At 47.9% G+C, this 140,811-nt stretch overlaps 5 protein-coding genes across 60 annotated transcripts; 3 read left to right on the forward strand and 2 right to left on the reverse strand.

The window, feature by feature from the left end:
- The first annotated feature begins 1,070 nt into the window (after positions 1 to 1,070).
- LOC100072403 (tubulin alpha-3 chain) lies at positions 1,071 to 46,139 on the forward strand. 12 transcript variants are annotated; one of them, XM_070273883.1, is made up of 9 exons: positions 14,306 to 14,399; positions 14,944 to 15,039; positions 15,400 to 15,643; positions 16,217 to 16,406; positions 16,792 to 16,880; positions 41,543 to 41,765; positions 42,664 to 42,812; positions 43,127 to 43,807; positions 45,752 to 46,139. In XM_070273883.1, the coding sequence occupies exons 4-9, from the start codon at positions 16,238 to 16,240 to the stop codon at positions 46,046 to 46,048; spliced, it is 1,608 nt and encodes a 535-aa protein (XP_070129984.1). In that variant the 5' UTR covers positions 14,306 to 14,399; positions 14,944 to 15,039; positions 15,400 to 15,643; positions 16,217 to 16,237; the 3' UTR covers positions 46,049 to 46,139. The 12 variants fall into 12 exon arrangements, with proteins under 12 accessions (XP_070129979.1, XP_070129983.1, XP_070129981.1 ...); XM_070273884.1 differs by having other exon boundaries at positions 14,334 to 14,795; XM_070273882.1 differs by lacking the exon at positions 14,944 to 15,039 and having other exon boundaries at positions 14,285 to 14,343.
- A 26,756-nt stretch (positions 46,140 to 72,895) lies between these two features.
- Positions 72,896 to 94,835, reverse strand: LOC138925117 (P2X purinoceptor 6-like). 29 transcript variants are annotated; one of them, XR_011440869.1, is made up of 6 exons: positions 94,263 to 94,400; positions 84,935 to 85,088; positions 84,673 to 84,745; positions 84,260 to 84,345; positions 76,508 to 76,576; positions 72,898 to 72,957 (listed from the first exon to the last, which is right to left on the reverse strand). XR_011440869.1 is itself a non-coding variant. In XM_070273921.1 (3 exons), the coding sequence occupies exons 1-3, from the start codon at positions 78,207 to 78,209 to the stop codon at positions 75,719 to 75,721; spliced, it is 438 nt and encodes a 145-aa protein (XP_070130022.1). In that variant the 5' UTR covers positions 78,210 to 78,343; the 3' UTR covers positions 75,602 to 75,718. The 29 variants fall into 29 exon arrangements, 1 of the variants encoding a protein (XP_070130022.1); XR_011440875.1 differs by lacking the exon at positions 84,260 to 84,345 and adding an exon at positions 82,755 to 82,794 and having other exon boundaries at positions 72,932 to 72,957; XR_011440870.1 differs by lacking the exon at positions 72,898 to 72,957 and adding an exon at positions 75,782 to 75,823.
- HYLS1 (HYLS1 centriolar and ciliogenesis associated) lies at positions 94,298 to 107,600 on the forward strand. 9 transcript variants are annotated; one of them, XM_023645098.2, is made up of 5 exons: positions 94,543 to 94,673; positions 98,039 to 98,088; positions 100,482 to 100,516; positions 103,778 to 103,895; positions 106,260 to 107,600. In XM_023645098.2, the coding sequence occupies exons 4-5, from the start codon at positions 103,882 to 103,884 to the stop codon at positions 107,185 to 107,187; spliced, it is 942 nt and encodes a 313-aa protein (XP_023500866.1). In that variant the 5' UTR covers positions 94,543 to 94,673; positions 98,039 to 98,088; positions 100,482 to 100,516; positions 103,778 to 103,881; the 3' UTR covers positions 107,188 to 107,600. The 9 variants fall into 9 exon arrangements, with proteins under 9 accessions (XP_070130012.1, XP_023500870.1, XP_023500866.1 ...); XM_023645099.2 differs by lacking the exon at positions 94,543 to 94,673 and adding an exon at positions 94,954 to 95,060; XM_070273909.1 differs by lacking the exon at positions 94,543 to 94,673 and adding an exon at positions 96,533 to 96,550.
- PUS3 (pseudouridine synthase 3) lies at positions 99,179 to 110,835 on the reverse strand. Of its 4 annotated transcripts, none has more exons than XM_001505092.7 (6): positions 110,541 to 110,835; positions 109,574 to 109,778; positions 102,827 to 103,244; positions 102,144 to 102,709; positions 101,055 to 101,245; positions 99,179 to 100,911 (listed from the first exon to the last, which is right to left on the reverse strand). In XM_001505092.7, the coding sequence occupies exons 3-6, from the start codon at positions 103,196 to 103,198 to the stop codon at positions 100,601 to 100,603; spliced, it is 1,440 nt and encodes a 479-aa protein (XP_001505142.1). In that variant the 5' UTR covers positions 103,199 to 103,244; positions 109,574 to 109,778; positions 110,541 to 110,835; the 3' UTR covers positions 99,179 to 100,600. The 4 variants fall into 4 exon arrangements, with proteins under 4 accessions (XP_001505142.1, XP_023500864.1, XP_005611746.1 ...); XM_023645096.2 differs by lacking the exon at positions 110,541 to 110,835 and adding an exon at positions 109,154 to 109,447 and having other exon boundaries at positions 109,574 to 109,626; XM_005611689.4 differs by lacking the exons at positions 109,574 to 109,778; positions 110,541 to 110,835 and adding an exon at positions 108,095 to 109,315.
- On the forward strand, positions 109,327 to 133,391 carry DDX25 (DEAD-box helicase 25). 6 transcript variants are annotated; one of them, XR_011440863.1, is made up of 13 exons: positions 110,798 to 111,030; positions 111,647 to 111,713; positions 111,979 to 112,023; positions 112,516 to 112,651; positions 113,847 to 113,939; positions 114,053 to 114,155; positions 115,689 to 115,803; positions 117,060 to 117,237; positions 122,624 to 122,861; positions 123,950 to 124,112; positions 126,471 to 126,659; positions 127,904 to 128,030; positions 128,202 to 133,391. XR_011440863.1 is itself a non-coding variant. In XM_001505093.6 (12 exons), exons 1-12 carry the CDS (start codon positions 110,968 to 110,970, stop codon positions 127,963 to 127,965), a joined length of 1,452 nt encoding a protein of 483 aa, XP_001505143.1. In that variant the 5' UTR covers positions 110,767 to 110,967; the 3' UTR covers positions 127,966 to 128,177. The 6 variants fall into 6 exon arrangements, 4 of the variants coding, with proteins under 4 accessions (XP_070129994.1, XP_001505143.1, XP_014596825.2 ...); XR_011440862.1 differs by having other exon boundaries at positions 110,912 to 111,108; XM_001505093.6 differs by lacking the exon at positions 128,202 to 133,391 and having other exon boundaries at positions 110,767 to 111,030; positions 127,904 to 128,177.
- Positions 133,392 to 140,811: the final 7,420 nt, after the last annotated feature.

The raw sequence follows: 140,811 nt of genomic DNA on the forward strand, positions 1-140,811 counted from the left end.
CCAGCCTGGCTCCCAGCAGAGGACAGAAGGGCTGCCGTGGGCTGGGCAGCAGAGAGCGGCTCTCTGATGGAAGGGGTGCTGGCCCCGGGGCTGCAGGGCAGAGCAGGCTGGAGAAGCTGGGACCCCAGACCAGAAAAGTGGGCCCCGTTCTCAGGTGTCCCTGGTCAGATGGGGGCTCCGACTCGGTTCTAGTGTGGACCAAGGCCTGTTGTGGCTTAGGTTCCAGTGTAGACACTGCCCAGAGCCAAGTCGTCTGTTCAGCATCTCTTTCCTGAGCACCTACTGTGTGCAGGACCACAGTGGTATGCAACCAGGCCCAGCCCTGCTAGGAGCACTCACATCTGGGGACACGGGAATAAGCCTAATGGACGGTGAACGGTGTCGGACAGGACACAGGATCCGTGCAGTGGGGAAAATGAACCGGGGGTGAGGGGGCCAGAGAGCATCCAGCCCGGGTCTCCCAAGGGGAGCTGTCTGAGTAGCTGGAGGCAGCCAAGGGCTGGGAGCAGTCCTGACTCAGGGCCAGGTCCCCGCAGCTGGAGTTGGTGGCGTAGGGCCTCAGTTTCCCCTCTATGCAACTGGTTGATAATAATGGAACCTCATTCCCTGGAGGGAGGAGAGGAATGGTCAGATGGAAAAAGGGGCGTTTTGCTCGTCTCTGTGGCTGCCTATTGTTATCGCTGGGCTGTTCCGGCCCCAGCCGGCCTCAGGACAGCACGCCTGGGATGGCTCCCCGCGGGCCTCACACCCTAAACCAGTGCAGCTGGCCTGGCGAAACCAAGAGTCCCTGATGCCCAAAATAGCTGGGAAACCCCGACACCAGCCCCATCCTGGCAGCAGGTGCTTCTCTCTGCCTGGGGAGGGAGGGGGTCCAGCTTCAGAAGCTTCCAGCAGCCCAGCTGGAGAAGGAGCCCGCATCCCAGCACCAAGGCCACCCCAGCCCCTGTAACCAGGCTGAGCTAGGCAGCATCTCGAGATCACGGTCAATCAGCAGTTAGGAGAGGCATCTTCTGTTCCAGAATCTTCTGTCGCTGTGGATCCTGTGCCTTCCCCAGAGGCCCCAGGAAGCAGAGCTGCAGCCGACCATGGGGCACAGCCAGGTACTCGGAGCTCAGAGGAGCCCTGGGTGGGCAGGGCAGGACGTGGCACACTGTGGGTCACATCTCACCTTCTGACTCCAGGCTGGGGACTTTTGGGGGAATTAGGCCAAATATGGGGAGGGGAGGAGAAATGTGGCCCCTCGCAATGGCTGCCCTGGGAGCCCAGGGTCTGGAGAAATAATGTGAGGCCAAGAAGCACATGAGACTAGTCGCTCATGAGACTGGTCAGCCACATCCACCATCCCTGAGGCCTCCTGGGGGCCTGGGCTGTGTGGGGCCCTTGGCTTTTCTTGTCCCGGGCAGGGTGGGGCTGGTCCAGCTGAGGCTGAAGTGAGACCTGGAAGGTGCCTGCTCATTCACTGAGGGAGTAGGGAGGGGGCTGTGGCTCTGGGGTCCCTGGAGAGACTTGTCCGTGTGCAGCCTGAGACTCACAGCACAAATGAGACCCCCGTGAGGATGACAAGGGGTGGTGGATTCTGAGGGTCCTGCACAGTCGGCAAAGGTGGTCTGGTGGCAGCAGCAACTTCAGCCACCTCCAAACAGGGCTTGGGAGCCGGACCTCTGGGGCTGCGGGGGCAGAGGGAGGAGGGGGTCCTGGGGGTCAGCATGAGCAAAGACACAGAGGGGGACTGCAGCACCCCTCAGCTGGCGCACCCAGGCCCCCACTGAGGGACCCTGACCACTCCGCCTCGAAGACCCCAGACTCCTGTCTCCTGCGCCACCTGGCCCGCCATCATGCTCGCCACCCAGAAAGCCCTTGCATTCTGCACCCCGTGGCCAAGCCCTGCCCTGGGGAGGAAGGAGACTCAGACGCAGACAGTGACCTCTGGACAGAGAGGGGACGTGGAGAGGATGCTGGGATCCAGGCCCAGGGCAGGGCCCTGGGGGGTGCACAGGAGATCTCCCAGGTGGACAGTGGATGGGTGGTCCGTGCTGCAGGCAGGGCTGAAGTGGGGAAGGGCAGGAACACACAGGCTGAGCCCAGTCAGTGGGCCGGAGTGCCTGGAGCCCCACAGCCCAGCAGAGAGGCAGGGACGGAGCTCAGAGGAGGCGAGGCAGGGGGTAGAGGCCCCTGAAGCCCTCAGCCCTGACCAGATCTGAGATTTCAAAAGGCAGCTGTGCCCTGTGACACTATGGAGTGGCCTACTGTCCTTGTATCATTTATGAAACACGGGGACACATTATCCAGCTAAACCACTCACGGATTCTATGACGCTGACGGTCAGGATCATCATCTCATTTCACAGGGAGGAAAACTGAGGCTCAGAATGATTAATACCCCAAAGAGCAAGACAGAGCCAGCTCCTGGGTGTCTCTACTCCCAGCCTGGGACGTCCCATCGGCTGGATGGGGAGACAGCCCAGGAGAGGCATGGGCCTGGTCAAGCTCACAGGGGCTGTGCCATAAGGAGTGCTGTCCTCTGCCAAGCTCCCAAACTGCTCACCTGGGGTGACCTCCCTGCATCATTCTCCAGTCCTGACCCCACTTCAGGGGTACAGAAAGGAGGGCACGCCTCCACCCCACGGCTGGGAGGAGGGAGGCAGGCTGGCCAGGGGCCCAGGGGAACTCTGTGGTGGGATCCCAGACCCTAGGGTCAGACAGGGAGGGGTCCTTTCACTCGCGATCAGCCCTTCTCAGCCCTTGACCTTGGGTGGCTTGCCTCCCTTCTGAGGGCCTCAGTTTCCTCTGTACAAGGGAGCAATAATGAGTGTCTCCCCCACAGGGTGGGTTTGGAGATTAAAGGAGACAACGCCTCTGACTTGCCTGGCCCATGATGACCCTCACCAACCCCAGTTATTGCTTTCTTCTCCTGGGCCCCAGGTCTGCCTCTGACATGCTGTGTGACCCTGGGCAAGTTGCTTTCACTCTCTGAGCCCCAGCTTTCCCCTCTGCTCAAGGAGGAGCTGGGTGAGAGGTTCCAAGGGCCAGTCTGCTGGGAAACTGTAGGATTCCTAGATGATGGGATGGGCACAGAGGCCCCGGGCCTGGAAGGACAGCGAGGCCTGAGGTGGAACGTGGCCGGAGAGAATGGCCTCCCCCAGGTCTTGTGGCCCTGCTGGTCGCCCTGAGAACCCCCAGGCTAAAGTGAATCCTAACCTGACCTAAACCAGAACTTAGGGTGACAGAAAGGGAGCAGTAAGGGGAAGAGAAATCAAGCCCTTGGTCAGTGGGGCGTGGGACAGGGGACAAACAGGGACAGGTGTGGCCCGAGGAGGGCCAGGGCAATCTCAGGGCTAGAGCCAGAAGTTTGTGCTGCCCACAGTGGAGGGTAGCCGAGCCCTCCCCGCACCTGGCCCCTTCCAGCCCCCGCCCCGGCCTGAGGCTGCCCCATGGCTGCCTCCTGTGATAGGACATTTGGGACCCTCTCCCTGGTCTAACAGCGAATCCAGCAAGTGAGCCGCACAGGCTCCGTCAGTACAGAAACCCACGCTGTGCTGTGCAGGCCACGCAGGCCTCGTCAGCCTGCGACCGAATGGCCCTGCAGCTCCTCGTGTCGTGACTGAAGATGTCCCCTGGAGAGATGCACAACAGGAAAGGACAAAAGGGACCTCACTCTCACGTGTCCCAGCCGCATTGCTCAGAGATCAAGGCAAAGAGGGGCGACCTGGTCCTTGCCTCCCTCCACACACAGATAACACCCACATTCCAAGCCTTGTTTGATGTACAACCAGAAACTTCACGTTCTCTTAGAAGTAGACGATTGTCAGACGTGTAAGGCCTTTCCGCATGGACAGCACTCTGTTAAAAGGTGTGTAAACAACACGCGGGGCTGTGGGCCTCAGGGCACCCCCTCAGCATCCTGTGCTGGGCTGCTTCCCAGGGCTCGAGTTCCTCACTTTGATTATTGAATAAACTCCTTCATCTAACCTTTAGCCACACTATTTCAGCCGGCAAATTGACAACTACGAAGGGACTCAGAGAGACTGCCTAAGACCGCCTAGAGCCTGAAGGGGACCCAGGGCCATGGTACCAGCAAGCGCCCTTTGAGCCCACCCAGCTCCCCGGAGCTCCATCTGAGGCAGGGTTAGTCTTTCCTGGGTCTCAGACCTCCCGACCAATGGTTGAAGGTCTTTGAGTCTATTCAATAGGTGTCTTGTGTTTATCCGCGTGGGACAGGTGACCCTCTGTGTTCTCAGAAGAGGGAATTCCAAACTTGGTGCTCGGGTTTCCAGACTTTTGAGCCAAGAAAAATAAGGAGAATAACTGGTGGCTTGAGTAGAGTTTTCCCTTTTTTGCCTCCTTGACAAGTGAGAACTGGTTCGGCTAGCCAAAAACGAAACTACTCATGAATGAGGGCCAGCCTTGGCTGACTCCGAAGAAAAGAGACACTTGCTCCCTCTGGCTGGCAATGCCAGTGTCTCTGGGTGACCAGGGGACAAGCGGAGACTTGTCCACTGGAGTCTGAGATCCATCCTCAAGATGTGTAGCGGTCACACAGGGAACTCCAAACCAGGGAATTAAGTATTCGGCTTGTCCAGGGATGTGCTATAGGGTGATCACCTGTGCTCTGAGCCCTGTGATTATTTTAGACAATCAGCAGGAGAAACCAAGGCCCAGAAGGGTGGGACGAACTCCTTGGGGACACTCTGAGGAGCTGTGCCTATGAGCAGCACCCTTTTGATCTACCACACTAAGCCACTAGTTTTGCTTGCTGGACCGGAAGGGGAAAGTAAACATCAAAGCCTGTCAGGACACCTGACATCCAGCTGTCTGCTAGTGCTCTGGCAAATTTAATGTTCAATACTTATGGAGCACAAACTTGCAAATAGCTCCCTAAATGGGGGGATGGTACTAAAGAAATCTTCCTAAATATTCCTAAAAGAAATTTCTAAAGGAGATCTCACTATAAAATAGCCAAAATGGGACAGTTTCAACTTACCCAAACTAGTGTATTTGTGTACGTAACTGGGGAAAGCCAACTAAAAAACTAAAGAGTCAGAATGGGATGCGTATTTCGATAGGTAACTGGAAGCATCCAAGAGAGAAAGTGATGGAGCAATTAATGAATAAAACTCTATTTGAGACTGTCTCTGAGTTAAAGAAAACTGCTGAAGCTAGCACAGCACCCAACTTGGTAAATCCTTTAACAGCTCGCCCATTATACCTGCTGCTTTCAGAGCCACCAGGTCTGGATGCCATTTCATTATCTCCTCTGCCCTCACCAATACCTCCACTAAGGCACAGCCAGAGAGATCCAGTCCCCTGTGCCATTATTGCCCACCTGAGAGAAAACAGCAACCAGGGAAGGAGGCGGAGCTATATGACACCCCAGTGTACTCCTTGGGCCAAATCAGAAATAAGAGCCATAACCAAGGATTTTCCAGACCCCTGAAGGAACTCAAATTGCTAAAGAATTTGAGTTAACAATCAGAATTTATGTTCCAGGATTCTCAGATCTTTATCAGCTAATTCATATGATTGCCTCAAAAATTAAAGGTAAGGAACAGGTGGAAAGGGAGGATTAACAAACCCTATGGATGACGTTACACACCAAGGAGTGGAAGACAAGCAAAGAAATGTAGACACAGTACAAGATCTTTCGAGAGTCATTCCAAAAATATTTCCTAAGATGGCACAACTTGTGGGGATAGGGACCATCCATGACAACTATTGGGTACTTCCTATAGCGAGCTGGTGGGCCCTTCTTGGCCACAGTGAGACTATGCCATGAGGGGAAGCTATTTTGGTTCTAGGTTGTGAACGTAGGGGAGGAAGACATTCCTCTACCCAGTCTGGGTCCTTCTGGCTGTGCTACAAATTAAATTCTCATGAGATAGAATAACAGGAGAAAATTAAACAAAGCTTTATAACATGTATACATGGGAGAGAATCAGGGAAACTGAGCAACTCGCCGAAATGGCAGAGGCTATTCCCTTAAATACCAGCTTCAGCTAAAGGCAAAGGAGGACGTTAGAGGTGGGGGAGTCAGCTGTGGGCGATGACCGGAAAAGAATAGTAAACAAGAGGAAGGTTATTACGCAGATTTAAGTCCTTGCCTTCCGCATTGGTAAGAGTTTTTAGAGGTAAGGTCATCCCCCTTCTTCCTGGGACAGAGAGGGAGACACCTTTACAGATGGAGATTTCCATTACAAATGTAAATGTCTCTTACAAAGGGTAAATAAATTCTAATTTTCAGAGCTTCTCCTATGTCTGTAGTTTGTAAAAGTAACCAGCCCAAAATAGTCCTCATGCCAAAGAGACACATTTTGGGATGGCCAATTCCGATCCCCCACATGAGCAATGTAGAGGGATATGGCTATGCCTGCAGGAACAATGGAATTCAGAAATAACCCTTACTTGGCCTATGATAAAATCTCCTGTCTTGGGGCCGGCCCTGTGGCTGAGTGGTTAAGTTTGCCCACTCGACTTCAGTGGCCCAGGGTTTTGCCAGTTCAAATCCTGGGCATGGACATGGCACCACTCATCAAGCCATGCTGAGGTGGCATCCCACATGCCACAACTAGAAGGACCCACAATTACAAATATACATCTATGTATTAGGAGGCTTTGGGGAGAAAAAGAAAAAATAAAATCTTTAAAAAAAAAAAACCAAAAATCTCCTGTCCAAAACAATATATGGTATATGGGAAAGGGTCGCTTTTACTGGGAGGGAATAAGAAATCGTACGGCTCAACTATCAAATCACTATAGCTACCAAACTGAATTGAAGATGAACAGTTCAGATGTTTGGTGTAATACAGGATTATCAAATAAACTCCTTCGTTTAACCTTTACCTAGACTCTTTATTTCAGTCGACAGTGGGAATGCTGCCACGCTTCAGCCAAGTCTAGTGGTCGTTATTAACACAAATCCTATTTATCAGCTTGGGGAGTGCAGTGGGAGGGAGTTTTTTCAGCTGAGGATTGATGTCATTCCTTCAAGCCTCTGCTCCCTGGACAGACACCAACGGAGTGAATTTTGTGGCTTGTTGAGAAGTCAGTGAGCTGGTGGCCAGGTGACCATCCATGTCCTCCTTAAGGTTGGGCCCCACTCTTGCTCATGGGAGGGTGGTTGTGACAGAGGAGGCAGGGTAGGCTAACCTAGGAGTGGCTATCAGAACAGGGTTTCTCAAACTCCCATGTGCACATGAACCATGTGGGTAACTGGGTTGAGAGTTTAGCTAAACTACTCCACAGTATTGCTGCCTCGGCTACCCCTTCATGTGGCCACGTGGCCTGCAGGGACCTTGAACTGACGTTAGAACTTCCTAAGAGTGCACGCCCTAGACAACAGTCCACAGACTCCTAAGTAAGTGGAAGTTCCTGACGTGACTCCCTCAAAAGCCCTTGTGATAAGAATTTGTGGCTCCCAGGCCATGAAGCGTACCAAAATCCCACTGGTTTTGGTCTGAATTGACCAATCCGGCCTTAGCCTGGGACCCCAAAGCACTCCAGTCCTGGACCCTAATAAAGGCACATGCCCCTTGTGCTCTGCCTCGACCTCCCTGCGGGCCCTTGACTCTTTTGCAGGCCCCTATTTGCAGTCTTCTGTTGAACTGTGGCTCAACATCCAACCCCCCAGGGCTCTACTTAACAGAGGTTCCTTTAACAAAGTCACAGAAATCTTGTTGAAACGCAGGTTCCCATGGTCTGTGATGGGACTTGAGAGTCTGCATTTCCAACAAGCTCCCAGGTGAGGCTGGTGCTGCTGGTCTTAGGGATAACACTTTGACTAGCAAGGCTCTAGACCAGCGGTACTTGTCGCATTCAGTGTTCTGTGTTGATATCCATATTCTGTATCTGTGCTGCCCGATAAGGTAGCCACCAGCCACATGTGGCTGAGTACCACGTGTCCGGTGGGACTACAGAACTGAATATTACACTTTACTTAATTTTAATTATTGTAAATTTGAATGTGGCTAGTGGCTACTACATTATACAGCACAACTCCAGACAGGGAGCTCTATATAGACAGGGGCCATATTTTCATCTCACCCTTGGGTCCCCATTACTTAGCAGAGTGCCTGGCCCATACCGGATCCTTCCTAAGTATTTATCGACTACATTATGACATCACAGAATTGAAGAAAGAGTTTTAAGCCATGTTTGCTAGAACCCTGTGGTTTTCAGTGACCAAAACTCACCTGGAACATGACCTTCCAAAGACTATATTGGCTTCACTGACCAACCGTGGAAAGATCAGGGTTGTGACTGATCTTGGGGAGGGTTGAAGCCAGAAACTAATTCAACAGCGTACTTTTTCTCAAGCCTTTTGTGTGTATGCTGGTTCGTTCCCTCAAGCTGGTTGTCCTCACTGGGCCGAAACCAGTATCACAGCTCTGGACTGACAGCTCTAGACTTCCGAACCTAGATCCTCATGACCACACGAAATAGGGCAGTTTCCCATCAAAATCAGTCAGAAAACACCAAGGGAATTTCTCTGATTGGCTGAGCTTGGGTCATGTGCCAATTCCTGGACCATTTGCTGTGGCCAGGGCTCTGGGACTCTTAAGAATGGCCCAGCCAGACTCAAGGATGCCCCTCCATGTTCAGGATGGCCTCCACCACACATAAGGTTGGAGTGGGGAGGAGCAGGTCTCAGAGATGGGGTATGCTCGACAGGCCAATTACATCAAAAATGTGAGGAGAGGGGTGGAGACAGGGTTTACAATTCCTGTGAATGTTTGTTGAAAGGGATTTCTTTGAGCTGGACTGAAGACATGGAATTGCCTTCTCTGATTATGTCAAAAGGCATAATGAGAATAAGAAGATTCCATTGGCCAAACTGGTTTCCCTCTACTCCCCCTAACCCGGCTATGTTAGTGAGGCCATGGGTTCTGGAAACCAAGGCATCCCAAGGGAAGGCAACATCTGAAATTGGAAGCTGAGCAGGATTTTGTTGGATGGAGAAGTGGAAGGAGAGAAAGAACATCCCAGGGAGGAGAAATAGCATATGCCGAGGCAAGTTGGCAAACAAAGGAACACAGCATGTGGAGGAGGAATGCTGTGGAGGGAGGCCTGGGGCAGTGGGTGAGGAGCAGGAAGTGGACTGGAGGCGAGACCGCAGGGGGCCGTGAGTGCTGAGTGACGGGGTTTGGGCTCTCAGCTGTGGGAAACAGGAAGCCACTGGAGGTCTTAACAAGGGGTGGTGGAGTCAGAGCTGGGTGTGTTCTAAGAGACCGCTGTGGCTGGGTTTGGAGGATGGACAAGCTGGTGCCAAGGATGAGGCTGTCCCAGTATGTCGTTAAGGAACTGCTGCCTCAGAGGTGGGCGGCGGAACACCAAGCTCCACTCAGGCTGCCCGTGTCCTTTCTCCGGCTCATGCTCAGACCTTGACCAGGCTGTATCCAGATCTCAGCTGTGCCACTTCCCAGCACTGGGACACCGAGGAGGTTACCGTACTTCCCTGAGCCTTGGTCTCCTCGTCTGGAATATGGGGGTGGGAATACCCACCTGGCGTGGCAGTTGTGAGGTTGCAAGGCCAAAATGGATGTGATGGCCCCAGACCGGGGACCCCAACCTGCATAGAGGAGGAGCTCAGCAAGTGCAGCTGTTGTTACTAATGCTCGGTTACCCCTGAGCACATGTGCAGGCAAGAACTTTAAACAGGGACGACATGGGGGGCAGTGACATCAAAGGACTGAAGCTTCTTGGGGCAGCTGTGTAACCAGGCCAGGCTGACTTCTCCTGAACTCCAATGTGAGAGTCCTCCAGCCCACAAGCCCATGGCTCTCGCTCCTCCTGGAGACTCTGTCTAAATTGGAACATACCAGAAGAGGCTGGTTTCCAAGAACACTTCCTGGGAGGCCAGGCTGGACCCCCAGGGAACACAAGGGCATCGTCCTGCATTTTAGACCATGTCCTGATTGCCCTGTTTGCCAGGCCAGCTCTGCGTCCCAGTGGAAAAACTTGGTGTGGAGCCAGGATGACCCAGGCCTGAAACTGGCAGAGGAGAGTTTCTCTGCCTCAAGGGGACTCAGGTTCTCCATTCGGAAGATGGGAACAGCACTGCCCACATGGGGTCTATTGTTGGGAGTAAGTCAGCTAATGCCTGTGGCATGTGGTCACGTGGCAGGGTCTCCAGCGGGGCATCAGGAAGTGCACTCATTGAGTCCCTGTGAGGTGCAAGCCCCTTGTTAAGTGCTGGCTGTACCCAGACAGATAAGATGTGGATCCCGGCCTCGAGGGCAGGCTCGGGGCACTGAGGACGGAACACACAGCAAACAGTCAGATAAGACAGTCCCTGCTCGGTACTGGTCCTCTCAACAAGTGTGTCAGTGTCTGTTGAATATGAGTTTTCCGTGGAAGTAATGATATACTTCAAAATGACATTCATGTCTTGGCGGCTAGGGCCCTACAGTTTACTTGAATAATCACAAACACTAGAAGTAACCATCTGTACAGAAGTCTGCTGTTCTTGTAATAATAATAATAATAATAATAATAATAATAATAATAGTATTGTGATGGCAGCATCTCATTTGATCTTCAAAGAAGAGGGACGATATCTACTGGGTAGATAGCAGTGTCCCCATTCCGCAGATGAGTTAACAGAAGCTCCAAGAGGTGACATGAGCTACGTAAGTGCACACAGATTGGAAGAGCTGGGTCTAAAACTTAAACCAGATCCAACATCTAATCCTTTATTCTTATTATAAAACACACTGCATGGAACATCCTCAGGAAATGTGTGGTGATAACAAACACAAAGGAGCTGGTCAGGAACTGGTGAGCTCACAAATATTGAGCATCTAGTACATTCCAGACTTGCCCTCTGACTAGGGGGATTCCCACCCTTGTGGGGCTATAGAGGGGAAGACCACCATCCAATAAATAGTGACACTGATGCTCTTAAGAGACACTCCACTCACATGCTCATAACCAATGTACCGAATAAACTGATGCTCACTCTGCTTCTGTAAAATGTGCTGACTGATCCCATGGTCTACCAAGGACTGGCAGCCTGGGCCATCCCTGCATAACCAGGGACTCCGCCAATGGACGCTCTGCTCTGGCGCTCCTGTTGGGCTGGCTGAGCCTTTCTCAGAGCTGTGCTGTGGTCTGAGGCTCTTCCTGCGCAGTCCTCCTTCCCTCCCCCTCTCCTTTCCCAGGTGTCAGACCCATCCATAGTCTGAAGGCTCTGCCTGCTCAGTCCTGCCCCCTCCCTCTTTCACTCCACAGAGGTTTCCTGCAAGAAATCCTGTGCACTTCTGGTTCCATCTCGGTGCCTGCTTCCCAGAGGACCTGACCTCCCTGAGCATCCTGCACAGTGAGGTTCACCCAGAGGCCTGATGCAGGGGCAACTAGTGTAAGAGATGGAAAACAGAGCTCCTGGAGGAAGGAGTGATGGGAGCCGGCGTGGCTGTTGAGAGAATTAGTTCAAAACTAAATGACTCCCCTACTTTCTGGTGGTCACACTTGGGTGACTCTTTGAAACCCTCTGTGCCTCAGTTTCCTTCTGTGCAAAATGGGAATAATGATGTTACCTCCTTCCTAGAGCTTTTTGATTCAGTGAGACAATCCATGTGCAAGAGCTCAGAGCTGTGTCCTGGGGAGGCCGTGGCAGAGACCCAGGGCAGGACTGCGCAGAGGCTGCTTGGAGCCCCATGGGGGTCCAGGGTGGTCTCACCTTTCTGTGGCCTCTGTAGTCTCTTAAATAGCCCCCTCAGCTCCTCATGCAGAAATGAGACCCAGGGGCGGCACAAGCCCCTGTCCTCTCTGCCCATAAATGTAGCCCCAGGAAAAAAACCTCTGTGGGGGTTTTGACTGGGAGATGTGGTGTCACTATGGCAGTCTGACTACTATCCGGGTCATTTGATCCCTGGAAACTGCCAGATCAGATAATGCTGTAGGTGTGCGTGACTCTCTGCGTCAGATGTCCTGACTAAGGGCCCTTGTCTCCAGGTCCCATGGAGACCATCTCCCTTTCAGTGAGCCTCAAGCGGAAGCTGGTTTCAGCTGGTGTGTTCAAGCTCAAAGTTTAGGAGAGGATGCTAATTTAGAGGTCTACACTTACCCCTCTATCGTGTGGCTTGATCCATGATGGTGCAGAGGCTCACTAACTAACAAAGGTTGAAATACTGGAATTTGCAAATTTTTACATTAGGAAACATTTTAATTGGAGAGTAATATATGTCCATAAGTGTAAAAATAAGAAGTGTACAGCTCACGCGTTTCACAGAGAACACGCCTGTGGAACCAGCACCCAGACCAACAAAAGGAACATTATCAGCCCCCACCATCCGCCAGACCCCTTCCAGCCACGGCCTCCCCCCAAGTGTAACCACTCTTCTGACTTCCAGCTGCCTGGTTCCTTTTGCAGTTTTGAACTTGATGTAAATGGCAGCACACGGCATCTCTGGGTCTGGCTTCTTTCTTGACATCATGTGTGACATCCATCCACACGGCGTGGAAGCAGTAGATCGTTCATTCTCATGCGGATGGTATTCTGCTGGGTGAATACAGCACAATTGAGCCATTCTTCCAGTGAGGGACATTTGAGTTGACTCCAGTTTGAGGCTATTACAAATAGTGCATTCTAGTATGCGTAGTTTTGTGAAAATTTATGCACATTTGTGCTAAGCATCAGAGTTTTACTATTTAACAATATAAATTGGAAAGGGGTGAGTTTATGATATTATTCTTCTCGATCTCTTTCATGATGATATAAATATGCTTTGGGATTGGGAGAGAAAGGGGTGAAGTCACACTAGGACACATCCCGCTGCCTCTGGGATCTCGGTCCCAGTTTTAGCAGGTCCCCATATGACCATCACCTGGCCCTGGGAGGAAAGAGGGTTTCTGCAGGTTTTGTGGGAAGAGTTTCGAGCAAGGCCCCATACAGCATCTCACTCAGGGGGTGGTGGCGGGACCCTCACAGGATGCTCCTCAGACCCTCAACTCTGCCTCCCATGCACCCCACGACCTCAGGCAACTTACTCAACCTCTCCTGTCTCAGAGGTTTCATCTGTAAGGAACGGTTAGGAATGGATGATCTTTTGGTGGACTGGAGCATTTGTTTCTGTTGGATGGCTACCTAGGAGTGGAAATGCTGCTCATGGGGAGGGTGTATATTCAGCTTTAGGAGGTAATGCCACACAGGTTTTCCAAGCGTTTGTACCAATTTACACTCCTGCCAGCAGCATATTCAATTTATACTCTTTCCACATTCTCTCTAGCACTTGGGATGGTCAGTCTTCATAACATTAGCGCAGTAGTGTCTCCCTGCAGTGTAAATAGGCATGCCCTGGATTTCTGACGGGGCTGAGCACCTTTTAATGACTTTATCAGCTCTCTGAACATCCCCTTTTGTTAACGTCTGTCCCAGTTTCTTGACCATTTGGTTGGGTTGTCTGTCTTTAACTTGTTGATTTGTACAAGTTCTTTGTAAATTCTGGATAGGAGCCCATAGTTAGTTACATGTTTTGAAAATATCTGTTCCCACTCTATGGCTTGACTTTTCGCTCTCTTAATGGTGTATTTAGTGAAGAGAAGTTCTTATGGCTTCGGTGTAATGAAACATATGAGGGTTTTCCTTTACGGATGGTGACTTTTGCCTTGTTTAAGAAAGCTTTCTCTACCCCAAGGTTACAAGCATTATCTCCGCTGCTGGCTTCTACAAACTTTGTTGATTTGCCTCTCACATTTAGATCCACAACCCAGCCAGGAGTGATTTGAGTGTGTGGCGTGAGGTAGGGGGACGGGAAAACTCCATATTGAACGGATAGCCGGTCTCCCCACATCCCTCTATAGACTCAGTGCCACTCCAATCCAAACCCAATAGGACTTCTGTTGTTGTATGAAGGACCTGAGAATGGAGTCTAAAATTTATATGCAAATGCCAAAGGCCAAGAATAGCTAAGATAACCTTTCAGGGGAAGAACAAAGAAAGTCCTGGTACCAAGACTACTGTAAAGCTAAAGTAATTGAGACTGTGTGATATGAGCACAAAGAACCAAGCTGACCTCTGGACCCAGTGAAGAGGCCTGAACCAGCCCAGACACACACACACACACACACACACACACACACGCGCACACACAGAGACACATGCTTTGTGACAAAGGTGGTCCCACACAGCAGTGGGAGAAAGACAGTTCTTTCAATAAATGATGACAGGTCGATTGGACATCCAGATGTCCCAGGTCCGGCCTCCTGTCACGTTCAAGCGGAGCCTGCTCCTGCCTGCCTCGACCGCAGGCCCCGCCCCAAGGTCACGTGACACCCGGCCCCGCCCCCTCGCTCCCCCTCCCCCTGTGGTTCCTGAGGACCCTGTCTCCAGGACTCCATGCTGCCTAGCACAGTGAGCCCCTGGTGGGCGGCGAGCCCCGGGGCGGGGTGTGGGAGCCTCAGGGACCGGTCAGTGTCGCCTGGGGCGGCTGAGTCTAGGGGCTGTTTGGGGTCCGAGGGTGCGGGCGCCTCCCGGGAACCCCTTCTCCCCACCCACCGCGTCCCTATCCAGGTCCCCACCCGCCTTGGCCTTCCTTGGCTGGTGGGCCGCCGACCGTTAGCCGGCGTGGGGTCCCCACCCTTAGACCCCAGAGTCCTGGGCAAGCGGCTTCGGGGATGGGGGCTGGGTACTGCCCAAAGCACGCTCGCGGGGCCCACGGTAAAGGGTGGTCTGGAGCTAATCTGCGCACATTGGGCGCCAGGATCCTAGAGGGTGCAGTCACCCTGAGTTAATGGAGGAGCCTCTGGCATACTCCAGAAGCAAATGGAACCTCTGGGGCCTCTCTAAGGATGCGAATGCCAGAGGTGAGGTTGGGTGAGGTGAGGCCTCAGGATGGGAGACACCCCCCCTCCAGCGCTGCAGGCCCACTTAGTGGGTGGCTGGCCCATGGTGTGCACTTGGACAGCCCCTGGGCCCTCATGACCCGGAGTACTCTCACCCACTCCCCTTCAGCCAGCCGGGGGTGCCCCCTGGAGCCTGCTTCTCTGTACTGCTCCCAGTTAAATTCCCAGAGGAGGAAAAAAACCTAAGCAAACAGATTCTCTCCAGGTGAGAAACCTTGAGTCTAATTATCCTTTAGGCTGCTCCTTGAGAAATCCTTTACCATATTCTTCCAGGCCAGCGGGGATGGAGGGAGAGAAGGGCCCCAGCGTTTGGGCAGGTGGGATTCAGGAGAGCAGTGAGCAGGGGAGCGGGGACACTCCACCTTTGCTTGAGGCCCTCCCTGCACAGGTTGTTGGCTTTCTCCCTCAGACCAGCAAGAGGGGGATTTAACCCATCTGGGTCAGACGCCCGGGAGGGGAGACAGATTGTGCTGCTCCTGATGCCCTTCGACCCCTGCCCTGTTGCTGGGTTCTCTGAAGCTGGCACCCTGACTGCTGGTCCGTGTCACCCCCACACCCACCCCAGGCATGCCCTCTTCCGTAAAGAGACCGAGACTGACCAGAGCCTCAGTGCCCTGCATGGCACCCCCAAGAGGCCTGCTGTTGATCCCCTGAGATCGTGCAGGGGAGGCTGCGCATCCTGGCCTGGCTGGTTGACCACTCTGTGCAAGCAGAGTGGCTGAAATGGACTTCTCTGCTGGGCTCTCAGTCCAGCTCAAGGTCATGCCCCAGTCAGCCACCTGTGCTGAGGGGGCTGACTCCTGCCCCAGGTGAGATGTCTGCCCCTGCTGCTGGCCACATCCCCTCCCTTCCCTGACCCCACCCGGCCTCAGTGCCCACCCAGAAGCAGAGTAGAAATGCAGTGTCCACTCCAGACAAACGAGGCACGCTGGCATCCAGGCCCATGGGGCCCAAGAAGCCTTGGTTTACAGTCTAGAGCATGTGACTGCCTTTGGGTAGACACAGGCCACTGTAACTTCTCTTGTCCCAGTTGTCAAACACGGAGAATGAGCTAGCTGTGGATTGCGTGATGGGGCCAGCGGGATGACTCTCCGTAGCCTTAAGAACACTTCCTCACACACTCACACGGAAGCACCCAGGCCTTTGTGCTCCCGCAGGTACCACCCGAGGCCCCAGTGGAGTGTGGGGAGAAAAGAGGTCTCCTGGTCACTGCAGGTCACACCCGTGGGTGATAGAGGGTGAGCGTTTACCCTCCCTGTGTGCACTGGTGTGCCCAGCGTACACAATGGGCACACAGATCCCTGTGCCCAGACGTCTACAGCAAGGATGCCTTGGGTGTGCCCCCTGTGCCCTGGGTGCTCATCAGTCTCTCTCCCCAACAGTACGGCCTCTACACTGCCTACATGGGGCACTTCGTCCATTTCTTCCTGGGCACCTCCTGGATAGTGACTCTGGGGCCCACGGCCATCAAGTCCCTCCTGGTCTCCTACACCTTCCATGAGCCCACGTGTGCTGAGGTGCTGGCCTTCCTGGGGGGCTGCATGCACGTAGCCCTGGGGCTCCAGCTCTTGGGTAAGACTCTGAGGCCCTCTTGCTTTGGTGGGGGGCTTCCCTTTGCTCTTCCTGGGGTCCTAGACTCCTGTCTCCTTGGGATGCCCTGCCCTCAGCATTTCCTTCTTTGCATTCAAAGGGCTGACCCTGTGTGTGTGTGTGTGTGTGTGTTGGAAAGGTACCCTCCACCCTCCGCCCAAGCCCATTCTGCTCAGAGGTCAGGACACTTGGGGAAATGTCCAGGGCCTCAGACCCTAGCCTCCCTTTCCTGCTCTCCAAACCAGCCCAAAAAGGACGTGTCACCCACCAGTCCCACCCACACCACTTCTCCCAGCCCACGTCCACCCATGTCCTCTGGGACCGAGCAGAGCTGCGACTGACTCAGTATTCCCTCTTGGTCAGCCAGGTTCCTGCTGGACGTCATCTCCTGCCCCGTCAGTCATGAAGGGTCCCACCCCCGCTGCTCCTGTCACCATCGGCCTTGGGCAGATCAAGGTGGGCTCGCTAGTTGGCGCCGCGGCACCTGCTGAGTAGCAAGACCATAGCGGTCCTGGTATGTGCGGACCACACGACACCTTGCTGTTCCAGAGCTCAGAGCACACGGTGCTCCCATGGGTCCCATGAATAAAACGACCCCTCAGGGGAGATGTTTGGGGAGGGTCAGATTCTACAGCAGGTGATTTGAGGGACCGGAAATGACAGGCCCTGCTCTTTTGGAGTTTTCGCGCCGGAGTGCTTCGTTCCCTCACAGAGTGGTTCTGTTCCGCTGCCTCTACGACACACTCAGCCAGCAGCCTTCACAGGTCACGAGCTTCCTGCCCAAATTTCCACAAGCAAATGATTCCTCCATGCCTATTTACCTAGAGTTTTTCATTTTTATGTCCTTTTCCAGTTTCTGTTGACTGTTTCAAATGCCCTGCTTCTCTATGTTTCTGTTTAAACCTTTATGAAAGTGCTATATCAGTGACCATCGGTTATCTGAGGACGTCACTGATTCTGCTCTCCCTGGGTTTGACGTTCCTGGGGGCAGGAGCTGTCGTGCTCCCTACCGCAGCCGCCCAGCGCTGTACTTGGTATAAAGCAGGTCAGTGCTCAGGTGGGTGTGCAGAATGGGCCCGAGCTGCATTGTACAAAGGAAGTCGTGGGCCCCTGGTGGTGGCTGCAGGGCCATGCCCCTGCCTCGTGACCTGGTGTCCCCACACCGGCCTCTCCAAGGCCTGGTTCCCACGGCCAGGCTCTGCTCCGGGCTGGCCCATGACAGTCTTCCCTAAGGGAGGGCAGTGAGCAGGTCAAGGACAGGAGGAGATGGGAGTGAGAGTCAAGCAGCTGACACCTCTTCCCTCTCGCTCTGTGCGGGGCCTGGATTCACACTTTCCCCCTGCACACCCCTGGGAGGCAGGCTGCTCATCTCTCCATTTAGAGAGGAGGAAACCCCTTACAAAGGTGCGGGTGATGTGACTTCTATATTACATACACACATGTCAGGGGAAGCTTGGCAAATGCTGTTTCATGGGAAAGGCTGTGCTTTATTCTGGAAACAACATCCTTCCTTGTCAGTGTCAAGAATGTTCCTTGATCATAATGTTCCTATGATCAAATGTGGGTCTAGGGCAGCTTCTCTATGCGTTCGTACTTGGTGACCCGAGGCCTCCAAGGTCATTGAACCTGGACTAGGTCAGGACAGCCATCTGGTCCCCTAGGCTGGGGTGGGGGTGGGGGTCCTCCTGACCTGCCCAGGACAGAAGGGGCGGAGGTGCAGGTTGGAGGTGTCACCTGGCTAAGTAGCGGGGACTTCTGCGGCACCAACTCCTGAGGCACCTCCGCCTGGTGAGCAGTGTGCGCCCAGGGGAGTGTACTGTGGTCGGTGATGGTCGCGTGAACTGAAGCGGGGACAGAGACGGGCATCGAGAACAGGTGCACAGCTTTGTGACAAATCCGAATGTCTTTGTATCTGGTTTGCTCACTCGTGGGAGGCACATTAAAGCCTGATGGATTTTAACAGACCCCTGCCCTGAAGAATCACTGCGAAAGCACAGAATTTCATGATCCTTTGTTGCTCTCCTGCTAGTCGCGCGGATCCGGCTCTGTGTCTATCATCTTATACAGAATTCAGCGTGAGATTCAGGGTCAACAAAGAGCCCTTTCAAAGCACTGTTGCATCCTTTTCAGTTGTATCCTTAAGGCATCTGTGACTTCTGGAATCCACTCAAACCACCAGGATGAGAGTCCCTCCAATGACTACGAATGGAATTTTCAGAAAGTTTTAGTTTTACAACTGAGAATCTGCAAGATTCAATTCTTCATAACTCCAAAATATATATTTCTTAATATTTTAGGTTTTCAAAAACTGATGCTTTTGAAAGAGATACTGTTAATTGGGCTCTGTCACTTTTAGCTCATTGTTGGCATGGAGCAGTAATAAAGGTGGGCCCACTTTCCTGTTCAGGGTGCAGATCCTTGTAAGCCAAACTCTTACACTTCTTTCCATTTGATGACTTCCCTGGGTTCCCCTCCCCCTGAAGTATGATGATTCTCTCCTGACACATGTGAATATGTTTTCTTAAACTTTCAGTGCCGTTTCCTAAAAATTAAAACGTGGAAATCCTCGTGAGTATTTCAGGATGTCCTGGTACCTAGAACGTTGACTAATAGAATTCCTCTGGGTTTGTATTCCCTAGTTCAGATCCGTTAAAGTGAGTGAACAAGATTCTGTACTCCCTTCCGGGGGTCACTTTCTATGTTGACGATGCACAGCGCAGTCTTTTAATCATCGTATCAGCTTTAATGAGGCATAGTTCACGTTCAATACAAGTCACCCTTGAAGGTGTGCAATTCAGAGTGTTTAATAGAGTCACAGAATTGTGCAACATCACCACAATTGATTTAGAACTTTCCACCATCCCTCCAAAAGGAACCCCTCCCTCGTTAGGAGACAGTCTCATTTCCCCGACCCCTAAGGCCAAGGCAAACACAAATGCGCTTTCTATTTCTATGGACTGGCGTATTTTGAATATTCCGTGTAAATGGAACCATACAGTGTCTGACCTTCTGTGTCCGGCTTCTTTCACTCAGCAGAATGGTTTCAAGGCCCATCCATGTTGTGCCATGTGTCAGCCCCTCACTGATTTTGATTGTGAATAAAATCCTGTCATAGGGCTGTAGCACAGTGCATTTCTGCTTTCCTCAGTGGGTAGACATTTGAGTATTTTCCCCTTGTTGGCTATTATGAGTATTCCTGCTATGAACATTCTGGTTCAAGTTTCACTTTTTCGGGGTGTATACCTCGGAGTGGAATTGCTGAGTCACATGGTAGCTCTCTGTTTCACGATCTGAGTGCCCAGAAGAATTTTTTCCAAGTGACTGCACCATGTTGCATCCTGCAGCAGCGTGTGAGGGTTCCGGTTTCTCCACATCTTCACCAACACTTACCATCTGTCTTTTGCATTCTAGCTGGGCTATGGGTGTGAAATGATATCTCACTGTGGTTTGGGTTGGTATTCTCTGATGGCTGATGATGTTGGACATCTTTTCATGAGCTTAACGGCCGTTTGTCTATCTTCTTTGGAGAAATGTCTGTTCAGCTCATTGGCCCATTTTTCACTTGGGTTATTTGTCTTTTTATAACTGAGTGGTCAAGTCCTTTACATATTCGAGGTATGTTTCTTATCAGATAGGCGAGTTGCAAACTTTTCTCTATATTGTGGATTGTCTTTCACTTTGTTAATGGAGTCCTTTGAATCACAAAAGTTTTGCACTTTAGCGATATCTAATTTATGCGTAATAGAGTCTTACTCGTTGGAAATGATTTAGACATTAAATCATAACCTCATCAATAGTTTGGTGGTATAAAATAAAAGTTAAACTTGAAAGGGTCAGGGAAAGGTTTGAATTAGTTTATTTCAAGATTTGCTGTAGATCCAAAGGAACTCAAAGGGAAGATATCATTTCCCTGTTCAAATATTTCTCTATTGTCCTTTTAATGTTCAGTTAATCAGGAATCAGAGCCCCTCCCTCATTTCTGATATTGGCAATAGGTGTTTCTCTCTCTTTTATTTTTCCAATTAGCCTGGCTAGAGGTTTATGCATTTTTTGATCTTTTCAAAGACCTAGTTTTGCTTTTTGGATTTCTCTATTGACTTCCCATTTCCAATCTCATTAATTTCTACTGTAATTTTTATTATTTCCTTTCCTCTGTTTGCTTTGGGCTTCCTTTGTTCTTCTTCCTCTAGATTAGATATTGTGTCAGATCTTTTTTGTTCTAATATGTGCATTTACTGCAATACATTTCCCTCCAGGTTCTGCTTCCACTGCATTCCACACATTTTAATAAGTTGTATATTTGTTTTTATTTGGTGGAAAATATTTGCAATTTCTCTTAAGACTTCTTTTTTGGTCCATATGTTGTTTAATCTGCAAATATTTTGGGCTTTTCCAGCTATCTTTCTGTTTGTATTTTCTATTTTAGAGTACTCTTTGGTCTGAGAACATACTTTGTATGATTTCTGTTGTAAATTTGTTGAGGTGTGGGATGTTTTCACCCAGAAGGTGATCTATCTGTGAATGTTGTGTGTGAGCTTTTGAGGACTGTGTATTCTGCTCTTTTGGATGCAGTGTCTTACAGATGGTCATTAGCCCTGTGGGTGGATGGCTCGCTTCACTTCATCCTTGCTGATGTTCTGCCTGCTGCATCGACGGTTCATGAGAGAGCAGGGTTAGTGCCGTCATGGTGGATTTCTCTATTTCTGTGTCCATCCACTGTGATCGTTGATTTGCCTGTGTCTCGTTGCAGTTTTATTAGTTTTTCCTCCGTTATTTTGATGTTCTGTTGTTAGAGGCGAGTACGTTAAGGACTGTTCTGTCTTCTTGGAGAATTGACCCCTTTAACATCATGGCATGCCTGTCTTTGTCCCTGAGAATTGTCCTTGTTCTGAGGTCGTCTTTGTCTGAAATTAATACAGCTCCTCTAACTTTCTTTGGATGTGTGTTCCTGCCTTGTCTTGTTCTGTCCCTTTGCCTCTAACCTAGCTGTGTCTTTATAATTAAAGTGGGTTTTGTGTAGACAACATATAGTTGGGCCTTTTTTTTTTTTAATGCATTCTGATGGTCTCTGTGTTTTAATGGCTGTGGTTAGACCGTTCCTATTTAAAGTAATTACTGATATAGTTGGATTAATAGCCACCACATTTGTAACTGTTTTCTGTCCATTGTGCTTGTTCTTTCTTTTTGTGTCTTATGGTTTTCATGGGGGGGGGGGGGGGGTTTGTGAGGTCGATTTGCCCTGAGCTAACATCAGTGCCAAGCTTTCTCCACTCTGTCTGTGGGACACTGCCACAGTGTAGCTTGATGAGCGGTGTGTAGGTCCCTGCCCAGGATCCAAAGCAGCAAACTGCAGGCCACCGGAAAGGAGCACGCAAAGCTAACCACTACACCACTGGGCCGGCCCCACTTTATTTGTTTTATACTTTTAAATTGTTTTTTGCTTTTTCTGGTGTTAATTGAGCATTTCATATGATTCCACGTTTTCTTTTCTTTTAGTGTATCCGTTATACTTCTTTTACAGTTTTTAAATGGTTTCCCTACAGCTTATAATATAAATTTACAGCTAACCTCACTTCACTTTAAAATGACGCTGTGTTTCTTTATGGTTAGTTCGGGTCCCTTATGACAGAGTCTTCCCAATTCCTCCCTCGCATCCCTTGTAAAATGGCTCTGCTACGCTTGACTTATCCATCAACTGTTGTCACCAAATGTATTTTTACTTTGAACAAGATGATTCTGCTAGACGACTTCAGAATAAGAAAAGTAAAAACTGACCACTATTTTATTTTACCTTCATTTATTGCTTCTCTGCACTCTTCCTTCCTTTAAAAGATCTAAGTTTCTGACCTACATCATTTCCCTTCTCTGAAGAACATCTTTGAACATTTCCTGCAAGCCAGGTTAGGCAGAGACAAATTCAGTCTTTATTTATCTTAGAAATTCTTTATTTCTCTTCTTTTTATTTTTTAATTTTTGGTGAGGAAGATTAGCCCTGAGCTAACATCTGTTGCCAATCGTCTGCTTTTTGCATGAGGAAGATCGTTGCTGAGCTAACATCTGTGCCAATCCTCCTGTTTTTGTATATGGGACGCCACCACAGCATGGCTAGATGAGTGGTGTATAGGTGTCCACCCAGGATCCAAACCTGAGAACCTGGGGCTGTTGAATCAGAGAGCACAAACTCAACCACTACACCCCTAGACCAGCCCTACGTCTCATCATTTTGAAGGAGAAATTTGATGGGTAAAAATTCGATATTGTTGGGGATTTTTTGTTTCAAGACTTTAAATATTTCACTCCACTCTCTTCTTGTCTGCATGGTTTCTGTAGAGGAATTCGATATAATTCTTACACTAGGTTCTCTATGGGTAAGATTATTTCCCCTCTCTGTCTTCTTTCAAGATTTTCTCTTTGTCTTTGTTTTTCTGAAGGTTGAGTATGATTTACAAGGTGTCAATCACTTGTCATTTATCCTGCTTGATGTTCTCTGAGATTCCTGGATCTGTGGTGTGATGTATGTTAAATAAAAGTTTTTGTCCACTAATGCTTCAAATATTTCTTCTGGTTCTTCCTCCCTCCCTCCCTCCCTCCCTCCCTCCCTCCTCTCTCCCATCTACCCTTCCCTCCCTCCCTCCCTCTTGTATTCTCTTTTCACAGATGTTACACCTTTTGTAATCGTCCCAGCATTCCTGGATATTTGTTTCCACATTATTCAGTACTTTTCCTCTTCTTTTTAGTTTGAGATGTTTCTTGTGACATTTCTTTAAGCTCATTGATTCTTTACTCTGTCATGCCCAGTTTTTTCACCAGCTGATCAAGAGCATGCTCGCTTTCTGTTACAGTATTTTTTGTTTCTACCATTTACTTTAGATCCTTTCTTAGAATTCCTGTCGCGCTGCTTACACTGGCCAACAGTGCGTGCATGTTGTCCACTTTTTCTATGGGAACCCTTAGCCTATTCACTACACCTGTTTTAGATTTCCAGTCTAATAGTTCCAAAATCTCCGTCGTATCCCAGTCTGCTTCTGATGCCTGCTCTGTCTCTTCAAACTGTGGCTTTGGCCTTTCCGTGTGCCTTGCACTTTTTGGTCGAAGGATGGCCGTGATGTATGGGGTCTGAACAACTTGATAAATGGGCCTTTCCTGTGAGGTTCTGATGTCCTAGGAGTTAAGCCATGTTAACTGTTTGATGCTTGATCAGGTGTCAGAAGCTCTAATTGCCTCTAGGTCCTTGGTTTTCTCCAGGGTTGTCGTTGTGTATTTTGTCTCCCCTCTTCTCTTTGGGTTTGCCTCTATACTACTTCTTGAGTCAGACCTGAGACTGGAAGTGTTTTCCGCTGAAGCCCCTATTGATCCAGGAGCCATATTGACGCGTTGGGAAGGTTTAGGGGAGGGACGAGTGTTCTGAATTCCTGTGATTATCTCTCAGGCTTTTCGTGAGCCTGTGACCCTGGGATTTGATCTTCACAAGTGCTTCTCAGACTTTTTGTGCCATGGGTGAGAGAACGCTCGAGGGAGCTGGGGCTGGGTATTTCCTTTCCTGTCCGTGGAAAGCTACAGGGCCCAGGTAAGGGTGTTTCCCTTCCCCAGGCCAGTGATGCTCTGGTAGAAGCCAAGGCAGTGGCTCTGGTGAAAGAGTTCCCTCGAGGGAAGGCTTGCTAAGGACACAGGCTATGCTGGGTGTGTCTCAAAATGGTTGCTCTTCATCTCTCCCTGCTGGAGGGATGAAGCAGTTTTCTATGATCTTCACCCTGAGAATGGGGGCTACTGGAGGTAAAACTCAGGAACGTGTGCAGGCCCCTATAAGTGGGGCCCCTAGGGGCTTTTAGCCTGAAACTGATCTACACTGAGCCTCCAGAAATTCCTGAGTTACGGTTAAAGCTTTGCTGCCCAGATCCTGCCTCCAGCAGAGGGCTCTGCTCTGTTCAGCTGGGATTCTCTGTGTTCACCCGCCTCTCCAGTTTTAGTGGTAACAGTTTGCCCTATGACCTCGATTCTCTGAAGGATTTAGGAATTGTTGATTTCAGTTTGTTCATCTTTTTTCTTGTTATGACGACAGGAGTGATGGTCTCTAAGCTCCACACACCTAGGACCTCAAATGGGGAGTCTTTGAATCTTGATAATTACAATGGGCTAATTTTAGCTTGTTTCCTCTGCAAATGCTTCCTTTTCATCCCTGTTTCTGGAAAAGGGAAGAAATGTCGTCAGGGAGTCTATCTGCTTTTTCAAAGAAGACATCACAAATTGCTCAGGGTCATGTCCTGTCCTAGAATTAAAGCTCCCTTTTTGTTCAACCCAGAAGCTGGGATGCCAGGCCCATGCTCTCCAGGTGGGATGTGTATGTAGGTGATTAGTCTAGGACTTTAAAAGCAAATAGTGAAGAAATAGCAAATTGCTCCATTAAAGGAGGAAACGTGTAGAGGGCAGACTCCTGGTGTCCACTCAGGATGATAAGCCTGCTCCAGGTCAGACAGGTCAAAGGAGGCAGCAATTCCACTGGCAAGGGTCAGTCTCCCTGTCTGTCGCTCCCCTGGGCCCCTGTTATCCTGGGCTGCATCGTTTCAACTAAAACACACCTTTACTATTTAGGTGTCAGTCCTTGTAGCCATCCACTTGTGTCCTCTCCACACCCCGTTAGCTGGGCCACAGCAACCTTTACACAGTTAGGTCTGGCTTCCCTTGTCACCACTCACACAGCCAGTGCTTTCCACACTTGACCTCCAGAGACAGACAGAGGAGAATCATGCTAAGGAACAAGAACAAGGCTTTATTAAAAGGTGTGGGGAAGGCACGAGGGTTCTGGGAGGAAGATGGGGAGAGGGGAAGTTTCAATTGTAGTGCAAAGGAGGTGTCCTGCCTGACTAGAGGGAACGTGATCAAGTGCCCCCGTGTTCTCTCCTGAGGCCTCTGAGCACAGGGACAGGGGATGAGGGGACCTAACCAAACAGCAAGGCTGCTCCTTCCGGTGCCCCCGCTGAGGTAGGGCTGCTGGAAGTGGAGGTGGGGATGGAAACACCCCTTTCTGGCCGTGGTGCTGGGCCCTCAGCCGGAAGTAAGGCGTCTCTTCCTGCACAGGCCCCCAGGGATGCGGCTTGAGGAAGGGGCAGTAGTGCATCCAGACCCAGGGTTCTGCCTGGTGCTGGGTCTTGCAGTCACCATTGGGACGCTCTGGGGAGGGGGCCCCCAGGTGTTCTGGCCCAAGCTGCCCCCATAGCGGTGTGTGGTGCTTGGGGCCACACTCGTCTGTGCTCTAAGGCTGAGGGCACGGAAGGAACGGGTCAAAAATGACAGAGCAGATCTGCTGTCAAAGCCCTTAGATGCTACCAAGACCTGTAACCTGAAGGGCATGTGGCTTCTGCTGCCAAACTGTGACTGTGGCTGCCTCATCCTGGTCCCAGCATGGGTCACAGTGCTCCGCTTGTATGTGGCAGGGGCCAAGCCAGAGGCGTGGGCTGTGCCAGAAGGGAAGATAGCTGGGGTGGCAGCAAGACCTGGCCAGGTGCTGCTATGGGTGCCCAAGATGGAAGGTGTGGGTGTTGCCACCCGAAAAGCTGCCCATGTGGTGCTGTCCCCAGCAGGCTGGCCTGGTGCAGGGGTTGGGGCTCGGGGTGGGGCTGGCGCAGCCCGTGTGCCCTTCTGGAGAGAGCTTGGTAAGGTGGTGGCTCCATGCTGCTGCCCATTAGGGGCCCCTGATTTGGACTGGGCCACGGCTCCAGGGTTCGTGGGAAGTTTGGGAGTTGGGGTGCGGCCACAGAACCTCAGTGGGGACAGGCTGCTGGTGACTGAGGCCATGCTGTCCCTGGGGGACATCTGAAGGGCCAGGGCAGGTGAGGAGATGCTCCCACTGGAGCCAGCTGCAGACCCCTCGAGCAGAGGCTGGGGAGCCGGAGTAGTGTCCATGGGGGTGACCTCAGTGTCAGCAGCTGCCCAGGGAGCCAGGCCTGTAGATATGCAGGGAGAGGGGCTGGAACTGCCAGCAGGAATGATTGGCAGGCCCGTGGAGGGAGGGGCACCAGGATCCGTGATGGGAGGGGGGCGCTGTGAGGTGGAGACAGGAGAGTCTGTGCACATGGGTGAGGTGCTCCAAGCTGCAGAGAAGGCAGAACTGGCGTCTGCTGCAGCTGACACTGCAGCCTTGGGTTTCGAGTGGCCTCCTCCTCCCCCATTGCGAGGGTGCCCCCAGGTGGACTTCAACAGGAAGCAGGGAGGGGATGCTGCCGCAGGGGCAGGGGCCCAGCAGGCAGAAGTTGGGCTTCCAATTGCAGACTCCATGCCTGGTGCACGGCCAGGAGCAGGGAGCAGGGCGCCTTGGCGCCCAGCAGACAGCACCGCGCTGCGTGATCCTGGGGAGGAAGCAGGGCTCAGCAAGGTGGACAGGGCTGAGGGCAGTGAGGGTGAAGAGGTGCCTGGAAGGGGCTGTGACTGGGAGGGGAGGGGTCCTGGAGAGCTGTGCTTCCTCTGCCACAAAGGATGCCCCACGCTGGCCGCTCCAGCAGTTTCCAGGATGGTGAGTGGGCCCATGGTGTCCTGGACCTTCCTGCGTTTTCCCCACTCTGAGGTCATGCTGGGGGCCAGAGGGACAGCTGGTGGAGGAGCCGTCGCTGCAGCAGGCACGGGGACAGAACAGGAAGGCTGGGTGGTGCCATGGTCCCTGACGGCCTCGGTCTCACCCCGCAGGGCACTGTCGATGGTCCGCAGTGCTGCTTCCTTCTCCGAGGCCAGATCTTCCACGGTGACTCGAAAGCCCAGCTCAGGGGCTGGTGGCAGCCTCAGAGGGGCCCCGTGCCTGCTTGGCAGCAGAGGGGTCTTGCGTTTTCGGGGCCTGGACCTGTCGGGTGTGGGTGAGCAGATGCTCTGGGTTTCTGTCTGCCCCGGTGTTGGCTCTGCGTCCTTCCCACGCTGCGTCTTCCTGTGGGAGAGCCCCGAGCCTGCAGAGGGAGACCCACGGCCCTCTGGGATCACTTTCTCGGAGGGCCTCTGGGGCAGCCAGGTGTGGGCTGTGGCTGGACCCATCCTTCTCTGCACTGATGGGAACCCTCGGGTGGAGCTATATGAGCTGGTGATGGCATTTCTTCTGGGGCAGGAGCTCATGCACGAAGTCTGGGACTTCTGGATTGATCTGTCCTCTGACCTCATGCTGTGGTGGGTTCCCTGCAGAGGCCCAGGCCTGGGCACGATGGAACAGAGGCCTCCCTGCAGCCCCAGCGGCCTAAATGCAGACGATGCCTCCCCAGGGTTGTCAGGGCCCCTTCCCTCATCGTCCTGCCTCTCGATGACTGGGGGGTCTTCCTCCTGCTCGGCCGTCTCTTTCCTGCTCTCTCCCGGGGTTCTCAACAGCATCTTCTCAGTGCTGGGGTCTTGAGCACACCTGGGTGTTGTGGGTGGCATCGGAGTGACTCCCTGCTCCTGGACCACGCAGGGAGTGACTTTGTCCTCAGCAGATGGTGAGCTGCAGGACTTCTCGGGGGTGAGAGCAGAGAGCATGGCCTTGTTCTGATGGCCAGGCCTGCACATGGAAGAAAGGACCCCCAGAAAGGAGTGCAGGATCTTCCGGGTCAAGGCACCCCATCTGGGAGGTGCGATGAGAAATCGCGGGTGTGAAGTTGCTGCATTCCTGCAGGATGTCCTGCGAGTGGGTGGCGGGGCATGGACAGCTGGGTGACCCCGGACAGCCAAGGGAAGTCGGCAGGTGCGGTGAAGGGGCTGGAGGCGGCGAAGCCCTCTTGGCAGGCGCTGGCCCCACAGTGCCCGGGGTGGGCGTGAGGGGCACAGCCTGCCCTGGGATCCGCCCATAGCGCAGGTGGGTGAGGTCTGTCTCTCAATGGAGAGCTGGGCTCTGAGTTCTCTCCTTCAGGTGCAAAGGACACCAAAGGTGAAGTGGGCAGTGTGGTGCCTGCTGCTAGGACGCAGCTTTGGAACCTGTGAGGGAAGAATGGACATGTGCCAAGATTCTAGACGGAAGGGCACGTGTGCAGAGGATCCAGAAGGACCTGGGGTGGGACACACTTAACATGTGACCCAGCAAGCACGCTCCTAGGCAGCTAACCAAGGGAGATCACGACTTCTGTTCTCCAGAAACCTGGGTGCAGTGACTGTTGTCACTGCCTTTTTCAAATTTCCTCATGTGGGGCTACTGAGGTTTTCCAGTTTTCTGGAGTGAGTTTGTGAGGATTTCTAGTTGTCCTGAGAATAACGCTACGTGTACCGTTGTTTCACAGACCAATTGCACATAACGCCTTACCAGAGAAATAGAACGTAGAAGCCTTCCAGCCCTGTGGATGCTGTGCCCTCCACTCTGTCACCATCGTCACATGGGTCACCTCCATAGAACTTGAACGCCACCCTCTGACACTGAGGAGTCCTTTTTTATTCAGAGTCGTACATATATTAAAAAATTTATGAGGTGAAAAATAGGCCACCACATTTATCCAGAGACAACCTTTCTGTCGCTCTTCCTTCTTCCTCAAGTTCCCAGCTCCTCTCGTGTCATTGCACCTCAGCCTGAAGTTCTTTTCACAGAGTATTTTATGGTGCATTGTCTGGTGATGAATTCTCCTAGTTTTCTCTCAGCTGCATCAACCCTTGTTTGGGTTTTGCTTGGTTTGGCCTTCGATCCTTAAGGGCACCTTTGCTCCCTGTCATGTCCTGGGTTGGTCTTTTCTTTCAGCATTTTAAAGATGTGATTCCGTCTCTTCTACCTCTATGTTCTCTTTTTCTTTCTTTTTTCTTTCTTTGTGAGGTTGATTGGCCATGAGCTGAGATCTGAGCCATCTTCCTCTAGTTTGTCTATGGGATTCTGCCACAGCATGGCTTGATGAGCAGTGTGTAGGTCCGGGCCCAGGATCTGAACCTGCAAACCCCGGGCCTCTGGCACAGAACAAGCAAACTTAACCACTATGCCTCCAGGCCAGCCCCTGCCTCTATGGTTTGTGAGGAGAAGTCACAGCCCTGCACACTGATGTTCTCTTAGCCATGACGTGTGGTTTCGCTGACTGGTTTCAAGCTTTTCCTTGGTCTTGGCTTTCTGTGAGATTGACTCTGGTCAGGGTGAGGCTTTCTGAGCTGAGTCCTGTGTTTCTGGAATTTGGGAAGTTTCCCACCATCCTTTTCCTCACATCTTCTCTTCTGCACTGACCTGTTTCACTTTCCTTCAGACGCTCCCATGGCTCACAAGGTAGAAGTTTCCATGTTCCCCACATCTCTGAGGGTCTCGTGTCTTTCGTTCAATCTTTCGTTCCCTTTGTTCTTCAGATTTGCCATTTCTATTGATCAGTAAGTTTTCTGACTCTTTCCTCTGTTTTCTCCATTTTGTTACTGAGCCCATCCAGTGAATTTTTGAGTTTGGATGTTGTATGTTAAGTTCTAAAATGTCCGTTTGCTTCTTTTCCGCAGTTTATCTCTGTCTGCTGAGAACGTGAGTCTTTCCAGGAGTTTCCCGAGCCTTCCCTCTGCCTCCCTGAGTGTGGGTGCAGTGGAGGCTCTGTCTGAGCGGAGTGCCTGCGGGTTATTTCAGGGCTGGGTCTGTGGAGCGTCTTTTGCCTTGAGAAGTGCTCAGCTTGTCCTCGTTCTTGGTCTGTTTGTGGTGTGATCTTGCGCAGTGTCCTGGACAGTTTGCTTCTGGTGTCGTGAGACTCTGCTTCCCAGTGCAATCCTCTGGAGCTGGTTCATTGTTCTCCCTCTGTTGGCTGATGGAGCATCGATAGAGGGAAGGTCGAGCTGCGTGTGGTACTTGCCTCTGATGGCAGTTGTTCCCGCCTCAGGCCGTTGTCACGGCGTCGCTGTGCCGCTGTGTCACACGGATACATCCCACTCACGGGTGGATCCGGGCAGTGAGTGGGGCTCAGTTCTGCAGGCCTTTGCTCTGCCTCTGTGGTCTGTGCTGTGCCTGCAGCTCAGCATGAGCCCAGGACTCGTGTTGGCTCACCCACCGAGGTAAATAGTCCCTTCTCCAGCTGTCTCTTGCTCAGGATCCACCCACATCTTCAGGCTCAATGGCGCCTCTGACAAGGTCTTCTGAGTGTTTGCACCCTGTAATGTCATGCAGATCCACGTGATTTGGTTGACCTACCTGGTGAAACAGCCAGAGAAGAAAAAGAAGAAAAGAATGGGGATTCCCGTGGCCTGCCACGTGGCCTAATGGCGAAGTTCCACGTGGTCTGCCTTGGTGGCCTGGGTTCAGATTCTGGGCACAGACCAGCACTACTCATCAGTGGCCATGCTATGGCAGGGACCCACATACAAAAAGGAGGAAGATTGGCACAGATAAGATTGGCATAGAAGTTAGCTCAGGGCGAATATTCTTCAGCAAAAAAACACCAGGTTTCCCTGACACTCTTCAGATCCAGGAGTCTCTGTCCCTGCTCCCTTGTCCAGAGACAAAGGGAAGTTCTCAGGGCCTTTGGTGCCTCTGCCATCGCTGAGGCCGCAGGGCAGACTCTGTCACTGGGGAGAGAAAAACAAAATGAGTGGGGGTGACCCCTCCCTCCTGACTCACAAGGCCCCCGTTCCCACTAGTCGGGTTAGAAATAAGGGGCTGGTCCCACAGATTTCACTGTCAGCGGCTGCTGGGTGCCCCCTGCCCTACTGGGCTAGGACACAGAGGAGGGAACAGCCCCATCATCACCCCATTGCAGGAGTCCTGTCCCCACCTGCCTGGTAGAGTTCATGTCTCAGCGTTTTCAAGCACGTGCTTTCTGTCCTCTGTGCACAGTCTCATTTGTCATCTGAGAGATGGAGGATGTGTGGGGCCTACTCCGTCTTGGCCCAACCTGAAGTCTACTGTCACTTTAAAATAAGTGCATTCACGTTGTTGCATATGGCAAAATACCCTTCTCTTTTCAGCCCAAATAATGTTCCGTGGTACGTATATTCCACATTTTCCTTCTCCGGTTACCTTTTGGTGGACAGTAAGTTGCTTCTGTGTCTTGGCTGCTGTGAATAGTGCTGCCGTCACACGGGGCTGCAGAGGTCTCCTGGAGATCTTCCTTTCGACTCTTTTGGATACGTACCCACAAGTGGGATGGCTGGACCGTGCTAAGTGAAATAGACCAGTCGCAGAAGGACTACATTGTGTGATTCCACTTAGACGAGGGCTCTAAAATAGTTAAGTCACTATGTTTGATAACACTGCATTGTGTAACTGAAATTCACTACGAGAGCAGAAGTTCAGTGTTCTCACCAAAAAAAAACAATATGTGGGGTGACGGATGTGTTAATTGACTGGATGGGGGAATCCTCACACAGTCTGTCACGTCATCAGGTTGTACATTGCTGACGGTTTTATTTGTCAGTTATACCCCAATATAGCTGAGAAAAAGGACCCCCTAGAAAAGCAAGAAGAGGAAAAAATGTCAAGTTCATGTCAACAGAGAGTGGAACGGTGATTGCCAGGGGCTGGGGGGGGATGGGTAACTGCTGTTCAACAGGCAGAAAGCAGGTGGCAGCTGTGTGAGACGGGTGAGTTCTAGAGAGCTGCCCACAGCACTGTGCCTGTAGTTCACGGGGCTGCGTCGTGCACTCAAATGTTTGCTAAGAAGGGCGGCCATGTGTTAAGGGCTCTCACCACAGTAAAATAATTACATGATGTCTGGTGATCACAAGATGCTCAGCGTATATAACTGAAGTTGTACAGCAATATCAAACTCTAGAACTAGGTAATTTCCAGGAAATAAGAAGTAGAATTGGTTGACAATGAAAGAACTGATATCTCACTAAATGTGTGCTCTGAAAAAGATGTACAGTATTCATAAATGCACGTGAAAGAAAATGTTTCCTAGTCATTTCTATTTCATATGATCATAGTGCAGTACACTGTGCCAGTGCTTGTCTGTGAACAGTAAGGTTACTTGGTTTGGGGTTTTCTATAGTCTCCTACGTTTTTGTGACTGAAGGCATGAGTTGGGTAATTTAAAAAGTGCTGAAGCAGTTTTAGCTTTTGATGTGCCACAAATTCCTCCTTAACCTTTGGCACTGGATTCTTTGACCGGAGGAAACAGAATAGTAGCTAAAGAAAGAGTGTGAGTGTCAGATGGTGTCAGTGATTATGGACAGAAGGAGATGTCCTTGCCAGAGTTACTGCTGGTCCTAGAAGACTCTCATGGGCTCTGTGACCCTGGGCAGTCACTGCACCTCTCTGAGCCTCTCTCTCCCACGTGACACTAGTAATCCAGGAGAGCCAGAAGCCCAAGGAGCTAGTGTCAGATTGACGCAGGCCCAGATGTTGACCTGACATGTGGCCCAGGGCTGTGGAGGATGCCATGGTTACACCCTGGCACAGAGCCCTCCACATCCCTGGCATCCTGAGCACGGGCAACTTGGCGACAGTGGAGGCCGTGCCCTTAGCTGAGACAGAGGAGATGGAGCAGAACATGGGAGATGTGCTTCTGAGCCCACGGGACCTGGAGACCCAGTACCTGGGCGGCCTGCAAGGGCAGGACACTCCTCCTCCACGAGCACTTGGGGCCCGGGCACTCGGGAGTCCTGGGTCCTGATGAGGGGACCTCTCTGACCTCCCCTGCTGGGGACTCCACCCACGCAAGTCACCTTCCTGGCTTCTCTGCCAACCTTGTCCCACTTTTAAAGCTCTCTCTTCTGAACATCATGATACACTTTGTCAGTTTCCTTCTCCTCTGCCTGGGCCTGCTCAGCACAGGCCCCGTCTCTGATTCCAAGAGTCCAAGAGTGGACGAGACAGAGACATCATCTGGTCAGTCCTCCTCACTTTCCGGAAGGTGAGTGGAGACCAGAGTATTTACCAGGTTCTTGGACACCATGGTGACAATATTAACTCCAGTAGCTGCAACATGTAAAGCACTCAGTGTGCACAGGCTCTTTACACAGATCAGCTCCTGAAACCCCACAGGCCCCTGTGATGTCAGTTCCCATCCTCCACACAAGGAAATCGAGTCTCAGAGAGGTGATGTGACCTGCTCAGAGTCACACAGCAAAGAAGAGGATAGGCTGTTGTTTACCCACGCTTTTGTCGAAGTCAAGATGCCAGAGATGTCGTGTGGTCCTGCTGCCCAGGCAATTGCTGTTTATTATGCTCCTACTGTGTGCTGGGCTCTGGGTGAGGCTAGGAGATACAGTGATGATAAGACAGGCCCATTCAGTGGGCGGTTTCTCGTCTGTCCTCCCCTGGGAACCTTGAGAGCGGCGCCCACAGTCTCAGGCCAGGCCCAGAGCTTGGCACAAGGCTGGGCCCGGTTAATGCTGAATAAACAAAGGAACAACTGCAGCTTGTACAACAAGCACTGCCGATGAGTGCAACTAAAATCCCTGTCTCTTGGAAATTAAGCCCAAAACAAGTTTTGTTACCAAACCGAACGTGGTCCCTCTTGGGAGGGACTGACCAGAAGTAGTTTCATAGAGTCCAGTTTTATTTGCAGCATGCAGCAAAGAAAAAGGTGGAGAGCAGAGGGAATAATTTCATGAAGTGATGGCCCCCCGAGCACAGGGAGGTGGGTGTCTTCGCTGGGGTGGGGAATAAATATTCAAAGGGAAGTTTCATCATCGCACGTAGAGGCGGGCAGAAGCTGGCACATGCATGGTTTGAAATCATGGTTCTACGTACATCACGTGACCTGAAAACAGCTCCTTCACCGGTCTCAGAGGAGGGGAATTGACCAGGTTAACGAGGGCAGGTTACTTTGGTAAACTCTTCAGCTGTCTGTGTCGGTGCTAGTCTGGTGGGTGTGGGCTGGGCTGCTCTGGTCTGGGCTGGTTCAGAGCAGCTGGGGCCAGGGCACCTGTCGCTTAGGCCTTCTTCCTGGAAGATACTGAAAGCCAGTAAGCTCATGGCCTGCAGTGTTAGATCAAGGAACCCCTGCCCCTGGCCAGAAGACAGGAGGATCAGGTCAGACACAAATGTCAGAGTCCAGGCAGGACAAGAGAAGTGGGTTAGGATCCCTGTCTGGTGACAGTTTGACCATCCTTTTCCAGAAATGATGCTGGGTCAGCATTTATACGGAAATCGTTAACCCGACCTCCAAATCTATCCAAAAATCAGCTCCAGGTTGATTGTGGATCTAATTGTGCTTGGTAGAACAATAAACATTGAGAGGAAACAAAGGGGAGGGTTTCCCGACATTGGGGAGGGCAGAGGTGATGTGACTAGGGTAGAGCAGAGCTGACCATGGAGGAAAAATTGGCTCCTTTGGAATGAGGATCCTCTGTTCACCAGCAGACACCAGAAAGAGCAGGAAACATAAGCCCCAAAGTGGCAAAGGCTCTCTGCAACCCACACATCCAATGCAGGACTCGTATCTACAAAGAAAACAAGAGAAAATGGGCAAAAGACCTGAACGGATACTTCCCCAAAGAGGCCCTACATCGTGAAGACTCAGATGGAAAGGGGCGCAACCTCATTAGTCTTCAGGGAAACACAATTTGAGAGCCACCCAGTCAGCAGCACGACTACAGTGAGAAGTGTCGGTGTCGAGTGTTGTGAGGACGTGGATGAACCGGAACTCTCTGCAGCGCTGATGGTCGGTAAGTAGACACAACACTGGGGAAGACTGTGTTATTATGTCTTAAAAGTTAATACAGTCCTCCCCTTGGCTGCCACAGTTTCCCCTCTGTCTACTCTCAATGCAGATGTGTACTTACATCCACACAAAATACACACGAACTGGAAGGTTCTTAGCACCCAGAAGACTGCTTATCCCACTCATGACACAGAGAATGCGTTGACTCAATGCTGCAGGACACAGTTCAGGCAGAATCTCCAGTTCAGCTCAGTAGCGTGGCCTGGGGCATGTTCTCATGAAGGGCTAAACAGAGCAAGATGCAGGGAACCCTGACTGACACACAAACCTGGTCCTGAGATGACGGTGACCGACTGTTCCAGTTTGCCCAGGATGGAGGAGCTTCCCCTGACTTGGGACTTTCGGTGCTGAAGTCCTGGGCAAACCAGGACAACAGGTGGTCTCCCTACTTGAGCTGGTGCAGGCTGGTCAGACCCTTGCAGCTGGATGGAGCTGCCCACAAGCTCCCAGAAGGACTGATTCTTTTCCATTCTGGATGATCTTTCTGCTGCCAGGACCCTGAATTATCTGACCTGCTTCAAATGTTGGTCCCAGTCGATGTGACTGTCTGGTTGGCACCACCAATGGCCTCCTCCTCTGTCTCCCCCGCCCACTCCGGCCCTCTGGCCTCTTTCCCACACTGCAGCCAAGGGGATCTTGAAAAACTCAGATGCACTGTCAAGATCTTCTCCTCCAGTGCCTGCGCTGAAAACCCTTCAGTGACTCCCCAGTGGTCCATTTTCCAGTCCACTGGATCTTGGTCTTCAGGACACAGGCCCTAGGCCTTGGAATTTGGGGTCTGGAGATGGGGGCTGGGGGGAGACATAGGATAGCAAAAAATTGTTAACTTTGGTTGTTAAGGATGAGAAAAAAGACAACACACACACATCCACTGCCTGCTTCATTTCATAAAGGAAGAGCATCTTAGCACCTCAAGAGCAGGAAGGACGTGACTTCAGAAATAGAAGGCCATCGCCCTTCCCTGGCAGGGACAGCTGGTGTCCTTACACTGATATTTTCACTACCCAGAACTTCTGCCACTGGTTATGGATTTGAGTCTTGTCTCCATGACTTCCTAGCTGTGTGACTTTGGGCAAGCAGCTTCACCTCTCTGTGCCTCCCTGGCTTCTTCTTGGGGTCATTGTGAGGATGAAATGATGGAACCCATGTGAAGCCCTTCGCCAACTCCATAACCTACAGGGGCTGATAAAGATGGGTGCTCACCCTCATTCACTGCACAGCACCGCCCCCTCGTGGCTCTGTGCCTGGTGCACCGACAAGAGCCCTCTGGGTAGCAGCAATGAGGCCTCCCCAGGCAGGAGTCGGGGCACGGTGATGATGTGCTTGCAGAGTCGGTCCACTGGCAGGGCCAGGGAGGCGAGCTCAGGGAGCCAGGAAAACCACGAGACAGAGAGAGGAGACTGTGCGAGCCATGCAAGTGTGGCTGACTGTCTGCACACGCAGGGCATGCACACCATGGATCTGCACACCTGGGTCTGGTCCGTGTGACCCTGGGCTGTGTGTGCTACCTGAGGCCACACTGTACTGTGGTCTTCCACTGGCCACCTGCTGGCCAGGTCACCCAACAGCTCTGGTCTTCCTGGCAGGGACCTGGAAGGACAGGGCCACCACTCTGGGCTCCTCTGCCCAGGACCAGTGACTCAGAGCTCTGGGCAGGCTGATAGAGAGGCTACGAGAGGCCCGGGGGCCCCCCCACCTCCCACCTGGATCGTACCCCCGACATCCTAGCCAAGGAGGCAGGCCCCGCTGTCACACCTGGGGATATGAGCCCCCCACCAGGGACTTGTGCCGCCGCTGGTATGGGAAGCGCACACTAGCGGGCTGGGACCAGCACCCAGGTGTCCCTGGTGATGCCACCAGGAGTCCTGCCTCCACATTTGGCGCAGGACCTTCTCCCAGCCCCGCAGCCCTTCACTTTCTTGAGGTTTTGGGGGCCTCTTTAAGAAAACAATGCACAATTACAAATGAAAGATTAGGTACCAAAGGGAATCTCTGCTCAGAATGAGAACGCGAACAAAACAAACAAGTTCGACAAGCTGATGAATACCACTCCAAATCACAAAAGCCAGAAAAAATTCCCTCCCTGGTCCGAAGCCTGTGGTTAAATGGCCGCTGTGCCCAGGTCAGACGGCCCCTGGTAAGAGAAGCAGCGTGCGTTACCCAGGCTGCTGCACATCCCCTCTGTGCAGTGTGGGGAGTGAGATATTTTCAGCGTCGAAAGAAAACACCCCACCAACCTAGAATTCTGTATCCATCATATTTCTCCTCAAAAGTGAAGGAGAAATACAGACTTTCTAAGGTAAAAAAAAAAAAAAAAAAAAAAAAAAAAAATTGAATGTGTCTCCATCAGACCTGCCTTGCAAGTCATGTTAAAAGTTCTTCAGAGAAGGAAAATGATATAGGTCAGAAACTTAGATCCATGCGAGTAAGCGTATTTCTTGAGATGAAGGTCAAGATGACAGCACTAAAGCCCAGTGCAAAAGTTTCATTCCTTCTGGGTAGAGACGTGGTGTGCCTGCATAAGCCCCATTTCCTTAATGGCCTCCCAGCTCCATTTTAGAAGCCCTGACACGTGTTACTCCATTTCGTTATTGCTATCCACAGAGAAAATACATTTCTCTTGTTTAAGGCGCCCGGTCTGTGGTATGTTGTGATGGCAGCCCAAGGTGACTGAGACAGAAGGATCCACTCTCCCAGGGAGAGAAGCAGGGACGGTTTCTCCTGGTTTCCCTGGCTCTCCTGTGACCTCCTCCCATCCCCCTCCTTCCTACTGCCAAAGCCGTGTTTCTAAGGGCAGACCTGAAGGCACTGATCAGAGCCTCCCCTAGACCTTTCCGGTGTGTCTCACTGCAGGGGTTCGGTCCCCATCTCCTCTGAGGAGAAGTTAAGGGTCTGCTTGAACATCCGCTAGGGAGTCGCCAGAACCAGGTGTTGCGTTCTGATGCTGAGCAGGATCTGCCTGGACTCCTCCTCCGCAGCTTTTCCCAGAAGGATCTACACATTGGATCCTAAAGAAAGTTCAGTCCACCTTTACGGAATGGAGGAATCTGGTGATTGTTCCAAAGTCCTCCAAAAGGGACACTGTGCCCACAGCCAGTTCTTGGGGGTGAGAGGGCTGCCTTTAATGAGGAATCCCACTCCTCCTTAAAGAAGTAACCAAATCCCACCCGGTTTGGGGCGCTGGATGGGAATGGCTCTTTTGCACCAGGAAGGGGGCAGACAAGAAACAGGACGACGACTTTGGGTAGATGACGGGCAGGCATGTTTGCAGAGACCCGAATAAGGAGCCAGGAGGCGAGCGGGTCTGCGGTGCCGGGCGAAGGGGCAGCAGCACACGGGTGTGGGCTTTACACGTACTGTAAGGTCCCGTGCCCCACCCAGGGGGCGCTGTGGCCGCTCCGACGTAACGTCAGAGGACACCCCGCAACGCCTGGCCCTACCTCCGCCTTCCGCGACGTCCAACCTTCCCGCCAAAGCCACATCCAATGAGAAAGCACCATACACCGCGCGTCAAGCAACAGCCAATGGAAAGCAGGATTCCTGGCGTCGGCCCGCCCCCTTGTGCTGGGGACCAATGGCAGTGAGGCAGCGCAGGCGGCTCTGGGGAGCGCGCGCAGGCGCAGCCGTTGCGGTGGAGGAACGGTTGGGTGGAGGAGCGGTTGAGGTCCAGCAGCAGTTGAGGTCGAGGAGCGGCGTCGGGTGGCAAGGAGCTCACCATGGTGAGGCCCGGGCCGGGATGGGCAGTGTGGGCCGCACGCGTTGGCAGGACCCCGGGCATTGTTGCCCCGCGGACGCCCAGGCGGGAGGGCGGACGTGGGGCGGCGAGGGGCAGGCCCGAGACGGTGGGGGACCTGGGGCGCCACAGGGCTTCGGCGGCAACGGGTGGCGGAACAGGGCGCGGGAGGCCCGGCCTGCGGGGGAGCAGAGCGCCGGCGCGGGGGCCTGTGAGGCCTGGGGCCCGGGAGGGCTCCTCCTCTGGGGGGCGGCCGGGGCGATGGCACCCGGTATGTGGGTGTCCAGAGAAGGGGTCGCGGGTGCGGGGGCTCCGGAAATCGCGTCGTCAGGAGCCAGGGCGGCAGTGGGTCGTTGCCTGGCATGGACTCGGGCTCCGAGAGGACCAACGGCGTGGGGGTCCCGAAGGCTGGGGAGCGGCTCTCAGGACCTCCTTCCACGACGGAACGTTCTCAAGGACCCCAGGGCCTGTGTTTATGGGGTCGTGTCTGTCGGTGTTGGTCACGTTAAAGATTCAGACCGAGACGCTTCCCAAATACTCACTTTGAACCAGCGTGTTACGTAAGTGACACGTGGAAGTCTGACTGGCCGCGGCCCTCAGTCCTTGGAGCAGAAAAGCAGCTGGTTCAGCCTGCGGCTCCCACCCTCAACAGCCCCAGGGCTTCCCTAGACGGCTGCATTTCCTCCTGTACGCAGGTGTTTCGTCTGTGCTTTCCACTTTGTCCCAGCTCTCAGGGTAGAGATTTAATACAGTTAATGACCGTTTTTTTGCCTCATCAAGGACATTCTTAAGTGAAACTTGTTTTCTTTTCTTTTTACACCGAGTGCATAAGGGTGAAGAATCCAGTGACCACTGGTACAGACTGGTGCCACTCCCTTGATTTGGGCTCAGGTGCCAACAGTTGTGTGCACCTTTGATTGTGCACTGTCAGTGCAAATGTCAGCACAGTGAAGGGATTAGGAACCTCCTGATCCTGCTGGGAAATGCTTGTGCCTCCACCCACCCTGGAGAGGTCTGCGGACCCCCAGCGCCTGGGAACTCCACCATGGTCACTGAGCCCCGGTGCTGGGTGGGGGCTCGGGAGAAACAAGGGATGTTCCCAAGAGGGAGCACACCTTCACTGTAAAGTAAAGGAAGGAGGAAAGCACAAGGGTCTCTTTGCACATTGGGTGGCAGGAAGGTGAACCTTCTGGGTAGGAAGGGAACAAGGTCATCTTCGAAGAATATGAAAAGAAGAGTCGGTCTGGAGTTTGCAAAGAACAGAGGAAGTTTCAAATGATTTTTTTCAGAGAGGAGATACAGCTGACTAAAGAAATGTGAACTTTAATGATCCAGGGAGATTGGTGATGAATTTATAGTTAAGGCTTTCTGTGGGAAGCTAGAAATGATTTTCCTGATGGCTTTGATTAGTATCTTGGTTAGATAATCAGATGGAAGTGGCCTTGCAGACCACTTAGCTCCCCAGCCCTCATTTTGTAAATGAAGAAATTGGGGGATTTCTTCAGGTCACAGAGCTGATGCTGATCATACTGGCCTGAGGGAGTCGAATGCCACATCAGGCCTCCTGGGAAACACATCCTGTGAAATACAGGGTGTCCGGATTTAAGTAAGGCAAAATGAGTGACATGGGTTTGAAAATGGTGTGGTTGGGTGGATTCCAAAGCACTTCTCAGAGTGTTGATGAATTTTCCCTCTGGAGGAGTGAGCTTGTCATTGGAGAAGTTCTTTCTGGAACTGAATGCCTCCTCCTGGCATGCTGTGAGGCGAGTGCTGCCTTATGTTGATCTTTGATGCCCTGATGACTGAGATCTGGTACTTGTATAATAGACAACGGGACTTCAAGTTCTTGGAATTGTGCATTAGAATTTAGGGTGGGTGGGACATCTCAACTTTCATTTGATTTCCTCTCTGCAAGGATGATGTGTCTACAATTGAACAAGTGATTAGTGTCTGTACGCTTAGGTTCCCAGCAGGAAAGAGATGGTACGTTCAGAACAGGTACTTTGAGGAGACTTTAAAAAGGTACTATTTATAAAGGAATGGGCAGAATTTGAGGAAATCACCAAAGAGAGTGCAGTATCCCAGCATTTGTGTTGTCGGGGAGCCATTACCTCCTAGGCTTTAAGGAGTGAGGGGAGGGAGTGGTCACTAGAAGTTGACAGGGTCACTTTATGAGAAGCACTGACTGCTGAAAGTTGTGGCCTTGATAAGCAGCCTCCAGCAACCCATGGCACTCGGGCAGGGAGGGAACGCCCTGCCCACACTTTGTTCTAACCTCCTAGTCTCTTGCTGCTGCCTGCCACTGGCTAAAGCAACCAGAAGCCCTTTGATGCAGTCCACGTGGGTCAGCCTCCAGGAGCCCAGAGCTGGATGGAAAACAATGGAGGGTGGACCTAGAGGGCAGAGGAGAGACACACACACACAGTGACCACTGATGTTGTGTCCACAGTGACCTGTGTCCTAGTCCACTTTTCCTTCCCTGACTCTATCACCGTTTACCTTATTCCTTGGTCAGGACTCAATCAAAAACTGCTATATTCTTCAGAGAATTACATGACTAGCCATAATGTGGAGTTTACTGTTGACATTAAACAGCTTCCAAGTTTTAAAATAACCTAGTTTTTGCATAGTAGCAAACACTTAGGTTCTGGTGCTAACTCTGGTTCTTAGTAGCTAGGGTGGGTTAGAGCATGTCACTTTTCACAAAATGGTCACATAAGCCTTGTGGGAAATAAGCTTTGAGAAAGCTGTAGACACTCTGAAGCACATACGTATGTTCATGCCACAGAATGACAGTTCGCTTGAAGACCAGAGTCTCAGGTTTATGTTCTGGTTTCCAGCGCGAGTGCATCTCTATCCACGTGGGGCAGGCAGGGGTCCAGATCGGCAATGCCTGCTGGGAATTGTACTGCCTTGAACATGGAATTCAGCCTGATGGTCAAATGCCAAGTGACAAAACCATCGGCGGTGGGGATGACTCATTCAACACGTTCTTCAGTGAGACTGGGGCTGGCAAACATGTGCCCAGAGCGGTGTTTGTGGACCTGGAGCCCACTGTAGTCGGTAGGTACTTGGGCACGTAGGGTGGCTGTTCTCGGAGGGTGGGAGAGTCTTGCTAAAGCCCCGCATGTGCTCCTTTGAATCCCTCTGCAGAAAGGACAGACATACAAATGTATGCCTGTGGCCACATTAGGTGAGAAACGAGAAGGTTAGTGCTTGAAATGTCCACAGGACTCAGCCTTCTAATTTAGAAAAACCTTCTGTAAGGTTGACCAGCAGGAAGATGGCTGGTGATAGATTCACTGGTGGCCACCTCAGCCCTGGTCAGGTGGTTGTGTAGACACCGTCTGCAGGGTGCCCGGGCACTGGTCCCTCCTTAATGCTGTACATTCTCTCAGGCTGGTGCACGAGTCTTTACCTGCATCTTAGACATAGAAAGGTAATATAGAACATTCGTTAGGTTCCTCCAAAGTGGAAGTCTGAGGTAGTTTCCAAGGAACTCTACAAAAAGAGCACCTTTCAGTGGCCACCCAGGGTATGACAGAATGTCACCCTAAAGTCTGTGACATCCAGGCCACAAGGATGCCCTGATAGGACTGCCCAGCAAAAGTCATGCTGGGGACTGTCTAGTATGTAAGCAATGTTTAAATTATACCCTTGGCCGTAGCTACGAGTATGGAAGAAATATGCACATGTAGAATTGTCTGTGTGCAGGTGTAAGAGCTCTACTCCCTTCTTTGAGCACTGGTCACACTGGCATTTGTACCGCGAGTTGACTCTTCTCTCCTAGAGCCATAGGTTGCAATTGTGGTCTGTGTATTACATTTCCTATGAGACACTGATGCTGTTGACCTACAAGGAACAGCATGTGCATGGTAAAATGGAACGATCCCGATTCTGTCAACCCTGGAGAGTTAACAATAGGCCTTAAAGACTTGTGGCACCTGTGTCTTCTTTGTAGATGAAGTGCGCACAGGGACCTATAGGCAGCTATTCCACCCAGAGCAGCTGATCACCGGGAAGGAAGATGCAGCCAATAATTATGCCAGAGGCCATTACACCATCGGCAAGGAGATTGTCGACCTGGTCCTGGACCGGATCCGCAAACTGGTAAGAAGAGTACTGAGAAGGCTTCCTGATGACGTTGTCCTGGATGGGCGGGTAGGCCTTGGACTGCAACCAGGAGGGCATTTTGGTAAAACCAAGGCCAGAATCATAAGTCCACACTCTTACTCTCCAGTGTGGCTGTGGTGCATCCATACATCTTTAATGTCTGCTCTGCTTTGCCTCTAAGTGTAATGCATTTTCACTGTGGAGGATGTGAATGGTCTAATCTCGCAGAGGAAGAGAAGTGACCGTGGCTGGTTGGAGGTTGGTGGCGTGGCTTCTGCAGGTCTTGGTTCATGTTCTCTGCTTTCTCTCAGGCAGATCTGTGCACGGGGCTGCAGGGCTTCCTCATCTTCCACAGCTTCGGAGGCGGCACCGGCTCTGGGTTTGCATCTCTGCTCATGGAGCGCCTCTCGGTGGACTATGGCAAGAAGTCCAAGCTTGAATTTGCCATTTACCCAGCCCCCCAGGTTTCCACGGCTGTAGTGGAGCCCTACAACTCCATCCTGACCACCCACACAACCCTGGAACATTCTGATTGTGCCTTCATGGTGGACAACGAAGCCATCTACGACATATGTCGGCGCAATCTAGATATCGAGCGGCCCACGTACACCAACCTCAATCGCCTGATCGGACAGATCGTGTCCTCCATCACTGCCTCCCTGCGATTTGATGGGGCCCTGAATGTGGACTTGACAGAATTCCAGACCAACCTGGTCCCGTACCCCCGCATCCACTTCCCCCTGGCCACCTATGCCCCAGTCATCTCAGCTGAGAAGGCCTACCACGAGCAGCTGTCTGTGGCTGAGATCACCAATGCTTGCTTTGAGCCAGCCAACCAGATGGTCAAGTGTGACCCTCGCCATGGCAAGTACATGGCCTGCTGCATGTTGTACAGGGGCGATGTGGTTCCAAAAGACGTCAACGCGGCCATCGCCACCATTAAGACCAAGCGCACCATCCAATTTGTGGATTGGTGCCCAACTGGATTTAAGGTAGGACTGGGTGATATGGAGTGCATTTACCTGTTAGCAAGCAGCAAACCCTGCCGTATAACGCTGCCCCTTTGCACAGAATTCCCCTGTTCCCTGCAGCTCGGCTCTTGGCCATAACTTATGGAACCAGAGTGATCATTTATCCAGTGGCATCTTTTGAACTTCCTTCCTGAGTCATCACACTATAGATCTGTGGTGAGACTATTTTTTTAACAGAATAAGACATTATTTGAAGGATTTTTTTTTTCTTTTTTTGAGGAAGGTTAGCCCTGAGCTAACATCTGCTGGCAATCCTCCTCTTTTTGCTGAGGAAGACAGCCCTGAGCTAACATCCATGCCCATCTTCCTTTACTTTATATGTGGGACACCTGCCCACAGCATGGTGTGACGAGTGGTGCCATGTCCGCACCCGGGACCTGAACTGGCGAACCCCAGGCCACCAAAGTGGAAAGTGCACACTTAACTTCTGCACCACTGGTCCAGCCCCCATGAAGGATTTTTGTTCCCTTTCTTGGGTGGTAGAATTAGTGTGGGAAATGTGGGTTGGACTGAGAAATGTAGGCATTTTCAGAGCATTTTGGTAATTCATGTGGATATTTGAAATTGGGAAATTACTATCAACTGATTGCTGTCACTAAATTTTACTTCATTCTATAAGTGAGTAGAAACTCATTTTAATGTGAGTTTAGGACAATTTAAATGTCCAGTGCAATGTTGGATTTAAAGAAAAACTATCATGAATCTTTGTGAAGAAAATGGCAACATCTTTATTTCTCTCTTGGTAAGTCTGGAAATTCTGGCCTGAGTCTGCCCCAGACCAGTTTGTCCCCACCTTCCACTGGATACAGGATAGAAGCCCTGCTGTTGCTCTCCAGCTTTGTCCAGTCCTTGATCACTGAACTCTGTGGACTGTTTCCCTCGGGACTGTGCTTCCCTGAGCCTTTTCATGCCTCCTCTGCTAGCTCAGACCCTCCCTGCTTCTGCTGGGCCTGCTGCGGGGGGTTCTGAACTGGGCCTTCCTCCTCTGGTTCTCCTCCTCTAGTTCAGGGTCAGCATGGTGGGTGGACCGCCACCCGGTTCTGTAAATAAGTTTTCTGTGAACACAGCCACACCTGCTCATTGGCGTACTGTGGCTGCTTTTGCTGCAAAGACGGAACTGAGGAGCTGTAACAGAGACTGTGTGGCCCACCCAGCCTAGAATATGTAGTGTCTCACCCTTACAGACAATGTTTGCTGACCCGAGCTCCAGCTGACCCTGTGTGCTGCTGCCAAAACCTCTGGTCACGTTGTCCCTTGGATCTGAAACTTGGAATGCCTTCCCTTTGGTCCCAGCCTTAGAGTGTCACCCCCTTCCTCCTCCTCAGCACACACATAGACCATCTCCTGGTGCAGTGGGTGCAGCAGTCCTAGGACCTCTGACAGTGTCCCTGTCTGCCTGCTCTGCATGGGCTGGCTCGTTTGGTGGGCAAGAAGAGGGTACGATCTTCCCTCGTGTTACAGCCACAGCTGTGTACTCTGCATCTGTCTGGGGGGAAAAGGTTTCAGCCACAGAAATTAATCCCCATCTTGTTGATACCTGTGGAGAAAATAGCATATGCAGAGTCCAGAGCAGTGTCCCTTTTCAGAAGGAAGACAGTCCTGTCACCTGGGCACCTATCACATGTCACAGTTGCTGGGACACAGCCCTTCAGGCAGCTTGGGACCCAGCCAGGGTGGCCGACTCTGGGGCTCCTCTGTCCATGTTTTCCTTGTCTGGACCCAGGACCCTGCTCTCCTGGCAGCTTGCCTGGCACCAAGAAGGGCTCAGAGGCTGCAGGGTGAACCGAGCCTTCTCCCAGGTTGCCAGAGGGGAAACAAAGTGTGTCTTCTGTTTGCACAATAGCAGCCACCATTTCTGGGTTTGACGGAAGCTTCACAGAATACTTTCTTCCCCTTCTCTGGCAGGTGGGCATCAACTACCAGCCCCCCACCGTCGTCCCTGGGGGAGACCTGGCCAAGGTGCAGCGGGCTGTGTGCATGCTGAGTAACACCACTGCCATCGCCGAGGCCTGGGCCCGCCTAGACCATAAGTTTGATCTCATGTACGCAAAGCGAGCCTTTGTGCACTGGTATGTGGGAGAAGGCATGGAGGAAGGAGAGTTCTCTGAGGCCCGGGAGGACCTGGCAGCGCTGGAGAAAGACTATGAAGAGGTGGGCGTGGATTCTGTGGAAGCAGAGGCTGAAGAAGGGGAAGAATACTGAGTGGGAGACCATGCTGAACGCCATCCCTTTGTATCCTCCCCCTACTATAACATTACAAGGTATGCTTACCTATTAAAGTTTCTGTATTAAACCTCTGTCTGTTGTGGTGCTCAGCTGGGAGGCACTCGTCTGCCCCCAGGAGTGGGTAGGCCCCAGAGCGTGACGGGCCACATGGAAAGCTGATCTAGGCTGCACAGGGCTGTGCTGCTGGACTGGGCGGAGCACCACCTACATCTGTAAGAAGCCACTGCTTGTGTGACATGACCCAGAGCAAAACAGGCAATATTTCCAATCCAAGGTTTCAAAGGATAAAGATTTACTAAATTCTAGGAAAACTGAGTTAGGTTTTTCAGTTGAATTTGCCAGTTTTCATACTTCATTGATGGCGCATGTAGACTAAAGTATAAAAGCTTAGAACTGGAGTTTTAAAATCTGAGATCTGTGCAAGTTGGGGGTGTCCGCAAAATCCCTAAAACTGTCAGTCAAATGTGTACGGTCAGGACATTTTTGGGGGGGGTAAAGGGTTTTTTTTGGATTCTCCACAGCGTTTATGACCCACAGAAGGTTAGAAACTAGATTACAACACAATTCATCTTTGTCCTCACTGTCCAGGGCCTGAGTAAAAGCGTTGTACCTTTCACTTTAAGCAAAACGTGTTGATGTCTGTTTATAAAAAACCTAGCAATACAGGTATTTTCTCTCAGACCTGAACCTGACGTCCCAGAGGGTGAAGTCACTGGGTTAAGTCACTTGGTTAGTTCAGCTGTAGCATAACCAGGACCAGCACACAGGACTAATTCTAAATGTTTGCGCCTTAACATATTCAAAAGGTGATAGAAAATGTCTTGAACATTTTCCCAGTTCTTGGTCAGATCGCCTGCAACAGGGAATTGTCAGTTCTTGGAGAAAAGACACAAGGAAGGTTCTCAGGGGGCTGTTAGGTCACTTCTGTGTCACCACTTGTCACCTTGAACAAGCAGAGGCATCTGCATTTGAGACTGCAGACCCTGGCTCCTCCAGAAGGACATCACACTCACTTTCATGCTAATACAACTGAATTCTCCCCAGGATTCCTGCAGGGCTGGTGCAGCCCTTCTTAAGGGAATTTCTGGAAAGTTGTTCCTGAGAGCGGGGGCAGGGGAGGGTCTTTGCTGCCTGGTGGGTGCGGAGGGTTACAGTGGTGCCACGCTTGGAACTGAGGGCTTGGGTTTTCCCTGGGCTTCACACTCAAGTGCTCCCATACACTTGATGTCACAAAGGTGTAGTAACAGGTTACCCAGGACCAAGAGGGAGCAGACAGGGGCATGTGGTTTAGCGAAGCTGGGTGAATGCAGCCTACCAGTGACTCACAAAAGACAGACACAAAGAGAACCATCACTCCCCATTTCCTTTGGTGCAAATGCCAATATTCTGGTCCCCAGTGCAAGGATCTCGTCTCCTACAAGAGCATGGGCCCCACCACACTGCAGCGTCTCCCAACGTGCTAGTGTCCTCCTGAGGCCACAGCCCCACCCCAGCACAAGCTGGGCAGAATTAGGTCTTCTGTGGCCTCTGGCCTCACCCTGGGTGCTTAGGTGCCCACGAATTCTCCATGAGGGGCATTTCCTGAAGGACTTGGAAGTGCAGCCAGGCACAGCTCACCCCCAGCAAGTGGCGGGTCTCACACATGGGCCTCACTTTGAAGGCCATTCCAGCTGTTCTGCAGCCTACAACACATGTGAGCCTCCTATCCCCCTCAGTATAACAACCTGGCCCTTCTGGAAACTCAAGGATGAGAGGAAAGCAGAAAGGAGCAAACGTTCATCTTTAAATCTGACAAGGCCCGTAAGCCCTGGACATAGGAAACCAGTGTAACTTTGAGCCAAAGAAGGCATTGAGAAACCATCTAGCAATGATAGCAGGCCATCACCCAGATCTGTGTGGCTCTTGGAACCCCTAAGGAATCATGTGCTCCTGGGATTAGCGGGGAGACCCATTCAGGGCTCTCCATTTTCCGTATGGAGATGGGGAGGTCGAGAATGGTCTGCAGGGCCTGGCAATGGAAAGACCTGTTTAGTTAATCCTGGCTCAGCCATGCCCTCCCCAGGGGACCCAGCAAGGGACATTTTGGAGCTGGTCACACCTGCCCCAGTTCCCGCTGGAAGGGTTATTAGGGTGGGGCTGAGCCACGGGTGCCTGCAGGCTGGGGTGGGGAGCTCCCAGGCCCAGTTCAGGTGGGGTCCTCTTAGGCGTCACAGACAGTGATCACTGAATGTTAGAAACAGTCTGGCTTGGGGCTGGCTCCATGGCCAAGTGGTTAAGTTCACGTGTTCTGCTGCGGCGGCCCAGGGTTCAGATCCTGGGCGCGGACATGGCACTGCTTGTCAAGCCACGTTGAGGCGGTGTCCCACATCCCACAACTAGAAGGACCTGCAACTAAGATATACAACTGTGTACGGGGGGGTTTGGGGAGAGAAAGCAGTAAAAAAAAAAAAAAGATTGGCAACAGTTGTTAGCCCAGGTGCCAATCTTTTAAAAAAGAAAATAAAAGAAACAGTCTGGCTTATTGTCTTCAACATCAGAGCTCCTCCCATCCCTAAAACCAGCTTGTGGCCACTCAGTGTTTTGTGACCTTCTAATGAAGCAAAACCCTAAAATGCACCAGCCTGTCAGCAACTCGTGGTTCAGGGACCCCTGAAGCTGAGGAGCCAGCCAGACCTGGTAGACCCACTCAGCCATTTCTCTTTGGCATGGCCCCGGTGATCCCCACTCACCATCCCCTGCAAGCTCTGCCAGCAGAGCTGCTTGACTAGGAGGATCTCAAAAAGGCCCAGTGGAGCTGTTGCTCCCACCCCTTCCAGCTGGTCCCCAAAAGCAGACTTTCCCCTTCATGGTGGGAGCACCCCCTCATGGGGAAATGGACCAGTGGAGCTGCTGAGGTAAGTATTAGTGACTGGCCCTGAGTGTACACTGAATGCATGTTGTGTGAGGAAGGAAAAGAACAGGCAGCGGGGAGGACGGGGGCGAACGAGGAGAGGAAAGAAAACACAACATCCCCACTGCGGGAGCGCACTGCAGCCAGGCGAGGCAGCACAGCGGGCCACCCCCAGATCTTCAAGGCCAGCTGGCAGGGTGGTAGTCAGGGCGAGTAGGTGGCCAGGGCAATCCATCGCCTGGCTGGAGAGCCCACCAGGAGGTCTGCACCCACCAGCCAGTACTGCTGTCCTCTCTGGCCTGGCACACAGTAGGGGCTTAATCAGTGCTTCCAGAACACATCACAGACATTAACAACAGAGACCGATGTGCACCATGGACATGCACACGTGCACTTTAACCCTGAACTAAGCCTCTGCTTCTTGGGAAGGTCTTCTACGTGGGTTAAATAAGAAGTGCGTGGAGAGCCCTTAGAACCAGGCCAGGCTCGTGGCAGGGGCTGTACAAGCCTTACCAACTGTTACCAAGGATTCCCCACACGAACTTGGCTCTAAGGCTGGCCACTGTGGACTGCGGGAGAGCAGCATTTCTGTGAAACGTGGGACCTGGCAGTGTAGTGTGTGTTGAGTTACACACATGTTCTCCCGGTCACTGTGCTGAGGCAGATGATGAGATTTCCTCTGCTTTCCCACAGTGCTTTCCTGAGACGGCCATTTCCGACTCTCCACAGGAGCTGCCTTGGCCTTCCCTCACCTGCAGCAGCCCAGCTCCTACAGGTGAGTGTCAGCGTGAGGACAGTCCTGTAGCTGAGAGACTAGAGAGTGCTTTCCACGGACTTGAAAACTCTCCAGTGGCTGTTTTTGGGGCATGTGATGAAAATAACACTGGGCTTGGGTTAGAATCCTTAGGCTTGACTCTGCCTCCTGTTGGTGAGGGACCTTGGGTTTACTCAACCGCTGAGCCCTGGTTTTCTTATCTATAAGACGAGTTTGTTCGAATGCCATTTTCCCTACTTCCCAGGGTGTGGAGAAGAGCAAGTGAAAAGGACGTACGTCCGAATTTTCACGTCTTGTAAACCTTACACAAAAGTGAGGTGTTCTACTAATCATAACTGTGATCAGTGAAAAATGAAGGGACACTGCTATGCTGGGGGCAACCAGAACTGTACTTTAAGTATTAGACGTGATCCTGAGAAGTTAAGCGTGAGGCAGATCTCAATGATGAAAGTTTCTAATTTCAGTTCCCAGAAGATGCTTTTTGTAAACATTTATTTAGAAGGACATTCTTCTTCAATGCACCCTCTAGAGCCAACAGATCTGACCCATGTCCTGAACGGCCCAGGTCTCTGCCTCTGACTGAACCCCATGGGCTCTTCCCCTGTTTGGAGGTGGACAAAGCTTTAGATGTCCTTGGGCCAAGCCCTCCTGGTTAAAATTCTGGGATTTCCTCCTTATATTTGTCCATTTACACAGAGGGTTCTTTTCTTCATGGAGTCAGGACACATGCTTGCTTCCCCTGTACCCCATGACCTCAGGTACATTTCCTTAGTTCTTGTCCTGAATGTTTTCTCTCCATCGCCTTCATGATTAGTGTTAGCACTTGGCTGAAGCCATCTGTAGTTTTTGGCCTGCCTTATTTCTTTTTTTTTTTTTCCTGCTTTATCTCCCCCAACCCCCCCGTACATAGTTGTATATCTTAGTTGTGGGTCCTTCTAGTTGTGGCATGTGGGACACTGCCTCAACATGACCTGAAGAGCAGTGCCATGTCTGCACCCAGGATCCGAACCCTGGGCCACGGCAGGGGAGCGCGCGAACTTACCCACTTGGCCACGGGGCCATCCCCTGCCTTATTTCTTAAGGTGATCAATTCAGTGATTTCATTGTCTACTGAATAAAGGACATCTTGGTTAATAGGGCTTAAATGACAAGAAATGACACCTTCGTTTTGTTGGGCATTCTCACTGGTGATCATAGTGGTGTTGGGTGGTAAGTCACATGGGAAATCTCCAATTGATGTGTGCACACTGGGTGAGTACTCAGTGGTTTGTGAGAGATGCCCTACACAATAAGAGTTGTCTCCTGGCTTTGGGGTTGAACCTGAAGCTGACCCCTGTTTGTAGATCGGGTGGAAGTCAATTTTGTTCTGCTCATGTGAAGTTCTCTCATGTAACTGGGGATGCCTGAGGGAAACAAGCCTGAGAATTACTGGTCTAAGGAGCACAGGACCTCATCTCTCTTCTAGTAGCATCCTTTAGACCACTGTCACACGCCGGACCTGATATAGGAGGTACTGGAGAATCAGGCTAGGGGTGTGTGTCTTACTCCTGCCTAGCACCTGGATTTCTGTTTTGAATTGAGCCAGAATGTCACCAAAAGCTGCAAAGTGAATATACTCATGATTTTTTCAATTTGTTCTGGCTTCTAGGCTAGCCTGAAGGCTGACTATAAATAAGCCCTTTGCACAGCATTGCCAAGCCTTGGTTAAAGTCATTGAGGATTTTCCCACAGAAGTACAGCTCTGCTAGTGTCTCTCTGGGGCGTGTCTCATACACTCCTTAAGAAATGTTATTACTGATTCCCATCTCTGGGCACTGCCCTGCAGAGGCCTGACTATATTGTTCCTATCACATTTATAGACACATTTAAACATGTGAACGTGTAAATCTGGGGTTCTCGACCATAGATGCTTCTGTCCCACATGGGATACTTGGCAATGTCTGGAGACATTTTTAGTTGTCACATGGGTATAGTGCTGCTGACATTGAGTGGGTAGAAGTTAGGTATGCTGGTAACCATCCCACAATGCACAGGACAGCCCCCACAACAAAAAGTGTCCAGCTCAAAGTGTCAGCAGTGCCAAGGTTGAGAAACCTTGATGTAAATACTGAAAATATGTATTTACATCTCACTCGAAATTGTCAAATAGTAAGTATTAGTAAGTCCGGGAAGCCGGCCTGGACAAGGTGTTACTATCAAATGACAATAAGTCATAGTTTCAAGGGCTCACTCTGAGAAAAAATGTCCCCGTCCTTTTTAATAAAACTCTTCAGATCAGAAGTTTTCTGACATTTTTTAAAAACCTTTTAATCATAGAGTGACTTATAACTGTTAACTGGCTGACATATAAAGTAGTCCTGCTTGCTCTGCCACGTGACCACAGCAAAAGAATCCAGAGCTGCTCCTTCCATTGGCACTGTTGTGCCAGAGTTCCTGTGCGTGCCGGGCTGGTCCCATGGGTCTCTGAACCAGGGAGTGACATCCTCAGAGCACAGGGCCTGCGAGGGAGGTGGGCAGCACGTGGTGCAGGACTAGAGCTGGGGTGAGAGGCTCACTTGGTACACAACCCGTCAGCGGGCACTGGTCCTCAGTGAGCCTGCCTGGAGCCTTGCTGGCACACTGTTTCAGGAGCTGCACGCTGTCTTTCGAGAGCTCGTAGAGAGCATTTTCGGCAGCTTGGATGGCATCCTCGTCGTCTGGAACCTCTGCTCCTTACAGGAACATGTGAGCCCTGAAGAGTACAGTGTTACAATGGAACTTCTAGACCCTGAGTAGGTAGGTTTGTCACTGAAAGAGGCTGGATGTTTCCACGTGGTGACCCTGTTTTTAAATCACTATATTTCTCAAAGTTACAAAAACAGTCAAAGCAAGATAATTTGTAGTTCATTTGCCCTGTGTTTGTTGGTTTAATTTCACATTTAGTGGCTCAGTGATGAAGCTGGTTTATAAAACTTCGGGCTGAAGACTGTAAGTTTGATTTCCTGTCTCTTACCTGCCTATAAGTAAGCCATGTGGTGAGAGCCGTGCTTGGGGCAGAGAGCCCTACACAGTGGCTACAGTAGTGGTGGGTGGGCCAGAGTTCAGAGGGGCTGTGACAGTGGGCAGGAGAAGCCACAGTGTCTGTTCAGGGCTCAGGAGGCATCACAAGTTGGAACTTCAGTTTTACGGTTGGAATTTAGTTTTTTTTTATGAGATCATTCCAAACTCTGCCGATGGGGAAGGCGCCATGCTGCCTGGGTTGCTCCTGGCTAAGTGACAGGCAGAGCCACATGACTGGTTGCTTTGTTTTTCTGAGACTCCAGTCCCGCAGGGGCAAATTAAGGGGTGACTTGTTCGGTAAGTATGAGAAGCACGGGAGATGGGATTTATCAAGTGCCTGGCTAGGCTCAGAAATGTGCACAGCTGCTGCCCTTGCTGTTTGCGGATCTATGAGAGTGATATGAGGGATTCTAAGTGAAGGCTCCTTTGCTCAAGTGCTGCACAGAAACAGCACTGGTCCCACGGGCAGCGTCCATCTCAACAGCCTTCCCAAAGGGCTACACCTCATGTGGAGCAGCATACCGGGACCTGCTCACAAGCCTGCCTCTCTGTCCCCACAGGGCCCTGTGGAGGCATCCATCCAGGATCACGTGCTCCCCAACAGCCTTCCATACAACAGCAAGGTCTGGTTCCCCCCTACCAGGGGCCTCGGCCTGAACCTGGCCCTCAGTGTCCTTTGTCGGCCCCAAGGGTGAGGAGGCTGTGAGTGGTCAGCACAGCACTGGGGGGTGGCCAACAACCCTGCTGTTTGCCCCTGACACTGCCATCAGGTCCATTTTTTCTTCTCCCTGTTCTTTGCCTTGAGCCTAATCACTCAGAAGGTACAGAAGGGAAGTCACTGAGCACAGTTTGCTTTACCAAAGACCCCTGTGAAGGGTGGGGGGCCATGACCCAGCGCTCTTGTTTTCACACAGAGAAGGGGGAGCTTGGATTCACCCAAGAGCCAGCTGTCGGCCTTTCCTTATCTTCCGTTTCTTCTTTTCCCTTCCCGCCTCCTTTCTCCGGGTCCTCCTTTCCTTCCTCCTCCAGTCGTTGTCCTTTGAGGACGACAGACTGGTGGGCAGACTTACCAGGCAGTGTGGGGTGACTCAGGCATCCCAAGTGGCGGTCAGGGAGGCTTCCCACAGCAGGTGATTTGTGGGCATTGGGCCAGGGTTGAGGTACCTGGGGGTTCACATGCTGGCAAGACTGAAGGGTCTAGTCAGGCCCTCTGCAGTGGGAGCTTTTCTGGCATTGCCCTAGGTGCTCCTGGGCCGGACTCGGGGACATAGCCCATGTCCCAGGACTTCCCTGCATTATGAGTCAAGCCTGCGATTGCTGGCGTCAGCAGCCTAGGGCGGTGCCCAGAGCCACACCATAACGTAAGTTTCATTTTCCAGCCACTCCCTGGGGTCCTTCACATTCCTACTTCAGACTGTGCTTATTTCATCCTGGTGGACAGGTACTTGTTACGGTTCCTGCCCAGGGAAGACAGCATGCTCCCCCCGACTCTCCTCCAGTCCAGGGGGCCCCAGCCCCCACCAGCTCCCAGGTAGGGTTCTTGGCCAGTACCTGAGGTGGCCCACACTTGCTATTAGCCATTAAGGCCTGGCCTTTCCATGAGGCAGTGGCCCAGTCGGTGGGTGTTGCTTATGCAGATAATGGTGCCACTCTTTGTCCAGGGCTCCATGATTTTTCTTATACTTGAGATTCCCCAATCTCAGCTGCACAGCACAGACTGGAGGGTGGGGGAGAGGAGGACATCTGTGTTTTGGTTTTCAGGGGCCATCCCTGCCAGTCGGGTCCTATGGCCTCATTGACAAGGCATGGCTCTGGTGTGGGAAGGGGCTGTGTTCTGCCTGTAACAGCCCTCACCACACGCAGCCTCCAAGCCCCACACTGAGGCAGTGAGCAGGGTGGCAGGGGATATGAAGCTGAGAGCTGATTGATGGTGCTGGGCTGGTGGATCTGGAGAGAAAGGACTTATAGGCAGGCCACAGAAGGTTGACTCATGGACAAATGAAAATAATTGGAATCTGTGTGGGCTCAAGGACCAGATCTTGGCCTGAACCAGAGGCTCTTTTGTGCCAGTCTAAGCAGGCTGGGCTGTGGCAGGACTGTGCAGGAGGGGAGTGTGCAGCCAGCCTCAGCCCCAAGGTGAACTGGGGCCTTGCTGAGCCCTAAACCTGGGGCCTCTTGGCCAACTCTCCCCAGGAGACCCTCCTGCCCAGGCAGCTGCCACCTGTGCTCCTCTGACCCCTCCTCCACCACGCTGCTCTTTCCTGCAGGTGCTGGCCCACCCCGCATCTGCTGGCACATGCCATGCCACTACCCCAAGTTCACTTGTGGACAGATGCCCCCAAGGAAAAGGAATTGAAAGGAGGAGAGTGGCAGTGGGTAGGTGGCACAGAAGTGGGCAGAGGCTGCCCTGATGTTGATGATGCTGCAGCCAAAAAGGAGGACTTGGGTGGGCCAGGTTCACACCCTCTCCAAGGCAGACTTAGCTGCCAAGCAATTTTCTGGGCCCAGTTTTGTTTGCTTGTTTTAACATATAATTTCAGACTTACAGAAAAGTTGCTACACACAACATAAAGAACTTTCAGAGACCCTTCACCCAGATTTCTCAATTGTTTTGTCCTCTCTTGATTTATCTGCGTAGATTTCTTTCTGGGCCATTTGAGTAAGTTATAGACATGATGCCCCTACCCTCTTAATATTTCGGAGTGTATTTCCTAAAGAGATGCATTCTCCTTCATAACCACAGCACTTCTATCCAAATCACAGAGTTAGTATGTGCTACCAGCCCACCATCTAATCCTCAGACCCCACTCAGCTTTCACCAACTACCCTACTAATGTCCGCTACCCAACTGGGACCCAGTGTAGGGTCACTCACTGCGTGCAGTTGTCTCTCTAGTCCATGTCAGTCTGGAACTGGTCCCTGAGTCTTTCCTGACCTTGATGCCTTTAAAGTATGCACCCTGGGTGTGTGTGTGCTCTGCTGTTTCCTCGAGATTAGGCCCAGGGCAGGCGTCGTTGAAGAAGCACTGCATCCGTGGCCCAGGGTCTCTGTCCCCCATTACTGGCGACACTAGCTTGAGCACTGGGCTACGAGGTGTTGGCCAGGTTTTTCTGCTGTAAAGTTAAATAAGTACTTTGTGCCTAAATTAATTAACAAGGGGAATTTAGTGGGAAAATATACTGAGACTATGCAGTTATCACTAGTGTTAGCATCCCTTGATGATCCTTGGCCAGGTCACTTATTAATAAGTTGGTTGCCAAGTGATGATTTTCTGATTTCGCCACCCTTGCATTTATTAGTGGGCACTTTATGGTAAGGAAGACTGTTATTCTCCTTTATTTATCTGTATATATCAACATGGACTGAGGGTCATTGTATGATTGAACAGGCTGTAATCGTTACTGCTGTCATTGACTTTGATGTCCACATCACCCCTGGTTATGCCAGCAGGAGCCCCTAACCAAGGCCCATTTCTGTGTCACCCTCAGGACACCAGCTATGCCTTTTACTTCCTCTGGCCTCCACCACACCAGCCTCCCAAAGCAACAGATCTCTCATCAGACATCTGTGATGCAGACCCTGCCTCCCACGAGATCTAGAGGTCAAAAGCTCTGCTCCAGGTGAGAGCCCGAGGCAGCTCTTCTCTGCTTCCATTTCAAAGTGAACTGCTCAGCCACTTGTACCCTATGAGGTAGAGGCCTAAAGACTGTCCCTCATCCTAGGGATGGTTCTAAATTGTTAGTATTTTCCTGCGGTGACATTTAGAAAACAAAGATGAGAAAAACTGGGCCGGCCCGGTGGCGCAGCGGTTAAGTTCTCACATTCCGCTTCAGTGGTCCGGGGTTTGCCAATTCAGATCCCAAGCGGACACAGCACCGCTTGGCAAGCCATGCTGTGGTAGGCATCCCACATATAAAGTAGAGGAAGATGGGCACGGATGTTAGCTCAGGGCCAGTCTTCCTCAGCAAAAAGAGGAGGATTGGCAGCAGATGTTAGCTCAGGGCTAGTCTTCCTCAAAAATGAAAAAGAGAGAGAGAGAGATGGAAGAAGTTTACTCACCTCTCTAACCTATATGTCAGTGGCAGTGTTTTCCATCCCAGGATTCCCTATCCAGAGTTTTGTTTTTCTCATGGTGATGTAACCCCTGCCCAGTCTTTTAGTTTCTACTGGATCCATGTAAATGCTCTCCCCACCCCACCCACCTCTCTTACCCACTGCCATGTTGATGGAGATGTTTCCTATGATCACCATCCTGTGGGTATAAACCCCGCCCCTGTAGTATTTTAATGACACTGAAGGGAGAGGACCCTTGAAGCCTTCACCTTGGTTGGTAGGCAGCCCCCGGCCCTTCCATGTCAGGGGATCCGAATGGGAGGTGGCAGGGCCCCTTGTGTGCTCCAGACTCTCCCTCAGGCTTGGGCTGGCTCACTCCCACAGCACACCGCTGGCCACCTCCTAGGCCTGACTGTCTCTTCCAAGCACATCTTGGAGGAATTTGGCCAGTTCTAACAGTGGACTCTGGGGCTAAGTTGGTAACCACAAGCATTGCTTGTTGACAGCCTGGAATGTGGGTAAAATGGGATTCTGTCCCTCCTACCTTGTATATAACTCTTGGTATTGGGTTGCTGTGCTTTTTGTGACTTCCATTTTATTGTCACAGCAGCACCAGGAGGTTGGACAGCTGGAATCATCATCCATGTTGACAGAAGGGGCCCTGGTGCTTCCAATGGCTCACAGCTAAAGTGGGCTCTGGGCTCTGCCAGCCCAGGAGGACGGCAGGTGACCAAGACATGGGCTTGCAGGAAGGAACTGGAGGGTTGTTTCCTGGACTGAAATGCTAATGCTCTTTTTTTCTTTGGTGAGGAAGATTGGCTCTGAGCTAACATCTGTTGCCAGTCCTCTTTTTTTTTCCCCCCAAAGCCCCAGTACATAATTGTAAGTCATTCTAGTTCTTCTGCAAGGGATGCTGCCACAGCATGGCTTAATAAGCAGTCTGCACCCAGGATCTGAACCAGTGGACCCCTAGCCACCAAAGCAGACCACGCCCCACAGGGCTGGCCCTTTTTTTTTTAATTAAAAATCTTTTGGAATTATGGTAAAATACACATAACATAAAATTTACATCTTAACCCTTTTAAAGTGTACGGTTCAGTAGTATTGAGTATATTCACGTTGTAATGGATCTCCAGAACGTTTTTATCTTGTAAATCTGAAACTCTACCCATTAAACAGCAATTCCTCATTTCCCCCTCCTCCCAGCCCCTGGCAACCACTGTTCTACTTTCTGTCTCTGTGAATCTGACTATGCGAGGTGCCTAGATGAGTGGAATCACACAGTATTTGTCTTTTTATGACTGACTTATTTCACTTAGCATAGTGTCTTCAAGGTTCATCTACACTGTAGCATGAGTCAAAATTTCTTTCCTTTTTAAGGCCAAATAATATTCCATTGTATGGATATACCACATTTTGTTTGTCCATTCATCTGTCGATGGACACTTGGGTTGCTTCCACCTCTTGACTATTGAAAATAATGCTGCTATGAACATGGATGCGCAAATATCTCTTCCAGATGCTACTTTCAATTTCTGCGAGGTATATACTCAGAAGTGGAATTACTGGACCATCTGGTAATTCTGTTTAATTTTTTCAGGAACTGTGATACTGCTTTCCACAGTGACTGCACCATTTTACATTCCTTCCATTAATGCACAAGGGTTCAGTTTCTCTATCGCCTCACCAATGCTCTTTATTTTCTGTTTTCTGATTACAGCCATCCTCATGGATGTGAGTTGGTATCTCATTTTGATTTCGGTTAGCATTGTTGTAATGATTACTAGTATTGAACATCTTCTCAGGTCCTTATTGGCTGTTTGTTTGTCTTCTTTGGAGAAATGTCTATTCAAATCCTTTGCCCATTTTTGAATTGGGTTGTTGTTTTTTTTATCGCCTAGTTTTAGGAGTTCTCTACATATTCTGGATATTAATCCCTTATAAGATACATAATTTGCAAATATTTTCCTCCATTCTGTGGGTTGCCTTTTTATTCTGTTGATAGTGTCTTTTGATGCACAAAGTTTTTAATTTTCCTGAAGTCCAATTTGTCTGTTTTTTTTCCTTTGTTGCATGTGCTTTGGAGTCATATCTAAGAGATCATTGCCAAATTCAGTGTCATGAAGCTCTCTCCTCATGCTTTCTTGTAAGAGTTTTATAGTTTCAGCTCTTACCTTTAAGTCTTTGGTCCACTTTGAGTTTTTTTTTGAGTAAGGGTCCGGCTTCATTCATTTGCACGTGGAGATCCTGGTTTCCTGGCAGCATTTATTGTAAAGACCGTCCTTTCCCCATTGAATGGTGTTGACACCCTTGTCAAAAATCATTTGACCAGCTAATGCTCTTTGCAGGTTTTTGTTGAACTGTGCCTTCATCATTATTCCTTAGACGTGTACCCAAAAATGCCGTCCCCTCACACCAAGGATGTTGCCGCAAGCTGTCTTCCCCTCTCCTGCTCTGGCCCTGGTGTGCCTGGTCAGCCGGCTGCTCCTTGTCCTCGATCGCAGCTAGTGTCCAAGGGCTGGATGGTGGGAAGCAGAAACCCACCTTCACCCCTCACTCAGTTGCTGAACAGCAGGTGGGTTTTGTTCTGTGCCGGACTTGGACCCTGAGGGCTGGAGGCCTGTCCTTTCTGGGGTCCTCCCTGTGCTACTTCCAGAGCCCACTCCCTGGCCACAGGAGCAGATGAGGTTGTGGTGCTTGTGCTCCGGGGCGGGGAGAGCCACAATGCCTCTGGGAGTCACGTCTGGGTCTGTCCCCTCTACCATTACAGTGCCTCCTGCTTTCCTGCTGAGGTGGCCCCCAGAAGACCCAGCCCACTCTGGGGCTCACGCTGCCCTCCATTTCCTCCAGTGCGTCAGCAGGCAGCCATTTTTGTGGTAGGTGGGGTCTGACACCTTCCTGCACTTGGCCTCTCATGTTGCACAGCCCCTGCACTGCCCTCCTGCTTCCAGAGCAGACTTGCTGCCTGTTCCTGGCCAGCGCACAGGTAGTCGGGGGTCAGGGGAGCTTCTCCCCTGGGGTCTGGGGAGCCTTGCTCAGCCCCTGTGCGTGTGGCTTGGTCTTGCAGTGGCAGAGGCTCACACTTGCCTTGGGGATAATTCAGGATGAGAATGGGAAAAAGCAGCTCCCAGACTGCACTGCCAGTGAGGACAGACTCATCCTCACACCCCTGGGCCAGTACCAGGTAAGGTCTACATCCCGGAGGTGTCTGGCTTTCCAGGCAGCATGGCTGTTGGTCCTGCCAGCCTGTCCTCGTCTCCCCCATCACCCCTGTAACAGACACATCTCCTCTGAGTCATTAGCAAAGGTGTATTTTCTGGATTGCGCCCATGACCCATGTTTCACCTGGCGTTCACCTCTCCTGCTGCTTCTAGATCATCAACAGTCTACGCAAATTTGACATCAAGTACCAGGGCAATGCAGAGCTGCAGCCCATCCAGAGCTATGAGATTGCTGGCCTGATCCGGCTGTCTTCCGCCATCAACCACAGGATGAGTGTGGGCGGGAGAGCCGCACCCTCGTCTCCGTGCTGGCTTCCTGTCCTGCCAGCCTTTGGGAGAGGCCAGGTGGAAAGTGCAGACCCCACCCATGCCCACTCTCCCATGTCTCTGTCGGTGCTCTAGTTTGCAGGCCAGATGGCTGCCCTGTATTCCTGGGCTGACTTCTTCAGCAGCTTCTGTCACTACCACCTCACAGAGCCCAGGCTGCCAGACAGGCACCTGCTGCGCCATGTGTGGTGGGGGCACACGGCCGGCTATGGCTGGCACCCCAGGCTCAGCCTATGCTTCCTGGGCAGCTACCAGACACTGCTGTCACTCCTGCTGGCCTTCTTTGTGGCCTCTGTCCTGCATTGGGCCCCTGCCCTGCACCCTCCTTCTCATGCTGGGCTACCGCCTCTACACCATGGCCATCACGCTGCTGACCGAGCAGGCAAGCTGCACCAGCTCTGATCGCAGGCTGACCGTGTCCCTGGGCAAGTCAGTGGGGTGGCCACACAGTCCCTCCCTTGCACCTAGAAGGCCACCTCTGAGCCTGAGCCCAGTCACCTTTGAGCTTCTAGGGGAGATTTTCCTACAGCTCTGGAACCATCCAGAAGAACCTGAAATGAGAAAGGCACGTTGTCAGAGTCATGAGTCGCCTGGTACTGGGCCCTCCCTCCTTCGCTCAGCTGGAGGCCCCGCAGTGCGATGGCTCTCAAGGCCTTTCCCTTCTATAACCATTTGTGGACTTAGCCATGTGAAGCTCAGGAGTCAGGGCGTCCCCAGGAGCGCTTTGGCCTCTTCCCTCGCTGTTCTGGAGGTGGGCAGTATGTGGCAAGTCTCCTCTCCCCAGGTGACACCAGGACAGTAGCTCAGCTTCTGGCTCCAGGGAAGAAGCAAAGACCCTAAAAGAGATTGCTGAGGAAATTAGATGATGGTTCTCTGAATCCTAATTTTAAAGCTACATTTGGCAAAGCAAGGGTCATTCTCCTTCATTTTCTCCCAGCAATTCCAAAGCTGGGCCATATGATTCCACTTTTGAGGAGAAAAGATCCTCTAGGAGCACAGATACTCGGGGGACCCAAGGTGCTTCACCTCTGGCTCCGTTCCAGCCCTCGAGCCATGGAGCACGTCACTCAGTGGCCGCCCGGCATCACCACCTTGTCCAGGACTGGCTCTCGTCTCTGTGGGCGGAGGGCAGGTGGTGGGGCCTCTGAGTTGGGCATCTGGTCTACAACCAAAGATGGTCAAAAGCATTGTCTGTATCTTCAGTAAAATCAAGTGCTCAAAGACATGGTCCCTTTTGATAACACCTTAATGTTCACACTACACAATGGTTACATGGTCACTGTCAGAAATCATCCCCACCGGGTCTCAAGCACCTCCATTCATCGCACAAATGACGCTCCGGAGAGAACATCTCAACGGTGATTTTAAACCAAGCCTGCTTTTGTTTTGAGGTTTTCAAATTGTAAACGTTGGGCTTTGTATTTTGATGTAAACTCAAAATAAAGGCATTTTGGGGCCTGTGACCAAAAATCAAACCAGATCTAAAACCAACCATGGATCTGAATAAACCTGTTCTTGTTCCTGAGTCTGTGGTGCCTGGGCTCAGCCTCCAGTGTGGTCACCTACACAGTCCCCTGAGTACTGGGGGACTGCAGAAACCACTGGGTACCCCCTCGTCCTCACTCAGAGGGACAGTGGGTTCATTTACAGTGGCAACAGGCCGAGGCGACTATAACACTGAAGTGGCCAGGAGTGGCGGACCCCAGGAGCTCAGGGAAGCAGGCCCAGAGTGGGCCTTGGCCAGCACAGGCCTGGAGCTGGAGCTAAGCCAGAGGATTTTGCCTTCTCCTCAGCAGGTCAGAGTGGCATTAATACAAGAAGCTGACACTCCTGGGACATGTGTTGCATTTTCTGTGGCTCTGGAAGCTCAGAGGGTCATGTCCAGCTGGGAACTGAACTGTGCACTGGCCAGCCCCACATGAGCATCTTGCTGGGAGGGCTCTGTCCTGGCCTGAGTGTTAAAGGTCCCTCTTTCCCTGGGCAGGGTGGTTGCTTCTGTCAAATTAGACGGAAATAAGATATCATAGTTTCTACAAGCTCAACATTAACACATTAGTGGCTTTTGTTACCAGACTCATTAAGTCAAGAAAAGAGATATGAACACACTTTGTGAGACGATGATCTGGGGTCAGATAGCAGTGGTGCTGTTTCCCCACGACACTCGCAGTGGACATCCACCCCTGCCCACGAGGGTGGGTTGTCCCCCTTAACCCTCTGTCTCCAGCTTCACTCATCCCCCACACACCACCCTGTCATCCACATTTCTCTCATGCTTTTTTTTTTTTTTGAGGAAGATTAGCCCTGAGCTAACTGCTGCCAATCCTCTTTTCGCTGAGGAAGACTGGCCCTGAGCTAATATCTGTGCCCATCTTCCTCTACTTTATATATGGGATGCCTACCACAGCATGGCGTGCCAAGCAGTTCCATGTTGGCACCCGGGATCCGAACCAGCAAACCCCGGGCCGTCAAAGCACAACTGCACACTTAACCGCTGCGCCACCAGGCCGGCCCCTCTCATGCTTTTTTCTTCACCTGAAAACACTCCAGCATCCTAAAAGAAAAATGAAAGGCTCTACTTCACCCACACATCCATTAACTGTGAAACAGCCACCTACTGTGTGCACCTCAGCTGTGGTGGGGACACGACCCCAGAAGTCACAAACAGCAAAGAAGGTAAGGTCAAGGAGGGGACAGGGTCCAGTGGTTGGGGCCTGGGAGGCAGTATCTGGGGAAGAGCAGATGGCACATAGGAAGAGCAGCCCACAGTGGCTGGTACCCAGGGAGCCAGGGCAGAGTGGGCGACTGGGGCACCAGCTGCTTGCGGGCAAGGGGAGTGGGTCCTTACCTTCACAATGATCCTGAGTTAAAGTTTGCAAAGGGCTCTCACGGCAGAGTTGAGAGGAATGGGGGCCAAGAGCAGAGGCAGAAGTATAGTCGGGAGGATGTTGGGGTGGCTGGGTGCGGGCATCGGGAGGAGTCCTGGGGTCGTGGCAGCTGGGGGACAGGGAGACACATCAAAGAGGAAACAGACATCCAAGGGGAGAGGCTGCCGGCCCAGCTCAGGGGAGGTCAGGCTGGGGACGGGAACCCTTGCCGCACCACTCAACACCTCTCCCAGGAGCCTCAGGAGTGGTTTGTGCCCTCTGCCTCCGCCTCCTCAACTCCCACTCTCCCCTCCACTTTCTGCCATCTGGCCACCACCCCAGCCACTGCCAAAGGGCCAAATCCACACACCTCTCAGACCACATGGTCCCGGGCCTTCTGGGAGCACTCAGCACAGAAGCCACAGCTCCGTGGTTCTGAGGCTTTTCTCCAGCGACTCGGCAGCCCCTCAGGCTGCACTGTTCCTTGGCATTTATTTAGAGGCATCTGGTAATATCCCAAGTGTGCTGTGTCCCACAGAACGTCATCTGGAAAGGCCTCAGTTTGTGCCTCTGAAATCTTCTCCATTAACATCTATGTCCTAGGCAACCCAGGAAGGTGGGTGAAGCCAGCTGTCTACCTCACTTGGCCCCCAACAGCCTAGCACTGATTTCCTGCACCCCCCCTTTTCCAGGTGAAGGGGGTGCTGTTTTCACCGCACACAGCCCCATGCTCACTGCTAAGATGCACAGTCCTCGGAGGCCAGGCCGCCGAAGGTCTGCTCGGTCCCCCTGCCTCCTCAGCCAGCTGACATCCTCTCATTCAGTCATGACTTCCTCACCCTCCTTCCGCTTGCACCCACCTGCCCCTCCTTCGGGGTTGGATTAAGTGCCTGCTCTGTACTTAGCCCGCCATTCCACAAATAAAAGCAGAGAGGTACTTTTTTACCACTGCTTGGTGCTGGGTCCTTCAAGATGCTTCAGTAAATACTGTGACTGAATTTCCTACTGGCGTATTTCTCCTTGAGGACAAGTAGTATATTTTACTCATCTTTCTAGCTCCAGCACCATAGTAGCTGCCCAATAAATACATTTGTCTGACAAATATTTATTCTACCTATTGTATACACACCCAGCTCCTAAGCTCTCAGGAACTGAAATATGAACTACTTAGATAAATTCGTTTGTACATGAATAAACAAGGACTGGGACAGGGAAAGGGCTCTTGAGTCTAATGTTGAACAAAAATCGTTGGGGAAAGACACAGTCACTGTCTTGGAGGGGACCTGTCCAATCATTCAGATCGTAGAGCTAGATATGAGAGCAAAACCTGTAAACTGTTAGGAGAAAACATAGGAGGCAACCTTCATAACTTTGCGTCAGTCAATGGCTTTTTAGATATCAAAAGTACAAGTGACAAAAACAAATCAGATTTCATCAAAATTAAAAATCTTTGTACTGCAAATGAGACTATCAAGAAAGTGAAAAGACAACCTAGAGAATGGGAGAAAATATTTGCAAACTCATATATTTGATAAGGTACTTGTATCTAGAATATACAAAGAATACTTACAATTCAACAATAAAAAGGTAAATAAATCATAAATGGGCAAAGGATTTGAATAGACATTTCTCCAAAGAAGATACACAAATGGCCAATAAGCATGTGAAAAGATACTCAGCATCTTTAGTCATTAGGGAAATGCAAGTCAACCACAATAAGGTATTACTTCACAATCACTAGGATGACCGTAATCAAAAAGACATACAATAAGAAGAGTTGGTGACACGGGGAAATTGAAACCCTCACACATTGCTGGTGGGAATGTAAAATGATGTGACAGGTTTTGGCAGTTCCTCAAAAAGATAAACATATAGCCCAGTGATTCTAGGTATATACCCAAGAGAACTGAAAACATGTCCATACAAAAATTTGTGCACAAATGTTCATAGCAGCATTACTCATAATAGCCCCCAAGTGGAAGAAACCCAAATGTCCACCAGCAGAAGAAGGGAAAAATAAAAGGTGGGCTATCCCTACAATGGAATATCTAGCCATAAAAAGGAATGGAGTACTGATATGTGCTACAACATGGGTAAACTGGAAAACATGCTAAGAAAGAAGCCATTCACAAAAAAACACATATTGTGAAATTTTGTTTATAGGAATTGTCCAGAATAGGTAAATCTATGAAGACAGAAAGTAGATTACTGGTTGCTTAAAACTGGGGAAGGAGGGACAATGGGGAGTGACTGTTAATGGGTATGGGGCTTCTTTTAGAGAGGACAGAAATGTTCTAAAATTAGACTGTGGTGATGTTTGAACGACTCTGTGAATATACTAAAAAACAATTCACTTTGGATGGATGAATGTGAGTTATATTTCACTAAACTTATTTTTTTAAATTATGGATTCTGTCAAATCCTGGGGTGCTTTAACTCTGAGAATGTATCCTGAGAATTTCCTTGTACAGGAATTTTAGAGGGTTATTTCTTACTTCATTCAACAGATATCCGGTACCCTAGTGAGCACTAGAATGTAAAGGTGAACAAAAACAGACCAGATGTCTGACCTCTAGGAGTTTAGAGTCAAAAAGATCAATGAGAAAGTGAAACTGCGGTAAATCTTCCTGAAATAGGGACACAGGAGCAAATAATAGGAAGATCTGATCCAACCATGGAGGTCAGGGAGCCCTGTTTTTCCTGAGGTCTGAAGGCAGAGTAGGGGCTCACTTCTCTGCAGAAAGTGGGGATGTGTTTCAGGGGGAAGATGCAGCACAAGGTGGCCCAGGAGGTAGTGTGCGAGGAGAGGATGGGGTGGAGATGACGAGAGGAAGCCTGGAGCAAGGCGAGAGCAGAGAGGAGCTGGATCACGCAGAACCTTAAAGCCCACAGTAACAGTTTTGTGTTCATCCCCAGAGGGTCGGCAAGTCCTTACTAATTGTACATGAGGGAGTGAATGCGATCTGACATCACTTTGAAGAGGTCACTCTGCCTGTTAACTCCTTCCTGGGGCCTTCTGTTGGCCTGGGTGGGCATCAGCATCTCAACCACTCCATTACAAGAAGCAGACCATGTGCACCAGTGAGCACCCAGGAGCCAGGGGCAGCAGTAGATGGAGGTGGCCATGGTGGAAGAGGGACACCTGCTTCTAATTTCCAGGAATGTTTATGTCTTTCCTCATGAACACAAACAGCCTTTTGAATACTTTTGAGGATATTATAATATTTATTTTTGAGTCTTTTTCCGATTGCTCTATTAACTCTGTTTCTTCAGGTGTTAGCTCTTTTTATTGCATTTTTGGTTTCATGGTGTGTTTCCTCAAATACAGGATGATTCTCTCTGTGTTTCTGAGGATCCTCATTCACTTGTGGATGCAGCTTGCTGACAGGGACTGTGTGGGAAAGGCAAGTTCTAATAATAGTGGAAAGGTTGTGCTGGTAGTTTACAGTAAGGGGTTCATTAGCTGCCAGGTCACTTCCCAGCCTCCAGCCCCAGAGCCCAGGTGTCCACTTCATCCTGAGGGCAGACGCCACTCTCTTCTGTTACTCAGCCCAATCAGAAACTGGCCGAGCTGCTGGAAGAACAGTGTCTTGATGAGTCACCCAGTGACTGCCCCTGAGCCTCTCCTGGCCCCTCTATCCCCCTGGGACATCCCCTCCACTTTCATGGGAGTTCTCTCTTGCACCTACTTTAGATAAGGTTCCCTCTAGACTTATCTCTCTATAAAGGTGGCCCTGTCTGCTTTCCCTCTCTCAGGACTTTCTCACAGTTTCTAGCATCCTGATGGCAATTTCTCACTTCCCAGTGCACTCACAGTTTAGTAAAATACACTTTTTTTTTCTTCAGCCATTCCAAGAGATTTTGATTGATAGGAGAGACAGATGCCATAATAAACATAACTTAAGTTTCCCTTAATGATGGAGAAAAAAGTTTAGAATGCTGTGGATCTTCCAGATCACCATTATGAAGATCAATTATAGAGAGTGGCATGCTCTGCAGGAAATTGGATGGCACCAAGAAGAAAACGTTATGCCAATAATCACAAGTTCACAGGAGCTATACTAATGTTCTTGTATAGACAAGGTTTCTTTGCAACATGTGACTTTACTATTTTCCAGGATAAAACTGTTTATTCTATGTCAGTACACTGAGAACACAGGCTCACAATGAAGACCTTGTACAGCTGCTTGAGCAGATTCAAATTATCTTTTAAGAGAGAGAAAAAAACCACTTTCTAACTGCATTAGCCACACACGTTTAGGCTTTTGTGTCATCAAGAATATAATTCAGGGGCCGGCCCAGAGGCACAGCAGTTAAGTTCGCACGTTTCGCATCGGTGGCCCAGGCTTCACCCGTTCGGATCCCAGGTGCCGACATGGCACCGCTTGGCAAGCCATGCTGTGGTAGGCATCCCACATATAAAGTAGAGGAAGATGGGTGGACGTTAGCTCAGGGCCAGTCTTCCTCAGCAAAAAGAGGAGGATTGGCAGCAGATGTTAGCTCAGGGCTAATCTTCCTCAAAAAAAAAAAAAATATATATATATATATATATAAAATTCAATCTCCTAAAATATAAATATTTTAATAGAACATGTTTAACCTCTGCCCATATGGTACCTAATGCATTTTGTCTTGTATTTTTGGTGTAAATTAATACCTGCATCCTAGGAGACTATGACTCAGATAACTAGATAATTTGTCATCCAAATGAGAACACTTTGAGAATAAAAGTAGATGCTGTTCATCATGACTCCCAGAAAACAGGCATAAATTGGGACTGTTTCAGAGAAACCTGGATGGATGATCACCCTGAACAAGCCCCAGTGCCTTGCCAATGTTTGATGGGAAGAGTCTGCTATGTATGTTACACATTCATTCCTCCCAATCACCCTTCCACCAGTGAGATTAGGTAGATGAATGGAGAGCAAGCATTTCTGTGCAGGGCCAGACCAAGAAAGGTGAAAATGTCCTTGCGGTTATAGTCCTATTGAATCTCATGAGGGAATAGCTTTATAATTTGAATTATCTACTTATTTAAATAAAAGGTTGTCAAATGGGAAAATTGTCACCATCTTTTTAGCCATACCACAGGGCTGCAACATGGAGACAGCTTCCTTATCTTTCATTCCTTTGTATCACAGAGTTTTGAGTTTAGAGCTCTTGTGCATTATCTCATTGCATCCTTGAGATGAATTCATCAAGGCAAGTCTTATTACATTTCCAATTTACTGAACAGGGACCACGATGTGCAGAGAAGTTAGATGTTTTTTTTTAATCTGATGGGAAAACATATATTATTGTCATGCCTATTTTCATTTCTCTGATCTTTTAGTGCAAGTATTTTTTTTTCATGTCAATTCATCCTTTCTGTTTTGTGAATTGCCTATGAATGTCCTTGCCCATATTTTTGTTAGGATGTTCATTTTTATTTTCTCTGATGTTTAATTTTTGCTTTTTATCAGAGCAATAAGTATATCTAATTTAAAAGTCAAATAGGGCTCTCTGGATTGTGAGGAAAACTAGCAGTGTCCTGCCCTATTGTTCCTCTCTCAACTCATCTAGCTTCCTAGTGGCAATCCTTTCAGCTTTTATCTGTTTCTTCTGATATTTATCTTCATATTTATGAATAATATTCTTTAATTTCTACTTCTTGATTACTTTGAATATTATATACGGACTTATTCTGATGGAACATAACAAATTAGCACTTATACTAAACACCCACCCACCTCACCCCAGGCACAAACCCTTCTCCCTTTTTTCTTTTTGAGGAAGATTAGCTCTGAGCTAACATCTGCTGCCAATCCTCCTCTTTTTGCTGAGGAAGACTGGCCCTGAGCTAACATCCATGCCCATCTTCCTCTACTTTATATGTGGGACACCTGCCCACAGCATGGCTTGCCAAACGGTGCCATGTCGGCACCCGGGATCTGAATGGGCGAACCCTGGGCCGCAGAAGCAGAACATGTGCACTTAACCGCTGTGCCACCGGACGGCCCCCCTTCTCCCTTCTAGTGCAGTTACCCTTTCTGATCACGTTGATATTTAATGTTGATATTAGCATGACTATGGAAACACTGTTCACTCGTGAGCTATGCAGTGTAGTACAATTATATTTCCCTTCTGGTACAACATTTTGTTCTTCCAGGAGTTAGCACTTGCCCATCTGCTCATTAGCTTCATTTTCTACGTCCTCTTACTAATTCTTCCCAAGCTCTCTGTCGGAGCTGAAGACTCCTCTCAATGTGTTATCTATTGATTCCTTTTCTTTTCACCTTTCGATCTTCCTGCCCAACCTGGCCAACCTGGTCTGCAGACCCATCACACAACTGCCATGCTGGGACTTCTCTCCGTCACCATCCAGTGAATTCTCGTCATCTCTCCCCATGTTGGTTCTTTGTTTCCCAGGTTCTATGTCTATTTTTTGGTTTGTTTGTTTGTTTGTTTGCCTTTGTTTTCTAATTATAATGTTGCATATCCTTCAGCAGCATCCTGAGAAAAGTGGACAAAAAGTAAAATCTTGAATCTTGGCGTGTCTGAAAATGTATCATGAGGGAAGATCATACCTTCTTCTTGCCCACCAAACGAGCCAGCCCATGCAGAGCAGGCGGACAGGGACACTGTCAGAGGTCCCAGGACTGCGGCACCCACTGTACCAGGAGGTGGTCTATGTGTGTGCTGAGGAGGAGGAAGGGGGTGACGCTCTAGGGCTGGGACCAAAGGGGAGGCATTCCAAGTTTCAGATCCAAGGGACAACGTGACCAGAGGTTTTGGCAGCAGCACACAGGGTCAGCTGGAGCTCGGGTCAGCAAACATTGTCTGTAAGGGTGAGACACTACATATTCTAGGCTGGGTGGGCCACACAGTCTCTGCTACAGCTCCTCAGTTCCGTCTTTGCAGCAAAAGCAGCCACAGTACGCCAATGAGCAGGTGTGGCTGTGTTCACAGAAAACTTATTTACAGAACCGGGTGGCGGTCCACCTACCATGCTGACCCTGAACTAGAGGAGGAGAACCAGAGGAGGAAGGCCCAGTTCAGAACCCCCCGCAGCAGGCCCAGCAGAAGCAGGGAGGGTCTGAGCTAGCAGAGGAAGCATGAAAAGGCTCAGGGAAGCACAGTCCCGAGGGAAACAGTCCACAGAGTTCAGTGATCAAGGACTGGACAAAGCTGGAGAGCAACAGCAGGGCTTCTATCCTGTATCCAGTGGAAGGTGGGGACAAACTGGTCTGGGGCAGACTCAGGCCAGGATTTCCAGACTTACCAAGAGAGAAATAAAGATGTTCTGTAAGGGGGAGGTGCCAGTCCTGAGTCCGGGACACTGCCAGGCCTGGGTCCCAGAGTCCTGCCCTCAGGCCAATGCCCTCTGCCCAGCTCAGAGGGGAGCTACACACACCAGGCCCAGAGGGATCCATGAAAGGAGGGGGCCAAGCTCCCTCCCAGGGTCCCCTCTGGGGAGAATCCAGAGAGCAGAGCCTGGACCCCAAGAAGCCTGCCTAGAAAGGGCAGTGGAGTTCCAGGGTTCCCTCGGTTTCCCAGGGCTCCCAGAGAGTAGGGCATGTGCCTGAGGCCTGCCCAGGGATGTAGAGGCCCACCTGGCCGGGCACACGTGGCCCACACAGCTCCCCTGGGGGTGCACACCCATGTGCAGACTGAGGCAACAGCTGTTTCCAAGCTCAGGGCTGCCCGCAGCTCTCCAGCTGCCCCTCTGCCTGCCCTCTAAGGGCTTGTGATAAAGGCTCGGGATGGGACACACAGGGGCAGGTGGGTGCACAAGGGCCTGGGCCTGCTCTAGGTAACTTCCAGTCCACCTGGTGGTGGTGGGGATCCAGTCCTTGGGGGTGCCCAGGCCCACCCTGTACCACCTACTGGTCTCCCCAAGACCATGCTCTGTCTACCCTAGACACCTCCACCTCCCCCTTCCTGCCTGTGAGGACCACACAGGAAGCTGCTGGCTTTGGCAGCTTTACTCCTCGACTCTCTGCTCTCATCAGCTTTCTCTGGGCCCCAAGGACAACCAGGTACATGTAACCCCGCTCCAATAACCAGGCCTCAGGGTGGTGTTCTCTCAACCTGGCCCACCTGAACCATCTCCCACAGACACTGCCCTGGGGGTGAGAGGCAGCAGAGACCCCAAGGCTTTGCTGAGGCTCCAGGTGCCAGATGATTCCAGATGCTGCCCAGCCTGAGCCCCAGTCCTCCCCTCCCCAACCTGGCCCACATCGCTCCACCAGCAAACTGCCAGCATGCCCTGGGTCACCAGGGACCCATGAGAAGGCAGCCCCTTGTCTCCCTGGGGTGGATACTCCCAAATCCCTGCCCCTCCCTGGAACCCAGAGAGGGCTTGGCTCCTGCACCCCCGTCCCTCCCCTCCTGACGGTGGGCCCAGGGGCACAGGGAAATTCTCCAGCAGGCAGGACTCAGGGCCCCCTGGAGGATTCCAGAGCCAGAACCTGGCCAGCCTGCTGGGGACTTCCATGTCCTCTGTTAAGGACATACTTTCCAGGCCCTGGGCTCCACCTGGGGTCTTGATCAGAGCATAGTCCTCGTGCATTTGCCTCAGGCTGGGGTGGGCAGCTGCCCAGACATGTTCTTCGGTGTGGCCTTGGGCAGCAGTAACATATGTGTCTGGATATACAGCCTCCCCACCCTATGGCTCCCAGGAGCCCAGTGAGCAGGTTCCAGGGCGTTGGGCTGGGGGGCAGCAAGGAGACATATAGAAGGTCCCAAAGGACCCAATGTCCACCAACTCAGCCCCTCCACCATCCTCCCATCCCAGCCCTCCACAGCCAGAGGGCTGCCACCAGGAAGGGGCTGGTGCTCACAAGCTGAGCAAGTATGGGCCCAAGAGGTGCCTGTGGCCTTGTCTGGGGTTCTAGGGAGTCAGATCATCTGCCCCCTGCACTCCTCATTCCATGGATGAGGCCCAGAGCTTGGAGGGGACCTGCCCCAGGAACCCAGCACAGAGCAGCTGCGACAGCTCCTCTTGTCAGGCTGCTTTCTCCATTGCCTTGGACTCAGGCTGCACAGACCCCAGTGCGGGGCAGCTGAGAGGGCAGGGAGGGTGCTGGCAGGGGGAGAAGGGCTGGGAGCCAGGCAGGGCCGGAGGCGACCAAAGCCAGTGTGATGCATAGCTGGTAAGCGGGGAGCTGCTGGGAACACTGGAGACAGAGCCCGGGAGGGGGTTCTCCAGCCCCAGCCCTAGCCTCAGCCCTACTGCACCAGTGGCCTGCGTGTGTGTGTCTCTACACAAAACTAGCTTGTGCAGTCCCTAGGCAGCACCCTGCCGAGGCTGGAGCTGAAGGGTGGAATTCTCCCCTAAGGCCCTGCCCTGGTCCTGCTAGGACTTCATCCATGAGGCCCCAAGGCAGGGCCTTCACCCTTCAAAGCCCCTCAACCAGCAGAGAGTGGCTACAGGCCTCAGGAATGGGCCAGTGAGTGGGTGACAGGGCCACCCTGGCAATGGTGTCCAGTTCCCAGCAGCAGCAGTGGGGACAGGCGCTGGGCCCCTCTAAGGTACCTGGGCAGCCGGATGTGGGGGTGGGGAAGGCAGTTCTGTCTGCTCAGGGTCGGCAGTCCCCTTTGGGGCCTTTGCTGCAGATGAGGACAGCAGGTTGGGGCTCCAGCCACCATCCTCCAAAGTGTAGCCCAGGGTCTGGGCAGGCCGGCAGCCCTCCTCTTCATACTTGGTCCTCCAGTAGAAATGGGCTTCTCCATCCCTGTACAGCAGCAGCAGGTCACAGAAGAAGGTGATCTGGGAGAGGCAGGGTAGACCCATGGCCTGGCCCCCAACCTGCCAACCTGCCACTTCCCCAACCCTCAGCCCAAGACTCAATGTCAGCACAGGGGTCTTGGGTGTGCACTTGGGGGCCGGGTTGGAGGGGTGGACAAGCTTGTCAGCAGCCAGAGGGAGCCACATTGGCCAACTCACCACACCCAGCTGAGCCGCTCCGGTGCCCAGCGTGATGGTTGTGGGGATGAGCCCAAACTTCTCTGCCTGAGAGAGACCTGGGCTGAGCCTCTCTGGCTGTGGCTGTTGCCCCCTCCCACCCCCTCACTCCTGCCCAGCCCCACCCCCCTGGGCTGGCCTCACCTGTCCAGTGACAAGGATGTCGAAGTGGCTCCCTAGAACTTGAGCAGGCTCTGGGCCTTCATGCCTCAGGCCTCCCACCTGTGAATGTCTGTCCTGGGGGCAGGAGTCTAGTGGCCTGCTCTGCCCAGTCCTCACAGGCCTCCATCTTACTCATCTATTAACTCCATCCCCCTAGCCTGAGTCCTGGGTCTCAGTCTTGTGTCATTGCCGAGGACACAGGGGACAAGCAAGCTGGGAGCTGCCTCTCAGAAGTTCCCTGCCTGCTGAGGGGACAGGGGCAGAAGAGTCCCTAAACAGACACCGGCACTGAGGTGGGGGAGGTGGGGGAAGACCCGGGGCTGTGGGGTCTAGAGAGAGGACTCACTCTCCCCTGGGAACCGGAATGGGAACGAGGGAAGACTTCCTGCCGGTAGACCCTCAGGCTGGATTCCCAGGGCTCAGGAAGGAGTTCTGGGCAGAGATAGTGCAGAGGGGAGGGGAGTAGGGTGTGGGCAGGTCCAGCCCCACAGGCTGCAAAGGACTGGGGAGGCCAGCGAAGCCAGGCCAGGCACGGCCCAGCAGGCAGTGTCACAGGGCATCACCTCCAGGCCTGGTGGCTTTGTGCACACATGTATAAGCATGATGAGGTGACATGAGGGGGCAGAAGGATGAGACAGGTCTGCTTAGGAGACTCAAAGACATGACAGTACATGCAACTCAAGATGCTTGAGTGCATCCTGGATCAGAAAATAAATTGATTTAGGACTCTTATTGGTACAGCTGGGGAAATTTAAATAGTGGGTTTATCTGCCAATGTTAAATTTCTTAAGTGTGACAACAGGACAGCAGTCACACAGGGGAGGTCCTCCTTCTCAGGACAGCATTGAGAGGGGTGAGTGTCCAGATATCTGCCACCTACTTCCCAATGGTTTCCTTTGAAATCTATCTAAATATATCCAGCTCACTCTAGAGAGGGAGAGAGAACGCAAATGGGGAAAAATGGTAAAAAACAAAACAAAACAAACCCAACTGTGGTGAACCCAAATGAAAGCTATGTGGGTTTTCATGGTACTAATCTTTGATCTTTTCTATAGATTCTTGTAATTTTTTAGATAAAACCTAAAGGGAAAAGTAAAAAGAAAGCCCCGTGTGCCGTGGAGGGAGATGCTGGTGGGACTTTGTGGGGGGTAGACTGTGAGAAGTGGACAGAGGACAGCATGGGGCCACCTGCTCTGCCTTGCTGTCCCTACCTAGGTCCTGAGTCTGCCCTCTTCTCCACTCTGGCTGGGCCACCATCTCCTCTGACCAGACCCCATGGTGACCACACAGGGCCCCACCTCTGCCCTCATCCACCTCCCTCCAGCAGCCCGATTGGTCTATCTCAATGCACAGACCATCGAGTGCCCCTCCCTTGAGCCCATCTGTGTCTCCCACTGCTGCTGTGATCCACTTCAGCTCCTGAGAGGGCCTCACAGGGCCCTGTGATCCAGGGCGAACCCCTTCCTGACCCAGTTCAAATCTAGGAACAACCCCACTCAGCAGCGGGGAACCCTGGAGGTGCCCCAACTCACACATCTCAGGGCTTTTGCCCACACAGCCCCTGCTGCCTGGACATCCTCAAGATCCCCCTCCAGCCTCACATCCTGCAGGAAACCCTTCCTGAGGCCCCGGGTTGGCTGACGTGCCTCCCTGGGTCTCCTAGCTGCAGCTTCTACCCCATCGCAGGCTGTCCACCTGGCTGGGCTGTCTGTGCAGGAGCTCCCTGAGGTGGGGAGGGTGGAGTTTTGCAGGCCTGGCCCAGGTAGGGAGGCTTGGCAGGTGTTTGCTGGAGGCTGTGACACTACAAAGACACAGTACATGTGCTGGGAGGGACCACACAACCAGGACCCAAGAGGAGCTGGCAGGAACTCTGCTATTCTCAGGAAGCAGGCTTGTTGGATCTGATGAATTACCCAGCACTGGCACTTTCCAGGGAAGGGCCAGAAGCCCGGACATGGGCAAAGAGGATCACACGGATTCCAGAAAATGCAGAACAATGGCCCTAGCACAATTTCAGGACAGTCTACAAACCGAACATTAAATGGATGTCTTCTGAGCATTTTGAAAGGGAAGGACATCGTGTGTGTTTCCGAATGCCAGCACATCCTTTGTACATGTGCCTCACCTCCTTTGTGGTCAGGGCCAACCAGGGACACTGGCACCCTAACAACTGCGGTGGGACCAACGACCAGGACTCAGGAACAGGGGCCCACACAGTGATGCTCCAGCCCAGCAAGCGATTCAATGTGAGACTCAAAGAAAGATATCACCATGGAGATGAGGGCTATGTCTCAGGTCCTAACTGCTCACCCAAAATTCACAACTGCGGAACTGTACATGTAAAAATGATTAAGATGGCAAATTTTCTGTTACACGTATTTTATGGCAATAAAAAAAATGGAAAAAAATCCACAGCTGGGGAGGAGAGCAAGTGTGCTCTGCGACAGACGCTGGATCCCCAGGACATCTCCAGACTAGAGAAAAAGTGAGATTTTAGGGGAGACTGCATTTCTACATGAACAGACAAAAAGAGGGTGGGGCACTCTGGCTTGACCTCAGTTGTAGTGAAAATACCCAGAGATCATAAGTGACTCTGCGTTCAGCATAAGGAGTGTGCTGTGTTTGCCCACTAAAACAGAAGCTCCCCCGAGACAGGTTAACAGAGGCTGGGCATAGAGAAGGGGAGGTGATCTTCCAGCTTGGCTCTTGCTATTAGAGCCCACTTAACCATTGTGCCCAGTTCTGGGTGTTACACTGACAACCTGTGGAGTGTCCAGAGGCAGGACCAGGATGGCGAGGGGCCTAGACATCTCACAGAAAGCAACAGTAGAAGGATCCAGAAGCACACTGCTCAGAGGTGCACAGTCCCATGACCCACAGGCAGGGAGGCCTTGGGTCAGTGACTCAACCTGGCTAGACCTCAGTCTTCTTGTCTTAAATGGAGACTGCAGTAATTCCAACTAGGCAGGGTGTTTGTGAAGACTGAACTAAACGATGCACAAAAAACTCAGTGCCTGGGCTACAGTAGCACATATTGAGCCACAATATGTGCTACTCATATCCTCAGTCACCCGGGAAGGAGAAGGGGGGACATGGCTGGTGACCTAGGGCTGATGGAGGAACCAGGGACCCACTAGGAGGCTCCTGGGCAGGCTTACCTCTGGGCATCTGCCCTGAACTTGTTCTGGCGTCACAAGGAAATTGGTCACCAAGAACACGTTCTCTCCCTGGAAGGCAAGTGTCAGGGTTGGCCTGTGCTTGGCTCCCTCGATGGGAGAAGCCAGAAGCGGGCAGCCGGGTTTGTGAGGGAAGGGGTCCTGTCCCATCGAGTCATCAACCCTGTGCCCCAGGAAAACGCCTCCAGTGAGGCAAGTTGAGGCAGAGATGGGAGGCTGGCTGGGTTTCTGGCCATTTCTGAGCCCCTCTCCGCCTCTTTGAGGCAAGATTTTTTCTCATATTCACTGTCATTTGCTCAACCAGAATTTTCCAAGAGCCTCCTGCTTCTAGACACTGAAGAGCCAGAGCTAAATTGGGCCAGGTGCCCACCCAGGCTGGTGGGGAGGGGTCCCCTCATCGCATCTATGGCCAGGGGCAAGGGGAACAGATGGTGAGCTCGGCCTGGGACAAAGACAGGGTGGGTGTGGGGAAGGGGGGCTGGCCCCCTGTGCTGCCGTGAAGGCTCTGCACATTTCAGGGATGCACACTCAGGAAGGGGAGGGGACGGCTGGGCAGAGGGCGGTGGGGTGTGGCAGCGGTCAGGATCTGCAGGGACTTGGTGGCCACCATCATGGAAAGGGAGCCTCCCAGGGTGGAAAGCAAGAGTTGGCAGGCTCTGATGGTGTCACCTGTGAAAGCTCAGCCTGGCTGCTGTGTGGAGCACACCTGGAGGCCCACAGGAAGACCACAGGTACAGCGGCAGCAGCAGGGGAACCCGTCAGGATACAGAACGGACAGGAGGAAGGGACAGGGAGGTGTCAAGCCGGGTCCAGCTTTGGCACTGGTAGATGTCATGGCCTCATTGGATGAAAAGAGGCTCCTCTGGGAGAGAGAGAGGGTTCTCTTGGACGAGGGGAATGTGCTTCAGGAGGCAGCTATGCTGGGGGCAGGTGGTCCCCATGGTACAATTTGGGCATCAGCAGAACAGGGCTGGAAACAGGGGCTTTAGAGAAGCTGGGTGGAGGGAGATGGGGCCGGGATGCAGGGTGGGGAGGCCAGAGGAGGAGCCAGCCTGCAGGGCCCAGGGCAGGGAGGGGAGCATTCAGGAGCTCCAAGCCCTGCCCCTATGCCCCCCACCCCTCCATCAAGCTCAAGCCTTGAGTCCCCAGACCCTCTACTCAAGATGCAACTTTGTAAATGCAGTCCCTCTGGCCTGGCTTCCTGACCGTCCCCTTGTCCACCTGGAAACCTCTTACACATCCCTGAGAGCCTGTCCAGGTCCACTCCTCCATGGGCCCTTCCTGAGACGGGCCCTTCCTGAGACTGGCCCTGTAACAACACCAGCACTCCCTCTGGCATCACATGCCCCTCTTGCACACACTCGCTTGCAGGGGTGGGACCAGAGGTGTCAGTGCCTGGCAGCAGCACCCAGGCACCCACCTGTGGCGACTTCATGAAGTCGGTCATGTCCCACAGCCAGTTCCCCAGCTCCTTGATCTGAGTCACCGAAACCCTTTTGAGTTTGGTGATGATAGAAATCTCGGGGTCCAGGTTCTGCTCCTGGTAGCCTTTTTTGGCAATGATGGCCCACCCGGGGAGGAGGTGATGGGCAGCCTGGTGCGTCCCCGGCACACAGTGAGCAGTGGCTAAGCTGGGCCCTACCCACTCAGCCCCTACACACCCTACAGGCTCCCAGCAAAGCATTCAGGGCCCTGCCTCTTCTCCAGCCTCACTTCCAGGGGCCACAGTGGAGTTGCAGGGCTGGGCTTGTTGTGTGGCCCTGGGGTGGCCAGGCAGGTCTTAAAGGGAAATGGACCCAGGGTTCCAGCTGAAGGCCAATGTCTGGGGGCCAGCTGCCCCCTGCCTTGTGGTTCACTGCAAGATTTGGGAGGGAATTCTGCCACTGTGGCCACAGCCAGTCCTGACAGCTGTCCTAGGCAAGGGGCAGGCAGGCCAGACCCAGAGTCTCTAGGGCCCCTGCCACCGCTCGCAGGCCTTAGGGACAGCCTGGTTGGGTTAGGGTCTGAGCTGCTAATGCTGAGCAGGTGGGCTGGGGAGGGGCAGCCCATCCTCTTTAGGGAGCATCTCAATGCTGGGAGAGGTGAGGAGAGCCTGGGCACTGGGGACACTTGTTCCAGGCCCAGCGGTCCCAGAACATGATGCAATTGTGGAAGGTGCAGTTCACATCCAGGTCTGTCTGCTTTATTTCCAGAGAGAGAGTTTGGCCTCCTCCTTTGTTTTCTGTGCACAGAACCAAGGAGTCGGAGCCAGCATCAGAGATACAGAACGCTAACTGCCACAAACTGCCGTCAGGAACAGAGCAAGCGCTGCTGGCTGGAACGTGAGTTTCCCTTGCAGAAACCTCATTCTCTGGCTTGTTACTGAAGCCAGGGAGGGTCAGAAGTGCCCACCCTGCCTGTAATGGCCACATCACGGCCTGTGGCCAGAAGTTCTGGGGAGGAGACCACCGATGGTCAGCCCGGGAGCTCCTCTAAGGCCCAGAGCCCCACTGTTAAATTGGCACCATCCAGGCCACCCCGACCTCTCCTCCCCTCCCCTACACAGGGGCCTGTCCAGGATGACGGTGTCTGCCTGGGCTCTGAGCCTCCCCCTGAGGGGCTGCTCTCCCGAACCTGCTCCCAGGGCACCGGCACATCTCAGGGCACTAGAGTAGGCAGGGAGGGCGGCTTGGCTTCTGTTCTCTGACACCTTCCTGAGTCCTACAGCCGGACAGGCGAAGTGAGGCCAGCTGTCTTCACCTTCCGATCTTTACTCGCTTGCTCATTCTGTTTCACCAAGCATGAATCTGGCACCAGCCCACCCGACGTCCCCCAACTCAGGGCCCTGGGGGAAGGGAAGGCTGCCAGAGCTGCAGGCCCATCTGCAGCACCAGCTCCCATCACCCTTACACTAAGATGCCCAGGAGGAGCGTGGAGCCCCACGGCCGATACCCCCCTTTCAGATTCCTGGTTGTGAAGGCAAAAGAGTATCCTTGGGGCTCCACATAGGTCTCACCGATACACGTTCCCCATTTTCAAGCTTTTTTTTGCTCGTGTAAAGGAAAACTCGACCTTTGCATAGTATCTTGTACCCAGCCAACTTCCTAGATTAGTTTACTAATTCTGACTAATAGGTTTTTGTAGAATTAGGCCTTGAGTTTTCTAAGTATATGATATTACCTGCAAATGAAGGTAATTGTTTCCTCTTATCTGTGTTAACAGTTTTATTTTCTTGTCTGATTGTATTTGTTAAAACTACCAAAACAATTCTGAATAGCAGGATGATACCAGTTTTTGGTATTCAACAGACAGCTTTATAAAAGTGAAGCTTTCCCTGTGCCCCGGTCCGAGCCCAGGCTGAGGGCCTGCCTCTTTGGGAGATGGCTTCCGCTGCAGCGGAGTGGCCCACCCCCTTCCACTGACAGCATGCTCATCTTTTCTTTGGTTATCTTTCAGCTAAGGCTTCTCTTTTTCTTCCACATGGGCCAATTTTACTTGGAAATCATCTGTTTCCTCAATTTTCAAATGGATGCCACCAAATTGCATACAACCTTCCCCTGTAAGTCTCTTGACCTCAGCCTGCTAGTGGCCAGGGCCCTGTTTATCTGAAGGCCCCACATTTTATCCTCTCTTCCTTTGTTCAATGTTGGGAGTTTAGCTAGTTTTTTCAAATATCCAGTTTTTGGGCTTTATTTATGTTTTCTGTATCTTTTGGTTTTCTACTTCATTTTGCATTTTTAAACTTCTTCCTTATTTTTTTTCTAATTTTTTCTTCTAATTTTAAAGTTGAATATTTAGTTCTTTAATGTCAGTCTTTAAGAAATAAAACATGTTTTGTGGGGCTTTTCATTGTCTGTTAGATAATTTGTAATTTCGGTCTTGATATTCTAAATATTTTGATATATTTGATATGCTATGGTGAATAGAACATTTTTCTTATAATATTTACTAAGACAATGGCTTTTATTCTTGATGTGGCATCCTTGTGTAATATAAATTACAACCAGCTATGCTGTAAGTAGTAACGACCTGCTACTTCAGTCAACTCTCTTTTTGCCAACTGGGCTCTTAGCCAAGTCCCTTGTGTCCCTACATACATGGCATCATCAGCTACTGTACAGTTTGTCTGGATTTTCACCTGTATCTAGAGGCATCTGGCTGGGTTCCTGGTAATAAGTTCAGAAATGGATTCAGGCTATCTGAAGCACAGGGAAACTTGTGGGTAGCTGTGCAGGGAGCCTGTGGGCCTGGATTCTGGACCAGGTGGGAGTGCACATGTCCATGAGCTGCCCCTTCCTTCCTGGGAAGGAGCTGGCCACACCCAGTCCAGCAGACAGGCAGCAGGAGGGGTCCAGGCTCACCCTCCCGCCAGATAGCATTCCACAGCCAGAAATAACCCCACCTCTTCTCTAAACATCTTATTTATCCTGCCTCATCACACGGAGCCGCATTTGCAGGACCACGACGTTAAGCTCCATGATTAGTAACTAGACCCTCCTCTTGGCCCCAGTTTTACAGGTCCCTTTGAAGATTCCATGATTAAGCATGATGCTGGCTGTTGCTCCAGAATTATAAATGGCTGTACACGTGTACATAGTTACCACATTAAGAAATTATCTAATCTTGAGCTGTTTGTTGAAGTGTGACCACCGTCATACTCCCTCCCAGCTGCATTTCCTGGTGTCCAGGCTTCACTGGGCCGGTCCCACACAGTCTGGGCACATCACTGCTCTTTCACTTGCCAAGTGTGCACAGAGGACCCTCCCTGGGGCAGTGTGACCTGGAGGGGACCCTTGGGTGGAAACTGAGGACTGAGCTGTGGGAATGAGGCCAGGTGCAGGATCCTTGCTGGGGGGATGGGAAAAGACTCATTTCTTGTCCCAATTAAGTCTTTTTCTTTTTATTCAGCTTAACTTAGATCTGTTCTTCACATGCGTTTGGTTTTACTTTTCCTTTTTATGATTTCTGGGTATGCTTCCTTGCTCTTTTTCCCTGGTTTCTTTCCTTTGCTGCGTGACTCTGTCCCTCACTCAGGTGTCTGCGAGGCCTTAGTTGGATTCCAACTAAGAGATGGAATGGCATCTGTCCATCTCTGGACCCAGTGTCTGCTCTGGGCCAAACTGAAGGGAATGGAGGCCTTGGCCATAGGGAGATGGGCAGGGCCTTCTCGGCAGGAGTGCCCAGGGCCTGTAAGTCTGGGAGGTTCTGGGAAAGCACTGAGAGTGGATAGGGGTTCCCCATGGCATATGACCTACCCCCTGGGCTTCCCCCAAGCTCCTGACAAGGCCTGGCCCATTAGCGCTGCCTCTGCCAAGTAAAGAAGGGTCATACCTCATAGTTTCCTTCATTCTCCACCATCACTTTCTCAACATCCAACAGGAGAGACCACACTGACCCCGCCCCTGTGGAGGGATCCCTTTACAGACCTGTCAATGTGCCTATAGGAAAGAAGCAGCTCTGGTGAAACAGGCCACAGAGCGACACCATGGAGGAGATGGAGCATGAGGTATCAGGAAGATTCTAGTGTTTGGCTCCGTGGTGTCTCGAGAGAGGTTGGGTCTGCCTAGAACTGGGCCTTGTCTCCTAAAATTAGGAGTGGACGAGGTCTCAGGGATGTCATGGACTGTGGTCCTGACTTATGCCTCCCTATGGGGCCCTGGGCCTGGGGTGGCTCCAGCTCTGGCATGAGATTCTCTCCAGGCGAGGTGACATTTGTGGGGAGGGCAGGGGAGCTGAGGGCTGCCCTGGGGACCCAGGCCCATCATCCTTTAAGGTCAAGACAACATGCTGCCCGCCCATCGCTCAGGTCTGTAACTTCTCGCTGCTGTGGTATTCATTCTACTTCCTCAATATCTTCACCTACTTGTCCACTTGTCCAATCTCTTGGTGTTTTTGCTGGAAAATGAGAAATGGCAGTGTTAGCCACACTGCCAGCTTTCCTAGAGTGGCACTTAGTGCAGCATGAGTCACGTTAGGAGCCCTGACATGAGCAAACTCAAAGGAGCCAGAAAAGGCGCAGACCCTGGGCACAGACCCTCTCACACAGACACTCGGCCTCCAGTCACGTCCCAGCCTGGAGGTGGGGTCCTGGCAGCCAGCAGGCAGCCACCCCTGAGCTGCATGTGTGGTTCTCGGACAGGTGGGTTTATTAAAATCTCCCCTTAGGACAGCTCTGGGGTCAGGGGTGGCAGGAACCACAGCCCCGCACCCAGGACCACCTCTCGCCTGTGCAGCAAGGATGGGTTCTTACCTTTGCCTCCTGGGTGCCAAGGCCAGGCAGCTCCTTCTCACTGGAAGGCAGGAGAAGCAGAGCCATGAGGACCTGCACCAGGCCAGGTGCCAGGGAACAACCAGGCCTGCCCCCCATCAACCCCCAAGTCTCTGCCCAGGAGACTCCAGAGGGGAGGGCTGACCCCAGAAAGGTGTCAGTGATGTGGGGCAGAGGGAGGACAGGTGCTTATGGGGGATCCAGCTACAGTCGGCTGGAGGCGGTGCCCTCTATGGGAGCCTGAGAAGGATTGGTGCTGGCACAGGGGGTGTTGACAGCAGGCCCCCAGGATGTGACCTGCCACTGTCCTGGGGTTGGGTCGGCCTGAGAACTGCCCAGTGCAGCCAGAGTGCACCCTGTGCCCACCCTGCTGATATCTCCATGCCCCTCACAGGACCCTGCCTTTCCCTGCACCCTTCCTGTCCCCTGACCTCACCCCTCTCTCATCCGTCACTTCAGCCACTCTGGCCCATCTTTTGCCCCTTGTCCTGTCAGAACCTCTGAGCTTGACCCACCCCTGCTCAGTCCAAACAACTGCCTGTCCACTGGGCAATGAGCAGTGACTAAGGGCCCCACAGGTAGCCAGGTTGGCCCCACACCACGTCTCCAGCCTCAGCTGGCTTCCTGCAATGGCCATCAGCCTCCTTCCCTCATGCTGCAGTGTCTTTGGGACTGACCGAAGCCCCTGGCTCAGGTGTCTCAGGTGAGTCGCTCACCCAGGGCCTCGGCCCATTCCAGGCTGACCTCCCCCAGAAAGGATGCCACCATCCTGGGAACCCAGTGTCTTCAGCCCTGCCCCAGGCTACGTCCGTCCAGATACACACACATACACAAACATATCACCCCAGACCCATCTCCCCTCATTCTCTTCTCTCTCCCCCCACCATGGCCTAGCTCAGACTTCCACCCTAAATCTCCTCCCAGCACCAGACAAAGGGACCAGGTAGTCTTCAACTGCAAACTCAACCTGCCTCTGTCACCTTCCTTCCCATGAGATTCTGAGGCCAGGTCCTGCTTGAATGCATCCCCTGCCCATTCCCTCAATGCCTGAGGCCACACCCCTTGCTGCCCCTTGTGCCTGTCCCAAGGTGGCTACTCAGCTGGGCCCATTTGAGCTCTTGGAGACCTCTGCATAACTGCCCACAGGCTTGGGCAGACAACCCTGGGTCAGGTGCCTCTCACCCTGTGGAGCCACTGCTGACCAGGCTGGACCCCCCCTCTGACCATGGGAGGAAGACATCATCACCCCATCCCCCTTGCAGGTGTGGAGGCCACACCACTGAGTGCCCAGGTGCCTGGCCAAATGCCCAGCTCCACTCCCTGCACACTTCCCCAAGTTTGCATGCTGGGTCTCTCAGCTCAAGCCTAGTACAGACCCTGGCCCACAGAAGGCACCAGGGGACAAGGCTCTGAGCTGAAGAGATGGGTGTTTCCACAAATGGAAACCATCCCTGAGATGAGATGGGAGGGGTGTCCAGATGTCTCACTGCAAAAAACCAAGATGGTCGGTGACTTTGTACAGCAAGAGGTCAGCATCTTTCCAAGGTTCCACCAGTGTCCTTCCTTGGCAGCCCTGAAACCCAGAGGGGGCACTGTGGTGAGGGCATACCAGAGCCAGGGACGTAAGGGCAAAGAGGGAGCAGGATGGCTCCTCCCTCCCCTGCATCCCGGAGGCGCCCAAAAACCTCTGACAATGGGCACAGCATGAGGGACAAGGACATGCCCATCTGAATGGGAACAGCCTAACAGCTTCACCTGTTCCTGCTGGCTGGGACCCCCACCTGGGCCTTGCCGGCTCGTCCATGGCTATGATCCCTGCCACATAAGTGCTCCTGCTGCCTGTGGTTCCCGCATGGGCCGGATCTGTTCCTATTGGCTATGATCTCCTCCTGGGCCTTACCTGATTGTAGTTGGCTATTAGCTCGGCTCATTCCAAGGCCATCAGTATTTCCAGGTCCTCCTTCATGTCCATGCTGCAAGGCAAAAAATCCAAATATTACAGTGCACTGAAGAGCTTTAGGGAACAAACAAGTCTGCTCCCTGTTGGCAGCTCCCTGGTCTGTCGGATCAGAGAGTGGAGAAAGCCCAATAGCCAGGTCGGGTGACATCCCGGCTTGACAGATCATAGGTTCGCACTCACACTTTCCAATACTCCCACTTACAGGCTACCTTCCTTTCCCAGGGAAATTCGGTCATAATGAGATTACAAAGCTCTCTTCAGACAGCTTTACGAGGAACAAGAAGGTGGACTGAGGAGGCTCAGATGAAGTGCTGACCTGCAGTGCACGGTGGCGCACTCCTGGCCCAGGGCGGGCACTGAGGAAAGAAATACAAAGTTCACATTATTGCAACAAATGGAATATCCAATAACTTTGAACTTCTTGTGAAAAATGTGCTGTTAATATTATTCCTTCAAAAAAAAAAAAAAAAAGAACAGACCTTCTGGTTTCCTATAGAGCATGTAAGAAGCTTGGAAGTTGCCACTCCATCCTAAAAACAAGTAAAAAGCTGAACAAAATGAAAACATCAACTCTTCCTAAATCCATGAGACGTGAGGTCACAGGGCAAACTGCTGCCCCCCAGTGGAGCGACCAACAAGAGAATACTGAGAATTACGACTTACTGGGGTAGAAATCCCTGAGCAGCCACCTCTGCAGGAACCAGAGCCAGGGTAGGCAATCTTGAAGTGTAACTGATGAATTGCTAGAGGCTCAGGGTGGAGTTTTTATTGCTCTCTTAACCCAGAGAGAGACAAACTCCAGGAGAACCCAGTCATCAGGGGCACCCGCACTTTTGTGTACCAGGTCCTCACAGTAAAAATTGGAGAAAAGTTCCCTCATGTTTCCAGAAGAGGGGCAAAGGAACCATTTCGAAATACACCAGAGTACACTGTTCGTAAGAAGGTCCACCCTTAGGAGAAATTTAACCAGAGTTTAACCTGCTGGGGTTTTATCAGAGCCTAATTTAGGGGGGAAAGGGAAATACTCATTCCAGCCCCCTCTAGCCTTCCACATGGGAAAAGAAACACCCAATTCCAGCCCCTCTAGCTGTCCTGTCAAACCTAAGGGGTGGGATAAAAAACCTGAGAAGCACATGTGAAGTTCACAGTCCAGAGGCACAGGCTCACTAAAAGACTCAGACCTCATCATTGGACTACAGAATGCTTCCCCTCCCCACACCTCACCACCACATCACTAAAGGCCTATTTACAGCAGTTCTGTTTACCTAGTACATCATGCTTGGCTATAAAGAAAAAATTACAAGACATACTACAAGGCAATAAACACAGTGTGAAGGAGACAGAGCAAGCATCAAAACCAGACTCAGATATGGTAGGGATATTGGAATTATCAGACTGGGAATTTAAAACTGATTAATATGATAAGGACTTTAATGGATAAAGTAGACAGCATGCAAAAACAGATGAGGAATGCAGGCAGAGAAATGGACATTATAAGAAAGAACCAAAGGAAATGCCAGAGACGAAAAATACCATAACAGAAATGAAGAATGCTTTTGATTAGCTTGTTAGTAGACTGGACACAGCTAAGGAAAGAATCTCTGAGCTTGAGGATATCTCAATAGAAAACTCCAAAACTGAAGAACAAAAAGAAAAAAGACTAAAAAATAACCCAACAGAACAGATTATCCAAGAACTGTGGGACAACTACAAAAGTGTAACATACACGGAATGGGAATACCAGAGGAAAAAAGAGAGAAAGGATCAGAAGAAATATTTGAAAATTTGAAACAATAAAGACTAAGAATTTCCCCAAATTAATGCCAGATACAAAACCACAGATCCAGGAAACTGAGAGAGAACACTAGCAGCATAAATTCCAAAAACACTACACTTGTATATATCATTTTCAAGCAACAGAAAATCAGAGATAAAGACAAAATCTTGAAAGAAGCCAGAGGAATAAAACACCATAACTACAGAGGAGCAAAGATAAGAATAATATGAACTTCTGCTCAGAAACCATGCAAGCAAGAAGAGAGTGGACTGAAATATTTAAACCGTTGAGAAAGGGAAAAAACCAACATAGAATTCTGTACCTTGCAAAATTATCCTTCAAAAGTGAAGGAGAAATAAAGACATTCTCAGACAAAAAAAAAATTGAGGGAATTTTTTTGTCAGTAGACCTGCCTTGTAAGCAATGTTAAAAAGAAGTTCTTTAGAGAGAGAGAAAATGATATAGGTCAGAAAGTCAGATCTGTATAATGAAAGGAGGAGGACTGAAGAAGGTAGAGAAGGTAAAATAAAACCTTTTATTTTTCATATTCTTTTTTTTGTTTGTTTTTCAGGAAGATTAGCCCTGAGCTAACATCTGCTGCCAATCCTCCTCTTTTTGCTGAGGAAGACTGGCCCTGAGCTAACATCTGTGCCCATCTTCCTCTACTTTATATGTGGGATGCCTACCACAGCCTGGCGTGCCAAGCGGTGCCCTGTCCGCACCCAGGATCTGAACTGGCGAACCCGGGGCTGCCAAGAAGCAGAACGTGCGAACTTAACCACCGTGCCACCAGGCCAGCCCCAAGGATGTTCTTTCTTACCACTGCTTTTCAACATTGTACTAGAAGTCCTAACTAATGCAGTAAAGCAAGAAAAGGAAATAAAAGGTATACAGATTGAGAAGGAAGAAATAAAACTGTCTTTGTTTGCAGATCACATGACTGTTTACAAAGAAAATATAAAAGAATCAACAAAAAAAATCCTGGAGCTAAAAAGCAATAATAGCAAGATTGCAGAATACAAGGTTAACATACAAAAGTCAATCACTTTCCTATATACTAGTAATGAACTAGGAATTCAGAATTTAAAACACAATGCCATTTACACTAGCACCAAAAAAATGAGCTACTTAAGTATAAATCTAACAAAAAATATACAAGATCTATATGCAGAAACTACAAAATTCTGATAAAAGAAATCATAGAGAAACTAAATAAATGGAGAGATATTCCTTGTTCACTGATAGGATGACTCAATACTGTCAAGATGTCAGTTCTTTCCAACTTGATCTATAGATTCAATGCTATCCCAATCAAAATCCTAGCAAGTTGTTCTATGGATATCAACAGACTAATTCTAAAGTTTATACAGAAAGACAAAAGACCCAGAATAGACAACAAAACATTGAAGAAGAATAAAGTTGGAGTACTGACACTATCCAACTTCAAGACTTACTATAAAGCTACAGTAATCAAGACAGTATAGTGTTGGCAAAAGAACAGATAATAAATAAATAGAACAGAATAGAGAGCTCAGAAATAGACCCACACAAATGTAGTTGTGGGGGATTGGAATTGGCCACCCCAAGATATGTCTCTTTGGCATGAGGATTATTTTGGGCTGATTACTTTTTAAAACCGCAGACATGAGAGAAACTCTGAAAAGTAGAAGTTACCCTTTGTAAGAGACATTTACATTTGTAAGGGAAATCTCCATCTGTAAAGGTATCACCCCCTCTCTGTACCAAGAAGAAGGGGGGATGACTTTATCTCTAAAAATTCTTATAAACGTGGAAGGCAAGGAATTAAATCTGCATAATAACCTTACTCTTGTTTACTGTACTTTTCTGGTCATCTCCCATAACTGACTCCTCCACCCCCAACATCCTCCTTTGTCTGTAGCTGAAGATGGTATTTAAGATGAGACCCTCCACTATTTTAGCGATTTGCCCAGTTTTCCTGAGTCTCTCCCATGTATCCATGATATAAAGCTTTGTTTAATTTTCTCCTGTTATTCTGTCTCATGTCAATTTAATTCATAGCCTGGCCAGAAGGACCTAGAATGGGTAGAGGAAATATCTTCCTCCCCTACATAGTCAACTGATCTTTCACAAAGGAGCAAAGGCAAAACAATGGAGAAAAGATACTTTCTAACCAGTGATGCTAGAAAAACCCACACACACAAAAAACAAACCTAGGTGCTGGTGCAGTGACATAGTGGGTAAGTTCACAAATTCCACTTTGGTGGCCTGGGGTTCACGGGTTCAGATCCCGGGTGCTGGCCTACACACCACTCATTGAGCCATACTGTGGCAGTGTCTCATATACAAAATAGAGGAAGACTGGCACATATGTTAGCTCAGGGACAATCTTCCTTACCAAAAAAAAAAAAAAAAAAAATAGAATTCAACACAGAACTCCAATGCCTCCACATTACAACCAATGGCTTTATCAACCAGATTGGTTTACTGAAGTAACAAAGAAACAAATTCTTCCCCCATCAGACTTCTCACGGCCACCATGAGGCTGGGCCACAGTGCCCTCAATTCTAAGGTATTCAGCACCAGTCAGGAACTAGGAATGATCAGCACCATTCAGGCTAACAGCAAGAAATTGATAACTCAATGCATTGGGTAGCTATGTTATCCCTGAGATATATAAGTCCTGCAGGTATTTGCTCACAGGTCCTGAGCTGTCAGGAACTGGGAATTCAGAAAATCCCATCTATTCCAAAGGTCCCAAATACCTCACCTTCATTTAATCAAGATCTACTAACAAAAAGGCATTATTGTCCAAAAGAATTTACTTTTAAATGGCCCTACGTCACTTGCTAGAAAGGCCCAGTTTGGGTTGAAGGTAAAGCTCAGGAGACACCTATCACATAAGGCATCAAAGGCTTTCCTCCCTGTGTTCCCGCTTCTTTCTATTTCAGTCCCACTCTAGCTCAACCCTTGGGCCAATTATTCTCCAAGGTATCTTACTTTCATTCTTTATTCCAAAGTAAAAATTACTTCTCACAACTTCCTAAGGCTCTCAGAAATTAGGGTCCTTTTCTATCTGAGCCTCAGGTTGAAACTACTTTCTATGAAGCCACTTAATTTCTGGCTTAACTTTACTACTTTTCCTCGAACTGTGGGCACAGAAATGTCCTGGTATTTTCCTTCTGCACACAAAAGAACTCTACTCAGCTCTTAATTCTCTTATTTCTAAAAATTTAAGCACCTTTAAGAAGTACACCAGATACAAAGAAACATGGTACAAAGAAAACCTCATTCACAACCTGACATGTCTAGTCTTAGCCTCTTATTTCTAACAGCTGGTTCTCAATCAGGGATGATTTTGTCACCACAGTGGACATCTGTTGATGTCTGGAGACATTTTTTATTGTCCTTATTGGGATGCTACTACATTTAGTAGGTAGACACCAGGGCTGCTGCTAAACATCCTACAATGCAGAGAACAGCCCTCCCAAACAGAGAATTACCCAGTCCAAGATATCAACAGTACTGAAGGTGAGAAACTCTGATTTACATCAACATATTTCACTCTATATCAATTTCTACAATATCTGCCCCTCAGTGATTATTGGCATCTCAGTGATGATTATTATTATCATCAATTTGGTAGACACTGTACTAACACACATTTTCTCATTTAATTATCAATATCTCTCATTTAATTCAACAACCATATGAAGGAAGTCAGATTATCATCTCTATTTTAAAAGTGAGAAAATAGAATCAAAAAGAGGCCACATAACTTGCCCAAGTCACAAAACTAGGGAGTGGAGGAGTCAGAATTTGAGCCCAGATAATACGAGCCCGGAGCCTACACTCCTAATTACTATGTCATATCCTCCCATATTATTAAACGCATTACTAAAAGAACCCAAGAATGAAATAATTAGGGCTGAACTAGTGATTAGTAGTCAAAAGAGGAAATAGAAGAGAGCGAGATGAGAATTTACAAGGGAACAAATGACAGAACTTAATGATTATGAGATATATGGGATGAGAAAGAGTAAAAAATGATCATTTTTTAAGTGTTGGGAGCATAGGGAAATGATAATAACACCTCTAGTAACACGGAAATCACAAGGGTGAATCCAGAAGGAAAAGATGAGTAATGTTTCAGATTGTTGCATTTGGGAAGATGAAAAGATATCCATATAGAAATTCTAGTATTCAGTTAAGACAGATTTTAGAAACTCAGGAAAGAGGTAAGGATTAGAAATTTAGGTTTTGAAATTATCTCACATAAAATGAACAGCAGAAGCAACAAAACTATTATGTTGTCTAAGGGAAAAAGAAAAGGACCAATCCTTGGGGTTCAGCAACAATTGAGAGGCAGAAAAGAAGAGGCGGGAGAAGAACCAGGACAGGGTGGTGTCACAGAGTTCAACAGATGAGAGTTTCAAGAGGAGAGTAGACTGCCTTCTCTTTTCATTCTATACTCGCTCCTGGAAGACCTCATTCTCATCCATTACTTAAACTACCATCCACCTATATGCAAATATCACAAGACCATACCTTGCATCTAACCTCCACACTCATTTTTCCAACTGCCTAATTTTCTCTCTCCCTAGATGTATTAAGGGCACCTCAAATTCAACATGCCGAAAATCTAACTCTGCTTCTTCCAGTATCACCTATCTCAGAAAATGGCATCCAGCTGCACACACCAGAAACCTACGAATAATCTATGACCTGACATCCTCTCATAAGTCAATCCCAGCCAATCCATGTTCAAAACATTATGGGTTTTATCCACTAAATGTTTCTATCTGTCCCCTACTTGCTATCTCTGGCTATTACTACCGTAGTCTAAGCCACCACCATCTTCCACCTGGAACACTGTTACTGCTTGCCATTTGGTCTTCACATATACTCTTGCCCTCCTCAGATTCATTCTCCTCAACGCAGCCAAGATGAAACTTCAAATGCAAACCCGAGTACATCACATAACACATCCCAATCCTCACTTCAGTGAGTTTCCACAGTTCCGAGGGTAAAGATCAATCTTTTGCCTTGGCCCACACGACCTACATGATCCGGCCCTTGCCTCCCTCTGTGGCCCCATTATACCCTCTGTCTCTTTGCTTGTCTGCTTTCAATTTCTTGAGTCTTCCAAGCTTCTATTCACATAGGCCTTTGCATGTGTACTTCCCTCTGCCTAGAAAACTCCTTTCCCCTTCTTATCATTTAGCTCTTAGTTCAGTAACATTATGTCAAATCTCCCTATTACCAGATATTCTCATTGGACCATTTGCCTCTCCTTAGCACTGAACACAGCTGTAATTGTACAATAATTTGTGATTGTTTGATCAATGTCAATTTCTCCTATCAGACCGGATGCTTCATAAGGGCAGGAATTGTGTCTTTTTATTCATCATCAAATCACTAAGACACAGCACAGTACCTAACACACGTGTTCAATAAATATTTGTTGAATAAATTATCAAACACACTCAAAAAAAAGTAAAATAGAATGAGACTGAGCAAAACAAGTGGAGTTGACTATTAAGAAGATGACTGGTGACCCCTGAGAGTACAGTTTGAATATACTGATGAGGGTAGAATCCAGAAGGCAGGAACTTAAGGAACAGCTGAGCAATGAAACAGGGAAGAGAGATTGGACAAGAAGGCTAACAGACGGCAGCAGGGCCAAGGGAGAGTTGTTTTCATTTTGCTGTTCTTTATGCCGTTGTTGGATTCTCCAGTATTGGGAAGACAGAAAGAAAGAAGAATTGGAAACGTGACAGATTGGAGATAATTTGTCAGATGAGAGAGGACTACAGTTGAAGGAGTTTGAAAAAGTCAAAAAAAAAAGGGGTGAGGTAAGCAAAGATATCATAAAGGAGTGATTAACTTAAGCATGACAACACAACCAGTTGAAAGTAATATTTGAATGCATAAAGATGCTCGTGCATTAATAAACCAGCTAGACCTAATTAGGGAAAGCATCTGAAAGAGAGCTGTTACAACCAAAAGGTAAGGAAGCCATGTTAAACTACGTCACTTAGATCTAATCAGCAAAATCCAGATTATCAGAAACCCCACAAGGCCAACAACCTGGTTTCTTCGAGAAATAAACTGCAAGGGAAAAAAGATGGAGGAGGAATTATAAAATAAAAGAAACTTAAAGGACATAACCAATCACAACACGTGGACTTGACTGGATCCTGGTTCAAACAAGCAAACTAAAGAAAAAACAATGATGAGACAAGTAGAAAATTGAACACTAGATATTTGATGATATTAAGGAAATACATTAAATATCTTTGGTGTGACAACAGTATTGTGGTTATGCTTTTAAAAGTTCCTTTTTTTTTAGAAATCATACTTAAATTTGCTTCAAAATAATACAAGAGGGTGTACATGGATAGTGATACAGAAGCAACAAGATTGGTCATGAGTTAATAATTGTCAGAGCTGGGCATTGAGTTCATGGGGCTTCATTACATATAATTTTTTTATATGTTTGAAATTTTCCTTACTAAATTTTTTTAAAGATGCAATTTGGTTTGCAAGAATAGGATTTTCTTCCATACCTTGGTTAAGGTTTTTTGATCTGTGTTCAGCAGATTTCAGGGAATCATGAGGATTATTATCAGATCTAGGCAAAGTTGGAGGATGAAGTGATCCACCAGAAAACAAGGATTGAGCTGAACACAGGATACCACTTGAAACATGACAGCAGATAGATCCTTCAAGTTGTTACCGATTAAAGTTTTCAAAGATGAAATTCTAACATAAAGGATAACAGGAAACTAATGGGTGGGGGAGTATATTGAATGATCAAAGCAGTAGGTGAGAAAAATGACTATCTACTCTTGTTTCTAAGGCAGACTGATTGGAGATTCGATGCCAAAGGAAAAGTCACGCAGGTATCAGATGACCAAACCCGAACATGGGACATTCGTTCACGAGGTGGGGAAAGAATGTGTGCACTAAAGCAGTGCTAAGATATCGGAGATCTAGGTATAGGGTCATTCAAAGCTTCACAACCCACTCTGTCATCTTCTCCTTTGTTTATTCTTTTTTCTTTCCCCCAACAAATCCAAATCGCCTTAGTGGTAGTGTGAAGGCCGTGAGACAAAGAGGGAGGAGGAAGAAGTAATATGAAGTGTTGGGAGGAAAAGAATTAAACATTATTTTTTCCCTCCCATTGAAGCCTGGATTTAAGAAATAGAAATTGAACTTGTCAACAAGCAGGCACCTGCCTATCGGGTGAGACGGGATATAAGCAGAACGCGCAGGACTGGAGACAAGTTTAGTTATGCTGCAGGATATTGAGCTGTGGGGACCTCTACTCTTTCTTTTTTAGGTCTCATCCTCAGCAATTCCCAAAACACCAGACCTTTTTTTCCAGGTACATACACCAAAGGAAAACAATTTTTTTAAGAGGAAGACTGTGTGAAGGGAGTGGACAGGAGCACTCCGGAGGAAGGCCGCAAGCGCGTGCTCGTTCCAGCAAGGACGCCAGGGTGTGGAGCACCGTGAGAGGAACGCGGGGAGGGGCTGCAGACGCGGCCACGGGGCCGGGAGACAGCCGCGAGAGCCCGAGCGCCGAGCGCCGCAGGGCCCAGGCGACCGTCCGGGAGAAGCGGCGCGGCCGCCGGACACGCCTCCAGCCCCGCTCTGAGCGCCCTCCCTGCCCGACGCCGCCGGCCCGCAGCCGCAGCTGGGAAGGGCAGAGACCGATTCAGCTGGCGGGGACGCGACGTTAAGACCGCCTCTCCAGAAACCCAGCTACCTCGCCGTTAACCGACGCTTGAGAATCCTCTCCTCCCCTTCGGTGACGCCTGAGGGCAACGCGGCCACGGGTGCCGCTTACGCGCCAGAGACCGGACGGGGTCCGGCAATTCCTAGCCAGCCCAAATCCCGGGCTTCCTCCCGCCCTGGGGGACCGCCAAGAGGAAAGGTGCACCAATCAGAATGTAGGCCTGGAAGACGCTCACCCTCAGGACCAATAAGAGGCTGGGAGGGCGGGCCGAGGGCGCCGGTTCGCTCTTCTGGTTTAAACCTCCGGGTGTGTCGGTTAACGGCAGCCTCGGCGCGTGGGCTGGCTGTGCGCTTGCGCGAGCTGAGGAGCGCTAACCGAAGCCTGCGGAGCCGCGCTAGCCGGGCGGCGGAATCGGTGCGGCGGGCGGGCTCGGCGGGACCGGTAAGCGGGCGGAGGCTGGGCGGGGGCGGCACGGGCCCCCGAGGGCAGGCGGCCCTGCTGAGGAGAGGCCGGGTTCTGAGTAGCACGGAGTTGGAGTTTCCCTCCCCTGGTTGTCTGTCCCCCCTGGAGCGCCGTCCTAGCCTCGGCATTGCTGGTGAACCCGGCTTCTTGCTCCCTAAGGCGCGTCTAAGCGGTGCCGTGCCCTGGGCGCGCCCGAGCCCCCCGAGGTCACAATGTGCGCCGACCGCCCGTGGGGCGCCCCGCTCCCGCGCCACGGCCTGCCTGGACCGCCGGGTCGCCGCCCGGCGAGGCGGACGGGGCCGGGGGCGCGGGGACCCGAGCCAGCGAGGGCGCCGGCTTCCCCGGAGGCCGCGGGCGGCCGAGACGGTAACCACGCCCTGGGCAGATGGTGCAGACTCGCGTCTTTGTTGTTGTTGTAAAGGGGGAAGCGTCCTCACCCTCTAGTTACACACCCGTTTTGTGAATTTCTGGATGTAACCGTGCGAGAATCTCTTTCCCTAATGAGTTAGGATAGCGGGTAAAATTGAAGAACCCTATAGTCCTACCACAGAATGAAAATAAGCCTTTTTTTCTGATTATAAGAATTATACAATTTCATTGTTTTTAGAAATAAATCCAAGCAATATTAAGCACATATAAAGAAAGGAAGAAAATACTCGAAATTCCATCAGCCACAGATAACCATCAAAAAAACCACTGTTCACATTTGGGTTTACTTCAGATATATGCATTATGAATATGTATTTACATGATCATATTTATAAAATGTATTTATTTTTGTATAACTGTATGTTTTTAATATAATAAAGCATATTCATTTAAAAAGCAGATTATGCCTTAGTAACATTTCAGGAACACGTGTCTATGTCAAATGTAGGTATGCATTACCATTCTTTTTCTTTTTTTATTGAAGTAACATTGGTTTATAGCATTATATAAATTTCTTGTGTACATCCTTATATTTCAATTCCTGTGTAGATAACATCATGTTCCCCACCCAAGGACTAATTACCATCCATCACCACACACATGTGCCTAATCACCCTTTTCACTCTCCTCCCTCCCCCCCTCCCCTCTGGTAACCAATCCAATCTCTGTTTCTATGTTTGTGTGTTGTTATCTACTGTTTATGAGTGAGATGAGACTGTATTTGACTTTCTCCCTCTGACTTATTTCGCCTAGCATAATACCAAGTCAAGGTCCATCCATGTTGTCACAAATGGCTGGATTTTATCATTTTTTATGGCTGAGTAGTATTCCATTGTGTATAAATACCACATCATCTTTATCCATTCGTCCCTTGATGGGCACCTAGGTTGCTTCAAAGTCTTGGCTGTTGTGAATATGCATTACCATTAATAGATGCATGGTATTTCTTGCTATGGCATACTGTGCCATATATTATTTAACCAATCCACTAATGATATTTGTTTTTCCAGTTTCTTCATCATCAGAAAATAGCATAGTAGTGGTTACTTGAACATATACATGTTTGCATTTTTGTCCAATTTATCTTCTTAGAATAATTCCTGGAAGTGGACTGTGGCTTAGAAATTATGGTACTGTTTAAATTCTGATTCATAATGCCAGAGTGCTCTCTAGAAAAATTGATATCTACAACCCCCCCCACCCCCCCCCACCGGGAGTAAGGGTGCAGATTTCTCCACACTGACTAGCACTAAGTATTGAAAAATCTTACCAATCTAAAAGGATATCTTAATGTTTTTATTTGCTTGATTTAATGATATTAAACATATTTTTCTATGTTTAGTAGTCATTATTTCTTTGGAAATCATCTCTTTTCTCTGTTCTGCAGGTGTGTGACTGTAGTAGCTTTCTAAGAGGAATTTGAATTAGTGAGTTTTAACCTGTTAGAATTATTTCCCCCTTTTGTTGTCTCTTTGGATTCTGGTTGCCTTGTTTTGTTTTCTAATATTGCGGCTTAGAGCCGCAGGCTAACCTCCCCAGAGGCAGGGGATTTGTTGTAACTCTGCAGTGGCCTCCCTGTAGTGGTTAGAATCTAACTACTCACCCAGCCCCTCTGTCCTAGTTTAAAGTCCTCTCCTTCCACCCTTGAGATCCTTTCACTTGCAACTAGCTAAACCTAGGATGACACTGAGTCTTAAGATTTTTGAAGAGAGGGTACTGCCGGGCATTTTGGTCAATATTCTCTTTATTTATCTTCAAAATATAAGCTGCTCTAGCTTCTACGTGAAAGTTCCCCCCCAAGTAAAGAGAAAGGATTATCAGGTCTTTATGTCAAAAGAAAAGAAAAAGAACTGGCAGTTACCTGTGGACCTTACTTAAGCTTGTATTTTATTATTTGCAAACACCCATGTTCATACGTTCAAGAAAAAAAGTAAGTGTGCCATAATTTAAATGCAAAGAAAATAACATACTAATCACCATATAGTATAGTACACATGCCATAAAAAACTCTCATTGGGCTTTAGCGTTGTCTAGGACGCCTAGCCCCGAGTCCTACTCCATTTCTGTCCCTACTTTCCTCTATTCTATCTTTTTAGTCGGTAGTTTTGTATTGCATGAACGTTGAATGGTGTAATACTTCTCACAAAGCACCATTTTACTTACATATATATCATATTAATATGTATTTTATATATATCATGTTACATATTACATGTTATGTACATCACATATGTAACATTTTGTATATTTATATATAATCTGATTTAAACTGCACAACCTACTGAAATAATTCCTTTTTCCAATGTAGAAAGTAAGATCTAAGCCCTACTTTACTGCTAACATTTATTTAGTCCTTACATGGGTCAGAGACTTTGGAATTTATACAAACACTACTTCAATAACTGAAGTTTTGCAAAATTACATTTTGGGACTTTTTTTTTTAAAGATTTAATTTTTTTCCTTTTTGTCCTCAAAGCCCCCTGGTACATAGTTGTATATTCTTCGCTGTGGGTCCTTCCAGTTGTGGCATGTGGGACGCTGCCTCAGCGTGGTTTGGCGCCCAGGATTCGAACCAACGAAACACTGGGCCGCCAGCAGCGGAGCGCGCGAACTTAACCACTCGGCCATGGGGCCAGCCCCACATTTTGGGACTTTTATGGTTGAAGTTTTCCTGTGGTAACTACCAAAAATAATGTCACTAAATCTTTATTCTTCTAGATTTGATAGTGTAATCTAGTTCACCTTGAAAGGATTTTACTTAAGATCTAAGCCTTTGCTCCTCTGACTCCTTTGCCTCCATAGAATCTTCCAAGCATGCCTTTTTAATTAGTGCTTTTTGTCTCATGTAGCATTTCTTTAGAGTTGATTTTTTTAAAAATAAGGAGTGACTTATTTTAAACTCTGTTCTTTTCTAGGTTTTTCTTTAACTCAAAAACTAAAGCCAGTGAAGGTACATTGAAATAAGGTAGGAAGTAGAAAAAAATAAAATGCTTTGGTTTGTCCTTACATGTTTAAGTGAAGATATTCTACTATGCTCAATGATTACACTAAAAACAAAAGGATCTTCACATCAAAATTGAGAAAGCAATCATATTTTAAGAATATTCAGGGCATTATGAAATGTTGGCAGATCGAGTCCCAAAAACTGAGGACATGATTCAAAATCCAGAAGACCTAGATCATACAATTGACTATTTAGAATAAATCTTAGTGGGTTTTTTTTTTGAGGACGATTAGCCCTGAGCTAACATCTGCTGCCAATCCTCCTCTTTTTGCTAAGGAAGACTGGCCCTGAGCTAACATTGTGCCCATCTTCCTCTACTTTATATGTGGGACACCCACCACAGCATGGCGTGCCAAGCGGTGCCACGTCTGCACCCGGGATCTGAACTGCCAAACCCTGGGCCACCGAAGTGGAATGTGCGCACTTAACCACTGCGCCACTGGGCCAGCCCTGTTACATGTCTTCTTACTCTTCAATACTACAAGGTCACTTCACTTTTTTTACGGTATTTTACATCCTAAACCTGGAACTTTTCCAATGAAGTCTTATTTGTGTAGCCCACCTGCTACTAAGCTTTTGGATCACTTTACTATTTATATGATAGCATTGTTTCTCATTGTCCCATATGTTAGTTATATTTTAGCCAGCAGCTTGAGGAGATAAACCACATTTGTATACATGCAGTTTTGAACATAGGTAGGAACAAACTTTTTTTTTGAGGAAGATTAGCCGTGAGCTAACGTCTGCCGCCAGTCCTCCTTTTTTGCTGAGGAAGACCGGCCCTGAGTTAAGATCTGTGCCCATCTTCCTCTACTTTATATGTGGGACGCCTGCCACATCATGGCTTGTCAAGTGGTGCATAGGTCCACACCCAGGATCTGAACCAGCGAACCCCAGGCCGCTGCAGCAGAGCGTGCCACCAGGCTGGCCCCAGGAACAAACTGTTTGTTGGTTGATGAATAAAACTTTGGATCTCAAAAACATATAATATTATATCATAAATGTGGATAATACATTCTGCAATGACGAAAACTGTTATTGAGGCAAAAGGTCTCAGTTCATTTACTTTATTATTTTAATTGCTATAAAGGATAATGTATTTAAGAGAACTTTGAACTCTTCTGAATAAATATTGCTGTTTTAGTAATATTTTGAAGGTTATCAACTTTGAGAACAAGCAAAGCCCCACTTCATGTTCCTGTCCCAGTGTGTCTCAAATAGGCTTAAATCGGACCCTCGGACTTATCCTGAAAGCTTCCTACTTTTGAACCTCCCATTCTCTCAACCACAGAGTGCTGTTACTTCTCCTTTCTTAATCTCAAATTCACCTACTCTCTCCACCCCCCTCAGTACAAATCTAGTCTGGGCCATCATCATCTATTTTCTTGGTTACTTCAACAGCCTCCTAATTGGTCCCACTGTCTTGCCCTCATCCAGTCCACACCATACCCAGAGCAGTATTTTTGCTACACAACTCTGGCTTTTCATGTTTTTTCCCAGTGGCCTCTGAAGATAAAATCTAAGCGTCTTGGGGAAGGCCTACAAGGCTGCACAAACATCCTTGCTCACCTTTCTAAACTATGCTTTTGTCACTCAAGCCATACTACTGTATTTACAGTTACCTGAATGCAAGAGCTGTCATCTTTAACCCTTGACACAAACTGCATCTTCTGCCTTAGACACACTTAAAACTGCTTCTTTATTCCCACTTTAACTGGCTCCCAGTGGTTGTGCAAGATGGAGCTTGGATATCTCCTCTTGTAAGAGCTTTCCTTAAACCACTAGACCAGGGGTTAGTAAACTACCTGGCCTGTTTTTATATAGGTCATGAGCGAACAGTGTTTTTTACATATGTAAAAGATTGTAAAAAAAAAAAAAAAAAAAAACCATGCACCAGAGACTATTTGTGGCTTACAGAGCACTAGTCTGATAAGCTTTCTAAGAGATGCTGTCTTATTCAGTTAGGTCACTTCAGGTACTATTGTGCCTGGCGCTAAACTAATTTAGCAAATATTTAACTGACCAAATTTCCTATTTTTAACTTCTGTCTTAGAAAATAAGACACTCGGGCAAAGCTCTTTATGAGAATTCAGATGATAGTGAGTATCTCATTTGCTTTTAAAAGGACAGCACAGCAAAGCAGACACCAGCCGGATCGGGCTTCAATGTATGTGAACACAAGGCACAGGCCTCCAGGTGTACATAAATAGCTCTCCATTTTATAGCTGCTTTTTGCTGCTTCTACCTCTTAATCCTTCTGTGTAGGAAGGAATGACGGAATGTTGGAATTCTTTCTTCTTCAAGTAAGAACTTGCTTAATAGGACCTATGGTCTTTTTTGGTTTTTGTTTTTAGAGAGCCGATCATCTGAATTTCTAGGACTTCTTGCAGTAAGTATTTTTCTGTATTTCCTTTCTACCCACCTACCCACTTAACTAGTTATTGCCTCCTAGATCCTGGTGCATTTTCTATGGTTAAATGATGCTTTTAATTTCTGTATCAACACAGATTCTCTTTGCTGGTTTCTCCAAAATAGTATTTTCTTCCTCTAGTTTCTCATTACAGTCTCTTTTGGCTTTTGTTTCTTCCTCATGGAATAAATGTGGGTGCTCAATGCGTCCCCTACGTACAAAATGCTGGATCCGGGATTCTAATCCTTGGCATTTAGGACGATCCATTAGGGGCTTATACGTGCGCATTTTCACTCCTTCTACAAAGGCACTGGTCTGCTTTATGACAGAAGGCGTAACATTTCTCCATTCTATCACTCCATCCATCTTTGGTCCTGTAATATATATAATCCAGCATTACATGGATACTTCACCACAACAGAATCACCTCCAAACTTTATATAAAGCCACCTCCCCCGTAACTCTGTATAACTTTGGTTCTGGTAAGTGATTTTATCCTTGGATTTCCCTGGCGTACCTGTCCCACAGGGTACTGCAGCAGAGTCCAGTCCTTGCAGCATACTATACACTATGTGAGTTTTAACAGCCTGATTAGCCCAGAGTTGTTGTAGGTGGGTAACATTGAACTCCTGAACCTCCCGGTCATAGATCCACTTGATGTTTTCAAATTTACAATCATATAGGACTAGAGGAAATTCTACAGCCATACTAGAGAGAAAGAGAAGAAATAGGGTATGAGAATACATAACAGCCATCCAACAGTTCTTAAAAAATGGGGTTAGTTGGGTTTAAAGGAGGGGAAAAACTTTGTCAATATTAAGTATTTAATAGGTAAGAAAATATAACACCATCCCTAACTTTGAATAACTTGATAATTAAAAAAAGAAAAAGGCAATAAACCATGGATCAACTGGTTAGGCTTGCTCTAGATGAGGATAAATTTCAATGGTAACAAGTCACCTAGAAGTGAGTCAACTTGCTCCACCATACTGCTATAAAATTAAAAACAGCTGGTGGCATTTTTCCAAACTTGTCCAAACAAAATTATACAAATTTTGTACAGTATGGAGTAAAAACTAGATTTCCCTGCCTAGGAATGAATTATTGGTCTGTCTGACCTCAGCCTGCTCTTAAAAGAAAAGCCTGACTATTCTTCCTGCCTTTCCTACCATTTCAGAAACTGAAAATTAGGAAAAATAAAAAAGTACAGTAGTATGACTACTCCATAATACAAAGCAAGCAAGATTTAATATGAACAGTTGAATGCTCAGCTTTTAACTTCACCAGAACCTAATGATATACCTCTTAACACAAATTCAGAAAACAGAGAGAGAGAGAAATGAACGTCCTTTTATTTAAGGGCCTGGTCCAAACAGCTATTTGTTACTAAAGGGATGGAACAATGACAGAAGAAAATTAAAAGATACCACTCCCTCCTATGTGTTCATAACATTCTACAAGTTAGATTAAAAGTTTCATGAAGACAGAATCTGTGATTTACTATTTAGACAACTGTGAGGAGAGGAAGATATGTTAGAATACATTTTAAAATATTCTAAGGGCAATAGCTGTTTGTGTTCGGGGTTTTTTTTTTTTTTTAACTTACCTGTATTGAGGTTTCTGGGGATTTTTCTGTATGTTCAGCAGCTCATCAATAACCTCCGGCTTCTCCATTCCTTGGCCAATCAGAAAAAGGATGGCCATCATACAACGGACTTGATGATACAGGAAGGCCTGGCCAATCACTTCAAACTGACACAGCTGGAAAGGTTCTTGCCCTCTCTCCTCAGCCAGGCTCTGGCCCACTAGCTGTACTTGAGCAGACAGAATAGTCCTCTGAAAATTAATCACTCCGTTGGCTACATCCATTTTACATAAGTTCCTAAAATCATGTGTGCCAACATACTTCTGAGCTGCAGAGTTCATGGTTATAATGTCTAAATCAGCACGAGGGAAAAAATAGCGGTAAGTCCGCTCAAGACAGCTGAACCTAGCACTGAAGCTGGGTTCTACAGGGGCCCAGGCCAGTACACGGATGTCTGGAGGGAGCACCCGATTGAGAATGTGGGTATAACGGATCTCTTTAGCAGCATCATTGACTTCATCTTTTAAATTAAAATCCTCTGAATCCCTGCCATTTGGAAAGTGAGAACGAAGGTCAAGAGAAATCACCTGTGGAATTAGAGAAAGATACTGTGTTTCAGAGATACAACCAACCTGAATCCTCAGTTTGTACACCTAGAACACATTGGTATTGCTTGCTCTGAGTAACAGTAGAGTGGCCCTTACCTGTCCAAAGGCGCTAACTCCTTTGTCTGTTCGCCCACACCGGTGATAGTTGGATGTCTGTCTACTTTCTACTAGTCGAGTCTTGGTTAGAGCCTCAAAGAGTTTCTCTTCAATTGTATTGTTTGTGTTTTCTTGACTGGCAAAGCCCTGGTAGCCCCAGCCCAGATAGGCTATCCTTAGGGCTACGTGTCTTCGACCATGAGCACTGAAATCAAATGCACGCTTAGCTTTCCCAGTTCCTGAATAATTTTCTCTAATATTTGAGTCCTTGTTGTTGGTCTGTTCTTTAAGTCTTTGTACCTCCTGCTCCAGTTCTTGTACTCTTTTTAGGAGTTTCTCAGTCTGGATTCTGTCTATGTCATTTTCAGCCATGATAAGACAACTCCAGGAATAAATCAATCATATAGGTCCACCCTACCTGAAAAGAAGGGAACAGGATGCAACAGTTTCAGCGCTGATTCCTTTGGTGGTGTCAGTATCATGTCATCAGGTTCAAATAGTATCTGAGATTTAATTTAATGCCTAAAGGATATAGATTTTTGCTTCTGCCCAGGGATACAAGCATTAGCTTAATTATTATGGGTTGACCATCCACAGATATTATTCTTTTCCATCCTGTCTGGCCAATTCACAGGGGAAAAGGAAAATAGTAGCAAAAATTATTCAGCTTGCATTGTTGTGATTTAAGTAGTCAGAATTTAGGGGAAATCTCTGTAGATTTCATTTCTCTATTCTTCATTAGCCGAGATGATTGAGGACTGATGTTACGGGTATTTTTTTCCCTAAACATTTCCTTTTGACTTCTCATTATATTTGTCCAGTCTTTCTAATCATAAGATCTGTTTATATGGAATATAAACGTCTACTCTGAGTTTCTACTGCTTTCCAATATTTCAGGTAAAATTAGTGACTTGTATGTTCTATCATCTAATACTCAGTTCTATCTTAAAGGTGGTACAATAAGAGCTAGCTTGACTGCAGAAACCTGTCAATGATTGTACTTCATATTGGAAGTAGAACCTGGAGTAGAGATTTTCCCACTTGAAGCAGTTTTGATGGCAGAAAGAAGGTAATTAAGCATCAGGATCCTTTTTTTAAGTCAAATTTAATACATGTTCTGATAAAAGATTTCTCTACCTCTAGCAGCTAGAAGAGTCAGTCTTGATAATGTAATTTAGATGTCAGTGTTGAAATTCTTGGCATATTTCAATAGTCTGAAGATAGCTGTACTATATTCTTAAAATTGGGACAGTACTAGACAATCTATGACTGATGGTTACTTTAGTTATAGAAGATCATCTCCACATGTGTTACTAAGGCTATGTTAAGTCTAGGTAGCTCATTTAATTTTTTGCCCTTTGAATTTCTATATCTATGATAGCTTAAAAATTTAAGTGTAAGAAATGAAACTATAAAAGTACTAGAAGAAAATATGGAATAAACTTTCTTAAAATCTGGGAGTGGGAAAGGCATTTCTAAGTAAGACACTTCAGAAACCCAGAAACTACAGAAAACCAAAAAATATGACTACCTAAAAGTAAAAGTTTCTACTAGCAAAAAATAAAGTCAGAAGGTAAACAACAAACTGGGAAGAAAAAATTAATGACAGCAAAGGGCTAACCTCCTTAATACATAAGTATTTCATGAATATATAAATCCATTTTAATATAAAGATCAATTTAAAAAAATCCAACATCCTGAGAGGAAAAGGAGAATAGAACAAGCATTTCATACAAAAAAGGAGAAAAAACCTATAATGTATGAAAAGATGCTGAATTTTACTCAATTTAAATAAATTTATGAGAGAACTGTTTTTTACCAAACTGACTGCAAAGACTAGAAAATTTGATACTACACCACTTTGGAGAAACAAGCTCTGTCATACACTGCTGTTACAACTGTTTTAGGGGGCATTCGGCAACAGCTATCAAAATTGAGCACAACGACCTTTTGACCCACTTATTCCATTTCTAGAAATTTAATATACACATATGCTTGCACAAGTATGTAAAAATTTATAAGATATTGTAACATTTATTTTTAACAACAAAAGATCGTAAGCCTTAATTAAATCAGTCAGGGACTGGCTAAATAAACCATGGTACACCCTTACATTGGAATTCTCTGCAACTTTAAACAAAACGAAGTAAGTCTACATGTGCTGATACAGCTGGCTCACCAAGAATGTCTTAAAGGCACAGAAGAGTTGTATAATATATGCTCCTTTATGGTATAAAAAACATGCATATGAAAATGGAAAATTACTGGAGAAATTATAAGAAACTGCTTTTGAGAGCGAAACTTGGTAGAAGGAGGGGAAATCCTTGCTTAAAATTACCATGTGCTGCATGTATTCGTTTTTCAGTTTAAAAAGAAAAATAGTAGGGACACAGGAAATAGTGGGCAGTAGATACCTATCCTGGATCCAGTGAGGAAACTAGCCCTGGGTATTTAGCTGGTCGATTTGGATATTGAAAGTTATTTCAGTGACAGGGTACTGGGATGAACAGATTTAGCTTGGCAACTGAAGATGCATTAAGATTACTTAAGCATAAGGAGTGTATGCATGCACATTACTGCTTTTTGTGATGATTTTTGGCATTAAATCACCCTTGTGGTTAAAAACAAGGACTCTTAAGCCAGACGCCCTGAGTTAGAATTCCAGCTCTACCACTTCTAGCTGTATAATCTTGGGCTAGTTATTTAACCTTTCTCTGCCTCACGTTACTCACCTGTGAAAAGGAGCTAATAAGAGTACCTATCCTACGGCTGTGAAGATTACATGAATTAATATCTGTAAAGCACTTAGAACACTGCTGGATACATAAAGTGTCCCTCTAAGTACAAGTTACATAATGTACGTTAAGCATTATACCCCATATCATGTAGTCTCAAGTTTTTCTTGTGCCAGAAGCCACCTGTCCTGTCCTAGGAGCTACTAAAGGTGGCAAGAACTACCAGGCAGTAGAAAGTAAGAGTGAGTAAGAAGAGTGGAAATGAAAGCAGGTAACAGATTCTCTAGAGCTGAGTTAATGCCCCTCCAAACTGTTCCCATACTACCCTGTACTAATCTGTATTTTATTACACAGTCATGTGTCACTTAACTATGGGGATACATTCTTAGAAATGAATCATTAGGCAATTTAGTCATTGTGCAAACGTCATAGAGTATACCTACACGAACCTAGATGATATAGCCTACTACATACCTACGCTGTGTGGTACTAATCTTAGGGGACCACCATCATATATGCAGTCTGTCATCGACTGAAACATCGTTATGCAGAACATGACTGTATATCTATTGTACTTAAGATTGCTTTAGCCATTCTTTTTCCATTTGACTGCTATAAAATAATAGACAAGAAGGGAATGAACAGTTTATGAGCCGGGAATTTATTATCAGAAAACTGATCAGTGTTTTCTCTTGCAGAAGGTCCTACAGTGTAGGGGAAGCAATGGAGGAACTCATGGGACCTGATGGACAAAAATGGGCCAATATGGATCCAGAAGAACGAATGTTAGTAGCTGCTACAGCTTTTACCCATATCTGTGCAGGGCAGGGTGAGGGAGATGTCAGAAGAGAAGCCCAGTCTGTCCAATATGATCCCTACAGTAAAGCGTCAATAACCCCAGGAAAGCGATCTGCTCTTCCTGTGCACGTGCAGTACCCACATGTAGAAAATAATGTCACTTCAGAAACAGTCTCAGAGGCCTCCCAAAGACTCCGGAAGCCAGTGATGAAGAGAAAAGTGCTGCGCAGAAAGCCAGGTGGGGAAGTATTAGTGACAGATGAGTCGATCGTCAGTGAATCGGAGTCTGGTACAGAAAGTGATGTGGATCTCTGGGACTTAAGACAAAGGCTGATGAATCTGCAGTTTCAGGAAGACAGGGAATCCCCAGTTGATACTTCACAAAAATTTAATCTACCACATGAATACCAAGGGATTTCTCAGGATCAGCTCATTTGTTATCTAGGAAGAGAAGGAATAGGCCCTCCAGCGTATGAACAAGACCTGATTGTTGCCAGCCGACCCAAGTCCTTTATTCTCCCAAAGCTGGACCAGTTAAGCCGAAACCGGGGCAAGGTAGACCGGGTAGCCCGGTATTTTGAGTACAAACGAGACTGGGACTCAATGCGGTTTCCTGGTGAAGATCATAGGAAGGAATTACGCTGGGGTGTCCGGGAGCAGATGCTCTGTCGAGCAGAACCCCAGTCGAAGCCTCAGCACATATATGTTCCCAACAATTACCTAGTACCAACTGAGAAGAAAAGATCTGCCCTTCGTTGGGGTATTCGTTGTGACCTTGCAAATGGTGTCATGCCCAGGAAGCTTCCCTTCCCTCTTTCTCCTTCTTAAGTCTTTTTTTTTTTACCTCTCTCTTCACAGGATTGTTTGGGGTAACCTGGTTCTTTATAGCTCTCCTTTTATTTAAACAGAAACAACTAATTTGAAAGCCCATGGGACATTATAGAGTAAGGACTTCAGTCATCCTTCGTCTTTTCTAGGTATTATCAGATACCTTTTGGTATCAGATACCATTTAACTTCCTAATTACCACTCTCAAATCCAGCAATTGCAGCAGTCATGCCAAAGAAAGAAAAACAGACCTGGTCTTTCTGTTTTGTCACATTAGTAAGCAAAGTCAGTTAGCGCTATTTCTGTTCTATAACCTTTTAGCCTTTGGCCAATGTGAGTTGTTGTTTTTACTAGTGTTTTTAAAGTTGCTCGGCATTAAGCTTATCCATTAAAGAATTTTGGAAATTTGTGAACTTGACCTTACTTTTACTTCCCAAAGGAAGATGATCTCAAACTGGGTTATGATTCGGCTACATCATACTCTCAGCACCTAAATAATGAGAGCCAAAGGGAAGAAACAAAAACTTGCCCTTTACCCACACAATCCTAAAGGAAGGAAGAAAGGTAACAGGACTTATCCGCCATTACTAAAGGAATATAGAAAATCGAGATAACTGAGTTAAGTTCTTTGTAATAGATGCTCAATAACAGCACTATATGACATACAGGATTCTAACCCAAGTTTTGTTTCAGAATTACTTCAATAATATATTACTCTCCAGTTGTTACTTCTAGAATACTGTGCTTTTTAAAAAATTTGTCACTGAGATTTCCTTAGAAATTACGCCTGTCAATTGAAGGCTATTCCCCCTGCAACAGAACTTCACACTACTGCTATCTGGAACCAGGTGCAGACATAAATACCAAAATGAATTTGGGTACAGACCAAAACACTAATTCTGCTCACCTTAAATTGGATCATCTATTTGTTCTTGATGCTTCTAATCCAATGAGGAACATATAAAATCTGGGGGTTGTCAGTTTTGGCATTTGAAGCCAGAAGAATGACAGCAGAAAAAATTTGCTTGCTCAAGGAAAAACAGCTGTGTACCATAAAAATGAATGACCTTGACCATTCCTATCTGCCAAAATGCATTTTGTCCATAATATTTAAGCTACATCATTCATACATTCACCCAGTTCCATTGCTAGGCATTTATAAGGGAAAGAAATAATGAGTGACTCATACACATAGGATATATTCACTGCAAATAAGTAAAAACAAACTACCCAATAGTAAAGGGATTAAATGGACATTACAATATTAGTCACTGGGAATATGGGAAGCTAATGGAAAATGCAAATTAGGTGAAAGAGGTTGCAAATGATACAGTATGATCTCAGTCATACACCCATATACAGACAAGGCACAAGAAAAGATCAAAGCCTAACTGCGTAGTGGGATTAAAGGTAGTGTTTATTTATACCTCTATTTTAAAAAGTTAAAAGCCACATGGCATTTTTTACATGCAAATTACAGCAAAACAGTCCAATGATTTACCTTCTTTACATGTATCTCAAGGCCCAATGTTAGCAAATAAAAGTTTCCAAGGTTATCTAGTTCAACCCTTATTTAACCAAAGAACTAGTCCAAACAGGTTAAGCGGGTAACACAAATTAGTGGCAAAACGAGGAGCTGAGCTGAAGACTCCTCATTCAGTGCTTTCTCCAGCACACCGTACCATCCGCAAGGTGAAATACAGTGGTTCTCAAGCAGACGTGTAACACCCGAAGGGGGCTGCCAAATACCAGAAAGAGGGAATTGCTGCGTGCCCTAAGCATCGACTGTAAATACTAAAACAGCCACCGCTAGAGTTTCAATACATTTTTTAAAGTTAAAAACGGGTTTTAGTCCCGAAAATACTAGTAACCAGTTGAGTAGTACAAAGAGCCTTCCCCATGATCAACTTTATTGTAACCAAAGAAGGAAGGAGGGGTAATATCCAGAGAATCAGGAAGCACGCACCATGATCACTAATGAAAAACGATTGCGGGGCAAGTAATGGCCCAATTTGAAAAATGTCGCCACGCCTCTCTCCCACCCGACGTACGACTGGGATCCCGGCCTCTAGCAGTATTCCGTTTTATGAGCAAACAGAATTCTGAGGCAGCAAAGACTTAACTCCACAGTCCAAGGGTTCCCTAAGAATCGAATTAAAGATCTTAGCGCTGCGAGTTTCTGCCAGGAGCTCCAAGAAGCACCACAGACAGAAAAACAAGGTCTTAAGTGAGGTCCCACACTTCACACACCGGTGCTTTCCTGAAAAGATCAAAGTATGAGAAAACGGTATGAGAGGAGAAAGAGAAACCTCCAACTGCTTATCCATTTTACCGTTCCTCTTTGTAAAACCTAGAAAATAACTCACCCCAAAAGACCCACACTTACCTTCCGGTCGTGGGCCACGCAGCTTTTCACGAGACAGGAAACTGTTGCTTTGCGTCTTCTACGCGCGCACGCGAGGCCTCATGGGAAATGTAGTCCACCTTTGTGGGAAATGTAGTTCTGAGAGCCGGGGGTGCAGGCGCTGAAATCTGCCTGTTTTCTAGTCTGTCCACCATTTCTCTACCTCCGACAAGGCAGAATCAGGGGCCTGTCGTAGTACAAGAATAAAAGATAGGATAAATTCTAGTACACTAAAATAATGGAAAAGTAATTTTTCAAGTGTCGCTGTCCTCATATGAAAACTAAAGAAGCTGGCACGATTTTATACCTACTTAAATTAGTAGAAAGTTACCATTGAGAGATAAAACATTTACTATTAGAATCCACATGTAAAGGCTGAAAAGGAATATGACATCCTCAAAACAAACAACTGAGGTGCCTAAGAGTGACCGAACAGAGCTGAGGAGTCTTGCTTCAGCACCACGGAGAGATCATGAGTAGGTTTTTACGGGTTTTTCCAGAGGTGCTGATCCAAATTTCAAGATTCCCGTCAGGAAACTGGAAAAAAATCTGGTTCTTCTGTCCGAATTTAGCCATCAGTAGTACCAGGGATCTATCCTGGATTGTGAAGGTGCAAGTAGGAGGTGGAAGTTGTAAGGAAAACAGTTTTCTCACGATTGTTTTAGCAAGGGAGACATATTAGAAATAAAATTAAAATAAGCCGGTACGTGGAAACATCACGGTATCAAGGAACAGAGATAGTAGTTAAAATTGATCAACTTTACTTTCTCTCAGCATCTTTCGCATTCAAATTCATTTGCCAGGTGGCACACCCATTTTGACCCTCCACTTTCCTATGCAATTCGCTAGCCTTTCTGAGGTCTTGTAATGTAGAAGCGGGAATTTTGGGGGAAACGCGAGGGAGAGAGCTTGAAGCGGGTTGGGGTGGGAGGGGGGAGTCCAGCCTCACCTCCAGGAGAATTGTCTGGGTAGTGGGCGGTGGGGTAAATAAGGGAGGTAGGACTCTCAAATCGGTAAGAAGACTGCTGCCAATTAAGAGTCCCAAGCTGTTGTTGGCTTAGCAGAGCTCAGCAGCAGGCGACTGTTCACCAGGATCGCGCCCCCTCCCCGGTTTCTAACACCTGGCCCGGGATCTGGGCTGGCCAAACAAAAATCTGGCTGATCTGTGCAGTTCTACCCCTCCTCCTGCGGGCCCCTCCCTCCGCTCCCCACCCCTCCCCCTTCCCAGGCTCCGGCGCTTGCGCGCCGCGCAGCGGGTGGTCACGGGCGCATAACCCTGCCCCCTGAGAAAGCCCATTGGTCGCCGAGTGGGGCCAGGCACTGCCTCGCGCCTGTGCTGGACGCACGTGCTGGGGGCGGGAGCAGCGATCGCAGCTATGGCGTCGTTACTTTGGGCAGGCGATGCCGGGGCGGCGGAGAGCGAGCGGCTGAACAGCCACGTAACCGCCACCGAGCCGGGGAGGGCAAAGGGGCGGGGGCTCGAACAGCACTCCCAGAGGGAAGTCTGCTGGGGAGGGGTAGGGGAGCCTCGCTAGCCTTTGGAGTGGGGTGTCAGATGGTGGAGGGGAGATGTGGCAAGGATTTGGAAGAGGGTCACGGGAAAGGAGACCACAAGAGAGAAAAAGACCTTTGCTTTGAAAGGGCAAAGTGAAGACACTTGGAAGTGCCGGGAGGGAAAGCAGCTGGTAGTCCCAACTAGACTCTGAGCTTTCTGGTCTCCCAATTTGACCATTTAGCCTCGGCTGGCTTTTACCTTATCGATCAAAGCGCTTTCCTATCCGCCATCCCTTGCTTGTGCTGTGACCCCCAAGGACTGCCACATTTAGACTAGAGGCCTTTAAAGAGGAACTTCACGTCCAGGGGCAGCAGAAAGTCTCCACCAATTTTAGGATAATTCATTCAGGAGGCCTATTCCTGTAAGGAATCCATTGTTACCTAACACTGTAGTATTCGGGTGATCTTCCCTGCCTCCCTTCCAGCGCCTGTTAGGGGGGAGCACTGGGCTGCTTGATGGCTTGCTTCCTAATATTGGTTGAAATTTGTGTCTTTCAATAGTTTTCAAACCTCATCCACCCCCGGAAGAACCTTCGGGGTATTAAGAGTACTACAATCCCAAACGTAGGTGAGTGTTGTTAGGGTAAAGCAGATTGGCCTTAATTAATTAAAAAGCGTTGCTTTCCTCATGTCCCTGGCAACTGAGATACCTTTGGCTCCCATAATTTAACATTCAGGGCCTTCGGTTACCTTCCCAATCTTTTTACCCACTCCTCCCCTGGATGACCCTTCCTGTCAGTGCACACAGTCATCAAGAGAAATTGGGATAATACACTTTACATTTCTGTTCAGAATATATTGTTACGTGTATTATTTCTCTTCTATCCTTTTAGATGGTTCTATTAATAACACCGAAGATGATGATGAAGAAGATGTAGGTAGGAGATAAATTCATTTGCATGTATCTACTAGCATTCTGTTTCAGTTAATCGTGACTTGGACACTATGAGTGAATAATCTTAATTGCAAAAGAACTGTCTTTGCTTCTATTTTCTTTGTAAATAGTGAGTATCAGAAGAAATACTAAATTAGGAGTGGGGTGTGTTTATTTAGAGGAAGTTGAAATGGAATATGCAGGAATGAGTTAAGAATTTTCAGCTGACAAAGAAAAATTAGGTCTAGTGGCAATGGGTGTAGGCTTGCTTGAGTTTACTGTAATAGCAGAGCATAAAAAACTGGATCCTCATGAAAGGAATTCTCAGTGCTACATCATTCTTTCTAGAACCTTCTTTTAGAAGAAAGGTGAGAGTCGGAGCAGTTGCTTGGTATAGAAACACTAAATGGGAGGGAGCAACTTACTAGATGTCATTGAAGAGGCTTGATTTTTTTCCCCTGCAATATCCCCTTTTTTTTACTCTTGCTCTTTCTAGTGGATTTGGCATCTAATTCACTTTTAAACAAGTTAATCCGACAATCCTTAGTAGAATCCAGTCACCGAGTCGAAGTTTTACAAAAGGATCCCAGCTCTCCACTCTACTCAGTGAAAACGTTTGAAGAGCTGCGGCTGTGAGTATTTTTACTCTTTTAGTATGGGAAAATGCTGGAAAGCATAGCACAGAACCAACTACACTGCCAATAATAAAACCATCAGAATTGCCTTCGTGTTCTAATATTCAATATTAAAATGGGCTGTATACATTTTGCATGCAATTAAAATATAGCTCAAAGAGGAACACTAGGATACCTGAATTCTCCAATGAATTGAGAACATTTTTCATGGTAAAATATTTTAACCTTACTGTGCTGAGGGGGATAGCTAAGCGTGACACAGCCATATTGCTACTCTCCATTCTAGAATACAGAGGCAGGGACATTGTTGACCCACATATCCTCTCCCATCTCCTTTAGTTACAAGCTTTTTCCTTCCTAATTATATTTTGTTTCAAATGGTATTAAAATGAATAACTTTCCAAAATGGGTTTTCATATCCTAGGAATTTATGAGTTGGTATTAAGGAAATGTATTTTAACAAAGAGATTTCCTGATACAGACTTATGTAAAGGGAGAAAATCCAAACTTCTAAGGCTCAGACCTTTTCTAAATGGCAGGAGAAGCCTACATATAATTCTAAGTTGGCTACCAGCTATCTACAATTAAGCACATCCAAAATGTGCATGTCATTGAAGGTGGAAGTGTTCCAGCCTACTTCTCTTTCCTCTTTCTAACATCTATCATGAGACCCCAGGAAAGATGCATTTAAAAATACTGGCTCAGGAGAATGAGGTAATATTATGTCTTCTGCTCCTAGAGAGAGTTGATAGAAGAATCACCTAAATAAAATTTTGTCTTCTCTGACATTAGTGGTAAAACATCAAAGTTTGTCATTCATTTAAAAGAATTAAACAGTAAATCTCAATTGGTTTTCTGCTTGTGTGGAAAATAAAACTCTCCTAGCAAATTGATATATTTCTATCAGATGAGTTTTTCCTTTTTTGCTTGGTTCAACAGAAAGTTCAACATTAGGCTCTTATTATTATCCTTAGCCTAGGCTTATAGCATAGGTTATTATTTCAGTAGTCCAACTGTATAGGCATGATTGTATATGTTTTGGAGTTGAGCTATAAATTATATATTTCTAAATACTGCTTTTGAAGCTGAGTTGCAAAGTGGTTTAATTTAGAAATGCACCTTTCAAGTGTGTGTTTCTGAGGCTGCTAACCAGTCCATAATCTTTAAGTGCAAGATTTTTTTTTCTTGACAGAAAGGAAGAGTTACTAAAAGGGATCTATGCGATGGGATTTAATAGGCCATCCAAAATCCAAGAGATGGCTCTCCCTATGATGCTGGCACATCCGTGAGTTTCCAGGGTAGTGGTATTCCAACTTGGTTATTTTTAGTCTCTTATATTCAGTTTGTGCACAGGCTCTTGTATTCAGTTTATGCCCAGTGGTCTCCTCTTTCCTACAGACCCCAGAACCTCATAGCCCAGAGCCAGTCTGGAACAGGAAAAACAGCTGCTTTTGTCTTGGCAATGCTAAGCAGAGTTAATGCCTTGGAATTGTTCCCACAGGTAAGGAAAGGCTGAGAGAGAGATGGGAATGCTTGCAATGCCAGTGATATTTTAGTAATAGGCGATATTGCTGCAATGATATGATAATATTTAGAATAGACCTTCTTTCATAAGGTCGTAGAGTATTAGGCCACAGTATGGGACAGTGATTGAGAGCACAGGCTTTATAGTTTGACCAGGTCCAGTCCCAGCCTCTCTGCTTGCTAGCTGAATGTCTTAGGCAAGTTAGTAAATCTTTCTGAGTCTGTTTCCTTGTCTGTAAAGATAACGTCTATAAAAGCATGGATCGTAGTTGTTCTGTTCACCCTTGAGTCCTAACTCCAAGCACAGTGCCTGGCTTCCAGAAACCACTGATTAAACATTGAACTAATGAAATAATGAATACTTGCCTCATAGGATTGTCATGCAGACTAAAGGAAATAATGTACTCTTTAGCTCTGTGCTTGGCATAAAGTGAGCATTCAATATTGGTAGCTATAGAACTAGAAGATCATTTAGTAGAGGAGGAAACAGGCTTGGAGAGGGCAGTGTCTCACATACAGTTACAGATGTCAGAGGGTGACTGAGCGGGGAGTGGAACTGAGCTTGCCATTCTCCTAGCCCAGCTTCCCCTGAGGGAAAGTATCTGGTTATCTTTCCCTCTTTCTCCAAACTGTACTCATCAATTCATTTGACAAGCTGAATACCTGAGTCTTGAGTGCGCCAATGCTGTGGGGAAGACGACGGTTCCCTCGGGAAGCTTACCATCTGATCAGCAAGATAAGCTGTGGCTGTGCATGACTAATGCCAGGTGTATGAAGTCTTGTGCTTTTTTTTTTAGACAAGTTCAGTGAAATTTATATTTGTGGTTTGCTACTATGAATAAAAATTCTTCAGGAAAAGCTATGCTTGAGCACATGTTGAGAAATGTGTGTGGAAACGGTTTTTAGCACTTTAGCTGTGTTTCCATCTCCTCTCTATCACAGATCCTTAACTGAAGCACATAAATATATTAAATATCACCAGCTTCTTCCATCAACATCTTCATTCAGCAGCCACCATCAGCCACAGGGGGGATGAAAGAGTTTGAGGGAACATTCTGCCACAGATGTATAAGATGGATTAGATCACGCAGGGAGTGTTCTGGAAATAGGGAGAATTTTAATAGCAGGCAAGAGGTCATGGGGATCATACTCAAGCTGTAATTTGTCTTGCATTCCCTCTCTTTTTGATTCCCACCCTCCCTACATCCTATTCTTTCCCCACCAAACCAGTGTTTCTTCATAACCCTTTAGAGAGGAATATATGAAAGGTAGCTATTTCTCCAACCCTCTGCCCTTCTACCCTCCCCTCCAAACTCAACTTCCCCTCAGATCTATTGCTAAATTGATTTGCTCAGATCTACTGCTAAATTGCATTCAATTTGAAATACTTTATTCAAAATTTCCAGTTTTACTTTTGTGCCTCTCCCAGTACAAATTTTAATTCTATTTCAAATCTGCATGATGGCTCATGTGAACCTTTCTCCTTCCCCTTTCTCTCTCTAACTCACAGTGCCTCTGCCTGGCTCCTACTTATGAATTGGCTCTGCAAACTGGCCGTGTGGTTGAACGGATGGGAAAATTCTGTGTGGATGTTCAAGTGATGTACGCCGTTCGAGGGAATCAAAGTATGTATCAGTAAGCCAGTTCTGGCGGATTTTTTAAGTCCTGACTCCTCCACTAACAAGCATGTTATATAAGTTCTCTGCTTTCTCATCTCTAAAATGGGGGATGTAATGGCAGCTGTATCATAGAGTTGTTAGAATTACATGAGATGATATAGATAAAGCACTGTGCACAACGCTGGGCACATAATAAGGACCCAGTAAATGTCAGCTGCATCATTTCCACGTCCTGCAAGATGATGCTTTTGTATGTTATTTCCTTTGAGGCTCAGTTGTTTGGTGCAGAATAGCTTTTATTGTTTAACTTTTTCATTAAAGTATTATATGCATATAGCGAAAAAAATCTCTAAAACACACAAGATTAGAAGGTAAAAGTGAAAGTTGTTCTTTCTTGTCCTCTAAACACCTCTTTCCAAAGATAACTACAGTTTTGTTAACAGACCTTTGTTTTTTGCTTTTTTTGAGCTCATACACATGAATCACATATAAATTATTTGTTTTCCTAGCATGTTTACAAAAATGGGAGCATTTTTTCCATACTCTTCCAAAACTTACATGTTTTGGACAGCTTTCCCTGTCAGTAAATAGAGCCCCACCTCATTCTGTTGACTGGCTGCATAATGTTCCATAATTTATTTACTATTGATAGACATTTTGATTGTTTTCCGTTTGCGGAGGTTTGTAGGGTTTTCCCAGCTGTGCCGGTATTTCTGTAGGACAGTGGGGTTGCTGCGGGATGGCTTTTTAAATGACTGTGGGGAAGAATCACATGTGCAGGAGTATTATCATTACCATAAGGCTAGAAACTTGGGAATTTATCCTAAAACTCTGGAAAATAAAAAACCCAATGACGCTCAGAGTTTGCTCTTGGAAAATCATTAAGAGTTGTAATAAGCCAGAGACAGAAAGACAAATACTGGATGATTTCACTCACATGTGAAAGACAACAAATACATGGATAAAGAGAGCAAATTGGTGGTTACCAGAGGGGAAGAGGGTTGGGGAGTGGGCAAAAGGGACAAAGCGGCACATATGTATGGTGATGGATAAAAACTAGACTCCTAGGGGTGAGCATGATGAAGTGTCTTCAGGAATTGATAAACAGTAATGTACACCCAAAATTACGCAATGTTATAAACCATTATAATCTCAATAAAATTACTTATAAAAAAAAGACAGTTGTATGTGGTGTTGCCCTGAATTGTGGGCTGCTAGAGTCGTTTGCATCTGAAGGAGCCCTTCAAACCTTTTCTCCCTAGTTCCCAGAGGCACTGACGTCACCAAACAGATTGTAATCGGCACTCCTGGGACTGTCCTAGATTGGTGTTTCAAGCGAAAGTTAATTGATCTGACTAAGATTCGTGTGTTTGTCCTGGATGAAGCCGATGTGATGATCGATACACAAGGGTTCTCGGATCAAAGCATTCGTATTCAAAGGTAATCCTCAGTCATCCTTTCTTCCTGGATCTTTGTCCAGACAAGGGATTTCATTTGTCTGCAGTTCCTAATTGTCTTTGCTGCTTAATTCCCCACTTTCTTCACCTTTAAACAAACTGGAGCTGTCCTTGTTTTCACCAGCTCAGCAGTCCGTCAGCCTGCAGTAAGTTTTGAACTTCTTCACCTTGTGGTCTTGCCTGACGGCTTTCCTTTTGCACCACAGGCTTACGGGTGGGATCCATATGGTGCGATGCACCAGATTTTGCCAACAATTTTCTGTTTTTCCAGCAAAATTCCAAAGAGAGTTTATTAAAACCTAATAGGGCTACTGTGAGGACACAGTGGTTAAGTGGTATAGAGAAGACAGTAAGTAATCTGCCATCAGGAGCCTGGTGGTCTAGTCCTGACTTTGCCTCTAATTTGTTAAATAAATCCTCTCGTCCTAGGCCTCTCTCTCAGAATCACCTGAGGGGCTTAAAATGACAGATTACCAGGCCTCACCTTGAGACTGACTGCATCAGAATTTCTGGGAGTGGCTTTAGGAATCTATGTCACTTATTTTTAAATAAAGTATTTATAAGCTCAGTGTTAAATTCAAATAGTATTGACAGACTTGTAATGAAAAGCAGTAATGCCCTGCCCCATCCCCTAGAGAATACCTCTGTTCTGCTATTAACCTTCATCTCTCTAAATAATGTGCTCATGTTGCTATTTCTTGATGTATAGTCAGTCTACCGACTCCCCAGTACAGGAGGTAGGAATTCAGTTCTTTGATTCCACCACCCACTCTCACTTCCTCTCCCCTCTGTCACCTCCCTGTGGTTATATCAGAAAAGTTTAGTTACATTAACAGTCAGTATTGATATCAGTATGACATTATAAATATTGTTAAGCAGTGTATTATTATAATTATGTTTTTCTTATACAACTTGTACCCCTAGAAGTAATAATTGCTTACTTTCTTTTGTTTAATTGTATCACTGTTTAAGGACCTTTGGTTTTTCTTTACCTGTTTCATCATGCATATCATATGTCAGTGATATCTCAAATAGTCAAATACATTTTAAAAGTCCATCCATTTCCTTCCTGCAGATCTCCCAAGCTCCCTGTCTCCAGTGTCAGCCTGGGCTGGTTGCTCTCCAAACCTGTTGTTACAGCTGTCATTATAGTTTTGGAGAAACAGTATATAATTTTTGTTTTACTATAATATTTTTCCCCATTCTCATCCTTAATCTATTTCCAAATTAGAAATGGACATTCTTTTTGTCTCAAACTTTGAAAATACGATTTTATGGCAGACCAGCATTTTAAATCTTTTCAGTGGCCAGCAACAATGATCATCTTGTAGGCATGTGTGTAAGATGGCTATCTTCTATTTCTATACAGTTAAAAATCTTAAGTGCTTCTGCAAGTTTTGAGGAAACTGAAAAGTGACCTTCGTGATAAACTTTATCTACATTTTAATAACTACATTATCAAAACTTTGTTAATGAAAAGCTCAATATCACGGGTAAGCAAATTGTATGCCTTTACAGAGTATGTACAAACTATGCAGGACATTTAACTAGTAAGATCTTTTCATTTTCTTTGATAAGAAGCTTATAATTTGATGGGGCCGGGCCAGAAGCATAGTGGTTAAGTTTGCATGCTCCGCTTCTGTGGCCTGGGGTTCATGGTTCAGATCCCAGGCACGGACCTACACACCACTCATCAAGCCACACTGTGGCAGCATTTCACATATAAAATAGAGGAAGATTGGCACAGATGTTAGCTCAGGGCGAATCTTCCTCAAAAAAAAAATAAGTTTATAGTTTGAAATTTACATTTGCAGTGTCTGCTGCACATGCAGATAGTTGAGCAAAGCTAGTTTGTATTCGGATACCGTATCAACAGTCTTTTGTTTTATAATTTTTGTGCTTTATTACAACTTCATAGACGTCAAGAAGATACTTTGAAATTCCATTTTTCAAATCTAAGTACCTAAGAAATAGGGGGAATATATTTTTGGTTGCTGTGATTTGACATATCACTTGATATGCTATAGAAAGCATGACCCTTGGTAAGATCTGGCAGAATCAGCTCTCCTCTGAAAGAGGTAAGACATCTACTATCAAAATTTCCCCATTTGTTCACCCACAGGACATTTTATTTGTAGCCTCCGAACCAGGAAATGTCAGTTGATTCAGTTTCATAGGGATATCGAGGGAAGGGTCAATAAGGCATGTCCATTTGTTTGGAATGGCCAAACGAATTCATGCCCACTGTTTCCAGCTGAGCACTGGTGTGTTTTGAAGAGGCAAAAAAACATTTCATTTGGAAGTATTGCCTGTCGCGTCCTGAACTTATGCGATTCAGTCTCCCTGTGCCCTTCTCCACCATGCCCAGTCCCAGATTCTTCCCTCATGTGGTGCAGTATGCTCTGTTTTCATTATTTACCTCTTTAACCCAGTTGTATATCTCCTTCCATCCATCATTAAAGTAACACTGTCCTTTCACCTTCTTTTTCTATCCTTTCTGGATCGTACGGGTGGTGTTCTCTGTTTCTTGTCCATAGTTTCCTTTTCTTGCGTTATGGATGCAATATGCTACTGTTGTCTCTCTAAGGATGTTAATTATAGTATTTAAGACCTTTTTTCTGTTCTCCACATTGTCTCTGAATGATCTAAGCTTCCTTTTTTGTTTGTTTCTACAGTCTCTGTCTTTTGTGGTGGGCCTTCCTTCTCATCTGGTGATATGTGGCCAGCCTTTCATAATCTAAGATGAGGAACAAAGTAGCTTATTGACAGCTCTGTGCTCATGGTGGAGGCTTATAACTTGGGAAGCTTCACTTGAGGATGATTGTCCTAGGTCTTTGGGACTATGAATGTCTCTCTTCTCCTTCCTGGGGGATAGCCACTTGGCTGCTGGCGTTCTGGAAGCAGGGCAGGGGAAGGGACTGAGAGGAGTCCACCCTTCATATGCATGTTTCCACTTGATCCCCTGTTTTTAGCTCTATGCTTTACCCTCACCTTCTACTGAGGCTGGTATCCCCAAGTCTGGAATTTCTGCGCAGAGTCAACCTTTAGTCTTCTGCTGGTACATGCATAGCTGCCTGAAGCAGCTGCTTCAGCGTCCAACTGCTCCTTACACATATTTTCAGCCAGACTTCCTATTTCAAGTAATTTTGGTGAAAGATCAGGCAAGACTCCCTTCTTGCCATTCCTTACCAATAAGTTGGTATGTTTGTATATAACAGCAAATGAAAGATTCCGAACTCCAGGCAAGATTCACTTGTCAAAAAGGGCTTTCTACTTAAGAGAATATTAAGTAATAATTAGATAGAGCATATATGTTGGTTGGTCATCCCTCCATTGTTCAGTTTTCCTTCCTTTTGCTTAAAAAAGATTAAATCACAGTTCTGCCCAATCGAAATATAATGCAAGCTACACATGTAATTTTAAATTTTCTAGTAGCCACGTTAAGAAAAGAAACAGGCAGGGGCTGGCCCCGTGGCCGAGTGGTTAAGTTCGCGCGCTCCGCTGCAGGCGGCCCAGTGTTTCGTCGGTTCGAATCCTGGGCGCTGACATGGCACTGCTCGTTAGACCACGCTGAGGCAGCGTCCCACATGCCACAACTAGAGGAACCCACAACGAAGAATACACAACTATGTACCGGGGGGCTTTGGGGAGAAAAAGGAAAAAATAAAATCTTTAAAAAAAAAAAAAAGAAAGAAAAGAAACAGGTGAAATTCATGTTATATTTTATTTAACCCAATGTATCAAAAATAGCATTTCAACAAGTAATCGATATAATGAATACCATATTATTAGTGAAATATTTTACATTCCTTTTTTCATCCTAAGTCTTTGAAATCCAATGTATTCTGCAGAACAGCCCATGTTTCCTTTCCTTGTCTAATTCATAGAAATTTTCTTTTTGGAATGAAATGCCCCGGGCCTTGGGATACCAGTCCTGGTGCCATGCTTTTCCAAGTGAAGGATCACAGATGGCCAAGAGGCTCTCGCCCGCTAATGCAGAATTCTCCTCGTGGCTTCTAGCCTACCACCGCCATTCCCAGTCCTTTTCCCTGCCTTCTCTGGTCTCTGGTGCTTGCAGGTCCTAGACCTCTCGGTGTTCTGGGGGAACCACTGTCTTTGCCACTTAGCTGCCTTTTTCATCAGCATTTCCCTCTATAGCACTCGTATTGTAGCTTCATCCGCTTTCTCGTTTACCACACTTTTCCATCTTCCAAAAACGTATTGAAATATCTCATCCACCAGTTTTTCCTCTCCTGCTCTCCATGCTTTTCTGGATTCGTATCTTTTTATCTCTTTATATTAGTGGGACGTGGGAAGCTGGGAAGGTAACACATGTAGACAGTCTACCATAGTTGATCAGAGTCTAGCAGATGGTTGTTTTGAAAAGCTCCTCAGATGACCCAGGCCCGAGGCTTAAATAGTATTTGGAAGTCACTGGGCTATATGATCTTTCCCACTCCCTTTTAGCGCCAACAGCTCATTCTTCTAAGTGCTCTGTCTTCTTCTCAAAAGCAGTGACTTCTCTCTGATCTCTCATTTTTATTTTGTTTAAAAAAATTAGCTTTTTTACTGATAGAAAAAATATAGCAAGAGAAATACACAAGTTGTAAGCGTAACGCTGAGTGAATCATCACAAAGAGGCTCTGCTCCTGTGACAATGGCCCAGGTCAAGACAGAACTGTACCAGTGCTCCCAAAGTCCCTCTGGCCCCTTCCTACCACCAGCCCCACCTCCTCCCCAGGCTTCACCTCTCTCCTGACTGCTCACTCCATAGATGCACTTTTCCTGTTTTTGAACTTGATGTAAATTAGCCTGTATTCATTATGGGTTCAGTTTACATTTCACATGCAATAGCATTTTCCCCTTTTGCTCCCCTTTTATTTATATCCAGGTTCTTCCTGTTTCAAATAAAGTTAGTTGTGGCCCTTGTTCTTTCCCTCTCAAGAAATACATCACCTGCCATCTAATGACTAGCCTCAGTGTCCATCATCCCCGAGTAACTGTGTGTGAGATGATTGCCATGAATAGCATTTAGACCAACCCTCTTGGCTCCATGATTCTACCTCTCCCAAGGAGAAAATTCACATGAAAAACCTCATACCCTCCAGAATACATACCTAAACTTTGCTCTGGAGCTCCTCATTCAGTTTATGTATTTTTCCAAATTCTTGGTTGCAGGGAGGGGCAGGACACGTGGCTTTTTGCATGAAGATGTAGCTGGTCGTTGCAGGCAGCACCTCATGCTGACCCTGGAGCGAGTGTGTGGAGCAGCTGATGGCAGTGGGCGTGAGGTGCTTTCTGGAAGCTTCCTCCAAGGAGAGCGACAGGGTGGCAGTTGGGTGATGGCCTTCTTCCCTCCTCTCTTCCAGAGCTTTACCCTCTGAGTGCCAGATGCTCCTCTTTTCAGCGACCTTTGAGGAGTCCGTGTGGCAGTTTGCAGAGCGAATCATTCCTGACCCTAATGTTATCAAGTTACGGAAAGAGGAGCTGACCCTGAACAACATCCGACAGTATTATGTGTTGTGCGAGAACAGGAAAGACAAATACCAAGCTCTGTGCAACATCTATGGTGGCATCACCATTGGCCAGGCCATCATCTTCTGCCAGGTAACTGCTGAGGTTTGTCCTCGTCACGCCCGGACTTCCCTGCAGGTGGAGGTGGGGTCAATCATGCTAAGTGCCATAAGGCTAGGCGGGCACCATGTTCAGCACTTGTTGTACATCATGTAGTTTAATCTTCAGAGCAACTCTGAATAGAAGTTATCTGTGTTTTCTGGGTGAAACTTAGAAAGGTTAAGTAATGGAGTAGGACTTCAACATGATGTTAAACAGAAGGCGTCCTTTTTTTTAGAGGGATTGTTTCTGACACTTCCTCATTTAGGTTGATGTTTCTTGTAGGGTTTTTATAGATACCCTTTATCGAATTAAGAATGTTCTCTTCTATTCCTAATTTACTGTGAGTAAAGTAACCGCTCAGTTACTCACTGTTAATATCACCCTATTTTTATTTTCATGTTTTTTTTGCTCTCTGACATTTTTCACGTTCCTGTCTTGATTTTAGTTTCTCACTCCCCTGTGAACACTCTAAGCTCCAAGGGAGCAGGATCGCATGCGTCTTTCTCACTTTCCCATCCCTTTCACTAGAATAGCACCTGCCTGGCATGTGGACAGCACTGAAACACATTTGTAGAAAGCTCAGCTCTGCCGCAGACTAGGCACATAACCTTGGGCAAGTTACTTAACATTTGTAAGCTTTGGGGTCTTCTTTTAATTTTTAAAATGAAATTAGGTAGCTCCTTCATCAAATTGCTGTGAAAGCAAGTGACCATAATGTGTGTAAAGAGTTTAGCAAGATGCCTGGCGTACATGCAACACTGTTAGAGCGTCTCATGTTACTGTTATACAGGATCTCATTTTGCCGTCAGACCTCCTGTGAAGTAGGTAGAGCATCTTTATTATCTCTGTTTCCTGCCTGAGAAGCCAAAGCTCTGGCAGGTTGACAGGATGTGACCCGTAGAAGCGCAGGGGGAGGGAGAGTCCCATGCCTCATTCTCGGGTTCCTCTAGGATTGAGGGAGAGGTGAAACAAAACTCTTTGCAGCCCTTCCGGCTGCCCTGCCCTGCGTCCGTGAGCATGGCACACACGGCCAGTCTGCTTAACTTGGGGTGCTGTGCTGGGTTTTGATTTTTATGTAGACTCGTCGAAATGCCAAGTGGTTGACTCTGAAGATGATGCAGGATGGCCACCAAGTGTCTTTGTTAAGTGGAGAGCTGACCGTGGACCAGCGAGCTTCCATCATTCAGAGGTTTCGGGATGGGAAAGAGAAAGTTCTTATAACGACAAATGTCTGTGCTCGAGGTGTGTGTGTGTGTGTGTGTGTGTGTGTGTGTGAATTTAAAGTCAAGTTTGTTGATATAATAATTTATATATGATAAAATTTACCATTTTTAAGTGTACAGTTCAGTGAGTTTTGACAAATATAATCATGTAACCATCATGGTAATCAAAGTAAAGAACATTTCCATCTCCCCCCAAAATTTCCTTCTGTTCCTTTGTAGTCATTCTCTGCCACTACTGATCCAATTTCTGTCTCTATATTTTTGTCTTTTCCAGAACGTCATATAAATTAAATCCTATAGTTGGTAGCCTTTGTGTCTGGCTTATTCCACTTGACATAATGCTTTTGAATTCATCAGTGTCATTATATGTATCAGCAGTTCATTCCTTTTTATTGCTGAATAGTATTCCATTGAATGGATATACCACAGTTCGTCCATTCACCAGTTGGTAGATATTTGGATTGTTTACAGTTGGGGGCTTTTTTGAGTAAGGCTGTATTAAACATTCATATATGGGTCTTGTGTAGACATATGTTTTCCTTTCTCTTGGTAAATACTAGGAGTAGGATTTCTGGGTCATATGATAAGTGTATGTTTAGCTTTATAAGAAACTGCAGAACTGTTTTCCAAAGTGGCTGTACCAGTCTTCATTTCCACCAGCAATGTAGGAGAGTTCCAGTAGCTCTGCATCCTTGTCAGCAATTGGTATTAGCGCTCTTTTTTTCATTTTAACCTTTCTAATAGATCTGTGTGGTATCTCATGTTTTTCATTTGTGTTCCCTAATGACTGATGATGTTGATCACCTCTGAGGTGTTTTTAACTTTAGAACTATTGGCTACTGAGAAAAAAGTTTTCGTTTTCTCAACAGACGGGCCTTCCTACTTTCTTCACCCCTTCTATATCTTGCCTAGATACCATACTCAAACCATGTTTCTAATTCATTCTTAGTTCAGCAGATAGAACTGAGGACCTGCCATGAGTGCTGATGTTGGCACTTTGGAAGAGTAGCCTGAAAAAGGATGAGGTCCCTGCCCCTCAGGAGCTCACTGCCTAGACTCTTGACTCTAGACCAGCCCTATCCAATGGGAGTTTCTGCATTGATGGAAGCATTCGATTCTGTGCTGTCCAATTGGTAGTCGCTAGCCATATATGGCTATTGAGCATTTAAAATGTGGCCAGTTGACTGAGGAACTCAATTTTATTTTTTTTTTTTGAGGAAGATTAGTCCTGAGCTAACATCTGCTGCCAGTCCTTCACTTTTTTGCTGAAGAAGACTGGTCCTAAGCTAACATCCTTGCCCATCTTCCTCTATTTTATGTGAGATGCCTTCCCCAGCATGGCTTGACAAGCGGTGCGTAGGTCTGCAGCCGGGATCTGGACTGGTGAACCCCAGGCAACCGAAGCAGAATGTATGAACTTAACCACTACGCCACCGGGCCAGCTCAGGAACTCAGTTTTTAATTGGAATTCATTTAATGTTGAATTGCCACATGAGGCTAACAGTTACCATATTGGACAGCACAGTCTAGACCCCAGAGGAAAGAGGGCACAAAGAGCTCCAGAGTCAACGCACAGTCCAAGGAGGACAAGGACTGCGACCCAGACAGCTTGTTCATGTTGGAGGACAGAGGCCCTGGGGGATCACAGAAGTCTTCGTGGAAACAGTAGATGTGAAAGATTCTGAAGGAAGGGTTGAATTCGGGTCGATGAGAATTTACAGTCTGCTTGGGAAATGGCAAGACCGCCTGACTGTTGTTGGACCTGTGAGTCAGGAGAGGAAGAGATGAGACTTGAGGTAGTTTGGAAGTCTTGAGTGGTTTGTACTTTATCCTGTACGATTTGGGCGGTTGGGTTCTAAACACAAGTGCTCTGGACATTGCTGTGGGGGCCGTGGTGAGAAAGTAGAGGAGTGGGTGAAGAGAGCAGGGGGAGACCAGTCTGGAAGGTGTAGTAGCAGTTGGAGGAAGGGATCAAAAAGACCTGGTTAGAACAAGGTCCGTGGAGTGGAGCGGAGCTGGGGCCCTGCAACGGGTAAGGGGCCTGGCACAGGGGGAGCAGAGAGGAGGGAGTGGCTCTGTGGGCTGGGTGAGACCCCTCCCCACAACACACGCACACACAGACACACACACACACTCACACTCTCTCTTTGTACACATTTAGACCTCTGTGAATTACCTTCTACTGACACTCTTATCCAACATCACAGACATACTGTGCAAGCAAACTGCCTGACCGAAGTGCCAATTTCAATTATGTAGAACCAGGTGTGATTTATAAATTGTCTGTTAAATGAGAATCCCCTCGGCAGATGTGGTTCCTGAATAGCTGAGTCCCGAGGACAAAGTTGCAGGCCCTACAGTGTCTTCCCTCTTCTAGGGATTGATGTGAAGCAGGTCACGATCGTCGTGAACTTTGATCTCCCCGTAAACCAAGCAGAGGAGCCAGACTATGAGATCTATCTCCACCGCATAGGGCGGACAGGACGCTTTGGGAAAAAAGGCCTTGCCTTCAACATGATTGAAGTGGAGAAGCTGCCCCTGCTTATGAAGATCCAGGATCACTTCAGTAAGTAGCACCTTTCACAGTGGGAGCTGTGGGCCTGCTGAATGCTGGCAGAGCTGACATGTGTCATGGACCTGGGGCCTAGAGGCTTTGGGAGGATGGGGGCAGGAGCCGTGGTTTAGAAGGCTTCTCATCCACAGTGCCAGAGTTCCTAACACGAGACCGTTGATTAATTCGTATATGGTAAAGAAAAATTTTTAAATCAAGTAGAATTCGTATGAGCTCAGATTTATATGTTATTGCTCATTCTTGGATCTGGAGCAGATTGTCATGTCCTATAAAGGGCCACTCTAAGCAAAATAATAAAGCCCTTATGATTCTATTCTGACCCCAGCTGCCTCTTTTTTACGTTTCCCTTCCTCTTGCCCCACCCTCCGAAGTGGGACAGTCTAATGCTGAGGTCTGCTGCCCTGCCTGCAGCCCCCTGTCTAGCAAGGCAGGCTCTGCTAACCTGCCAGGCTCCTGGCCTGGAAACGGGGTGGGTGACGGAACCTGAGATGTCCACTTCTCAGATGACACTGTGCCCCAAAGCCGTGGAGATGGCTGGGGAGCAGGGGAAGAGGAGCAGTCGAATGACTCCAAGTATATCTTTCACCTTTCAGGTGAAATGGTGCTTAAGCTTTGTGGAAGGCAATGGCCACTCTCCCCAGGGAAATGTACACAGGCACACGTATGCGATTTGGAGTATAATTTTAAAAGGTTTGCAGACTGACTGTAGCACATCCGTGAACCCTTCAGGGAAGCTGGTTAAGCACTCCTGTGTTAGGATAATTGAGGAGGGACAGGGAGAGAACCATTAAGATGCACTGTTGCTGTGGTCAGCTCCTGAAGACTTGGTCTTGGGAAGTGACCTCAGGAGGAGCCTTCACCTGTCTCCCTGTTGCTGTCCTGCAGCCCAGCCCCCATTCACACGCCCACTTCATTCCTCCTGAGCTCCGCCAGGCCCTTCCCAGGCTCCCCGCACTTGCACTCTGTCATTTTTTCTGCCACAAGATACCTAGACATGTAGTTTCTGTTGTCTGGTGCATTTCAATGCTATTTTAGTCAGTATTGATTGGTTATTTTGATATCATCCCTTCCCTATCAAATCTAGAGAGTGTTCCTATCCAAGGCTTTCTATACAAGCTGTCACAAGAACGTATATATATTTTCAAAGGTGTCACTGTCTTCAAAAATTCAGAGTTGGATGAAATGAGATTCCAGTTAGGCCCTGGGGTAAGACTGGTTCTTCTCTTTTGTTCTTTTAGACAGCAATATTAATCAGCTCGACCCTGAAGACATGGATGAAATTGAAAAGATTGAATATTGAAGAAAGAACTTTATTGTTTGTGAAATATGCTAGTTTATGTGAGAATGTCACAGTGGGTTTTGAAGGTAATTTTTTATGTTGAGGCTTTTTCATTGTGAAACTGTTACATATGGCAAAATAAATGTCATGGTAGCCTTAGTTTAAGACCTGAGGTCTTTTTGAAACCAAGTTGAGTGAAGCAAATGATCCGTTTGAATAAAAAAGCAAGATTATTTCTTATTCTGATCTTTTTACAGGTAAACATCTTTGTGTGGGCCACTGGGATGTTTTTGGATGTCATTTATAGGATCTGAGCAGATCATGCCTCTTGTGAACATCTTACAGTACCACGAGATGGCAGTAAAACTTTACTGTTTTTTTAAAAATTTGAGCTGGTTGGGCGACTGAAAAAGCAGTACCTCTTGAGACAGCTCACAGGCTGTCCCTTCGCGCCGCTGGCTTCCCTCCCCGTGCACGCGTGCTTGCTGCCCATGCCACACACAGGCGTTCTTAGGTGAGAATGCAGGGTGAAGCCTTTAAAAAGCAAAGCAGTTTGGAAGAGAGAATATTTTGCTTTTTTAATGTTTCAACTGACATACAGAATTTCAAAATATTTTTCTATTTTGCTTCTTAATGCCTTCAAATTAGAGAAGATTTAGTCTATCATCAGTTATTTAATAGTTTCTGAAAACGTGGCTTTACTATAGGCGTTTGTTAAAGCTGGCGGTGGGGAAAAAAAACCCACTTGCCTTCTTAAAGAAGTAACATTTCAGAAAGCTGAAAGGTTTTGCTTTTAAGAACTTAAAGATCTGTCTGAGAATCCAGGATGTTTTCCTGCAAGTCCCATTGAGATGCTTTTCATTTCTCACATTTGCTACTAAAAAGTGAAACAGTGAGCTTGAGAAAACGGGGGGAAATTGATGCTCTCCCAGAAAGCTTGAGCAGGTTCTGCAGCCTCGAGTCAGAGCCCAGGCCGCAGCTCTGTCACAGCAGACGACCCCTGTCAGCCTCAGTGAGTACTCCTGTCATCCCAGCTTGGAAGGGTATTTCTGGCTGACCTCTTTTGATATTCCATGTACATGTCACCCTGCCCGTGTTTTCTCCCTGTGAGCAGGGCTCAGAAATACATGACAGTCATGCAGCTTCCTCACTCCACAGCAGATATGTATTATGCACACTTCATGCTAACATCAGGGAAAAGGAGATGAATAAGATGGTACAGTCTTCTCAGAGTTCAGAGTTGAATAGCAAGAGACCCAGAATAAGCCAGCATCATAATAGACTGTGCTCAAGGAGAGTGTACAGGTCACTAGTGTAGCACAGAGGAGGGACCCCTAACACCACCTGGGCCAGCTTCCCAGAGGAGAAGACACTGCATCTCCTATTACAAGAGAGAGTATGAATTTCCTAGTGCCTCTCATCATGTCCTTAGTACCACTGTGCAGTTATCTGATACAGGGCTACTGAGGCAGTGTTCCAGATCCAGCTCATCACCAGAATTACCTAGAGAACTTAAAAAAAATTAGATTCGTTACCCCATACAGAAAAAACCAGACACCCTGAGGATAGAGCCCAGAAATACACATGTGCTTATATAAAGGAGCTGAAAACATAGTAAAGTAATGTCAATAAAGACCACTGTCCTAGGAAGAGACACTGAGGCCCAGAGACTTCTCAGAGACAGAATTTGTGAAAGGGGAGCTCCCACCTCTCAGCCTCCACTTGGGTTCTCCTAACACCATGTCTGCCTTCTTCTCCGGACTGTGATCAGCTTGCAGGCAGTCCCACACCCAGCCTAGCACATACAAGGCGCTCAATGAATATTCTTGTTGAGAAAATATTCCTTTGCCATTTCTTCATTCACTAACATTCTTCCTTGATGTTTTCCATCCTAGTTTTGAACCCCAGTGGTATGGCACAGGATGAATAAGAATAGGAAGTCTATCAAGATATTTTGCTCCCTCTTAGTATTTGAGAATCGAGTTGGACTTTCAGTCATACTCAGCTCAGCATTGGGATGTCTTAAATCAAACTTTCCCACTTCCCTTTCCAGTTCAGATCTCTGATAGAATCTCTACAAGTTACCCTCACAAATGTCTTCAGTAATTTCCATTTGGCAACTGTTCCCACAGAGTCTGCAAATAGTGGGCATTCTTCTGCCTTCCCCCTTGCCCCTCTCCTCTCATCCCTTTGTCTCGCCACCTAGGAGGCAGCAAAGCCATCCTGTGTTCTGTGTGCATCGCAGCTGTCTTAACACTGACTGTCTAGTTTGGTGAGTCAACAATCCAAAGGCTCTTTTGCAGGGTGCAGTTCCTTGCTGAGAACTGCAAGCAATTTTCACATCTCCGTGCGTGGCCTGGCCAACGTCATCTCTCTCAGTTGATGCCTGCCTGAGGAAGAAGTAAATGGAGACGCAAGGAATAGCCTTCTGATTTCAGTGCATCTGTGAGCTGGGTTAATCAGCTGTGTATTACTTGGCACCAAATACTAAACCAAATCCATTAGGTTTATCTTGGCCAGCTCAACCCGGTTAGCATATTGAAATTTGCGATTACATAGAGCAGGGCTGTGGCCTCCAGTGGGAGTTGTGAGCGAACACCCCGCCTAGGGCACAGCTCCTGTGTGTTAGGTGCTGGATCTAAGGCAACTATGAGTAAGAGGAAAGGCAAACGCGTTGGTCATAGTCTGGTAGGATGTCTGACAGCCCGCCTCAGGAGACATTACTGCTTTTGGTCATGACAAAGTGTTGATCCTCCTTTGCAAAGCTCGGTCCCCATGAAGGCCGCCGGCAGTCTGCACATGTCATCAACAGTGGAAAATCTTAGAGGATTGCTGGGTGAGCACTACCTTTCCAGACGCTGGGGAGAGAAGCCGCTTGTGTCCAGCCTTCGTTTGCTCTTGGTCTTCTGAGAGGCTCTGTCTCCTTCCCTTTGATTCAAGTAAGGGCCCAGATCAGAAAGGGGATCCAAGCAGACACGACACGCCTGTTGGGGTGGAAGCCGAAATGGGAGTCCAGAGCAAGGACCTCTCCCTGGGCTGTACTTCTTTGCCCTCTGAGCTCGAGGGCCTTCCTCTATCCCTCCTGGTGTTGTACAGACAGCCTATGTGTGTTGATCCAGAGGGCACTTGGGGCCCAGCAGGTGGACACATATTAGTGTTACCCAGGGACTAACAGGAGAATCAGGTCCTCTTAACTCCTACCCCCTCGCTCTAACCCTCCACCACTTTGAGGGAATCATCGTGTAGGACCTGGTAACCCACGGACTGTGAAATGTCACAGTACTACTATATGCAGCAGGGCATACCAACTTTCTGCTCCAGGGAAAATCCCAAAAGAACTCGCCCCAGCATTTTCTATACTTTTTTTTAACCCACAGCTGAGAGAAGAGTTAGACCTTTCCTCCTCGCTTTTCTCTGCAGACTCCCTCCTCCTCCAGGGCTGCTGCTCACTGCCCCGGGCTGATGTTTTCGTTTCTAGGTTCTTGGTTCTCCTGTGTTCTTAGCTCTCCTGTGCTCCCCGCATCTCTAGGAAGAGCTGATCAGCCAGGCCCCGGCTTCTCACACCCTCTTCCGCGGTCCCCCACTGTGCCGCCTGCACCCTCTTCCTCTGATGGTCCTTATTGCCTTGTGCCTCAGTCAGCACGGGCTGCCATAACAAAACACCACAGACTGGGTGGCTTAAAGAACAGGAATTTATCTTCTCACAGTTCGGGAGGCCATAAAGTCCAAGATCAAGGTCCGCAGGGTTCAATGGGGTGATTGTTGGCTAAGAGAATAGTGTGTCCTAAAAACCCAGTCCCGCCGCCAGCCCTCCTTAGCCACTTTATCAGCCCTCCGCTTCTGTTGCTGAGGTAGACGGAGCAGAAGCTGGGGTATAGGAAGAAAGATAAGCACTGGAAAGATGGCTTCCCCCTCTTGTACTCAGAAGAACTGAAAGAGTTTTCCAAATTAAAATGTTTACAGATCTAGAGCCTTTAATCTTTAGGGAGAAGCCTGAGTGACTGTCTCTAGCTCTTTTCTTAGGGAATTCATCTTGGCCTGTAATTTTTTCCTGTTCAGTAGGATAGCCATGGGTTTCTATATTCCCATTTCTAGGATATATTTTTCATGAATAGGGATAGTCTCGTATTTTGAGCTTAATATTTTTCTTTTGTTAGGAAGAATGATCGGTATCACTCTAGTCTCTTAGTTTGTGATTTGTGGTTTGAAATCCCAGCTGGAAAGAAGTGATTGACTAGTAAGGCCTGCTTTGTGTGAGGTTTAGAGGCATGGCCACGGATAACAGCATCAGGCACGATGGAGAAGGCAGAGACTGAACAGACTGCTTTGTGAGGTGGTGAGCTCCCCATTCACGGGAATAATCAATCAATCAGAAGCATCCATTACAGGTGCTTGCAATGGATGCTATAGTTCTGGTTCTGGAATTAGCTGGGAGTTTGGAATAAAATGATCCCTGAGACTCTGCCCATTCTAAAATACTATATTTCCATGACCCCACACAGCAGAGCTGCACACACAGAAGAACATGAGCCATGGAAGCTTTGCTCAGAGGAAGATTATTTTCCACAAAGGAAAAAAGATGGAGTGATTAACAACTCCTGCACCCTGTCTTAACTTAGAGGTTCACTGGCTTCTTCCCCATGTGACCATCTCTTTATACCTATCTTCATCAGCTTATGAAGAATGTGGATTATTTTTAATTTAGTATTTATATTATAAAAGCAACAAAACAGCAAACAAAAGTAGTAGGGGATAAATTATCAAAAATCTCGTTACTTCATCGTAACAATTATTGTCTTGATAGAGTCCTTTTCATCTTAATAGTTCTATTTGTAGTTAATCATAGTGCATGTATGTTATGTCCTTTTATTTGAAACATTCAAGTGTTTTTTCATGTTTCTACAAAGTCCTTGGAATTATTAAAAATAATAATTGATCAGATTATCCTGCCAGGTGAGTAGAACACAATGCATATTACTATCTTTGTTGAACATTTATGTGGTGTTCAGTTTTTCAACATTATCATTATAAATAACGCTGCAGCAGAACTTCTTGCTCATTATTTTGAATTATTTCTTAGGATTAGGGATGTTAAGTTTGAGTACTAGATCAAAAATTAGGAACATTTTTATGGCTTTGCATAGATAGTAGGGCCAAATGGCTTCCAAAGGCCAGACAATACCAGTCTCTATTGCCCCACCCATTCCACCTCGCCTTGCCAGCAGGGGATAGTTTCATTTTAAAATTACCTGGTAACTTTTGGTTTACGTTTCTTTTCATACAAGCAACATTGAATTTATCTTTTGTATATGATTCATTGTTTGAAAAACATCTGTGGTGTCCTTTGCCCATTTATCTTATGAGATCGCAATGTTGTCCTTATCAAGTTGTGTGAAATACATGTGTGAACTGGTTTCCAAATAAAGATATTAACTTTACTGAAAAAATATTTTCCCAGTTTGTCTTTTTTATTTATATTATGGCTTTTACACACAAAATTATCTAATTTTTGAAGTGAAATATATCAATAATTTTTTGGGCTTTACTGGTTCTAGAACATTAGCACTGCTCTAGAAAACGTTCAATTTTGTTCTCAGTTATTGTTGCAATTTTATCTTTAAAAAGATATTTGACTTTAATCCATCTGAAATTTATTCTAGTGTGAAGTATATCAAATTGATCACATTTGCTCTTTTTAAAAAGTGCTAATTAATAATTCTAACACCATTTACTGAGAAGTCTTTTATCCATTTTCTTCTGATAGCTCCTTTATCGTATTAAATTTCTGTACATCTATGCACATGTAGTAGGATTCTGGGTATCTACTTAACTCCAGTTTGTTCTTTTGCCAGTACCACAGTTATAAGTATTGTTATATAATGTGTCTTAATTTAAGGATTTCTTCCTCCTCTTGGCTCCTTTAATTCTCTCTCATTTTTTAAAAATATAATTAGCAGTTTTATTCTTCAAGATTAATTTTAGATCCATTTTATCAACTTCCAGAAAGCCCTCTGGATTTTTATTTGACTGCATCCATTTGGCAGGAATAATTTATTCAGTCCATACATTAATTTGTGGGGAATTGCTTTCTTTACAATACTTAATCACATGGTAGGTCTTCCTGTCTCAAAAAAGTTGGGAGGCATGCCAGGAGCAAAGACACAAAGGGAAGGGACACGGCCTGGGCCAAGGCTGTGACTGCAGACGCTGTTGGGTGAGGTGGTCTCAGCTGAGGGTACCCGGGTTGGGCCAGGCATGCACACGCACTGACTTGTCTGCCAGAGAGTGAGTCCAGGTGAGCAGAAGAGTAGTGTATCCCGAGGGGTCAGGAGACCCCAGCTCTAGCCCCACCTAGAGTGTTATTAGCCCATTCTGTGTCAGGACAAAGTCATTTCACTTGTCCCCCATGGTCCCTTCCAACTCTGAAATCCTTTCTGTCTCTGCTTCGTGTGGTGGAAGACACCGCAGGGCTGTTCCTGCTGCCCCTTCCGTAGACCGGGAGGGCGGGAAGGCAGAACCCTTTCCACTCGATTCTGCTCTCTGTGGGTCCCAGCACCCAACCCAGAGCCCAGCACCTCACAGGTGTTCACACCCACGGGAAGAGGGAGGGAAGGAAGAAATCCTGTAGCCCCAGTTTAGAGAAGAGTTTTTGTCTTGGCTGATGTGTTTTAGGCACCCTGTCTCAGACTTTAATGTAAACAGAAATCACCTGGGGATCGTGTTAAATGCAGCTGTCTGAGTTAGTAAGTCCGGGTGGCGCTGGCGCTGGCGCTGGTGCTCTTAGTTTGCAGACCCCACTTTGAGCAGCAAAGTTGCAGAACACAGAACGCCTAGGTGAGAATGCTTGGCTGAAATACTCTTGGCTGAGTCCTAGTCACAATTATGGTTTAAAAGTATGTGTGTGGACAAGACCCTTGGAAATACAAGCCATTTGATACATGATAGGGCTAGTAAGGTTATGGGTGACTTTCTTCTACAGGTTTGTGGCTGTAATGTGTTTGCAAAGAATAAAAACTTTAAAGAAATCTCCGAGCGAAGGGAAAAACAAAAGCAATTCTTTGTCGTGCAGCCACACAAGGCTGGCTGGGCCACACCACTCACTGTCCTTCCCGGAGGGACTCTGCTTTCCTGAAGTGAGCTTTCTCTCCAGCTGGGAGGTTTTAAAACAGCCTGCTGAGTTTGCTCTAGGGTAGAAGCAGCATTGGAGGCTGCACCCAAGGCCCAGAGAGCGAAATGTGACAAGAGCCCCACCTCCGGTGCAGATGCAGCCTTTGGAGATGTAGGAAAATCCCTCATCCCCAGCCAGGGTTAACCTACAGCCAGACCAAGTGACCAGTGACGCACCACGCCCACTGAAAGCGCTGAGGAAAATCTCTGAGTTAAGTTTGCCTTTCTTACTGGAAGAATTTTTATTAGGCCAAAGCGTTGACAAGTTTGTCATCCCCAGAATCTGCTGACACCCTCCCCCATGCCCTTCAATTTTTAGCGCTTTTCCCTCCTCATTTTCAGACGGGGCAGAAACCATCCTGAGCAGGGAGAAAGCTTGATCCAAGGTGTTTGGCAGCGACTCCGTGTGTGCTGGGAGAGATTTACGTCTCCGTTCTCTGGCTCTGCCTCGCGTGAGCTCACTTAAAACAACTGAATAAATGAGTTCACTTTATCCTGTCAAAATGGAGCGAGGGTGGCATGGTACCCAGCTGGGGTCCGCGGGGACTCTGAGGCAACGTGCATGTCTCAGTCACTTGTGCTGAGCTCAGCCGTTTTTATGTCTGTCTGAGATCATTAAAACGAGGAGGGCAGGGAGCAGAAAGACCTGGAATGAACGGTGCAATGGAAACACCACTTGGAGTCTAGAGAGCTCAGCCAAAAGCATGAATATAGGGGTTCATTTGAAAGGCTGCCTCTCTCCCAGTGACCAGTCCTTGGGACAGGAGCAAGACCAGCTGGTTTGACCTGAGCTCCTTGAAGGCGGGCTCCTCCAGAGAGATTTCTCCATGCTGATGGTCACAAGAAGATTCGTTTTCCTTTCTTGTTAAGTCATATTTTCTCTTTCCTGCTGCCCTACTACCATTAAGACCAGGCCCATTAAGACAGGGCCTTATTGCTCTAGAAAAAGAAATATGGATTCTGTTCCTGATGGATTTTTCTGGCCAGGCCCAGGTCCATCCCTCTCATATGGGTTCGGGCTCAGGATTCACCAAACAGCTTTGTTATTAACCTGAGGCAGCGTGATGAGAAAAATGACACCTGCCGAGGGCAGGCCTGTGGTGCTCAGCCCCGAGCAGAGGGAGGCCGGCAAGCTGGAGGGCTCAGGATCTGCGCCTGTCCACCCGGGAAATGGCCCGGTGACCCTCCACTGCCCCCCAGCTAGGACGTGTTCCTCCTCCCAGAGTCCTTGGGCTTCAGCTGGAGGGAGGGTGGTTTCTGTCTTAGGTGGGGGACCTGGGCCTGGAACAACCCCTGACAATTTCTTAGCGTTTAGAGGGGACAGAGCATGTCCCCTAGCCTGTGAGCAGCCTAAGGGTGGGGATTGTGCCTGTTTCCTGAGGGAGAGAGGAAGTTAGTTGGTTAGTTAGCTAGTTAGTTAAAGTCGATCCTCACAAGTCCTAGGAAACTCCCATGGAAACTTAATAATGCCATTTGATGAATGCGGAAGCTGAGAGGTTGCAATTTGCCAGCACGCAGCAGAGCTGGGATCTGAGTGCAGGCCTCTCTGAACCCCTGTTCTTTCCCTTACCCCCGCAGCAGTACTGCCCCAACCTCAACCACTCTTTTAACACCTTCCCCATCATTGCCAATCTTCATACTATGTATATACATAAATATATCCTTAAATCAATTTATTTTTACTTAAAAATATAACTAGTTTGATGTACTGGTTATATTTTCCCAACATGCATACAAGCATAAATGTTTGTAGGATAAAAATTGTCATCCGTGTGTCAGCTTGCATGCCACCGAAAGTGCTCCTGTCACACCAGAGCAGTGGTCTCACAGTGTGCTCCCAGCCCAGCAGCCTGAGGAGCACCTTGGAACTTGTTAGCAATGCAGATTCCCAGGCTCCACCCCAGACGCCCTGCACCAGATACTCTGGGGGTGGGGCTCAGCAAGCTCTTCCCTGAAACCCTCCAGGTGATTCTGATGCCTGCTGAAGTTTGGGCACCACTGCACTGGAGTGTTGCACCACTCAGGAGTGTCCTGGTTGTGTCCCCTTTGTCCTTCCTGGACTCTCAGCGTCCTCATGAAGACAGAGTGCATGAAAGCCCTGGGTGAAGCACCACATAAATGTTAAAACAGACCCAGCCTTTTGCAGCTTAGTCAAGAAGGCAAGAAGCATGATGTGAACGAACATCAACATCAAGGAAGACAACTTGAAGCTTACCTGTAAGGGTGCAGAGAGCCAGCACTGGCTCATTTCTCTGTGACTCCTTGGGTCAGAAGTCAGAAATGATGGGAGGACCTGGTAAAGCAGTTAGCTCCTTAGAGCAGTGCTGTCCTGCAGAGCTCTCTCCACTGATGAGTATGTTCAATATCTGCGCTGCGCTCAGAGAAAATTCTCCATGTGTCTGCATTTCTGCATGTTTTGCAAGCAGAGGCACTGAATGGCTTTTTTCTGGACACTTTTCAAGGACACATTCCAAGGCCAACAGCCTTAGAAGGTAGAGATAGTGTCTTTCTCCAGAACAAAGGACAGCATGTTTCCTGCCTGTTATAAAAGATCAGGTTCCCTAAACTCAGGGTTCCTCTCTTGTATTGCAACTTGCTGCATGTGCAGGTAGCATCTGTCCCTCTTCATGTTGCCCCGTGGGAATTACGGCTCGGGAAACTGGAGCAAGAAAATGCTGATGCTCTGGCTATTGATATTGCTGTAAATCATAAAGTCCTTTGTCTCCGACCCATGAGTCTCATGTCTTCTGCCAGCATCCATGAACCTGGCAGATTTGCTTATTAGCTTGCAGCTAGAGTAAAGTATGAGCTCCTTCACATTTCTTGACACATTGTCCAACGCATGTAGCTACTGAGCACTCAAAATGTGGTTAATGTGACTAAAAACCAGCTGTTTTGTTTTAGTTATTTTTTTCCCAGCTTTGTTTAGGTATAATTGACAAAGCAGCATATATTTAAAGTGTACAACGTGATGATTTGATATATGTATACACTGTGAAATGATTACCACAACCAAGTTAATTAACACATCTATCACCTCATGTAGTTACTTTTTTCTTTTTTGGTTTTACTCTCCTCAAATTTCAAGTATACAATACAGTATTATTAACTATAGTCACCAGGCTGTGCAATTAGATACACAGAACTTATTCATCTTAAAACTTGAAGTTTTACAGTTTGAGTAACATCTCCCCTTTTCCTCACCCCCCAGCCCCTAGCAACCACCATTCTATTCTCTGTTTCTATGAGCTCAGCTTTTTTTTCAGATTCCACACATAAGGGATACTATACAATATTTGTCTTTCTCTGGCTTGTTTCACTTAGCATAATGCAGTCCAGTTTCATCCATGTTGTTGCAAATGACAGGATGTCTTTTTTATGGATGAATAATATTCCATTGTATATTTATACCACATTTTATCTATTCACCCACTGATGGACACTTGGGTTGTTTCCATATCTTGGCTATTGTTAATAATGTTGCAATGAACATGGGAGTGCAGATATCTCTTTAAGATACTGAATCTGTTTCCTTCGCCTATATACCCAGAAGTGGCATTTATTTTTAAATAGCCACATGTAACTAGCAACTACATGGACCACTTAGCTTAGATTGTTCAAGCATCAACTGGCATGACCATTGGTCAGGGATGCTCTTAAGGGAGTTTCTATGTTAAGAGGGAGGTGAGATAGGTGCTCTCTAAGTTATTTTCAATATTTGAGTTTCGACGATTCTGGAGCTCTAGGAAGAGTGGAACTGTGGAGAAGCCAAGAGTAAAGAGACACTTTTTCTCTTTTATTATGTCCAGAGGGGTTTCCTGGTACAGCTGAGAGATGAAAGGAAAGAGAAATTATGGCTGAGTTTGGAGCTTGGCGACATGTCTTTTGGAAGAGGCTTGGAGGCCAGAGAGAGAAGATATGGCCAGAGAATATGAACAGACCAGTGGCCCTTGAGGAATTCACTCAGCCCTGCCCTCTGCTTCTCTCCTCAGCTTGAGAATATTTCCCAACTACCCCAGGCTGGCTAAAGACTCCTTTGGGCCCTTCTTAGCTCCCTAGCCACCTCGCCTCTCACCTCCTGGCTCAGAACAATCTCCTCTTTGATTGCTGCCTCAGGCCCTGCTGACAGGTCAGGTCCTATGTACCTAATCAGGAGGAGCTGGGGCCTGAGGGATGATAAACGGGGCTTCTCATTTCAGTAAAGTTTGTGCAGAATATTGGAAACAGCTGCGGGCCTGGGCTGGCGATGCCAGAGCCTGCAGGGGCCTGGTGTTTGGGAGAGGAGGGTTGAGATGGGGGAACACCAAGGCAGGAGTCGAAAGGGCACTTTGCCACCTGAAGGCTGACAAAGCTAGCGAGCTTGGTTAATGCTAGCTCCTGCCCGGAATTCTAGGGCTTTGAGAAGGGTGGAGAGTGCTTAGGAATCAGAGGACGTAGGTCATGCCCAGGTAGGTGTGGAGTACTCGACAGGAGTTTCTTTACATTTGTTATCATTTATTTCACAAATACCACATAGATTTCTCTGCCAGTTGCTTTTCTCACCTAACAAAACATTGTGAAAATCCCTCTCATTTATTCTTTTTCTTAAATTGTGGTAAAACATACATAACTTAAAATTTACCATCTGAACCGTTTTTAAGTGTATAGTTCAGTGGTGTTAATTTTATTCGCATTGTTGTACGATCAACCTCAACTTTTTCATCTTGCAAAATGGAAACTCTGTATCCACGAGACAACAGTTCCCTGTTCGTCCTTCCACCTCAGCCCCTGGCAACCACTGCTCCTTCTGTTTCTGTGAGTGTGATTACTTTAGAGGCATCTAAAGTGGAATCACACAGTATTTGCCTTTTTGTAATTTGTTCTTTTTAATAGTTGCATGACATTACAGTATATGGATATGTGTATATCATTCAACCATTACTAGTATTTTTGGCACAACAAAAAAATGCTATAAAAATTTTTTGTATGCATATCTTTACATACTGGAGTTTGCTGCTTTTTTCTTTTTTCTGTGGGATAAATTGCCAGGAGGGACATAGCTGGGTCAAAGAGATGCACATTTTTAGTTTCATATATGGTACCAGATCCCTTTCTCCACGTCTGTGAGGATTCTCGTATCCACCAGCTGTGACTGAGATGTCGTTTCCTTCCTCACCTTCTCCAGCTCTAGCTACCGTCGTTATTTTTAAGTTTTGCTGTTCTGATAAACAAAAAGTGGTGGCACGCTTTTAAATCTTGCCTTTCCTTCACTATTAGTGCAGATGCGCATCTTTCCATAAACGTATTGGCCAAGTGGATTTTCTTTTCCATGAATCACCTAGTCATATGTTTTGTCCATTTTTCTACTCGGTTATTTCTCTTTCTTGTTGTGTGTAGCAGCTCTTTGTGTATTATAGATATTAACTCTTTATCATGGTGTATATAAAAATATTTTCTCCCGTCTATAATTTGTCTTTTGACTTTGTATATGTTGTCTTATCCTTCTAAAATCTAAACATTTGATGTCTATCTTTTCCTCTATAGCTTCTGGATTTTCTGTTTTGTTTAGAAAAATCTCCTTAGACCCTAGACGGTATAAATATTCTCCTAATTTTTTCCTCATTAACTTGTTTTAAATATTTAAATTGTTTCAAATATTGTTTAAAATTGTTTTAAATATTTCCTCATGAAATTGTTTAAATGGAAAAAACAATATTTAAA

The sequence above is a fragment of the Equus caballus genome, chromosome 7, assembly GCF_041296265.1.
Source record: "Equus caballus isolate H_3958 breed thoroughbred chromosome 7, TB-T2T, whole genome shotgun sequence".
Classification (NCBI taxonomy): domain Eukaryota; kingdom Metazoa; phylum Chordata; class Mammalia; order Perissodactyla; family Equidae; genus Equus; species Equus caballus.

Coding starts and splice junctions, on each gene's coding strand:
- LOC100072403 (XM_070273878.1), top strand. Junction 16,407..16,791: donor CCTGGGGCTCCAGCTCTTGG/GTAAGACTCTGA, acceptor TTGGTCAGCCAG/GTTCCTGCTGGACGTCATCT. Junction 41,766..42,663: donor CCTGGAGCCCACTGTAGTCG/GTAGGTACTTGG, acceptor TCTTCTTTGTAG/ATGAAGTGCGCACAGGGACC.
- LOC138925117 (XM_070273921.1), bottom strand. CDS start 78,209: ATGCTTTGCTGGGAGCCTGTAGGGTGTGTAGGGGCTGAGTGGGTAGGG. Junction 76,577..77,945: donor ACTTCATGAAGTCGCCACAG/GTGGGTGCCTGG, acceptor CTTGCCTTCCAG/GGAGAGAACGTGTTCTTGGT. Junction 75,824..76,507: donor TTCAGGGCAGATGCCCAGAG/GTAAGCCTGCCC, acceptor CTTTTTCTCTAG/TCTGGAGATGTCCTGGGGAT.
- PUS3 (XM_001505092.7), bottom strand. CDS start 103,198: ATGGCTGAAAATGACATAGACAGAATCCAGACTGAGAAACTCCTAAAA. Junction 102,710..102,826: donor GAGTTAGCGCCTTTGGACAG/GTAAGGGCCACT, acceptor CTAATTCCACAG/GTGATTTCTCTTGACCTTCG. Junction 101,246..102,143: donor CCCCAGAAACCTCAATACAG/GTAAGTTAAAAA, acceptor CTTTCTCTCTAG/TATGGCTGTAGAATTTCCTC.
- DDX25 (XM_014741339.3), top strand. CDS start 110,968: ATGGCGTCGTTACTTTGGGCAGGCGATGCCGGGGCGGCGGAGAGCGAG. Junction 114,156..115,688: donor CCTTGGAATTGTTCCCACAG/GTAAGGAAAGGC, acceptor TCTAACTCACAG/TGCCTCTGCCTGGCTCCTAC. Junction 115,804..117,059: donor CGCCGTTCGAGGGAATCAAA/GTATGTATCAGT, acceptor TTTTCTCCCTAG/TTCCCAGAGGCACTGACGTC.